The sequence below is a fragment of the Artibeus jamaicensis genome, unplaced genomic scaffold, assembly GCF_021234435.1.
Source record: "Artibeus jamaicensis isolate MK-2021 breed Jamaican fruit bat unplaced genomic scaffold, CSHL_Jam_final scaffold_474, whole genome shotgun sequence".
Taxonomy (NCBI): domain Eukaryota; kingdom Metazoa; phylum Chordata; class Mammalia; order Chiroptera; family Phyllostomidae; genus Artibeus; species Artibeus jamaicensis.
In genome coordinates, this window is record NW_026522046.1 from 33,649,761 (window position 1) to 33,793,939 (window position 144,179).

The window sequence follows — 144,179 nt, forward strand, 5'->3', positions numbered from 1 at the left end:
TAAGAAAGCATTTCCCTAAAGATTTCATGAGTACAATGTGTACATCTGAAAATTTAGTACTAAGAGAATGCTTTCTTAGAAAATGTATGCTTTGCGATTAAACTAGAGATAACAGCATGGATATGAATGTACATATAAGCATCTATCAGAGATGGCAAGAAAGTAAGAAAAATCCTCAGAAGATAAAAGTTCAGAAAAATCACAAACTCAAAGAGATCAGGTAATTTAGCCACACCAAAGCCCAGGTCCTGGGGCTTCTACATTCCTTTATGGCTTAGAACTTGGACACAGCACACAAATCTGAGGTCCCGCTAACTAGGAATAAAAGTATCCATCTCACAGTGGTAGGTACTGAGAAAAATGCCTGTCTTAGTTTGACTCTAACTAAAGAAAGGGAAAACAAAGTTCTAAACTTTCTAATTATGTGACTGCTCAAACAGGTGTGTGACTAGATTATACACCACATCTGCTTTCAGAAGAAACCTCAGTGGATAATTTGTTTTAATAGACCTTAGTCAACAACAAGGAAGACGGACTCATGGACAAGGACCACATTGGTGATTATAGGGTGGCTAGTGAGGGGGGCATAAGGAGGTAAATGGTAATGAAAAAAGTACAATAAAAATGTTTTAAAAACTCTTTCCTGGGTCTGAAATAAATAAATACATAGATGAATAAACAGAGAAAAAAGCAGGCCTCAGTTAGGTAATGCCTCTATTTTCCTGAGAGAAACGAAAGCAAAAGTTACCTTAAATAGATCTCAAAAATTTTTCTTAAAAGTGTTTACAAATTATGGACAAATTATAAATTAAAAAGTGCATGCAGAAAGAAGTTGCCATTAAAGAGATAATAGAAACATTAAACAATCACTTCAGCCAGGAGGTATTGAATTTATTAGAAATATACCATGAAATAAATTGTTTTTATATATTGAAAGATAAATTACTACCTTTTAAGTTCTAGTATTTAAAAAAATAACCCAGCTCTATGTTGCTTGAGAGATATCTTTAAAAATACTAAATCAAATAAAGCAGGCATAGATAAGTTGATATGAAACAAATTAGACAAATTATAAAATATGTAAAAAGAATCACTTCATAGTGATAAAATATTTGATTTAACAGGATATGTAGCCATTCCAAGTGGGAATATGCCTGATAGCATAGCTTGAAAGTAAATGGTAAAACAGTTAACAGAATTCCATGTAATGAAAAAACTAAATCACATTGACAAATTTTAACACATATTTCCTTGGAATTGACTGATAAATCAGACAAAATAATGTCAAAAATTGAAGAAATGTCTATTCAAGTGCTTAGCCCATTTTTCAATCAACTTATTGGTTTTGTATCTATATTCATCAGGCATGCAGTGTTCTTTTTTTGTGGTGCCATCAAGAAGATACTGCCTCACACTAGTCAGAGTGGCTATTATTAATTTAAAAAACTGCATTGGTGAAGATGTGGAGAAATCTGAATGCTTCCACCCTGTTAGTGGGTATGACAAATGGTGCCACCTCTGTGGAAAACAGTGTATGGTTCCACCAAACACTAAAGGCAGAAATGACATGTCCCAGCAACCCTGGGAATGTACTCAACAGAGTTAAAATCAGGACATCATACAAATATGAGCCCCACCTTGTTCACTGCAGCAGCCCTGCTCACAGGATCTGAGATGTGGAAATGACCTGAACAGCCTTCGTTGGGAATGGATACAGAAAATGTGGTATAGACTGTAAAAATGCAACACTATTCAACCTTAAAAAATGAAGGAAACTCTTGAATATGTGATAATGTGGATGAATTTTGAAGACATTAGGCTAAATGAAATAAGCCAGATTCAGAAAGACAAATACTGTATAATTCCACTTATATGAAATAATCAAATTCATTAATTAAAAAAGTGGAATAATGATTGTTAGGGAGTTTAGGGAGGAGGAAATGGGGTCACTAATAAATATGCATAAAGTTTCAGTTAAGCAAGATGAATAAGTTTTAGAGATCTTCTGAAAAACATTGTACCTATAGACAACAACGTGTTACACTTAAAAACATAAGAGTACAAATTGTACATTGTGCTCTTACTATAACAAAAGAAGAATTAAAGAAAAAACAGAAACACAGAAGTATATTGCACTACCAAAAATAACAACAAAAATGAGTAAGCACTATTTTCTTCAACATTCTGAGGTAACTGAAAACAATAGCAGGTGCTCAAATGTTGGTCAAGAAAAAAATAAATGTGCATTTGTGAAATATGTGATTTGCAATTTAATTGTGTGAATTTAGTCATAGATATGTCCGTCTGGGCAAATAATTCCTGAGACAATGAGAACATCATTTTAAATAAATGCTGAGGTAATATCAAGGAGCAGGATTTACTATTGCTGATAATTTTTATGACAACCCTTTTTTGATAGTATCCTGGAACATGAATAAAGGGCTTATTTTCAGTTTGAAGTCATTCAATTCCATGACTACCTATAAATAGAAATCTTTAGAGACATGATTTCAACTAATAACACATGCATTTTCTTTTGGGGAATATAACAAGATATCTTTAGATTGACATGATATGTTTTAATAATATTTACCTAATAATTGTCTCCATTTTAAATTAGTTTCTTATATCAAAGTCCCAAAGGAAAAGAGGCCCCAGGAGAATGGGAGGCAATAAGGGAAAAAGATAATCTGTGAATAAATGTATTCTGATTGACTCAAAATGAAACTTTTAAAGAAATATGTATGTATGAAAAATAGACACAGTTTTGCTCTGAATGAATAATAGAGCAAATGAAGTATGTTTAGAATTATGAAATAATTCTTAATGAATAATTCAGAAAACATGTTATAAAAACTTCATTATTAAAAATTTCTGATAATTAAAATGCCTGTTTAGAATTTTGTTCAACAACACAAATTAAAATTGAAGTCAGTGATTTTTCACACATATTGGGACACTCTACCATATTGCACATTTTTTTGCGTTGACTATTTGTACAGAAAGTGCACACTTTTTCAATGTTTTTTTTCCTAGCTATTTTGGTGACTCCAAACTGACTAGGATTATTGTAGTTAAATAGGACACATTTTAATTCAAGATAATAAGAAATTCAAATGAATGTTCTGAGTAAATATTTGAGCTTTATTTAATCAATAGTGCAGTATTTTTATACCATTCTTCTTTGGTTTTCTAATTTGTCATCTCCCTCCGCTTACTGGCCCCATTCACTTAAGCATCACCCACTGAAAGCTGGGCAGGTGGCTCAGTACTACCCTCATTATTCATGGAAACAGAAGCAAAGAAAAGTGAAGAAGCTTTTGTTCTTAAACAGTCAAAACAAGATATGCCAACAATAGTTACAAAGCAGTGCATTCAGTAGTAGAGATTTGAGGCTCTTTGTGAAACTTTTCTTCTTTAAAACCACTTGATCCTTCCAATTTATCCTTCTTCATGTTTTCTATAGCTCTGACTTTTATCAAGTGGCATGTAGTATCTGTGCCTGCAGGAAATTTCTAAGCTGAGTATACATGTGTAACACAGGTTTTCTCTCCAAGACTCAATACCTGTACATTGGAAACCTGCTTTATGCTGCATTATATAAGCACATAAAGGCATCGATTTAGTAAATTAATTTCTATTCAGCCCCTGTTAGTACAGGATTATGCAATTAAATAATATAATGTATTTACAGAATACGAAATGGTTTACAGTCTTTTCTGTGAGAAGGTGTTGAAAAAGAAACAGCCCGAGGTTAATTACTGGCAATGGAAAAAGCAATTTAGTAGGATGATATTTTGTTAAGTAAAACTAAAATATGTTTATGACTTGCTGTGACTTTTTTTTAATGTTGTTAAACTTAAAGGTCACCTTACAGAATATAATTACCAATTTCCAGAAGTAGTTCAAAGGAGTGTTATAACAAAACATTATTAAATAAATTATTAATGTTTAAATATTTGCTGAGAAGCAAAATGTGTGGAGATATACTAATAAATCGGCAACAGAAATGATTACCTTGTTTTTGCCATGGCTAGCATCTAAGACTGTCATATAAATAAATAAATAAATAAATAAACAAACACATATATTTATGCAAAGGTCTGAATGAGAGAAGAGAACAGAAAACAGAGTGAACGTATTTTTTAAATGCTTCTAATATTTTTTATTTTTAAGTGTCTATTTAGAATAGACACTCTCCATTTCTTATTTAAAATAGACACTCTCCATTTCTTTCTCTTTGAATAATGTTATTAACAGAGAAGTCATTGTTTTATTGAAAATTTGATCAAATCTGTAACAAGTGGGTCTAGCCAATGTGGAATTTGTCAGAGACCATTATGTCTGAACTAGTTCTTGAATTAACCTTTGTCATGTAATGAGACTCTAAGACTCTTGGGAGTGACAGTAACCACAGTGACAGAAGAACACCTGGTTATCGGCATTTCATTCTTTATTATAGATGCCCACACAGGTCCCTGGACACCTGCAGAATTGCTAGGGTGTGTCAGACCGTGACAGTTGATAAATTATAACCAGACATAATCTGAAAATAGGTTTCTAAGCTTTACTATTTTCTCTAAAAGAAAAATACTATGTGCTTTTGGGAGGAAAATGAAGGTAAATATTATTAAAAACAATTGAAATAAATTAAAAATAAGAGAAAAATAATTTTCTATGTAAGAGATAACAAAATAATTAAAAAGTAGGAATATTCAAAAGTAACATAGATATAATAAAATTAGTGTCTCTCAGATATAACAATAACGATAGACACTAATAGCATTTATATACAAAGACATAATCCAATGTATTTCTTTATAAAATATACCATTTTAAACAGAAAATAAAAATAAGGCCCTAATATTAGCATTGAGATTAATTCTGCATTTTAATTCCAGACATAGCGAAGTAGAATTAGGATTTTCATATATTCATTCTTAACTAGATCTGGGATGTTCTTCACCACTGCATTGGGAGTAGAGTTGAATTTAGTAAGGATAAGCCTATTTGAGTGAAAAAAGTTAAATTTTGCTAAAAATTTGAATATGTAACCAAATATTTTCAAATAGAGGTTTATTAATAACACAATTACATGTAATATATACTATAGTATAATATTTATAATATAACATATAGTATATACATATAGACAGGTAATATAAACACATAATATTTTTTATATTGGCATGCTTCTATTATAAAGATACTATTTTATTCCATAGTATAAATTTTCAGTCTTTGAGCAATTATAAAGAAAAATAATAATATGAGCTTTTATTCAGGAATAATGCTTAATTACTTTGCTACTACTGATAAATCAAACACTGTATATGTGGCTCTTTTGGTTTGGTCTGGTTTGGTATTCTCCTTAAAGAAGGCTAAAAATTTCTTACTCAGTGACATTTATCCAGGAGATAATGCCAACCTTGCAGAAAGCAGACTGACTTGGGGAGAATTCTAATACCTACTGTTGCCTGTTACTCCATTGAATTTTCTCATTTCTTACTTCTAATAATATAGGAATTTTTAATGCATACTACATGAATTTAATAATGATTCAAATCTTAGTGATTTAAGAATGTTTCTAAAATGAGTCAACAAATCAACTCAATCATCCAAATGAGCTCCCATGTTATTCTCACAATTAGCACTTATTCCCACAATTAAGCATAAACCTTATAAATACACATTTGAGTGTGTTCATATGGTACATAATTGTCATATGCAAAAATATAAGATCGTTCACATGGCAATAAAATATGAAGGACTCATACTTTGCTTTTAAGTAAACATGGTTAAATAGATTTAGTTATTTCCCCAGACAAAATGATAATGGAAATCTCTACCTGATATCTTGGTTAAGTTTACTCAGCTCTCCCTTATTTCTTCCTTTGTAGCTGCCTCTGCATATCTCTTAATAAAACACATGGTCACATATTTATCATGTAGATTCTATTGATTAAAAGAAAACAATTATGAGCCATATGTAATTTGACTATAATGGTTTATTAATATTTACACATATTTCAGTTAAAAATATAAATTATTTATCTTAACAGAATTTGTAATGACATTTTAATTGGTATATTCTGGATGTATTAAGAATTTTAACAATTACATTTATATTTGATGATTGATTAATATTTACCTTATCTTAGTTTAATTGGATTTCAAAGCAATTAGATCTGATTTACATCTGAAAAGTTCATGTTCACTTTATTTTAGCAACTTCATTTCTTGTATTTTTATCTCAGTGACAAATGTCCTCATATTACTGTTATTTTGTATAATATTTCTGCTTATTCTCATAAGGTTATGTTTTCATGTTAACTTTAAAAACCTTTCTAGTCTTCCAACAAAATAATAAAGAATAAAATGAAATCAGATTATGGCATAATAAAAATTGATAGAAAATTTTTCATTTATTATTATTATAGTTGTTCCAATTTTCCCCCTTTCCCCTCCTCTGCCCATCCCATCCCCATATACCACAGTCAATTCCCACACTGTGGTCCATGTCCATGGGTCATTCATACATAACAATCTTTGACAAGGCTCTTCCCCTTCTAATAAAAAATTTATATATTAGTTTGAGAAACCTATAAAGTTATGCCCATAGTAATAACCAATAAAAACATAAATTAAGAATTGATATATTTGTTTTACAATTATTGAATCCATATATACATGTGAAAATGCGTACATATGAAGTAGCTTTCCACATCATTACTTAGCAAGTCTATCAGTAAAAAGGTGAACTTGAAAAGATCTGTTTTTTTAGCAAAACAATATCCCTAAGAAATATTGTCTGACTCATCCTACCATTAAATTTTCCTTTCCACAGGCCTCATGAGACAGGATTATGAGTTGAATTTTCAAAAACATGTATGGCTCAGAAAAATCTCTGGATGGGAAATTAACCAGGGAGAAACAAAGCAAATACTCTTTGGTGTTCTGGATATGGTCACTTTAAAAATATAGGAAATGACATATTCAAAGAGAACCTAAGAATCTCCTGAAACAAGCAATATAAATTAATAGAATCCCCTTGGAGACTTTGAATGACAATGTAGAATATAGAACAACAACGAAGAGAAGAAATTAATATTTGCATAAGAGAGGATACATATCCCTATAAAAGTTTGTATCCCCTTTGCTCTCATGGATAGAATGCTAAATTGTATTACAAATTTGGCAACTCTGAATAAAGACAAAAAATCTGCAAATACTAAATACTAAATACAATCAAATTATGTATAAGCAGAAGTGTTGTTTTCAATTTTTTGCAAGTGTCATTAGAAAGACAGACAATCTCTTTTTTTATATTCTATGCATTCTGACAACTGAAATGTGTAGGGATCCATGTGTAATCCTTCAGTGGAAAGCTCCGTTCAGTGGAGAAACATTACGAACGCGGATCTGATGATTTCTTGAAGTAGAACTAATCCATAGGGCCACGTCTACTAGCTGGACTTCAATTTTGTGTAAGAAAACAAAAAGCCGTCTCATTAAGCCACTGTATTTTGGTTTTGATTTTCCCTCCCTGTCAATCCTCATTCCAACGACCACTGTTATTTTCTTCACTGAAATCGGGGTGTTCGGCAAAAGAACATATACAAGAAAGTATAAATGGTGACCCTTATTAAGTTTGGCAAAATATTATTAAAGCTATTATTCAATATGCCAGCTTCACAGCATTATTGAATATACTGGACAAGATTTGAACATTGTTAGAGACTTCTTCCTACTTGTCTCAGTGTCCTAAACTACACATAATCTTGTAGTTCTCAAAGTGGGGCGTAAGGACCCCTGCCAAGAAGCCATAAAAACCCAAATGTTTTATGACTCCAATTTTTGGCATTAAAGAATCATGACTTCCAATTATTAGCAAGATATAAATATTGTTAGAGAAATTCTGATCCCATGCTGCAAAGAAATGTTAGGGGTGTTGTTTTCCTACTCAAAGTCCTCGTTGCAGACGTCCTCAGGAGAGCCAGGATTACACTGGGGAACAGGGTGTGGAAGAGCATAAAAGCTAGTAGACAAAGACCACAATGCTCAGTCTTAAACACTGTTACATATAGAATAACTTGTTTCTTAAATATGGAATTTACAAGGGAAACTATCATTATGTTATTATGTTTGTGATAGAGGTGGATTACTAAAGAAATTAAAGTCTACCCTTCAAAAGCCTGTGATCTGTTTGCCTGCAAACTCTATCTTAGACTCTTAAAATGTTTATTTCATGTTATGTTTTATAATATTTTGCTGATAATTTAGAAAGTTAAATGAAATATTAAGTTTCCTAAAGAAATATAATTTATCAAAATTCACTCAAATAGTAACAAATAACCTTAATTCATTTAAAATAATTAAAAATAACAACATTAACTATTTACTTTCATCTCCATACCCCACATATAGAGAGAATTATCTGGGCCCAGATGGCTTAGCACATTATTTAGAACAAACACTTAGATATTTTCAAGCTAACACAAGTTCTTCCACTGAAAAAAAAATTACAAAATATTCCTGCATTTCATTTAAGAGTTCAAATTTGCCATGGCTGGTGCAGCTCAGCAGATTGAGCACAGGCCTGCCAACCAAAGGATCGCAGTTTGATTCCCATTCAGGGCATATGCTTGGGTTGCAGGCCAGTTCCCAGCAGGGGACACATGAGAGGCAACCATACATTGATATTTTCTCCCTCTCTCTTTCCCTTACCCTCTAAAGATAAATAAACAAAATCTTTTTAAAAATCCTTAAAAGAAGAAGAGTTCAAATCTTAAATATGGCAAGTATAAAATATGGCATGTAAAAAAGGAGCACTTGGGCAAATAATGTAACTATGATAAGTAAACTTTAACTTATCAAACTCAGTATTACATATGAAAAGTACAAACAAATGGAATTTGGTACAAATGAAGGAAAGTAAGGGCAGCCAAACATCTGAAATTGCTTAATGCATTGCACATTAACAGATTTAATGTTGTTTACAAGATCCTGAAATGTATTTGATAATATTTAATATTCTTTTAAAAAATTTCTTGTCACAAAGACAAGAAATGAACTTTCTTAGTTTGCAAAATGGTATCTTATCAGAGAATCTAAAGCTAGAATTATAAATAAAGGTGAAATGTTGGAAGCATTTCATTAAAAGTCAGGGAAATCCCATAAATTTCACTCTCAGGTTTATAAACTACAGTTCCTTTTACACATGAGCACAAGGATACTTTAGAATATTTATAGCAAATTCTCTTGTAATAGTGAATGATTGAATGATGCCTAAATGTCCATCAATAGAATGGAGCATTGGCCCCAAAATATAACACATTCATTCAATATATTCCCACACAAAATTTTCAAAAACATTTTCAAACACCGAGAAAAGATAAAAGTTCCATAAGGATATGTACAGTTTTAAATCATGAAAAACAAGTCTCTGTATCACTATAGAGGAAAATACATGTAATAAAACTACATGAAGATGCATAACAACAAGGAAACTAAATATAGTAGTTACTTCTAGGAAGGGAGAGGTACGACAGTTGCACTCACCGAAGTGGAGGGTGGCACATAAACTCCAGTGGAAGTTTTTTACTGGTTAAGCTGCACTGTTTGTGTATAATTAGTCACTGTGACACTCTTACTCCTTTTTGCAGGTCCTACATAAATAAGGCATAAGCTTAAAACTAAGAGTGAGCACTGTTTTGATCGATTTCACTGCTGTGACGTTATTTCAAAGTCTAGAAAGATAATGAAAAGCACACATTAAATACAGACGCACACACAATCTACATGAAATTCCACAAAGGTAATTCAGAGAAACCAAGAAACTGGAAATGTTCCACAACCAAGTAAGAGAAAATTTTAAACAGGTATAGAAAATACATTCTATGTAAAAATGAATGATTGAATGTTTCTGTGATCATATGGACATGAAGGTCAAGAACATAAGCTTTTTTTAAAAATATTTTATTTATTTATCTTTAGAGGGGAAGGGAAGGAGAGAGGGAGAGAAACATCAATGTATGGTTGCCTTCGTGCGTCCCCTGCTGGGAACTGGCCTACAGGGAACCGGCTTGCAACCCCGGTATGTGCCTTGACTGGGAATCGAACTGCAATTGTCTGGTTCGCAGGCCTGCGCTCAATCCACTGAGCTACACCAGCCAGGGCCATAAGCTTTAAATATATAAAAAAAACTTGTAATATGTGACTTGTATGTTTAGAATTTATTTAGCCAGGTCCTCTGTAAAACTTTGAAGAACAGAATTGTTGCTATGGAGATTTTACTCAATAATCATCAAACCAAAGTCTGAAAAAGCTAAAAGTGTGCATGTGTAAGAAGAACGCAATGCTTGTGTTTGTACTTGGAAATCTGTAACATGAAACCCGTGCACAGTTTACTGCCAAGTTTTGAAGCAAATCTTCCACTCCCATTGAATCTAAAATTATTTTATTACTTTTAGTTTAATTCATATTTCATTCCCATTGATCTAGGATTATATCGCAAGATATTCAACATTATATAATGTCACTATGGATAGTAACTGAAGAAGAAACACAGAACCTTCCATGAATTATCAGGTACTCCTGAAAAGAACACATTCTGAACCCTGCATCTGGCACAGTTTTTTAACTGTTTTGTGGAGCAAAGTTCCTGGAAAGATAACCTTTTCCTGAAAAGCATATCAAATTGAGTGATAAAAACTATTATGTGCTAAATATTTACATGTCAAAATTATTTTTGATTTATTATATGTTGATTAAATATAGAAAAGAAGAAAATTAATACTGTATCAAATTTAGATATATTTCTATTATAACATTTTCCTTAGGGCATTTTATATAAATATTTAAGATATTAAAGTACAGATAAATGAAATTATACTCTGAGTTTCCTTTCGTCTGTAAACTTTAAACAACAAAGCAGAGTAGCAAATTTCAAATTTTTCTAAGGGGTCTATTTAGTGGTACAGAGAGTAGGTATGTCTACAGTTCTGAGTCCCTGCCTTTGTCAACTTGACCTGCCCTAATAAAATATCATAAACTGAGTGGCTTGAAAAATAAAAATGTAATTTCTCACAGTTCTTCAGTTTTGAGGTCAGAGATATGATGTTATCATGGTCAATTTCTGAGAGTGACCCTTCCTGGCTTGAAGATTTCTCATTGTTCCTCACCTGGTGGAGAGAAAGAACAAACTTGCCGGTGTCTCTTTTTTAAAAGAACACCAACCCTGTCACGACAACCCTGCTCCCATTATCTCCTCCAACCCTAATTACATCTCAAAATATTGTCATTCCATTACATTGCCTAACAGCTTAATGAAAAGTAGTTAGGAAAGTACAAAGAATAGTGTCACCTTTGAAGTGATATCTGATTCAATTTTAGTACTACTATTTAGCCATTAATATATATAAAATATGCATATATTATTATGTATATGCTCATAAACATGATGAATGGAGTAGGCCTATTGTTAATCAGGAAGATTGCAAGCATTCACATTGCACACCCAACCTGGGAAATCCATTTTATCAGAAAGCTATTCCCCCTGTTTATACATAGGACACAGAGGGAACTATCACTTAAACTGAGAGAAACCTTTCAAAACGCAGGGGCCTCTTCTTCTTTTTTATTACTAGGGATGTGACTTTCTTTTTTTCTTTCATCTTTTGATATATTTCATATGGCATGTTACCAGTACAAAGAAGGATTGTGTTGAAAAAGTAACATTAGCTAAATATTCTAGTGTGCCATAAAACCATCACATTTTACTGGTTAAGTAACATTGTGATAAATATATATTTTTCCCTTTCAGCTATGGTGATAATTGTGAAAAGGAAGTCATTGAGCACTAATAACAGTGTAGCTATCAGTTATTCCTCATTTTAGCAAATTCATTTAACTTTTTTTAAAAAAAGTAGTACTTGATATTAACACAAATTATTAAAGAGAAAAAACCCTAAACTTTAATTAGAGAAGGAAAAAATAACTTTAGAAAAACTATTAAAAGGACATCAAAAGAAGACTGATAAGATCAAGGTCACCTACTCTCTTAAATTATACTAACTTTTTCCATTTAAAGTTGTTATTTCTTTTGAAGTCATGTTGTGGAAGATAGAAAAGAAGAAATAAGATGTTTTCTAATCAAAGAATTTGTGAAGTTTAAGTATAAAAATCAAAATTATTACTGTAGAAAATTCAAGAAGGAAGGATTATGTATTAGAAATAATGTGTGTCTTGTATATAGAGAAAAACAAAAAAACTATAAATACTGAGATTTGAGAGATTTGAAGTTCTAAATTATGTGTATTACTTAAATAGAATATTTTATGGAATTAATGACATTTAACTTTTGTCCCCTAAGTTATTTTAGCTTGCAGAATCTGGCATCTTATGCATTATTTTTCCTATTTAATTATTGTTCAAGTACAGTTTTCGGTCTTTTACTCCCCCTAACCCCACCTCCCCACTGTGCTCCCCACCTCCCTCCCATTTCCACCACTGTTAGTTTTGTCCCTGTGTCCTTTATCCTTGTTCCTGTAAATCCTTCCCCTTTTCACTCTATAATTCCCTCCCCTCTCCCCCCTGGTCCCTGTCAGCTTGTTCTCTATTTCAGTGTCTTTGGTTACATTTTGCTTCCTTATTTGTTTTGTTGTTTAGGTTCTTGTTAAAGGTGAGATTCTATGGTATTTGTCTTTCACTGCCTGGCTTATTTCACTAAGTATAATGCTTTCCAGTTCCATCCATGCTGTTGCAAAGGGTAGGAGCTCCTTCTTTCTCTCTGCTGCATATAATTCCATTGTGTAAAGGTACCATAGTTTGGGGATCCATTCATTTATTGATGGGCCTCTAGGTTGCTTCCAACTCTTGGCTATTGTAAATTGTGCTGCTATGAACATTGGGGTGCATAGGTTCTTTGGGATTGGTGTTTCAGGGTTCTTAGGATATAATCCTAGCATAGAATTTCTGGGTCAAAAGAAATATTCATTTTTAGTTTTCTTAGAAAGATTTTCTTTATTTTTAGAGAGAGGAGAAGAGAAAGAGAAAGAGGGACAGAGAAATAGCAATGTGCAGTTGCCTTTCCTGCTCCCCGTACTGGCAACCTGGCCTGCTCACAACCCAGTCATGTGCCCTGGATGGGAATCAAACCATCAACCCTTTGATTCACAGACCAGCACTCAATCCACTGAGCTACACCAACCAGGGCACATTATTACTTTAATATAATATATTGGTATTTATGTATATGTATATGTATACATATATCCTTTTATATAACATTTTAATATCTTAAGAATAGCTCCAAATATATTTAAATGACATACAATTTTTTATGTCACTGGGGGAATATTTTTTTTACATAAGTCAAATTTCCTTAAAGCAGAGATGCATTTTCCTAAATAATAAGAAATAATTTCAGTATAATTTTGTTGGATTTATTGTGTATATAATAATAAATAACATTTTGCTTGCTCTTCGATGGCAGGAAAAGATTTACATAAGATTTTCTTGGATAAGTCTATTCACGCCTAAATCTGGATTGTGAACCGAGATCACTCTTTCAACAATAATACTCTTTAGGCAGATGCAAATTAACGAATATAGCTAGATTCTTGTTTTAAACATCTTGAAACATACTAAAGAGTTAATACATAATAATGATATTTTATGTACCTTAGGAGAACAGTCTTTGTAAAATACAATGAGGACCTTGGATGGCTCTGTTCTCTAATACCTAAGTGTGTGTGTGTGTGTGTGTGTATGTGTGTGTAGTTTGGAGAAAGTTCAACCATTGTTAATATAATGAGAAGGGTTTGTGCAACACTGATGTAACTTGGCAGCCAAAGCGAGTGGACTGGAATGTTCTTGTATGAACAATGACAATTTTACTGTACTAGTCATTGGGGTTGGTCAATGCTGTTGGGTGAACATGTGTACTGTGTGGCTGTTACATTCAAAATGATTGGAGCAAAATCTCCATCAAATTTTGTAGAGCAAAATCTGCATCAAATTTAGTAGAGCAAAATCTGCATCAAATTTTGCATTAAGCTTGAACATTCTTCCTTGGAAACTATTAAATAATTCAGAAGTTTGCAGCTATGGGAAACTGGTGATTGGCATCTTCACCCACTCATGCATCACATCTTATGCAGTGTTTATTGGTGAAACATCAAATCACCCCGGTGACTCAGCCCCATTACAACACAGATTTGGTGCCCTGGGACTTCTGGCCTTTCCCAAAACTAAAATCACCTTTGAAAAGGAAGAGGTGTCAGGCCATGGATGAGATTCAGAAAAATACTACAAATCAGCTGAGGGCGATTGCGAGAACTGTGTGAAGTCTTAAGGTTGCATTCCTGACGCTGCATTCATTCTGCAGACACTTAGGAGAGAATCTGTTTCCTGCTGTTTCATAGCTTCAAGACTCCACACATTTCTTGGCTCTTGAAAAGGGCTTCCAGACTTTCCTTTATTTTTCACTTGTAAGGCCTCCTGCGATGACGTTAGGCCCACCTTGATAACCTAGGTTAACCTATCCATTTCAAGGGAAATTGATTAGCAACCTGAATTCCCCCTCGCACATTACGTAAGATTCTGGGAATAGGATGCCAGCACCATTAGGGGATCATTACTCTGCCTGCCATAAATAAGTACAAGAATTTGAAAATATTTTAGAAGTTACACAAGGGACAAAAATACGTCTCTTAGGCAAAATAACTGATTGTTTTTTCTTCTCAAGATATAGGTTTATGACAGGGACATTTCTACACATTAACAAATATTAACCATCTGCATCAAAGTTCTTTCAAACACTTGTGTCATTTATAATCATGCATAATAACTGAGATATTGGATCATACTGTAAGATGGATTGAAGGGATGATTAGGTATATAAGATGACCATAGAAAAAGCAAGGTTCATCATTACTTCAAATATTTAAATTATTGATGACAAATGTATTAAAAGTTAGCAAATGTTCTAGGCAGAAGATACAGCATAAACAAAATTCTGAGTTTTTATTTTCAAATAAAACTTGAAATTGGATCTTAAAAAAAAGTTAGCATTCAAATAAATTTTGGTTTAGAAAAGTGGCTATCCTGTTAAAATATCTCACCATGATTTTTCAGCTAAAAGCTTGCATTTTGATTCTGAATATGTAAGAGCTATTTAATTCTGCCATCTGTTCTCAGAACAATTAGGTATAAATTAATTGTGGGCAAAACTTTTAGACTGGATTGAATGCAAAGATATTCTAAATGTTGCACAGAAAGAATTTATTTTCCAAGATAATAAAGCAAGCTATTTTATAAAGTGAAGTAATGATACAGACATTGCTATTTCAATATAATTTTCATTTGTTTTCTTCCAAGAATTTTGGGGAATTTATATTCAGCACTCTACCTGCATCCCTGATATTATTAATAAGTTCTTGCTTAAGTCGGATTTCAGTTACAACTCTTGCCAGTTCCCGAATTTGCAGACTTTTAGGATACATGTTAACACTGAAATGGTAACATGTATCCTAAATTGTCTGAAACTGGCAGAGAAAAATAGTGTTGCAATATTGAACAGAAAACAAAAATCACTCAAGTTCTAGATGAGTATTTTTAAAGAGATGTAAGTAGCTGAAGGCAACAACTGATGTACTTCAGAAAAAGAAACAAACCGAAAGTGAACAAAAAAATTCAACTGAAAATTAAGTAAATTTCCATATGCTAAGAATTCTTCTAAATAGCTTAACAGAACAAATAACATTCCAGTTATCATAGACATACACTTGATAGTGTGAAAATAGGTAATAAAAATAAATAGTCATAGTAGTAATCAATATAATATTGATAAATGATATGTAAATAATTTTAATGTGATTTTTAATAGGCCAGAGAATTCATTTTAGGTTAGGTGGTTTAGGGTAGGTGCTCTAGAGCTGACAAGTCAGCCGATCTCTAGATGACAACGGGAAGCAAACAAGGACCCGGAAAAACTGGCAACGTCCTCCCCACCAAGTTATTTTTTCTCTCTTACAAGATTTTTCTCTCTTTGATTGTAAAATTTATACATTATTTTCTCATTTCCTGGATACAGAGGTTGGAAAATTAGATTTAGAGTTGAATATGCAAAACAGTCTATTCTTGAATTATTTATTATTGTATTATTTGTATCTATCTCATTATTATTGTTATTATTTCATATCCTTACTTATGATTTATCTCATGGTAATGATAGATGGTAATTTAATAATAGATGGTAGTATTTTTTCCTACCTTTGTATTTTCTCTTAACACACACATGTATAGCTACAGCATTGGATATCTAATTTTCTTAATCTTTTTCATTTATCATGAATGTTTAGCTGGTTAAACTCAAATCGTAAATTTTCATGTTTTCTAATTTTCTCATACATATTTCTATCTTCCAGTTCTTTGCTGAGTTTTAACATTTTTTCTCTATCTTTTTTATTTCTAAAGACCAGAAACTCTTACTTTTACTAATTGTTATTATTATCTGATCATTATTTTTTTCTTATTATCTGCTTGTTTTTTAGTTTTGTACTATCTTCTCCTAAATTTCAGGAGGCATAACATTTTTCGAAGTATCAAAAAATGAAGAAGTATTTTGTTCATTATATAATGTATACATACCCTTGTGCATGTATGTGTGTTTGTATTTGAATACATATCTAAGCCTTTTATGCCCATACTCATATCTTGAATTAGAGTCTTTCCTCAAATGTATTATGATTAATGTATAAATTCTGGTGAAAACCTGAAAAGCTGATGTAAGGGTTTCTATTCAATGGAAATTTGCCCCAAATGGACAACACTGCAGAATAAGTAATTGGGCATTTTTGTTGTGTTTCCCTAATGGTCTCTCCTAGGAGTAAGTTCAAGTTTTTAAGTTGTTTGTGATTCTCTGATGTCCTGTTTGGACAGTATGAGCCTGATTTTATGTGTTCTGGAACTGATCTAGAGAAGAAGGATATGGATCTCAGCTTCTATTAGGCAGGTTTTTAAATGGTACCCATGTACAATCAAGTGACCACTCAGACTCCCCTTTGACTGTTATCCCCCAGAAACCAGAAATCCTGAAATTCCGTTAGGGATAAAGAGAAATGAACTATTGCCCTATGAGAGACTTATAGAAGCAAGTTACTGCATTTCAAGATTTTAATGCTGTCTTGGGAAACTGAGAATCAGCTTTTCTTTTTTTTTTAATTACTTTATTTTGGTTCAAGTACAGTTGTTGCATTTACCCACCACCACTCCCTTCCACCCCAGCCATTCCCACCTCCCTCTCTTGCTTCCACACCCTCCTTGATTTTGTCCATGTGTCTTTTACAGTTGGTCCTGAAAACCCTTCTCCCCTTCTCCACTCTATCCCTCCCACCCACCCCACCTCTGGTTACTGTCAGCTTATTCTTAATTTCAATATCTCTGGTTACATTTAGCTTGCTTGCTTGTTTTGTGGATTAGGTTCTACTTAAATGTGAGATCATATGGTATTTGTCTTTCACTGCCTGGCTTATTTTACTTAGTATAACATTCTCCAGTTCCATTCATGCTGTTGCGAAGGGTAGGAACTCTTTCTGTCTGCTGGGTAGTATTCCATCCTGTAAATGTACCATAGTTTGGGGATCCATTCATTTACAGATGGGTACTTAGGTTGCTTCCAGCTATTGCCTGTTGTAAATTGTGCTGCTATGAACATTGGGGTGTGTAGGTTCTTTTGGATTGGTGTTTCAGGGTTCTTAGGGTATAAGCTCAACAGTGGAATTGCAGATCAAAAGGCAATTTTAGTTTTCTAAACTAAAAAAATTTAGTTTTCGGAGGAAATTCCATACTGTTTTCCACAGTGGATGCACCAGTCTGCATTCCCTCCAACAGTTGGGCAAAGATTCCCTTTTCTCCACATCCTCTCCAACACTTGTTGTTTGCTGATTTGTTTAGGATGGCCATTCTGACTTGTGTGAAGTGGTATCTCATTGTCATTTGAATTTGCATCTCTGTGATGGCTAGTGATGCTGAACATATTTTCATATGTCTCTGGGCCCTCTCTATGTCCTCCTTGAAGAAATGTCTGTTCAGGTCCTTTTCCCATTTTAATAGATTTTACTTTTTTAGTTTTAGAGAGAGCTGAAGGAAGGAAGAAAGAGAGAGAAACACACACACACATCAATGTGTGGTTGCCTCTCACGAGTCCCCCACTGGGGACCTGGCCTGCAACCCAGACATGTGCCCTGACTGGGAATCCAAGTAAGGACTCTTTGGTTCTCAGGCCAGCGCTCAATCCACTAAGCTGCACAAGCCAGGGCCCTTTGCCATTTTTTAGTTGGGTTGTTTTTCTCTCCTGGAGTAGAGTCATGTGAGTTCTTTAACTATTTTGGAGATCAAACCTTTGTCTGAAGTGTCTCATTTTAATGCTGTTTTCTTTAACTGTGCAGAAGCTTTTTAATTTGATGAGGTCCCATTTGTTTATTCTTTCCTTTACGTTTCTTACTCCAGGAGACATACAAGTGAAAATATTTCTGCATGGAATATCTGAAATTCGGCTGTTTCTATTGCTGGTTGACCTCTCCCCACCTACCCTGTGTTGAGTGTTTTACTTTCTTCAGTATCAGGTGTATGCCTTTGCAGAGAACTCACACTTTTCTTGGTTTTTTCACGCTTCTCATACTATCCCCAATATCTCCCCTCCCAATAACTTCATTTCTTTTAGAAAATAGTTATTTCAACATCCACAGAAATAAAAGGTCAGTTGCAGAACAAGGACAGTCTGGATTTTCTAACATCCACCTCCAAGTTTGCCCACATCTGCATCCATCCATTCCTTTTTCATCTATTGTAATCAAGACATTGTCCCTGAGGCCAGTTTTTACTCTTAGGCCCCCACCACCTTTTTAGAACCCTACTATTACTAATATTGTCATTTCTTTATTTTCAGAATTTTTAACTTACTTTTCAGTTCATATCACAACACCTCCATCTCAGCTTATTTTAAAATTAAAAAAATTATTGATCTCACAACTTCTCCTAGGTATCTTTTTAACTGTCTTAAATAATATCTTTTCCTATACTGTAATCTAAATCCAGTGTCTGATTTTTAACTTCTCAGACTAACTTCGAACACAGACCTTCTCAATATGGTTTTAGTTTTTTTCATTCTTTAGTCTTCTCCCAGTAATGCCACTTTCCCTCATAGTTAGCATCTTCAGATTATCTTCCTTTCTGATTTTCTGAGAATTTGATGCAATTGTACACATTCTTGCCAGGAGTTCAGCTGAGCTGGGGTTAGTGTTTCATCAAGGCAGTAAGCTAAATTCAAAGTAACAGTCGTGTCTCTCATCACATACTACAATAGTATAAGCAAGAAGCTCACCATCATTGGCTCCTCCCTGCTTTATTTTTAACCTCAAGGCAGGGCGTTTGAGGGTGGAGTGCATCAGCGCAGACATGGGAGTTATCCCACTGCCAACAGAGGCCCATACAAAAGTCTATTACAATTTCATGAACCCAAGATGTTGAAGAAGCATGGGGAAGTGCTATGAGAGAAGTGCATACTGAGTCAGAGTGGGGAAATGTTGTCCTCTTCCTCTGATAAGAAGGCTTCTTTGGAGGAACCTGCTGGAGACCTTTGCTGAAGGGTCCCAAATAAAAGATTGAAGTTATGTAGCATAAGAACATGACCACCCAGGGGGCTCTGAGTTCTTGATTGAAACTCCCATCAGAGACCACAGTGCTCTCCCTCCAGCTGGGTACCAATTTTGCTGTGTGGAGGGCAACTTGCCCTGCGAGGTGACTTGCCTAGAAATTGATGCGTAGTTGTTTGTTTGTTTGTTTTACCAGAGGTAGGACTCCTCAGTCTTCAGTCTTGAAACATTAACTTCCTGTAGTAGACCACTCTGCCTGGTTTTAGGAATTGTATCTCTACCCCTTGTGGCTAAGGGCGAGAGACGTCCTTTGGAATGCAAGCCACAGGAGACAAAGCTTGTCTCTGCTAGCAAACGCTGCCTCAGTTTCCTCTCCCTGCCCCCAGGAGCTTGGTCGGAAGTCAGTGATGGGTAAGACCCCTCACAGTGGGGGGGGGGCAACCTAAGCCAGACTTGATCACGTGGGAGGCCTTCATGGAAGGACTCGGGGGCTGCAACAAAGAGCAATGGACTTTCGCCCCCCGGCTTTGTCAAAGCCCGAGTCCCCATGTTCTCTGGGAGAAGCGCTTCCTGGCTCTAATCCCCCGAAGCCTGAATACCTGATGGGGAGGGGTGCAGCTCCTTGCTTGCTGGAGCAAGTCCTGGGGAAAAAAATCTGACATCACAAAGACTTCCTGATAAACCTGTGAAATCTGCTCTGCTAAGAGTGCTTTCATTCATATGGTGAGGGTCCGAGAGGAAATGAGTATGTCTCCCAAAGTTTCTGCAACTCTCTTCCTGACAGACACTGAGAGACTCTGAAGCCCTCAGATCTCTTTGTAATGTTATCTACTGTTTGATCCTTGCCACCCTGTATTCCTGTGTATTACAACCCAATAAAAGGCTATGGAGAAAGGCGCTCGAGGCCTTTTTCTCCCAGGAGAAACTGGCCACAGCCCACTCCTCCTCCTCAAACAGATCTCATCTTGTCTCGGTCATTATTCACTCACTCATGTCCGTGGCAACAGGGGGATTTGTGAAAAAAGTCACCGCCACAGCTTCCTATGAATTTTGTCCTTACAGAATACACTTCAGAGTTTGTGTTGTGTATTCTTAGTTTCCTGTGGATTTCATTCTACTAGAATACTCTTTAGAGGTTGTGTTGTATATTCTAATAGTAAAAAGCAATATCTGATATTTGACCTCTTTTGTTCAAAGCCCAGCTTTTCTTTGTTTTGTGACTCTAGGAAAATCATATATTTTTGTGAACCTCACTTTCCTCATCTGTAACCCCCAAAAATGGAGTAAGAATTTAATTTAATCTAAAGTCTTTCAAATAATGCTTAGCTTGTTAATATGTCCATCTTGCTAATTTCCTCACATTTTCAAATTCCTAAGCTTGTCATTTCAATATTAACAGTATTTGATGATTAAGGATCTTTTAAGGTAAAAGGTAAAACATCTTTAAGGATCTTTTAAGAGGTCCTTAAAAGGTCTTACCTTAAGAGGTCTTTTAAAGATCTTTAAGGTAAAAGGATTGATTAAGGATCTTTGCAGGTGTTCCTTATTTAGAATTTTTTAAAATTTTTATTTAGTTATTTTTCAAGTACAGTTTTTTGTCTATTTCTCCCAACCCAGCCTCCCCGGCCCCTTGCTCCCCACCTCCCTCCCATTTCCACCCCCCTTAGTTCTCATCCCTGTGTCCTTCCTATTTGTTCCTCCAAATCCCTCCCCCTTTTTCCCCTTAAATTCCCTTCCCTCTCCTTATTTAGTATTTTTAAGCATTTAATATGGTAATTTAAGGAATAATTTAGTTGACATCATTAAAATTAGTTGTAAAACTAATTGGAGTCTACAGCAATGTTATTACTTTGCTTAATATTCATAGCTTTTAATAAATAAATTTTATTTTTAAATTTAATACAGGTTTACAGAAATGTGGATGAATGATGAAAGGTGGATTGGTGAATAAAATACTCTTCTTTAAATGTTAAATGTAGGGTTTAATTAATTTCCCCCCCATGAAGCATGCCCCAAAATCTCTTTTAATGCTATGGGATTGGAAGAGCAATAAGAACCAAAGGAAACCTTAAACTATTTTTATTTATAGTGTCTCTATCCCTGTCTTTATATATCTTTCCCTTACTTCTGAAATATGAAGGAAAACAAGTAAATTAATGCTGAAAGACAGTTGACCAACATATATGGAGTGAATGTGGGTTTTTTGGTTTGGTTTATTTACTTATATGTTACAACATTAAGTTCTTACATTTGAGTTGACCTGAACTTTTAAAAGAATTGTCAAATAAAATACCTAATTTGATTTATATATCTATACCTCCTTATATACCTGGTTCCACAAACTTCTTAAGACAAGTAGAATTATGTGTGCAATATTGCGGGAAGCCACAGGTGAAGTGAAATGTTTCTAATAACTTTTAAGTAAGAGGTAGGATAAACTACCAAAGAGCAATCACATTCATTGTACTATCTAGTAATGTGAAAAAAACATGATTAAATTATATGGATGTGTAAAAATCATTATATAAAATTTTCATGATTAGCCATGGGAGTAGCTTAGCTACTAAAAGTGTTAATAACTCTTGTGTTTAGAAAACTATTTTAATTATTTTCCCTCTACATGGTACCATTTTAAAAAGCTTTACATTCTTGCTAAAAAGAGAAGGGACCAGGGGAAACATTTGGATAACATACTCTTCTTGCATTGTGTTTGAACAAAATCTATAGGAAGAGAAATAAATATAAAAGACAGTCTGAATTTTAGGCAATTTAGTATTGCGATTAAACATAATTTCAGTTTTATATTTTCTTCCTTGTTGCAGAATATTTTGTTTATTAATAAAAATATAGATTTCAAATATCATTTTGTGTGACAGATTTGTCTTTTAAAGCAGGTATTATTTTAAAATGGGCATTTTCAGCATTTTAATACAATTTAAGCCAGATATACAGGCACACAGACATACTCACCAAATCTACAGTCTTTCATACATGGTAACAATTTCCATTCTGTCACTGATGAATGTAAATAAATTCTAACTGAAGAAATCTCTTAGACATGTAACCTTTACTGACTTTCATTTGAGTTATGTATACATGAAATGTGCATAAAATGATGATAAAATACTTAATTTGTAAAGCAACTTTGAGCTTACAGGATTCCAAATGCTTTCATAAATATGACATTTGTTCTAATGTAGAGATCAAATATTATCACAAAGTGGAAAACTGAAGGAACATCAAGCAAGGCGCTGATCAAAGTCATTTCAAGATTTATTTACACAACTTCTGAATATTCTTATTTAACTTATATCTTTAATTGCTCTAATTAAAATGAAATTAGATTATGTCCTTGAATCTAAGTGCATTGTAACAGAATAAAATGGAAAGAACTTTTATAAAACATATTAGACTTCAATTACTGAACACTGTTAGTAATTAAATTATTAAGGAAAAGCATAAGGTACTTAAATATAATATTTTCTAGGAGGAATATATGAGATGATTCAAAATTAGAATGAAAAAGAAATGATTTTTATATATTTAGATTTATTGTCCATGGAAATTTAATTTTTTGGATAAATTAATAGTGACAGTGAGGGTATTCGAGAACATCTCAGCATTATTTACAACATTTGTACACTATTGACGAAAATGACAAAATGGTAGTCTGTCACTTAAACTTTCTTTTTAATCTCCCAGATACCAGTAACTAAAGTTGAATAACTAAAATTTTAAAGCAAGTTTACAGTAGGTTATTAGATGTCAAATACTACATTGTTCTTTATGATATTAATTTGGCAATGCCATCAATCAAAGACACTTGGTAGTGCCACTTTCAATAACATGCTTGACAGGAACAGTTTTTATTCATTGACTTGACATCCAGTTTACAAACTGTATGATTTTCTAGGTTCTCATAAGAAGAATTTCTCATTTTATATATTATAGCATTTGCCATAGTAAATGCTCTAGTTAAAAGTTACTCCCGTTTATGCTGGGTTTTTTTTGTGTGTAATCTTGTTAGTGCTAATTTTTATCACTTGTGTTATTGTAATGTGTGTTTTTGTATACATACAATTTGATAGGCCACATGTAAAAGAGTGACTACACAAGAGACAAGTAGAACATTAATATACAAAAGAAATATCAATAATAGGATTCTTGTATGGAAAGAATTTAACCTAAAATGTCCAGAAAAGATGAGTTAAATCAATTAAAACTAAGTAAGCTATTACTAAAGAATCCATTACTAACTAATAGTTCTTTATCCTTCATAAATGACAATAGTTCTTCTTTTTTGGGCTTTTTTTCCCTGTTATTTTCCCAGTCACAATTTAACTTTCTGGATTTCTTTCAATGTACTTTCACTTCTTTTAACTTGACTTTTTCTATATAGAACCACCAACTTTTCCTGCAAATACGTTGTATAGATCCCATAGGTATTAAAAAAATGCTGTTTTTTAAAGATAATTTTATTGCCACATTTTTATACACTGTGATATTAATTGTGGCTTAAATGATTTTGTATGATACTCAATAAAATACTTCATTATAAGTTGAAATGGAAAACAGAGACCCCCTTCAATGTCCTCTGCTAAGAGTCATGTAGAGCGTTCAAAAATCACTTATGTGATTATTTATAACAAGTTTCTTTTAACTGGCATAAAATATATCACATCTGAAAAAATAAAAAAGAACATAAACTGAACCATAGGCCTAATTTCATACTATAATTACCTGGAAAGTTCCAATGACATTTATAACGTGAGTGTTTCCAATAATTTCCACTTATGACAATGGAAGTAAAATAACACTTTCTCTTTTTCTTCTTCTTTCCTCCTTTTTTTCCTTTAGAGCACAATGACCAAAATTAAATATTGGGATGTATCTCTGCATTTCTTTCCTTGCAACTGTATTACGCATCAATTAATTAGACTAATTATGGTATAACTCTGCATAATACATATTATCTAATTACTTACATTTTCCTTCTTGAAAATGTTGCTTCTTCATTGTAGACTTGCATAAACAAAAAAGTATGAAGTTTTGCTCCCCCCATATTAAACATGTATATATTCCAAAGTAATTTGTACTGTGTTTATATGTTTGGGCATTTTTTAAACAATAAAATTCAGGAAAAGTTATGGTTTATTACTGTAGATGTGTAGTCATAACTGGACTACCTTCTTTACTTTTAATATGTTTTCACTTCAAGTGACTATAAAGTCATGGTCAAAAAAAGAAAGTCTGTATCATAGGCTTGCTTCCAAATCATCAAGTAGCTCACTACATATGCAAGAACCGAGTGTGTAATTTGTCCTAAACATATAATTTTTTCTATTATTCTTGTATATTTTTGTACCTGAAATAATTTAGATAATTGTTTGCTATATTAAGGAATCCATCTGTCCAAAAATTCTAGTAAAAAAGGTAATATTTATTTATAAAAATGTATATATTTATTTTATTTTAGTCTGTCATTTCCAAGGGTGATTTTAAAACTTCTCCAAATTTTAGGCAGAATAAAATGAGTACATAATAATAATTTTTTGCCTTTTATTGAATTTCTTTTCTATAGTAGAAAATTTGCTTATCTTTTCATGTTTTTTAGTGGCATTTTCTAAGGAGTATTATAGTTGTTTATTCATTCACATGAGGAAATTGAGACCCAGGGTGTGCTTAAATTCTAATAAAGTTATGTATAGAGTTTGAAAGTCTAACTCTACTATGTCTCACAGTCCTTCAAACAATACAGTTTTGTCTTGTCTGCAACTTGCTTTTCGATCAATTGTATGTTTCCTAACATGAAACTATAAATTAAATGCTATACACAATATGAGAGCAACAGACATTACTCTGACCTGGAATTCAGCCTAACCCTTTCTTATGTCACTGAACCACTAATGTCACAACTACTAGATTATGTAGAATGATTTAGTAGGTTGAGGTTGACTTTTAAATAATATAGAAAAATGAAATTAAAGAAATAAAAAGAAAACCAGAGAATATGAGAGCATGTCTAATTTTCTGCAAACCCATTCTAGTATGTAAAAAATACTAGGGTATTTTTTAATTTAAACAGAGTTTTAAGTAAAAAACACAGTTTTACTCAAAAAATATAAGTGACGGCCTAAATATTCAACAGGAGAGTAGTTAGATAAAAACTTATACATCCCTACATTGTCATTATGTATTAGTTAATTTAATTCTTAACCCTAGTGATGTTAAAGAGGGGTTTTGTTAAATGAGTTTTGTCAGGATTTTTTGATAAACAAGGAGAGTGATTTTAACTACTCTCTATATTTAAATTATACATGTGAATGTTAGCTAAAATATTGTGACAACATTTTAATAGGATTTTAGAGGCAAATTTAATTTTAATTTGTTCACTAAATATTTTAAATTAAATGCATTTTAGTGACGGATAATTTGAAATTGTTTAGAATATATACCCTAAACTGAATTGTTGTTTTTTGGCAGAAAGCCACTGTCAATAATCCAAACAACAGGGAGAGTCTGTCGGGCTCTTTGTGGCTTTCGTCATTGTTGTATGGCACATGGGTGCACAACCAAGAGCTCAGCCTGTTAGTCTGACAAGTGACACCCACTTCTACTTAGAAACATTTATTTCATTACCGTCATTTTATAGAAAATGCATATATTAACATCATTCATTCACATATATCTATATACACACATATATATACTCTCTCCAATTGGGTTTTTTATAGGCATCACATTGATTTATTGAACTATTCTATTATTCAAATAAAATTATTGAGCGTCTACCTCAAGAATTATGGCAATTATCACTCAAAATTAACATGGCCTAAAAAAAAACAAAGCCTCTGACTCCCTTGGCTAATAAAAATCTGTTGTTTTTAAAAATCTATTTTTAAATATTCTCCATTTAAGATAATAATTCCACTATTCATGCCTTGAACAAGTAATTTTTTAGATACGCTTAGGCCTGAATCCTTTATTTTTAGTAATTCTTATTCTCACTGGGGCTACAATTCCGTCCTAAACTACGGCCAGTTCTCTAGAAAATTCTAACTCTATCCTAAAAACTTACAGTATCTCTACCTCCACTTAGTCTCATCCAATCTTTCCATACAATAATCATATGGAATTTTTGAAGTATAAATACAAAATTTCCTATGATGGTCTACAGTTTTCGCTTTTGAATTTTATCTGGCTGTGTCTGTCTGTACTTCCTACCTGATGCACAGTGCTGTGCCCAAAATAACTTACTTTCTGTCCTTCAAAAATAAAAGTAATTTCTTTCTTTTGGAGCATTTTTAGTTGGCTTTTCTTTCACGGGGAGGTAATTTCAGTTTTTGTCTTGCTAGTTTGTTTGTTCTCTGATTTAAAAATCTCCCATCTGCTTGCATGCCTGACTCTCTTAAATTTAATTGCAGTCTCAGTGTTCCATTTTTAGGATGGGCTTCTCGTGACCCCAGGCAAAGATTCAACTGGTTATCTACACATGCATGGTCGTATTTCATCTTCTTTGATGCTATCACTTTTTGGAACTATCCTGTTTGTTTGTTTGTTTGTTTATATTAAATTAGATATAGCAGGTTCTTTATCATACATTTAGGTCATAAAATATCTATCATCTCCTTCAGACCTCTGTGTCATAAAACCAAGCAGGACAATCTCCTCACTTTCTACTACTGCTCCTGGTTGTACCATAGGAGACTAGAGGTTTTACAGTGAATTCAAATGCAGACAGTAAGGATAAAGATTATATAGGTTTATTGTCTTGGGGCATGCTGGAACTAGCTTCATAACTATTAAAACAGATAGTTGTTAACAACCAAAGACCCTCTGGAATTCCATATCACTGTGGAATTCAAGGTGAATTGATGCCAACAAGCATGAGCCTAGAAAAATGGATCACTGCGGTGAAAAGCGAAAGGGCACAGACATGGCATCCTGAATTCGGCTACCAAGGGAGACCTGGGGGGGGATCTGAAAACGAGTGAGTTGTATTTGAATCGGTAATATAGAAGTATCCAATATAGAAACATGAGGCTCCAGAAAGAAATATATATTTATTATAGGCAAATAAATAGTGAAATAATTAAAATACATTCTTGCTACAGTGAAGAACACTTGCACCCCCCAAAAGCAGGACAGACTATTGGCTCTTGAGGCAATACCATGGGAAATTTCTAGAAGAAAAAACTGAATTAAAATATTTTAACAAGTATAAATTATGCAATGAAATGGATTTTTTGTTCTACTACAAGCAGTCTTATTCAAAGGAAATAGTTATGTCAGGTCATATAAGGGTATATTAATGTAAAATTACTTCTGTTACATTGAACTATAAGTGAAAAGAGTTTCCAAACAAATGCTATGCTATGATATTTTGCGTTAAATATTTTCTTTGCTCATTAGAACTTAAGTCATATGGAAAGTTTCATTCCCATATATAATTGGTAGTAGAAAATATTCAAGGAGAGTGTTAAAGGCATAGCATTTAATGCCAGACAGTACTAAAAGGCTACAAAAAGTGTGTAACAATGAGTAAAGACATATATACAAAGTCTGTGTGAGAAAAAAATTCCAGACATTATTATTATAATGAAATGGTTTGTACAACCTTGATGTACCCTGGCAGCCAAGGAGAGTAGGCTGGAATGTGCACATGTGAACAATGACAATTTCACTGTACTGATCAGTGGGGCTATAGACACTGTTAAGTGAGTGTGTATACTGTGTGGTCATCACATTCAAAGTGACTGAGTGAGTAGAGCAACTAATATGCATCAAATTTTGTGTTAATCTTGAACATTTCTCCATGGAAACTTTTTGGATGATTCAGAAGGCCACAGCTACGGGCAACTGGAGAGTGGCAGCTTCATCATGACAATGCACCCACTCATGCATCATGTCTGCAGTGTTTTGGGGCAAAACATCAAATCACCCCCTTATCAAATCATCAAAACCCAGATTTGGTGCCCTGGGAATTCTGGTTTTTCCCAAAATAAAAATCACCTTTGAAAGGGAAGAGATCTCAGACTGTCAATGAGATTCAGGAAAATATGACCAGGCAGCTAAGGGCAATTGAGAGAACTGTCTGAGGCCCCGGCGGTCCCTAGTTTGAAGGGGACTGAGACATTGTACATACGTACAATGTTTCTTGTATCTTGTATCTTCTTCAATAAATGTCTCTACTTTTCATTTTACATGGATACCTTCTGGGAAGACCTTTCATATCAGGAAGGTTTAAATAAAATTATCAGGTGCACTAGCTGAAAAAAAAAAGAAAGCACAGATTATTTTGCAGGTGAGATCATTTATGTTTACTTTTAGTGTTCTATCTTCCTTTCTTTCAGTGCACATTTCAAACAAATGGAAGGTTTAAAACAAAGTCTGAGCAAGTCTTTGTCTTAGCAGAAGCAGAGTTCAAGGCAGATTGAGAGGAGGAGTTCTCCAGGGTGTATCTCAATATGAACCTTCCATTAACTTCAATGAATAGTCCAGAACCTTTATCACATTCATTATTCATTTTCATATGGGATATATTTAGTTGTCTCTCCTACAGAAATGATATCATACCCTACAAGATTAATATAGCTTGAGCTCTGGTGACCATTATGTTGCCACAGGTTTATGGTTTTCCTACAGTATTTTGATTTATGATACACTTCTTTTTAATAGAGGTTCATTATTTGTACATTAAGGTTGTAACTTACTCCATCATAGGGGACTTCTATTAATAAAGGAGCCTATAGAGTTCAGCCTGACATTACTGTCCTTTTTGACAGGGTTGCTCAGGCAGAGCATTTTGTTAAATGTGCAAGCCCTCGGTGGCTTAAGATGCATTTCAGCAGCTGAAGAAACATTTTAATTTTGATGTAGAATGACTTGTATGTATCATTTCTTTTGTCGTGTCATCATCTAAGTGATTGGTTCTTAATTTGAACAAAATGCTATCTGTTTTTATTTTATAAAGACTTTGATTTTGAAAAAATCTGAAGTTGAAATGTACAGTCTGCCCTAGTCTTATTATGTTTCTTATTAAAATAGCAAGGGAACAAAAACAACGCTCTCTATGTCTTGGCCTTAGCTTCATCCTGCTGAATCTCCTTCTGTGGATGTTATTTTTATCAAAGAGAGAAAGAGAGAGACTTAGAAAGGGAGAGAGAGAAGTTTAAGGTTATATATGATATTTATGAATGTTTTAAGTTCTGAAATTTTACATGCTTTTAATTCATTGCAGGTATACAGAAACTAGATTCTATTCAACTTTATATTTTGTTTCAGAACTCAAGGTTCCATAAAGAAAAGATCAATTCTGATGAGATCTATTTGCTAAGGATAATTAATAGTGAAATTTTGGTGAAATAATACCACTGAACATACTGTACTTAGTGATTTGAGATATAGGGACACTATATTTGAAGTTTGAATTAGCAGAGTCAATTCAGGGGATAAAATACCTTATGTCAAATATGAAGAGTAACATGATAAGATGTTTTGGTTCAGGATATGTATTAACAATACATAAATATACCCAAGCCCTCATGCTAGACTCAATTTGTAGAAGTTTTCAGAGGACAGACAAGCAAATACAGATTAAAACCAGAGCATTCAGAGTAACTACAGACATAAGCAATTGGAAAGTTGTTTTTTCTTGTGCTTTATTACATTTATAGTACCGTTTACTTAAAAATTGAGCACAGGCACAATATTCAAAAGTCTTGTTTTTATTTTTAATATTTGAAAAAATAATTTTTATTATTTGGATATTTGTCTTTTGAAGATGAAGAATGAAACTAGTTGATGATTCATTTCATTATCACACAGCTATTTATTTACTTAATCCTAATACATTATTCTGTTATTATATATTGCTATATTAATATGATAGCTCTATTATTATTTGTATATTAACTAGATTACAGATAAAACATAACACATATCAAGAGGGAGAGGCAAGGAGACAGGGATACAAAGAGAATAAAAGGCCAGGATTAGCAGTAAATAAATAGGATAAATGGGGTTCCCCTGTGAATAAACGTCAAGGACATATACTGTAACATGCATGTTACAATATGTACACATAAGATACTGAGTGCTTAGAATTATATTGGTGGTACAGTTGAACTGAGATGTCCATGTAAATCTGGTTCCTTAAAGGTTCTAAGGGTAATGGCAAATCTGTTTTACAAGCCACCACAAATAATGGTTGAGAAGAAAAAAACCTCAGCCCTTACCAGTGGTAGGTTGGGTTGGGTGTCATCCTGCAAAGCAAAAAGTCACCAGTTCAATTTCCCATCATGGCAAGAGAGGCAACAGATCGATGTTTCTCTCCCTCTCTTTCTCCCTTCCTTCCCCTCTCTTAAATGAATGCATTGATGCATGAGTGAACAAATGAATGAATGAATAAACATTTTGAAAAACTCACACATTTATTATGTAACTGTCTTTGTAGATCAGAATTCCAGATACAGCTCAACTAAACTCTGTGCTTCCAAATCTCTCAGGTGTGCAGTCCATTGGTGGGCTGGATGGGGAAGGAGCCATGTGTGTGCTCCCTCACACTGCTGACATTTTTCACTTCCTTGTAGCTGTTGGATCGAGGCCTCATTTCTGGGCACCCACGGTTCTTTGCAATGAAGGCTTCCCCAACTTGGCAGTTTACTTCATGGGAGTTCGCCTCCTCATAGCTAACAACAGGGAGAAAATCTCTGACTTCAGGAAGTGCTAAATTCCTTTCATTTATACAGGCCCTCTGAGGATAACTGGCCTTTTATTTAACTCAAAATCAGTGGGTTTTGGATTTTAATTTTATCTGCAAATTTTCTTCATTTTACAAAGAGGGGTATTCCAGAATTATAGAATGGTTATTTTATCACAAGTACAATGTGTTCCTTCATTATGTCTATGCCCAATAATCAGTCTTTAAATATGCAAATCTAAATCTTCTACAAATTAAAAGAGAACTAGTAATGGTATGCAATTTCAGAAAACCTAATCAAAAATAGAAGCATGGTTACAAAGTTATTGGCACTCTTCTATAAATCGTTGATGGCAATGCAAAATAAAACAACCATTTTGAAAAGCATCGTAGTTGTTTCCTGTAAATATAAACACCATGTTTTAGCAGGCAATCATACTCCTAGTTATCAACCCAAAAGAAATAATAATCTGTGACCATGCAAATATTTGTACATCAAATGTCCACGGCAGCATTATTCATTACAACCCCAAATTGGCAATAATGATATTATCTTTAACTAGAAAATGGATAAACAATTCATGACAGAACTATGCAGTGGAATACTACTAAACAATAAAAAACAAGTTATTTATGTATGCATCAACAAATATTAATTTAAATTTTATAGTAATTTAAATAAGCTAGATACAAAACAAATACTGAACAAGTCAAATCACTGTCCATGTATGATTCCATTTATATGATACATTGCAAAAAACACAATAATAAAAACAGGAATCATATCATGGTTACCAGTGATTAGAGGTTGGGTAGGCAGGTGAATTGATAGCAAAGAGCATAAGATAATGTTATGAGCTGATAATCTATATTTCAATTGCGGTGGTAGTTACGTGACTGTACGTATACTGGAATTCATTGAAATGTCCCCCGAAGGTTTATTTTGGTCTTTGTAAATTATATCTAAATAAATCTGGCAAAAACATAAAAGTGAAATAACTAGGAGAGCTAACTTTGTTTCAACTCACTTTTCTGAGCCATTATTTTTGAAATGTACCTAGTGTTCCTTGCTGTAAGCATACTTGGTAAATTAAACTGAGAAAAATAGGAAAAAATAGAGGACGATCATTTGTCTTTATAGATATTACTACATAATTCACATGAGAGCAAACCTCATGCATTCAGTACTTTTTTATACAATGAATTAAATTTTAATGGAATAGGATTAAAATCACTCTTTTAAAAAGATTTTATTTATTTATCTTTAGAGGGAAAGGGGAGGAGAGAGGGGGAGAAATATCAATGTATGGTTGCCTTTCGTGCATCCCCTCCTGGGAACTGGCCTGCAACCCAGGCCCGACTGGGAATCAAACCTCAGTCCTCTGGTTCACAGGCCCACGCTCAATCCACTGAGCTACACCAGCCAGGGTTTATTCAGTACTTTTAAATATGAGTTTTACTCCAGAATTATAGTTTTTCAACATTTTGTTTAATTATGCATGTCTCTGTTTTTTAATTCATTTTACATTTTAATCCTGACCTGAAGGTATGTTTATTGATTGCAGAGAGAGAAGATAAACAGAGATCAAGAGAGAGACACATCAATGTGAGAGAGAAGCATCGATTTGTTACATCCCAAACATATCCTGACCAGGGATTGAACCTACAACCTAGATATATGCCTTGGTGGGGAATCGAACCCACAACTCTTTGATGCATGGAACGATGTTCCAATCAATTGAGCCCCTGTCCAGAGCAGGCATTTCTCTGTTTTAATGTTATATTAAATGTAGATAAAAATGTAAACAAAATTATGTTAGTATTTATATCAAATTTTGCTAAAATAAAGAAAATAGTGTTTCTCACATTTTCTCACAAATATGTTAGCCTTTTTACAAACTAACTAAAATAGATTCTTTGCTATTTGATTATATTGAAGCAATCATCTAATTCACATTAGAAGCAGCAAAATACAATGGGGGAATTAATAATGGACACTGTCCCAGCCATCGGGACACAGTAGAAAATTTCCATTCCTTGCTGTGCAAAGACTAAAGCCCTTACCTCTTAGTTTCGTGCAGAGTACAGTTAGACCTCAGTACTCACTCTGAGCCTGTCAGTTCTTCCAATGGCTACTTGAGCTACCCTTCTATCCAGGATACCCACAGATACTTGCTGTGGCTTTTTCATACTTGATTTTATTACTGTAATTTACCTTTCTCTTTTCCTACTTGAGCCATGCTTTGAAAATACTGAAATTCTATCTTCTTTTGGAACCTATGGTTTATGTCTTTGTGCTCCTATTCAAGAAATTGGCAATATAACCCAAGGGAGATTTACCTTGAAATCAATAATGAGGAAAACTCAGTAAGTCCCTGTCATTTATACCAGCCCCTTCCATGTCCCCAGAAAAAGACTTTGTAATGTATTTACATGGTCATATGCTTTGTAAAAGTTACACAAATTAGATACTATGAACAAAATTTGGTAACACTCTTCTATCTTTTCACTTGGGCTTCATTTTTTATTCCTTTGGCATGGGTATGAAACAGTAGCCGTTAGTATTTTGGGGATTACGATAAGCGTCAGTTGAAATAGGAGTACTTTTATTTAGGCTTAATGTGCTAGCATTCACTTTCTTGTTAGGTTCAAGTATTAGATGCCCAGGTGCTGTTACTGCTGCTCATGGTGTGAACTCCTTTGCTATGTGACATAAAGATCTAGAATGAGAATTTTTATGAGCTTGTGTCTTATGTGGGTAGCTTGAGATACAACATGGGATATTTTAATTGCATGGAGCTACAAGTCAATCTGTGGTAAATTCTCTCAAGTCATTCATTTTATAGATGAAGAAAACTCAATAGAAGTTTCACTTACATTTAACAGCAATCCACAAATTTTACATGTCATTAGCAATAATGGATCGATAAATAAAAGCTGTCCATTAAAGCCATAAATCTTGCCAATTATAAGACTAAATTTTTAAATTTTATCTGTAGAAAATGCTGTAGCAAAATCTTAATCCAATAAAAAAGACCAGAAAAAGCCAGCTGTTGTTAATATAATGAGAATGGTTTTCACAACATCAGTATAACCTGGCAGTCAAGTAGAGTGGGCTGGCATGCACACCTGTAAACAATGATGACTTTACTCTGCTAATCAGTGGGGTTAGTAGAAGCTATTGAATGAGCAAGTGTACTGTGTGGCCATTGCATTCAAAGTGACTTCAAAGTGACTGAGTGAATAAAAAAACTAATCTGCATTCAATTATGTGTTAAGTTTGAACATTCCTCCAAGGAAACTACTCTGAAGATTCAGAAGGCTTTCAGGGATGATGCAATGAGTGAAGCGCAAATAAAAGTGTGATAAAAATGCTTCAGAGATGGTCAGGAATCTGTTGAAAGTGATCCACATTCCAGAAATCCTGCAACATTAGAACACCTGATAATGTTGAACATGTAAGGGCTGCAATCAGTAAAAGTTGACAACAGACATTGTGAGTCTAGAAGCTTCCAAAAACTGTGTCTTAGATTTTGATGTAGCATCTTGCTTGAAAACATCTCATAGCAAAATTCTGTGGCTTCTACTTTCAGATTAGAAGGGACATAATGGTGCAGTTGTTACTGACACTGGGAGAACTGGATAAGGTCCAATGGTGCCTCCTTTGAATGACATCATTGTCCTACATATGATGTTTCTTGTATCTTCTTCAATGAGCATCTCTACTTTCCATAGTGCATGGCTGGATATTTTCCGGACATACCTCAGCATATGAGTGAGAAGCAGAAGGTATGTGCTGTTGCATCCGCCAGCGAGAAACAGAGGTTCGGAGACTTTCAGAATTTTCAAGATGTTACTTTATTGGCCAAGTTTTACCTGCGCAGGGGCGAGCTCTCTGAGTGTCCGAGGACACTATGCTCAGGAGAGCTGCAGATGAGAGCCACGCCCCGGCGCTTACAGCTATGTCCTTATATAGGGGTATGCAAGCAAGCTTTGAACAGGAGCAGATGCGGCTGTTAGCTATTGGCTAGCTCTAAACAGCTGATTGCCATTGGCTTATTAGGGAAATTCAAAAGGCTCTTTGTGTAGTTGGCGGTTAGCCCTTGTAGGAAGTAAAAATTTCCCTGCTCCTGGTCAGCCTAACTTTAGTTCCTGGTCAACCTAACTTTATCTGGGGCTCGTTCGGGATTGTCCCTTTTCAACATCTGTTTTGGACCTCAACATGTGCCAGGCAATTAACAAAAATAGGATGTATTTTTGTATTTTTTAATGTGAAGTTCATTAAGGCCTCTTTATTCTCACAAGATAAATACTGGTATTTTAATCTAATTTTTATATTAATTTTGTACTTTTTAAACTAAGATTCTAAAATGTATAATTTAATAGAAAACTAAAATAAGTATACATTGAGATTCAAGCAATGAACCAAACATTTATCTTTTGCCAAACACATGCAAGAGTTTCCTACATATTTCTCATTTATTCCTACAAGGGATATGTTATAATCCCATTTTCAAGGTGAGGCAATTCAGGCTCAGTGAGTTGAAGTGACTTGTTCCAATATCACAGAACAAGAGTGTCTTTGGGACAGAGAGTAGCAAAGTAAGTAATAACACATAACATTCTTGAGAGCTCAGTAATGTACTGGGTATTGTGTTGGATTTAAAACATATTTTCAAAATGACTTTCTATTAGAGGTCATGGACTTTTAACCGTGTGAACACACTGGAGTCACAGTTGCTATTATAGGAGCAGCCACTATGCTCAGAGGTGGTAGAAAGACTGGAGAGTCAAATTCTACTTAGGGGTTAGTTCAGGAATGTGTCACAGCAGTGGATTTGTTTGCCCTGGTCTTGATCAATGAGTGAGACTTCAGTGGACATGTGTATGGGGATGGGTGGGCTCAGTAAAAGTCACAGCAGTTTTATTGTCATGCAGCAATTTTCTGGAGTGTTTAGCAACCTGGCCATAAGAGCAGAGGATAAAACTTTTGAGGGTTAGTAGGGATTTAGAAGCAGAAATGAACAACAATTTTGAGGATAGTGGGTTATGTATAATCAAATAATACATACATTTTTACTCCAATTAAACTATGGAGTAAATTGGAGTAAAAGGGATTACAATTTTGACTGACAGTCAGTGATTGAAATGCTGGACTAGCACGTAAAATGATGTTGCCATGTTTATGTGCTGTTGGAAAACATGCAGGCAAGCATGAAGGAAAATGATTGTCACACAGTTATGGACAGAATTGTGTCTCTCTGAAATTCATAAGTTGAAGCCCTAATGCCCAATATGACTGTATTTGGAGATAGGGCCTTTAAGGGGGTCACTCAGGTTGAACAAGGTCATAAGGTTGGGGGCCTAATGCGACAGGGACTGGTGTCACTGTGAGAAGAGGAAGAGACACCAGGAGTGCATGCACAGACAGGAAAGGCCACACAGCAGGAAGACAGCCGTTTCCAAAGCAAGGAGAGAGAGGGCTCTCACCGGAAACCAGCCTTGCTGACACCTTGATCTTGGACTCCTCACCTCCAGAGTTGTAAGAAAATAATTTCTGTTAAGCCACTAGTCTATGGTATTCCGTTATGGTAGCCCTAGCTGACTAATACACACACATATTGTGATTATTATTTTCTTTATATACCTATAATTGCATTTACATAATTTTAAGGTAAAGCAATGTACCCCAAGCTATAATGTGACTTTTACAACTCTGTGCATGCACTTACTGGCATCCTAGGTAGGATTGGAAGAGAGAATGGTGAAGGGAAAATTCCAGCTGAACATTTCTTTGTTTTAATGAAGACCGAATAAATCTCATGGGACCCCACTTTCATCTTACTAAGCAGAATTCCGTGGAGACAACCCACGCTGAAGAGGTCACAGGAGTTGACCGAAGGCAGGGCCTTTGCTTTATTTACTACTGTGTCCTGATTCTGGGGACAGTGTCAGGCAGCTAGTGTCAGACTTGCAATAAATATATGTAGATAAATGAATAAATAGGGTAATCTCACCTCCTGGACAGAAACACAGAAACAAATAGTTTCCTGATCAACAAAAACCAGAAAAAAAGAAATTTGTTTGTCATTTTTGTACACGGCATGCAACCTCTTACCTCCCTCTCAATGTAGACAATGCCATACATAATGTTTCTGATCATCCTGTACGCCAAGGTACGTGTGATGGATGGAAATGGGAAGACTGCCCATTGCCCAGCTCTCACTCATTTTATGGAAGCTGAGATCAGGGTCTACAGAAATGTTTTGTTCACAGAAATGCAACCAGCTAATGGCGGTCTTGGGAGAGGACTCACACTGCAGTGTGCAGATTCCATATCGTCCTGTGAATAGGAAAAAATGTGTATATCACTCTAATCCAAATAGCAATGCACCTCTCATTTCTTCTCGTCTACTTAACTGGAAAATTGAATTTCCTTATCTTTAGCTTGCCAAGGGTCCTGGAGTCCTTCCCTAGCTTCCCGGTGCATCACTGTGGTGTAGCCAGGTGAGAATGATGCCTCACATTTGCAGTCGTTTTGGGCTACATGATATATATCTTTTCCTTGTTCTTTTTTCTTAGTGGAGATAGCTTTTACTTTTTCAGTTTTCACCTGTCAACAGAATTAAGGAAGTCTAGAAGATATCATCGATAATCATTTGCCGATTTTGACTTGGTTCCCTCAGCCTCATATTTTTAAATATCTGAATAGAACTGAGTTTTATATCATCCCACAGGAAATGTCACTAACTAGATTTATGAGACTGTTCATTTCCTCTGTTATTACTTCTGTCTTGTCTAGTGGAAAGATCTGTTGGGTGACTACTGGCAGGCAATTTCTAATTACAATTGGAATGGTAACAAAATCATCAATTACACTTAGAAGAAAACATATGTTTTGAAAAATATTGGATTTGACTAAAACATACTATTTTTATGTGATTTACATAGTATAACGTGAACTTACACAGTCATTTTGTTTCACAATTTCAAACTTACGAGGAGTATCGACATAAACTTTTAGATCCTTCCTTCAAACAAAGAAGAGAAGTTATCTTAATATGAAACTATTGAGGTAATCAGCACCCTCTTCAGTGAATTCAGGAAAGATTGAGGTAAACTTTTTAGCCTATTTTTGCTTGTTAGCCCTGCCATTTATTTAACAGTACGAATTTGGGAAAACAAGATTGATCTGCTTCACCGTGCACAATATTACCAAAAACTCCACTGTTAAGTGTAAAGAACATAATCACAAGTAGAAGATGATGTTAAAGAACCATTTAGTATTACTTCAACAGGATAAGCAGCCTGAGAATTTAAGACACTGCAGGTCATCAAAGATAGGGCATGTGCCCCCTTCCTAACCAGGTCAGGGGGTTACCAAACCCCAGTCTAACATGCCTTTCTACCTTTAAGTATTGTTTACTAAGGTAAGTGAATACATTTCTGAGTATTTCTCACAGAAGTTCATTTATATGTAGACATCATAGCGAAGAAACTCCCATGTACATAGCACTCTATACTAAATAGCAAGGAAAGAAAGGAAATAAATATTAGAAAGCAAAGTGAAGAAGAGTTTCTTATGATATCTAAGAGGCAGGAGAGACAGCGACGGGTCCCGGATGGGTTGGGGTGGCCACTTACTTCACTAGGGCTGCCACAACAAAGTGCGTTACTGAAACAACACATTGTTTTCTCACAACTCTGGAGGTGAGGAGTCCAAGGTTAAAGTGCCGGCAGGGTTGCTTTCTTCTGGTCCTTTTTCTTCGGCTTGCAAATGGCCATCTTCTCTCTATATCTTAACTTGGTCTTTCTTGTGTGTGAGAGAGAATCCTGATTTCTTATAAATATATGAATCAGCACCCATCACATTGGCTTAGGAGCTACTGTAATGATTTCACTTCACCTCGATTAGCTCTTTAGAGATCACATTTCTGAATAAAGTCACATTCTGACGTACTGGGAGTTAGGGCTTCAACATATGAATTTGTAGGAGACACAGTACAGTCCATTTGGGGAAGAGCTCTCAGGTGCAATTTGCCAAGAATGGTCACAGAACACAAGGGTCTATGCAGATTTATCCGTGTGTCCTGCTTGTACACAGCCCCTTTGCCCTCAAACATCTGTAGGAAAGCTGACAAAATTCACAAAGTTCTCAATGGGATTGGATTTCTTAACAATGGCTCATGTCATTTTATAGTTTAGTGGAAAGACCACTCCAAATGAGCCAGCTCCTGAGTTTGCAGAACAGTTGCGTGAGTTAAAACACGATTCTGGCAAAGCGACGGTGTTTTGTGATGTACTGACATCATGTTAGGAAGTCTGCCACAATGCTTGTTCTGCAAAAATTATCTATTTGTCCTGTTTCTGACTTTCATCCTCAGAAGCTTATCTCTAAACTCCTCTATACATTCTCTCAATATTAAAATAAGAAACCATAGTATTTTCATCTTTAAAAATATAGTAGTACAGTATAAAAATACTTTGACTATGTTTTAATTATGACAACTTGCATGCACTTAAGTGTCATATAGTAAGGCTTATTATGTAGTAAATTATATGCAGAAATAGAGAAAAGTCATGGTTCCTAGTCACATAGATGAACAAGAACTAAATTAAACTTATCATTTACCACCCATGTTTTTATTATTAAATACTGGCTCTTATGACTACATATAAATCATAATTTGCTACAACAACTGGGTTAATAAAGTTATATAAAATGCATTATCAAATGTTTAAAAAGATAATTTTTAACCGAAATCATTTATTCAGGAGTAATCTGGAGACACTCAACTTCAATACATTTTTATGTAGCAGATAAAAATAATTGATGGCCTTGCAGAATAACACTATGATTATTCCATTATATGTATTTATATATAATTAAGTATATGTAATTAGTAATAAGAATAGTAATACTTATTTACTATTAAGTATTAATAGTAAATTAAGATTTTCATGAAATCTTGGAAATTTTTAAAGCAATTATATTATAGAAGCATTTGACATATATAAACAACTGCTCTCTGCAGTTGATGAAATATTTGAATGGGTGAAAATGGTGAGAGAATATTTTCTACTCATTAAACTAAATGCCGGAAAATTGTTTTCTGTGATCCTCTTACATTAACTGCTAAAGGGTGAGAGAGTATTAAATTTTCCCAGATGAGTTATAAATTTTGCACTTACTAATTTTAAGTGGACATCAGAATATGTTATTTTGTCTTGTGTAGCCTGAAAATGCTATCTTTACTTCATCCTTGGCAGAGAAGTGCAGAAGGAAAGTGAATGCAATCAAGGGTAAATTCATCCTAAAATTAATTAAATCTGGAATGGCTGAAATTTTGTAAAGTAGCAATGAGACTTTTGTGCATTGCACATAAAAGAAAAAAATCATGTCATATTAAAAATACTGAATTCTCCTGGCTGGTGTAGCTCAGTGGATTGAGCGCGGGCCTACAAACCAGACAATTGAGGTTCGATTCCCAGTCAGGGCACATGCCTGGGTTGCAGACCAGTTCCCTGCAGGCCAGTTCCCAGCAGGGGATGCACGAAAGGCAACCATACATCGATGTTTCTCTCCCTCTCTCCTTCCCTTCCCCTCTAAAGATAAATAAATAAAATATTTTAACAATAAAAAAATACTGAATTCTAATTTCTCTATCCTTTTAAAAATATTTTTTGATAGAATAAACACAGTCATTTTTAAAAACTTGAACTAACCCTGGCTGGTGAGGCTCAGCAGACTGAGTGCCAGCCTTCAAAGCAAGGGGTTTCTGGTTTGATTCCCAGTCAGGGTACATGCCTGGGGTGCAAGCCAGGTTCCCAGTAGGGGGCACATAAGAGACAACTACACATCAATGTTTCTCTCCCTCTCTTTCTCCCTCCCTTCCTCTATAAAAATAAATTTTAAAATCTTACAAAATAAATTTAAAAAGAAAAAAACTATAATAGTATTAGATTTCTGGCTACATTTACAGAAATGAAGCTCTTATGTTTAATTTACAGATTGTGAATTTCATGATTAGGGAACTTGGCCAAAGTACATTTAATTTCATGTCATACTAATTCACACTATTAGACACATATGACACCAGTATATATAGATTTTTTTAAAGCAGCGTACAGCCATGAAAATGAGAAACTTTAGAATTTGTACATTGGGATTTCTCTACCCCAGGGACTGAGGAACAATTATGTACAAAAACATTGTTAGGATAAGGTAAATTTCAAGAAATGACCTGGATTGATGTACCCTTCTGACTTGAACAAAAGAAAATGAGAGAAAACATGTGAAACTAAAATATTCCTATGTTGGATAAGAAATGCAAAACAATAATCCCTGAGCAAGGTGAGAGAACAAAGTGAGACCTGTGGACGTCCCCGATTACTTCCCTGGAAGAGTTCACAAGTCTCTGTGAAGGGAGGGGACAATATTCTCTCTGAGCTGAGTGACAGGTGTCACAGATCAGAGAAACCAAGGTGACTGGAAACTCTGGGATCAAACAAAAAGAGAAGGCAGCTGAATCAAGGCAAAGCTAAATTGAGAAGATACCCAAAGATTTGCAGAAGGCCCTCCTCAATAATGTGCTAGTGTAGAAGTGTGTTAAACCAACTGCAATCAACATAATCCATATGTTCCTGTAGATAGAAAAAAAAGTGTGAGCCTGATGAGAAAAAATGGAAGACATTAAACTAAAATCCAAATCAAATGCCCAGAAAAAAAGACATAAAATATCATAAAAGAAAATATACTGTGTGGAAATAATAGCAAATCAGATACTGTGGGAAAATGAGATCAATGAATTGGAGATGTAGCTATTTGAAATTATACAGAAAATACCGAAGTAGAAAAAAACACAGAACCTCTGTAACTAATGGGAAAACTTACTCCACATAAAATATGTGTAATTGGCCTTGGCCAGGTGGCTCAGTTGGTTGGATCATCCTGTGTACCAAAGGGCTGCAGGTGTGATATCCCATCAGGGCACACACCTGGGTTGCAGATTCAGTCCCCCAGTTAGAACACATATGAGAAGCAGCCAATAAGTGTTTTTCTCGTACATCAGCAGTTCTCTCTCTTTCTCTCTCAATCAATAAACACATCCTCAGGTGAGGATTAAATATATGTGGTCTGTCCAGAAAAAGTCCAGCTATTGTTAATATAATGAGGATGGTTTTAAATTGATATAACCTGGCAGCCAAGGAGAGTGGACTGTAATACACATATGTGAACAATGACGACTTCACTGTACTAGACAGTGAGGGAAGTAGACGCCATTCAGTGAGCTTTTGTACTGTGTGGCCATCACATTCAAAATAGCTGTGCAAGTGAAGTAATGAATCTTCATCAGATTTTGGTTAAGCTTGAACTTTCCTCCATGGAAACTATGTGGATACTTTGGAAGGCCACAGCCATGGGAAACATAATTGGAAGCTTCATCACAACACACCTGCTCATGCATCACATCTCATACAAAATTTTTTTTGTGAAACATCAAATCATTCAAGTAATCAACCCCATTTTTGGCACCCTGCGAGTTCTGGCTTTTTCCAAAACTAAATCACCTTTCAACGGTAAGAGATTTCACACAGTCAATGATACTGCAGAAAATACGACAGGGCAGCTGATAGAAATTGGGAGAACTGTATGAGGTCCCAATGTGCCTATCTGAAGGTGACTGAGGCATCATTATCTTACGTACAATGTTTCTTGTATCTTATAACTTCTTCAATAAATGTCTCTATTTTTAATGTTACATGGATGGATGCTTTCTGGACATAAAGTAATTGGAATGTGTAATTGAAATCTTAGAAGACAATGAGGCAGGAAGAGAAAAACACATCTGATGTCAAAATGGCTGAAGACTTTCCAAATACAATTTAAAAAGTATGAAAAAGATAAATAAATATACAAGACTAATGAACCCAAATCAGAATCTCATGAAGGTAACCACATAAATTCCATGAGCATGTAATGTTAAAAATAAATTATTAAAAAAATTAAATACAACCAGAAAAATATTTTAAAAGGCACACAGTATTTTTGGCACAACAAGAATTACAACAGACTGCTTGTCAGAATCCAGAATTTTGCAGGTAATCCAAAAGATAATAGAAAGGAAGGAAATAAGAGAGACATCTTTAAAGTGCTGAAAGAAAAAAATATTTCTTCAGACACCAAGATATGTATTTCCAAAAGAAGAAAGATAAATTCTTAAAGTGAAAAAAAAACTGAGAAAGTTCATCACTAGTATGCTTGCCCTATAAAATTTTTTGAAAAAAATGTTCTTTAGGTAGAAGAGACATAGTTTAAATTAAAAAAATATCTATCAAGAAAGAGGCATGAAATGCACCAGAAACGGTAACCATGTGGGTAAATATGAAATATTCTTGTCTTTTAAAATAAATTAATCAAATGTTATTTTCTTGGTTATAGCAAAATTAACGGTGTATTCTGGGGATTATAGTATACATAGACATAAATGTAGAAAAATGTGAAAAATGACAAGGGAGTTTGTAGAGGGTTATTGTAGTATTCATGAAATAGTGTAATAATATTTGAATTAGAATTGAAAACTTAAAAATATGTGCTGTAACCCTTAGAGCAGTCCCCAAAATAGACATATAAGTGGTATTGATGAATTGCTAATAACAGTTCATTGGGAATCATAAGCGGTACTAAAATTTATCTAAAATCAGCAGGAATAGATTAAAGAAGAAAACACAAAGACTAGACAATTAGTAATCAGACAGAAAGTAGATTTATTCCTTAATAAAATTGCATTAAAATACAAATGGGCCAAATTTTTATAGTACGGTTTACAGCCAAGTAGCCATATGCAGCTGTCGGGCACTTGTTCGTTGCTTCACCCGAACTGAGATGTGCTGCGTATGTAAAATGTACATGGAATTTTGGTGATTTAGTACTAAAATTGGATTTGAATTACCTCACTGGTAATAAATTCAATACTGATTACCTGTTATTTCTTTATGTCACTGTGTCTTGAAGATTTGCAAAACACATACCAAAACAATACCAAAAATGATATCACCAAAGCGATGAGTATTAAGACATATATCTTGAGTAAATGTAAGTAGACCTAAAGATAATTAGTGGTCATTGTATTTTAGTTTCAAATTGGTATCTCATTTGATAACCAATTTAAATGTTAAAATAATTAAAAGCAATGTGTGTTTGTTCATATATATATATATATATTTGAACAATGTAAAAGGGAGGATACTACATTTTAGTGTTTAATAGAGCATTTAGAAATTGTAGGGATTACTAGAGATGTATCTTCTCTCTCAACACTGTTCGCTTCTCTTTCCCCTGAATTTTGCTTTTCATATAACCACACCTTCTTTTCCAAAGCCTGTCAGTACTACCTAAAAACTTTGGCTGACCAAAAATATATACTCGGCAATAAACTACCCTTGAATAGAAAATAACTCCATTTGTTTGGTTTTATGTTCTCAAGAAATCCTCACAATAGCAGTGTGCATTTTGAAATATGTATTTTAAATTTTTTTCTTTTATTAAATAAACAAGGAAATGAGGGCACAGATTATTTTATATTGAGACTATTGGTGTGTTCCAAGGTTGCTACTGATATTAAAGATTGCTTTAGATTATAAAAGAAAACTTACAAAATCTTGAAAAACAGTAAGAGTTATTTCATTATCCTAGCCAACATAATTTCCTAGGATTATTTTCTAACAGTATATTTTGAACAGTTGCATTTAAGATATATCCATTGTGTAATTATAACTGTGAAATATTTCAAATTGGCCTTAAATGATACTGTTGCCTCTACCGAAAAATGTGTTACTAACATTGTCATTGACTTAAGTGTTTAACCTAAAATATTCCTTCTGTTGAGCGCACAGATCTTGGCAGAACAATCATCAAAGCACAGGCATATGAAATGTCAGTTTCAATTCACCAACGAGGTAAAGAACATAATCTATTTAATTCTACAGGGTGTCTTGGTTCATAAGCACTGAGATGCAATCAGGAATAATTTTCAGGAATTTTTCATTCAATTTTGTGAACTAAAGCAGTTCGTGAACTTTCAAAACAATAAACATTAAATAAAAAATAAAGAACAAAAGAAGAATACACTGTTGTCTTCAAAAGTATGTCCTTTTGCGAAGCACTTTGATACTTTCATAAATGACACATTAAAAAACAAACAGACCACTGGAAAGAACCTGTACCAGAGCCATGTATAAGACCAGGCAGAATTTTTCAAATCATATGCCTGGGAAGATGAAAAATATTTCTAACATTCTAATTTTGTCAAAAATGTCCTATGAATGTTATAAGCTCATGTCCTTTCATCATTTCAGTGACATGTGTTTCATTATCATAAGAGCAAGATGAAAGCAATAAAGGCTTAAAATGTCAATTACATGAAAATTTTAATTAAATCTTTTTGGATATTGTTAATACTAGGTCTTTATTTTTATATTATATACCATACACATATATAATTAGAGAAAAATTAAGAGTGATAATAGAATTTATCTACATATTAGGTAAAAACAAAACTTTTTGGACTTACAAACATTTATAAATAACAATTTTACAATGATAATATTCTGCTTCACTGATTAAAATTCGACCCACTTGTTGGTGTAGCAATAAAGAACAAGATTATAAGTTCTAACAAAATAAGCTTTTATGATATAAATAATTATAATAAATACAATAATATACAAAATATTATGGCTTAGTATATGCCTCTCACTTATATAAATAAATTAATCTTTGCAAGAATATAAAAATTTAGGTAATGAATTATCCCCATTCTCATGGCAAATAAAGATACAGCTAGAAATCCTTCAACAAAGTAAAACAACCAATATTAAAAAAATAATAATCTTAACTTTAAATGAGTGCTTTCATTATAGGTTTGGAAAACTATTCATCCATGACTCTAATTTTTCTAATGCTTTATGTATCAACTACAAAATGTAAATAGAAATGACTCTGACACATGGATTTACTATAAAAATTTAATGAAATGTAAATACTATGTACAATATTTTAGCACTCAATAAAATGGAACTTAATAGTACTGTATCTTTTTTTTTGATGTAAGGCTTTCTTTTTGATCATGAAACTTTAATAATGCTAATTAAATTGTTCATGTTTTCTTAATTTTCATAAAGCTCAAAGAGCAACTATATTTAAATCTTGATTTTTTAAATATTCAGTCTTATATAAATAACTGTAAATATCACTACTATCTCATCTTATTATTTATATTTCCTCATTATGACTTCATGGTTTTATTAATTTTATGTCTCATCATAGGGCAACCTCATATTGCCTATGGAAATAAATCCATACATCAGTAAGGATTTTCTTTTGGCTGCTGAAACTAAAGACACAATTATAGTGTATTAAAAATAGAACAAAACAACCACTGAAAACCCAGGAATTTGCTCTTTCTCACCTAAATGAAATAAAGAGATTATCAGGGCCACCATAGCTACTCTATCATATCACTAGGATACTGGCTTCTTCATTGTATCTGTTTTATCATTGTCATTCTGTGCCTTCTCTCCAGAAGGTTAAATAGTGTAGAATGGAGTAGTTGACTTCTATCCTGAAGGGCAAATTCAAGTGGTTGTAAATGGAGCCTGAAGAAGGAGGGAATTAAGGGGCAAAGGGTCATTTCCCATGAGCTGAGTCAGACCCCTTTCTAGAGATTTCTTGCAAATGACTTCAAAGTTTTTTTTAAATATATTTCAATCATCATGTAGCAAAGAGAATAAGTTTTTAAAATAAAATATTTTTCTAAATGCATTGACACTTTGTATAAATTCATGTGTTTTTTTTTTACTAAGGAACAAGCAAAAATCCATAGTGGTTTGGCAACTAGATATTATGTCAAAGGAAAGAAGAAATGACACAGAGAAGATCTTCGGGCAAAAGCGAAACCTGAGCAATACCAACAGCTTTCCTAGGAAAAGACTCATGAAACTGTCCTGCTCAGGAGAAATTTCATAAAGATTGCAAGAGAAATGCTTCTCACATTATGGACACCTGCTTTAATTTATTCCTTTGGTGAGTTTAGCAACCTCTGGCACTGGGTTGCTTATGAAATAACATTGTGTATCTATGTGTCTGTGGATAAAGTTGGCCGTCTAAGTAGTCATGTTATTTTGAGATTATGTGATCAGCTAAAAAGTGTTCTGGATGCAAATCTTAAATTTCATTGTATTAGTTTTGGATTTATTCAAGTCTATAGAACACTGTGTTTTAAACAGAGCCATGTCGCAGAATATATGCTGGTAGTTCAGATACCCCGTGCCTTTCATCCATACGTTCTGGTTAACCACCACTCATTTAGATATCCTGCATCAGGCTGTGACAGGAGAATGTTTGATGGTTTTTAAAATTTGCTTCACTTTAATTCTTTTGTCAACCAACAACTTGCTATTCTTAACAGATTTAAAATCTTAAAAACAGTCTCCTTAGCAAGAAGATTTGATTTTATAAATCTCAATTAAACACTGCGACTCAGTATTCTCCTACAACTTTCTGATTAAATATTCTTCACACTGTCTTTGAATCTCATGAAAATAGACCTATTCATTGATCTAACAGCAGAAAATAATTCTTACTTCATTGGTATGGGAAAGGTGACAATTATGACTGATCAATTTAAGAGCTATTATTTAAGAACTATTATAGTTGTTACTAGAAAAACGGAAGTATACTTTACTTTCTTCCTAGAAAGAGCATGAGTATGAGAATGTCCATAGGCTAAGAATTTTCTTTGACTGCCATTCCTTCATTCACTCATGCATCCATTTAGTAACATAACAGGCTAGAAGACATTTTTATACTGTGGGATATAACAGTGAATGGGGGAGACAAGTTTTGTGTTCTTTGAGTCTTATATTCTTTTTTTTTAAGATTTTATTTATTTATCTTTAGAGGTGAAGGGAAGGAGAGGAGAGAAATATCAATATATGGTTGCCTCTTGTGTGTCCCTTGCTGGGAACTGGCCTGCAACCCAGGCATGTGTCCTGACTGGGAATCAAACAGCAATCTTTTGGTTCGCAGGCCCATGCTCAATCCACTGAGCTACACCAGCCAGGGCTGAGTCTTACATTGTAATTGTGAAGAGAAAATGCATGACAAACAAGCAATTATTTAGGCAAGATCATTTGGATTAATGACAAGTGGCATGAGTAAATATCACACATTTTACTGAGGGTGTTATTTTAGAATAGAGGTTCAGGAAAGGACTCATAAAAGGTTAGCATTTGAGATAATAGTTGATGCAAAAGGAGCAACTACAGATAAAGGCTATGAGTAGAAGTGTTCCCGGCAGATGAAATTAGTGCAAAAGCCCTAATGCTGGAAAGAATTTAACAGGTTTGATAAGCAAAAACAAGACCACAGTGGCTGCTGATGCATGAGAAATTCAGGATGAGAACAGAGTGGTACCTTGATAAGACATCTGACTATTTATCTAAGTAAAAATAGAATTCATTGAAGAATGTTAGCAACCGCTTAATATAAACTGATTTATATTTCGTCCATTTTTTAAAATATTTTCTTTATTTTTAAGAGAAGAAAAAAGAGAAAAATACCTACGCCAGCCAGGGCTCATATTTCGTCCATTTTTGACAGGTCAATCCAGATACTATTTCAAGCTTCGAGTGGTGAAGGGAACAAGTATACAGCTCAGCTGGTGGCTGGATTGAGGGCTCAGGGTAGTGGATGAACTTCTAGAGGCAGAAGTTTGTAGCACAGGCAAAACTCCAGATAGGAAGTAGATTTTCCATGAGTGAATAGACACATAGTTGATGTTACATGTAGTATAAGACTTCGGAGTGAGGCATGGTTCTAAAAAGAGGCAAGTGCAGACGAAAACCGGGAATGCCCTCCCAAGGGAGGGACCGCATCTCCCAAGGTTGCCTTCCAGGATATGTTTCTTTGTTTTATAAATATATATGCATAAATAACCCTATTTTACAACATATAACAATATTTTCCATCTTTCAGCGTAATTAAATTTAATCATAAGTTCATCAGATCTTGATATATCCTTCTAATAAGATACAAGAGGAAAAGCTATTAAAAGAACTATAGCTTGCCTCATGTTTATTAACCGCCCCTCTTGGGGAAGAGTAGCACTGTGGTATAGTCCATCCAGAAGCTAAAGCGAAGGACACAGAGGAGGTGAGAAGTGGGTGCATGAAAGGACTGGGCTGGAATGAGAAAAGTATTTGAGCCCAAGGCAACTGCTTAGTGGGTATTCACTCAAGCAGAATATTCTCAACTCAAGAAGGATATTAGATAAAACCTCCTCTTTCCCTGGATCAGTAATTTTCAACCTTTTTTATCTCATGGCACATATAAACTAATTACCAAAATTCTATGATAATCCAAAAATATATTTTTGCCAATCTGAAAAATGATGTATAATTTTAATTGATTTACAAAAAGAGTGCCTACCCTTTTTGCTCCACAGTGATTTAAAAAAAAATCAGATGCCTGTACATGTATATAAGAATTTCTGGTACCAAGAATTAACTAGTCAGACGCAACCTTATCACATAAGATGACCAATAAGATGCAACTCTATTTCATGAACTATACATACGTGGTTCATGATAGGGCATTCACACAGACAATCATTGTTGTGTTGGCTGGTGTCATTTTTTAAATTTGACAGAGGTCAGTGCCCCTGACTAGTCAGGTATTGCATGTTTTAAAAATGCTTGCAGCCCACCAGTTGAAAATTGAGGCCCTGGACTCATATTAAGGAATGGAGCCAGTACCTGCACCTGGAACCTTCATTCCAGTGCACAGTAGTAGCACCATTTAGTCAGTGCTCATCATGCCATTCAGCACTCAGCTTTTTAAAAACTGAAGGTTTATTTTATATCAAGTAGTGGGATAGTTAGTGGGTTAGAGAGATGGGCCAGATTAAGGCCCTAATCTAATGGAGCTCACATGCTCCTGGGAAGCTGAACTAAGAAGATAGCTCTTACCACCAGGTGTGGTACAAATACTAATACAAGAGGATTAGATGAAATTCTCCAATTAGAGCCTGGAAGAAAACACTTACATTGGTTAAGAGATAACAAAGAAAACTTCATGATATGTGTTTAGATAAATAAGCAAGGAATTGCCAAAGGAAAGATGGAAGAAAGGGCATTACAAACTTAGAGGACAGCTTGTAGGAAGAGACTGGCCACCACAGCACATGCCATGAGTAAAGGTGTTAAATAAAATTGGTATGGCTGAGGTGTGTGGGCAAATGCAGAGGGTGTCAATATATGGGGATGAAAAGATTCCTGAAGAATAATTCTATGAATCATCTGCAATTACAGAGCAGAGACTCCAGACATTAGCCCAAAAGTTATGGACACTGTGGAAAGATTTTAGCAGAAGGTCTGTAACTATTTTAGAAAGAAGGAAGATCACTTTATAATAAATGTGCTAGACATAGCAAATTGAATGCTATTTGCCATTTTAAAAAAAAGAAGGAACTCTTACCCTTTGGGACAGCATAAATGGACCTGGAGAATATTATGCTAAATAAAATAGATTAGTCAGGAAAAGACAAGTACCATATAATTTTATTTATATGTGTAATCTACTTGAACAAAATAAACTAACAGAAAATAGAAATGGTTCGTAGATACGGGGAACAGACTCATATTATCCAAGAGGAGGGGGTTGGGGGACTGGGTGAAAAAGGCAAAGGGATTAAGAAAATAAACAACCTCCTAGACACAGAAAACAGCACAGTGATTGCCAGAGGGAAAGAGGGATGGGAGAGGTAGAAGTGGGCAAAGGAATGGTGATGGGAGGAGACTTGACTTGGGGTGGTGACCACACAATGCAACATACAGGTGATGCATGACAAAGTTGTATACCTGACACCTATATAATTCTACTAAAATCTGTCTCCCCAATACAGTCAAGAAAATTAAAAAAGAAAGATGCTTGGCATTAGAGCCTAGTGGGCAATGTGTTTGAAAACAACAGTGGACACCCAATAAGTTCTCATGTAACTACATAAGTTTAGAAGGTAATATTGTCTTGCACAGCATGCTGTTTCTCCTTTATCTCTCACGTACTCGCTGGTCTGTTGTGAAGGAAAAAAGAAAAAAATGCCAGTGCCTATCACACAAGTGACCGGTAAGTGCAAATACATTGCACTCTCAACCTGCTTACTTCTGTGGAAAAGTCAACCATTTCTGTTGTATAGGTAGATAGGTAAGTATCTACACTCTCTTCACTGTCTTTTGAATTTCTCCATCCTATGAGACTTAAAACAACAACAACAAAAAGAAACAGCAAGAAACTTGTTCCTTAAGCCTATTTAAATACACTTCTGGAAACATAGTTGTATCACTGAACCTCCACCCTCATTCTGCTTTTGAATTCTCAGCTCTGTTAGTTCCTGGTAAATTTTGTGCAGATTACCTCATGTAGTTCTCCTGGGTTCACAAGAATCAAATAAAGAAGCCCAGCCACCCATGTCAATTCCTCTGCTTTTTACAACAGAGAACTTTTCCTAATTAGTAAGATAATCAGTTTCATTCAATTCCCATGTCACCTCCAAGTTCTGTACCTTGGCTACCTTAAAGCTGTTCCTAGATGAGTGAGTGTCTGATTACTTCTTTGACTATTGCTGTATAATAAATAACTAATAGTTCTCTTTCATCTGATAAATTTTCTTCACTGAAGCCTAATTATTTGTATTTCTTCACTTTTCTTTTTTACTTAAAGCTGATAGATAGCAAATCTGTTTGTAGTCTGTATTTCTAAATATATACTTTGTAAGACTAACTAGGTAACACTTTGGGGAAAAAAAAAGTTTTGTCTTTCTTTGCCTTTCCTGACTCCCACATATAATCATATATTTATTACCTCTTGGGTTAGCCTAAGATGGCCATTGCGTTGGAAGTGGATTTCATGCCAGGAGATCCTATTCACCACTTCAGTATTTAGGCTTTAGAAAAGATCACTGTTTAGAGTACTGTCATTTTTGTACATGATGGATTAAGAGAATAAGGAAATAAGGAAGGTCAGGCAGTGGGCTCTCCTGGTTTGAACGCTTAGTTCCTTCATGGTGTGCATCTTTAAGGCATTGTTGCTGGGGAGAGAACCATCTAGACCAAGAGTGAATGCATGGATTTGCCATTGTGATAATGTGATTTATAATAAGATATACAGATTTGGTCCTCCTAATTTCTGGCACACCCCAAACTCTTGGAATTTTCTAAGTGATGAGATAAACAAGGTATCTGTTATGTTAATGCAGTGACTTTTGACAAGTACTAGGCTACCCAAGGATGGGGGCTGATTGTCAGGGGAGCCAACCATGTAGTTAAAGGGTTGGAATCTTTAGCCCCACCCATTGACCTCAGAGGAGAGGAGATGGGCTAGAAGTTGAACCCATTGCAAATGGCCAATGATTAATCAGTTTTACCTATGTATGAAGCCTCCATAAAAATCCAAAAGGACACTTTTGGAGCTTCCAGGTTGGTGAACAGGTGGATTGGGGGAGAATGGTGAGCTTGGAGCAAGCATAGAAGCTTCACACCCTTTCCCCATACCTTGCCCTATATCTCTCTCCCATCTGGTTATGTCTGAGTTGTGTCCTTTTAAATAAACCAGTCATAATAGACAAGGGGAGGTTAAGAATAGTATAGGAAATTGAAAGCTAAAGAACATATATGTATGACACATGGACATGAACTAAAAGGGAGGGGAGGGGAGGTGTAGGGCAGGGGGGAACGCAGGGGAGGAGAAATGGGACGACTGTAATAACATAATCAATAAAGTGCACTTTAAATACATAAATAAACAAACTGGTGATCTAGGTGGTAAAATGTTTCTCCAAGTTCTGTGAGCTGACCTAGCAACTTAATCAATCTGAAGAAGGGAACCTGGAACCTTCCATCTACATCTGGTGGGTCAGAAGTGCAGGTAACAATCTGGGCTCTTGATTAGTCTCTGAATAGAGAACTAGTCCAGTGGGACTCAGCTCTTAACCTGTGGAACTTGACACTCTCTCCAGGTAGACAGTGTCAGAATTGAGTTGTAGGACACCCAGCAGATACCAGTGATTGCTTAGCTCTATGGAAAAATCCTCCCACCCCATCTTGGAACTGGTACCAGAATCAGTGTAGCATCCTCCCAGTGGCATTTCCACAGCAAGGGAGGGCATAGAAGACTGAGAGGTACCTGATATCAGCCTGTCTTCCCTGACTGGGCTGAGAAAGCACGGACTTGCAAATTCACCAACCAGGGTTATTTGCAAGAGCTTGCCAGCAAAGTTCTACTTGGTAGTGATAATGTTGAACTTGACCAGAGTCTGTGCCCCCAAAACATAGCAACAGCCAAGAGATTTCCCAACCTTTCTGTGTTCCCCAAAATGTCTGTCTGCAAACAACTGCTCTTCCCTGTATGGCTTAGATATGACTCACAGGTAACCCACTTTTCCTCTCACGATGGTAAACTAAGACTCTCCAAATTCTCATTCTTTGTCTCCAGAAATATATATGAGTTGCATTGGTTATCCCCAGTGAGCACTCTGGGCAAAATGCCCACTAACTTAGTCACACTTTAGTCAGTCTTCTCTCCTTCCCCAGGCTCCTGACCTCTTTCACACTTTTGTTACTGAACTCAAAGGGTCCGTTAGCCTACATGCATCAGAGCCTAATAAGACTAGAACAGGAGTTGTCAACAAAGAAAGTGAAGGTTTAGTTTTAGGAAGTGGCCCATGCCTGGAGTTATAGCTAAAAAGGTGCTCAAAGACCCAGCTCCCCCCTCAGCTTCCAGGCGAGGGTGACACAGGGGGAAATCATTAATCGTGGTGACTAAGGAAGTTAGGATTATGGTCAGGGTCACGCCGCCTACTGATTGGTCAGTATGAGGGTAGGTGGTCATTGATCAGTGCATCTTGTCTGACGTCAGCCATGGAATTGCTTCCCCTGGTTTCACTGCTTTTGTGGGCCTGAAACTGAAACACAGCTAAGGCTTAAAAGTTCTCTTTAGTTTGATTAAAACATGTCTCTGTGGTCAACAGACCCAAGGCTTTCTTCCTAAGATTGTGTAATGCTGACCAAGGTTCAATGATTAAGAGGGTAGTCATGCAAGGAAGAAGGCAGCAGGTGACGTGGGGGGCTGGGTGAGGCCAGTTTGAATCAAAAGGAAAGGGCGTAGGAAAAGGCTTTACTAAAGAAATGAAGTTTCTTTGTGGTTACATATTGGGTTATTGAAATACTGAATCAGTCCTTCACAGCCTCTCCTGGGAATGGCTAACCTCTGGGGAAAATATTTCCTGATCGACTGTCCTTTTACATACCACTCCTCTCACTCCCTGACTCTAGCTTTGCTTACTTTCCCCTGCAAAGGAAAAGCCCTAAGCCCTGTTCTGAGGCCATTTTGTTACAGAACAGAGGTCCAATGGGGGTGGGAGCAATATTTGGCCCACTGAGGGGTGCAAAAAACTGTTACAGACCAACAGGAGCCCCTCCCAAGGACAGTATACTAATACCTACTGGACTTGTCTGTTCGCCACCAGAGGAAAGACATCTCTCAGTGCCAGAGATTTGGGAAAAGGAAAGGAAAGGTTTATTTAAAGCTATACACAGACTTAAAGTAGGGACCCAATGTCCCCCATTAAAATATCAAAGTCCTTTAGGACAACCACAGGTTCCCATAGTGCTTCCTTCCCCCCTGCCCTAATTTGAGGTACCGTAACTCAGGAAAAGAGCACACATATGTGTTTCAGGTTGCTGGCACCATCAGCTGTGTTGCCATCCAGGCAGGATCTCCAATTACTCCAAAGTCATGTGGAACCTTCTCATGACTTACTGGCAATGAGTTCTTTCACCCTTTTTCCAGGCAAAGTATCTCCTGCTTCCCAGGTCACGCAGCCAAATGGAGCACTCCCAAAGCTGTGTGGGCCTTTTCTACCAGAGCCACAGGGGTCTGCCCTCTGCCAGAGCCCCGTGGTTCTTTCCTCCACCAGAGCTGCAGAGAGGGTAAGGTCACCACTCTGGCAAAGCCGAGTGGCGATTCTCTGCTAAAGCCCCATGGTGGTTTCCCCCACCCCCAGCTGCAGGATTCCCCACTCTGGCAAAGTCGTATGGTACTCCCTCTGCACTGCCATAGCTACATGGTTCCCTCTCCTCAAATGGCTGCAGGGGTCCCCACTCTGGCAAAGCTGTGTGGTTCTACTCTCTCACATGGCCAAGAGGGGGTCCTCACTCTGCCAAAACTGCGTGGCTCTCCCTCAATGGCTGACATGTCTAGGTTTTTAAATCCCCACGCCACTTTTTCTTTGCAGCCCCATTTTCGACTCCTCCTACAATCAGTTACACCTGCCGGCATCCCTGTACTATTCCAAGTTTACTGGGCTGCCATTGTGAGTCTGGGCAGGTGCGGCCCCATGCATGGAGCCAATCAACTCCAAGCTCTCACGCATGTGCAGTAACTCAGGGGACATCCTGGGTGGAAGTTACTCCCTTCTCCCTGGCTGAGAGCATGGCCACAGCCATTTAACATATCTATGAAACCAGTTAAAAGTTATAGATATGTTAAATGACCATTCCAGAGGTTAGCTGCAAAACTGTTGCTATGCAAAACAGCTCTCAATGGCCCTGCTCCATTTGTCCCTTCCCCCCACTGACACCTGTGGGGGGCAGTCAGTGAGGACATCTTAATATTTCCTGGACAGCTTGAGTTCAGGACCCCGGACACCATTCCAAATCCCTTTTTGGGGCCTCCATCTTGGCTGTGCCCTGTTGCAATTTGATACCTTTGTAGACCTTCTGGGAGATTTTCCATATGGTAGTAGTCCCCTATCACAGTGATTTCCCCCTGCATATGGCAATAATCCTTTGCAATAAGTTTCTTCTTACTGAAGTCCAGATTTGTTTTTATTTGACGGTACACATCCAAGGACTAGCCTGGGGAATAAGAAGGGAGGATTCCCTTTCTCCTAATGCCTCAAAGTCAGCTAAGCCTTTTCCTCAGATCCCTAGTGCCAACTGTGAGAGCAGCAACAGGAAATGGAGACAATTTCAGTTTGAATGATCTCAAGGACACTGACTTCAAGAGCCCATTCAAATGATTGAATCTGACTAAATTTTCACTCGTTTTTGCTAAAATTATTTTCCTATTATTTCATCTGTACCCAGATTTGTTGTGTGAAGGGTCCAAATAGTAGAGAAAATTTTGAGGTCAAATACTTATTTTCTACACATTTGAATGCCCTGTGACCTGACTATGCAAATAAACTGTTGACTTTGCATATTAGTCTTTTTTTTCTCAGCTTCTGTTTCTTATTTTACAAATCTTTGCCTGGATCATTTAACCAAAAATATATAAAATATTTTTATATGTTTTACTTATTATAGTGATTTGTTAAAAAAAATCTTTCATGATTTAAGTGTCTTCTGCTGAGACAATTGCCAATCACCACTTAAAATGAGAATCATTTTATTCACTTAAGGAAAAAGAGATAAAGGAGCCTGCTACATGTTACTTTACTTCCAGCCCCTTTCTTTTAAGACCTCGTGCCCTACAATAATATAATGTAGTCGCATTTCTTTTGCAAATGTGACTTAGTTTTGTGTATCTAGTTACTTATTTATTTAGCCTATTTCCTTTTAGCAATGAGTCTGCTACATTCTAATAATGAACTTATTTCTAATTCTTAATAGTTTTACACAAATAAACATATCAGAGAAATATTTTAGTTTGGAAGGTTTTTAGAACCATATATGACATTTCATTGAATTTCCTTGAATTACTAGAATTCTATTTTACAAATGATAAGAGTGCATAAGCTAATTTTACAAGATATTCACAACATTATTTATGCACCTAAGTCCTTCCCAAACCCTGTAAATTGTCCTTGGTCTATAGACATGCTCTTCATGATTGTTTATGAGTGTTTTTTACAAAGTAAAATGCAATGACAGTGCTGAGCAGCTTACTTTACAGTAGGTTCAACTCTACAGAGAGAATGTATATTTTAAAAAGTTCAATCCTGACAGACAAGCATTCGACAGTGCAAATGTCAGACATGAGATCATTCATACTGGTGATTATTTTAGAAGAGCTGACACAGAATACTGTTGTTGAAGAAATTTCTCAGGAGAAGCTTAATTTTTAATAGGTTATACCGAAGTATGGAATGGCAGGGTACAACAGCTAACAGTCCTCACAGACAAAGGAAACAAGTGCATGGTCAAAAGGAAGTCTGGGTCTGATTGTAGAGTCTGGGGAAGTCAAAGTCATATCGAGGAAAGGAAAGGGGACACGGCATATGCAGTTCTTCAGAAGCATTTGAAAGCATGTGTATGTGGGAACAAAAATGACTTCATGAAGAATGAAAGGGAAGGACAGCGAAAGAAGAAATGTTCTTAACAGCAAAATGAAATCAGCAAGGAAATCTTAGCACAAGGTACAATGCACATAATTTGTATTCCCACGAAACTGCAAATTTCAGGGTCAGACTCGGCTCTGTTTGTCAATTAATTTTAGCAATGGAAAGTTTGGAGAAAGGCAAATACCTTTTCCACGCATGGCCCACTCAGAAAGGGGCCATATAAAGCCACGGAACACAAACAGCACAGCTCAAAGCTCCGATTTTTCTGAAGATGATTTTTCTCTACCTATTAATCTTTCTTAGAAATATTCACCTGGAGAGGAAAATGATTTTTCTTCTATCACAAAGAAGGTAAGCCTTTGAAATTCCATCTTTGTTCTTCACAATGAGAACTTGTGTAATGTGCAAAGAATTCTCTCTGAAGTTCATAAACAAAAGAATGCCTTGCGGTATGCAAGTTATCTGTTTAATTAAAAGGGCTTTCTGTTCTTCTGTCTAGGTTTAAAGTGTTTCAATACGCCACAAGACTCAGATCTAATCACTGCAACAATTGACCAAGGATTCCCGCCGACATTTTTGGAAAGGAGACAAGCGGCACACAATTTCGCATTAAGAAAGGCCCCAAAGCAGACGGAAAATTGCTTAACAATTATTTGTTGAATTTTTCTCTTTAAAAATACCAAAAGAAATTAAATTTTCAGTGAATGATATGTAGCACTGTCAATCTGTTTTTACATTACCTATATAAATATTCTATATAATGTAAAACATGTATATTATTCCAAATAATTGAATAAAACTATATAAACTAGAAACACTAATGAAAAGTAGTTCTCTGTACCAAAGGTATTAAGTTTTTTTCCAATTGTGGACAGAACTTTAAGTTGTCACAATGATACACTTTTACTGTAATCCTAACGTAAAATTTTGGCATGCCCCCAATTTAAAACATTTTGTCCTCTGTGAATCTTACCCATTACTGTTTTTTACTTGACCTTGTGACCTTTGGGAGATACCCTTCATTTGAGAACACTTACTTCTCCCTCTTTTGCCTGCAATTTGTATTCAGAATCACATACGTTTTAGGAAAACATATGTGTTTTTTCTATGTTTTTCCATATGTGTTTTCCCAAGAAAACCAAAGCTTTTATCTTCTTCCCTTTTCCTCCCTCCCTCTCTCTCTCTCTTTAAGGAAAATTAGTGAAAGATAATCTTCCAGAAACATATGGGACTTTCAGATGTGAGCAAAAGCAGTGTCCAACATGGAAATAACACACTCTGAATGTTACCTCCATTCTAGGATATTGCATTTGGTACAGCAGCATGATGGGGAAATAAAAGAAGTGAAGGTGCCGTGATGATTCTAATGGCTTGAGTTTAGTTCTCTTCAGTGCTGCTTTTTGGAATAAGCTGCATGCAGGGGGGACTACACACTGGGGAGGTATTCAGTGCATCCGAGTTTCACACATGCATTAAAAGCCGTAAGACACTGATTCATCTCTCCAGTCCATAGGTTTTTATGTGTATAAAATACATATTTTATGTATTTTATACATAAGAGATGTATAAAAGAGATGGAGATGATAGTACTGTTTTTCATGTTTAATTTCTGTGATTCTCTGTTTCAACAAGAAAGAAACTCATGAAAGGAGGAATAGGGGCAGAATGACAGCAACAAACAAAAAGCTCCATGACCAGTCTGGAGCCCAAATATATGTATAAATAACTAATATCCACAGAGAACTTTCTTCAATGTGTTACATGATATTTACATTAAAATTAGCCCTTAGCCACTTTTACCCCCCATTTTAATGATTATTAATGAGTTAAAAGCTACTTAAAAAGCACCCTTAATGTGCCCTACTATGTATTAACTTTTTTCAATGATTGCAGAAGAAAATTTGTTAGCATTTTTCTCTATAATAGAGTTGAATAATTATATGCTTCACTAAGACCAAAATGAAGAAAGATATGCTATAATAACTAATTTCAAAGAAAGCCCTGATATAAGTATTAAACTCTGGGAAATCCGTTCCAAGATTTACATGTACTTAATTTTTGGTAGACAGATTCTTAAGTGAATTTAATTGTGCCACTATCATTTTTCGATAGCAAAATTTTTTAAGTTCAACAAAAATTTAAGTAAGAAATAAAATTTAATATGTTTAAAAATGTTAGCAATATAGAATTGATGAAATAAATTATAATGAAGGAAATGGTATTTTGGGAATGGTGTTACCGAACAAGAGGTCTGAGGGAGGAGGCAATTATGGCCCACCTAGGGATGCCAAAAACTGCTAAAGAACAGGGGCCCCTCCCAAAGATGGTATACTAATATCTACTGGGCTCCTCTGTCTGCCACCAATTGGAAAGACATCTCTCAATGCCAGAGATTTGTGAAAAGGAAACAAAATGTTTATTTAATACTATTCAGACCTAACACCTCCACTAAAATATCAAAGTCCTTTTGGGTATACACCTACACCCACACAGCACTCCCTTCTCCCACTGTCCCAACTCCGGGTACCCTAAATCAGGAAAAGAGCACAGGTCTGTGTTGCAGGCCGCTGGCACCATCAGCTGTGTCACCATGCAGGCAGGATCTCTCTAGTTAATCCAAAGTACTGTGGTACCCTCTCATGGTCCACTGGCAAGAGTTCTTTTACCCAGTTCCAGTCAAAGTCTCTCTTGCTTTCCAGGCCACAGGGCCAAAGGGGGCACCCCAAAGCCGCGTGGGCCTCTTCTACCAAAGCTGCAGGGGTTCGCACTCCACCAAAAGCATGTGGCTTTCTTCTTCACCTGGCTGCAGGGACCTCCATTCTGGCAAAGCTGCGTGGTTTTTCCCTTTCACCTGGGCAGTTATCCCCTCATGTCCTGGAGCCCATCTTTTCCAAGCTCTCACACCGGTGCTTCTCCCTCAGAGGCCCAGCCCCTAGTTACATCCTGAATCCCTGCCACTCCCTTCTCTCGAGCTCAAAGGCCCCTCCCTCGAGCTCAGGGCCACAGCTATTTAACATATCTATGAAGCCAGTTAGGTTTCATAGATAGCCAGCAAGGTTATAGATATGTTAAATAATCATTCCAGAGGTTAGCTGAAATACTATTGCTATGCAAAACAGCTCTCAATGGCCCTGCTCCATTGTCCCTTCCCCCTTGGGGGGGGGTGAGGACATCTTATATGTCTCTCCAATATTCCTATACACTTTGAATTCTGGACACCATTCCAAATCCCCCCCCCCCCGCCTTGGCTGCACCCTGTATCAATGGCAGAGTGAATATTTCAGTGAACCCTACCTCCAACACAACAATGTTTTAAACAGCAGAAAATTAAAAATACAATAATTTAAAATCTCTTGAAATGTTTTAAGGGCATAAAGCAAATGGAAATATTATCACTCAGGAAAGTCAACTCGATCTCAATAATAATAGAAGAAGAGTATGGCATTTGAACCATGACCTACTGTTTTTCCCCTTCCAGAATTATGTATAAAGACAGTTATAACCAAGAAAAAAAGGAAGATTATTCAAATTACTGAAATTGATTATGAAGAAGGGCACATAACTATAACTTTTATAGAAATTAAAGATTATAACAAAATATTATGAACAACTATATGTCAAGGACTTAAATAACTTAGAAGTTGTATATGAAGTCTTATAATAATACAAACTATTTAAATTATTCAAGAAGAATTTTAAAATATGAATAAAACTATCACAAGTAAATGTGATTGAATTAGTAATTTAAAATTTTTCCACAAAGAAAAGGTCAGGCCCACATGGCTTGCCTAGGGATTTCAACCAAATATTTATAGAATAATTAATAGTAGCCCTTCACAAATTTTCCAAAAAATAAAAGGTGAAACATTTTCTAACTTATTCTTTAAGGCCAATCTATCCTGGAACCAAAAGTAGATAAAGACATCAGAAGACCAATATTCCTTATAAGATAAAAAAATCCTCAACGAATATGAATTAAATTCAGCAAATTAAAAAATATATTATACAACTTGAACAAGAGAGGTTTATTGTCAGAGTACAAGATAGGTTAACATCCAAAATCAGTTGCTATGATATACCGAGTAACTAGACTGAAGGACAAAAATAATCATCTCAATAGAAGCAGAAAAAAGGAACTTGCAAAATCCAACAGATTTTCATAATAAAAACACTGAACATATTAGAAACAGTAAGGAACTTAGATAAATAAGTTCATCTGTAAAATCTCATAGCTAAATTATTCTTATTTGTAAAACCTACATTATTTCCCATTATATCAGGAATCAGAATACGGTGATCACCCTTGCCACTTTTACTCAGCATTGAATCAGAGTTTCTAGAAAGTGAAATTAGACAATAAAAATATATGAGGCATCCACATTGATGTTATCATATATATATATGGTATATAAATATATCATATATATATAAATATAAATTTCTAATGTATTCATTAAAATACTATAATTGTAAATGAATTCAACAAAATCCTTGTAGGCCACAGGATCAATATAAAAATTTCAGTAGTGTTCCTACACATTAACAATGAACAATCTAGAAGTAAAATTAGAACACAGTTTCATTGCTAAAATAAAAGCAGCTATAAATTAATGGAAAGTTTAAGTCTTCATGGATCAAAAGACTTAATTGCCTTAAACCTGCCTACTTTCCAAAATGGTCAACATATTCAATACAATCTCAATTAAAAACCAAACTAGATTTTTGTTTTGCAAAAATTGTCTGGCTGATTCTAAAATTCATATGAACATGCAGAAAAGTCAAAACAATGTTTAAAAAAGGAAAAGAGGATTTCTGAGTTCTTGCTATACAGATATAGTAATGAAGACAGTATGTACTGGCATGAGAACAAACACATCAATCAGTGTGTACTGGCATGGGGATAAACATAAAGATACCTACAGCAATAAAAACATGTCCTTAAACACATGCAATAAAAACAAAAATAAAAAAGGGTACACACATTCATGGCAACATTATCAATTATAAGCAAAAGGCCTAATGAAATATCCATTGTCAACTGATAAATGAATAAGCAAATAATGGTAGATGGTTAACTATTAAATACTATTTTCAAAAAGAAATTAAGTACTTTCACATGCTATGACATGGATAAAACTTGATAACATTATGCTAAGTGAAGGGGTACAGCCACGTGAAGTTGATGGATGGTTAAGAACATCTTGGAAAGTGATCCATGGACAGAATCCTACAGGGTGGTAGGGTAGTAAGGACAGAATCAATCCAATTCGATCCTGTTGACCAGTTGGTTCTTAATAGTTGTTAATCATAGGTGTTACTTTGTTTAACTTCTCTAGAAAAAGTGAGAAAATACTAACGACGCCATATTTTTGCAATGAGTACTAAAGGAAAAGATGTATGCATAGCAGGTATTATACCGTGCATGGAGCTTAACAGTCTGACAATTTATGATGTTTTGTGTCTGTTTTGTGCAAAAAAAAATAGAAATTTAAGAATATAAATATAAATATAAGGGCTTGAAGTCCAGCCAGAGAATTAGAGGGGAGGGTTAGAGCCCAGTTCCTGAGATTAGATAAAGGAAGAAAACAGAAAACAATGTTCTGGAGAACAGTTGAGTTAATGCATTGGAGGTATTGATGGCAAGGCTGTCTTTGTTGGGACTTGTCTTCTGAGACAAGAGCTGCCCTCAGGTATCATGGAAGGGTGAGAACTAGGATTTCTGTGAAGCCAGAGCTGAGTCCACAGGAGATGGTACTTTTCATTCCATACCCGCTATGAGCTAAACTGCAAAACATAAAGCTCCTGATCATCACTGATAAACTGTCTGTGGCTTCCTGAGTCAAAAAAAAAAAAAAGAATGAATATGTTACCTAGAGCTTGTGAATCTGATGACACCAGATTGGTTTCTTTCTGCTTTATTTACCTTAATACTGTGCACACACAGGGATTTGGAACGAGTTCTGAGAAGAGCAGCGATGATTAATGGAATCAACTCACTGGGTTAGGAAGAAGAATTGCATCAACTGAAAACGGATTGTTTAGTTAAGCATCAGTTGCCTAAGGAAGTAATAGTCCCCAAGTCCTTGGAAAGATTAAAATAATGTGCTATCCTTTACAAGCAAATTTAAAACTACTAGCCCATCAGTAGAACTTTGTTAAGTTCTTCTTCTCAGTGGTGAGAATAACTTTTTCACAATTTTATACATTCTCCTTTATTCAATCCCTCTTATGACCAATTAGACCCATATAATGAGCCAGAATTAATGATGTGTTTATAAATGGGAAAAAGGTTTATCTAACTTTAATACAGACTGAATCTTACACTATTGAATGCTTATCCCCCTACACCAAACATTTCAATTCTCTGACACCATAGGGATGTTCAATAATTCAATTCAGTTCTGACACCATCTACATGAACTTAGCATCAGATCCCACAGGTTAAAAGGGCTCAGTCTCTCAACACCACTCCTACTACAGATGACATTTGCAAGTCCCAAGCCATGCATACATCTGACCTACAGATCAGGAGATTCCCCAACTCCCTCCGCAAATTTGAAATTTGTGAGAACAGCTCACAAAACTTAAGAAAATAGTTTACTCATGTTTGCTGGTTTGTTAAAAAGGATACAACTCAGAAAAAGCCAAAATGCAAGAGATGCATAGATCTAGGGAAATGGTGGTTGAAGGTGAAGATCTTCCACCCTCTCTCTGGGCATGGTATCATTCCAGCACCTTTATGTGTTCCTCAGCCAAAAAGCTTTCCAAACTCTGTCTTTTAGGGATTTTTATGGAGATTTCACTGGTCATTGGTGATTAACTCAATCTCCAGTCCTTCTCTTCTCTCAAAGGTTGGAAAGTAGAGATGATATTTCAGAACCTACAACCAAGAAGTGGTCTTTCAGGTGACCAGCTCCCATTCTGAAGCTAGGGATATATAGGAGCACAAAAACCGCCTTATTAGAACAAAAGACTCCCCTATTACTTTGGAAACCCAAAGGGTTTAGGATCTCTGTGCCAAGAACTAGGATGAGGATCAGATATCTTTCTGTGGTACCACAAGTTACTCCCTGTTTTAGACCAAGGATCCCTTACAGAAAAAGAATTAACAGTTAAGAAATGTTGAAACATTACTAGAGTTCCATTCAGTCATAAACGGTGAGTCTAGTCCATCATCATGTTATATGGAAATGTCTCCCAGAGCAAGGCACTCAAATTTGAAGGCTCCCATTAGGCCTTGTCAGGTTCCAAAAGCAGGGGTGCTCTCAGTGATATATGGCTTCACCCTTTCATGGATGTGATGCACAGCAAGTCCTCACTTAACATTGTTGATTGATTCAGTGACTTAAAGGAAAACAAGGTAAAATAAACCACTTTTATCATAGGCTTATTAATAAAAACAAGAGTTAACTTCCTCAGGCATCTTGTCAATGTTATAAACATCATTGAACAAGGACCTGCTCTAACTGACCTTAGAGACAATATCTTTTGCTTTAAGCCAAGGTCCAGGTGATAATGTTATTAAAAACAATAATCAACCTAGTAAATTTGAAGATATAATTGGTTGTACTAAGGGGTTCATGGATCTGATAACACCTCATCTAGCAACAAAAAAAGGCGTTCTGAGTGAGTTGCATAGAATGGAATGTTTTTGTAGGAAGAAGGGTGGAACAGGAAGCTATTATCAAAATAAAAGATAAGGTTATTTTCAGGCCCAGGGCATCATTTTTTTGGCAGGGGTAGGGGAGGGAGACAAAGGGCAAGGGCTTTATTGTGCAAATTGCCTCTTCTTCCTATGGGGTATAAAGAGGGTCCAGGTCACAGATGAACTCTTTAGAGTTGATCAGAAAAGTCCAGATTGATTGATTAAGATTACATTTCTGGTGAAGGTCAAAGCTGCAATTAAGTCAGGCACTTTAGCACAAATGATGCCATTTGGGGCCTAATTTTCTGTTTAACAGTGTAATATTGGAATTCCTTCATTCGTTTATCCTTGGGTACTATTCCTCCTCTCCATGCATGCCTCAATTTTTTTGTTTTTGCAAGAGACATTAGGGTTTACCACTGTACTAATCTAGATTATAGGCAGCAATACTCATCAGTCAAGTACTGTCCCTTATCCACTCCTATTCACATTGGGTGGGATTATGGACGAACAGAACTCGTCAGATATTTTTACTGCTAGGCAATATAGCTGCATTCACTGTTAACCCCAATCTTGCCCTGTGGGCTACAGACACTTTATGTTTTGTCAGGTTCTTAGGAATTCTGACATAAAGATTTAAAAACACAGTTATACATTCTTACTTAAGAATTATCCATGCTTCCAATGCTTATCATTTCAGCCCTGGTTGTGATGCCACTATATCTTGTAGGAAAAAGGAAGTAGAGGTGATTTGGGAAAGAAAAAAAATCATCACACCAGCATCCTCCTTGCTGAGAAAGAATTACACAGTCAGAACATCACCTTCCTTCATCCTCTGTTCCCAAGATCCACCACAAAAACAGTAATCTGTCTACTGGGGACACTTCTTTAAGCATCCTCATGTTGAATGGGAACACACAAAATGAAGGTCCTTGTCTAGCCCCATTTAAAACAATCAACATTTTCATTGACTGTTGCAATTCTCTATCAAACTATTACTCTAAGGAAGATAACTTGATGCCCATTATTGGATACCCTGTGCTATACATTGTGTTTCTTGGTCTAAAGAAATGTGACTCGGTGGTTCAAACTGGCACAGCATTTTTTGTTCCCATTCTTTGAGAGAATTCAGTATTTGGCTCTATAACCAGGTCAGCAAAGTCAGCCCAGAGTCAGGGTCAAGTTCTTTTAGAACTTATCGGTAACCCCTTCAGGCTAGTGACATCAATGTAACTTACCATCCTTGACCCCAGAGAATCAGTTGCTTAGCCATCTGCAGTCTATGATCTTTTTACTGGCACACAGAACAGTTCTCATTGTCCTTTTGTGCCTCAGAGGGTGCAAAAAGGTGAATATGTATGGATTCAGTTCATGTCTGCATTTCTGCAGTCCTCCAACCACATCCACTGATTTCATGGACCCAGGTGGTGACCACAAATGAGCATACTATAACTGAACAAAAATCAGAGGTCCAGCTGCTTGTCACTATACAAGCAAAATTCGTGATGCAGATGCTGGTGCAATGGAAAGAGGTTTTATTTAGGTGCTGTGTGAATAAAACCTGGGAGAATGGCACACTCCTGTCTCAAAGCCCATCTCCCCTTTCTGCCATAAAAAAAGTTCAGCTATCCTCAGCAATACCAAGACAAAGGTCCATTTTAAAATACAGACCATTGGATCCCACAGGCAGCTGCTAATCAGTCTTCGTCTCCATCCAGGTAGTTTAGTTTGTTCCTGGCTGCTGTATGTTTCAGGCTCCCTCCTGGAGCCTGTGTGTAGAGCCCACATGACCATGGGCCATGTGACTTCCCAGGCTTTATGGCCATGCTTTCCTAAACAAAAGAGTCCATGAATGCACCGGTGAGAGCATCACTAGGTAGGAAAGAGAGAGAGAGGCTCCCTCCTGGATGCCATGGTTGCTAAAGCCACATGACCCATAGAGAGAACAGGTGAGTGTACCTTTCAACTGGAGGTCACTAGCAAAAGAGAGACAGAGAGTGCTTTTTATTCCACTGGGATTTTATTAGCTTGGGTTTGGGATGGACCAGGAGCTTTCTCATAATGACCAATCAACACCCAAACTTTCATGAACTTTAGCTGGGTCAAACTCCCAACTGATCTCTTCTTTCCCTGGGCTAGACTGACAGGCGTCTTTGGTCCAGCACCTTCCCCTGCACTATTTTGAGTTCTATGGCTCATGTGCCACCTTCCTCTGGCCCTACTCCCAATCTGGTACTGGAAGTTGGGTGAAGGAATTTTTTTCTTTTTGCAAGTATCTTGCCAGCTTTTCACACACTCAGTGTAAGTAGCTCTCCCCACTGCCCTTTAGACTGGTGAGGGAAACTGCCTGGTGCTCTGACTGTTTGATGGTAACGCCACTCATCAATTCCAATGACTGTCCCAACCTGGCAGGAAGCTCTTCTGCTAGGCATCAACATATCCCATTTTGATACACCCTTCAAATGACCATAGTGGTTTCCATAAGGCTGTGCCTCATATGGTAACCACACTGCTGTCCATATTTATGAGTCATTTGTCCTTTTTCTTCAATCTCTCCATTCCCTACCCAGCTCCACCGTTAGTTGCCATCCTGCTCTCTATCTATGTTTCTGTCTCTATTTTGCTTGTTATTTTAGTTTGTTCGTTAGATAGGCTAGTTTGCCACTGCCCTTCTGTCTGACTACTTGGCCTGCATCAACAAATTAGGAAAAACAAACGCATTGTGGCAGACAACAAGCGATTCACCTCACTGAGCTGATTTGTTTTTACCTTCTTCTATCAAAGTAGTAGCCTTCCAAATCTTGGAACTACCACCCACAAACGAAGCAACTCCTTTGTTCAATTGATGGTTGTTTACAGGGCACTGCCCAAGGGATCATATAACCCATCAACTCTTCATAGAGTCATCGAGTCTGGCCCAGGGGAAAAGAGGCCCCCTACTCACGGTTCATTTTCCTTGATTTCCCCTAGTATACAGGTCTGACAGATACAATTTTTATTTTATTATGGAACTTTTCTGGGCACCACTTTTTGCATATGAAAATTTATCCAATATTACCCAATATGTCGTGGGTACTTCAGGTTTCAAGATTATTTTTGTGTTCTTCAATCATAGGGGCAGTAATAAACACATCTTCTAATAAGCTAATAATTGTCCCTTAAATGGACATAACCAGAGTCCCAGTGACCATCCCTGGCAGTCACTCACAGGCTTTTGACATAAGACTTAATATACACTCCACCTAGAGATATCACACAGAGAACATGTTTATAGCAGCATTCCAATTGTGTACTGGTACTTCATTCTATACTGTTGGGGCTTAGGCAGTTTTATTGGTTTCCACTTAGCATATCACTTGAGGGGGTGATTTACTCACCTTATGCTTTATAACACTAGGTAGGGGACATGTCTCCAGCCATACATAGTGTCCATCTTGATAATATGTTCATGAAAAAGAGATAAAACCACTTCAAATAGAGCCCATTCAAAGAAAATATCATCTAAATTTTCACCTTAATCACATCAATCTTTTACATCACTAATTGTAGTTTCTATTGAGACTTCATCAAGTGGTTCTTCATCAAAAATCAAAAAGACCCTCTGGCCATGGATAAAATAGTGAAGGACCTGGATCAGTGCCAAGACAGCAGAATGGGCTCCCAGAGCTTCTCTTCCCTGATTGATGGGCTCACCATCACATGAAATGACTAGTTTGTAGGACACATGGAGCAGAAGGGAAAGAAGTAGGCGGCACCGAGCAGTTCTCATGCCATAATAAGATTTCTCCCAATGGGTCAATTTAAGGAATCTCTGCCCCATACCCTCCCCCAGTATAACGATTTCACAAGCAAATAAAATCAAACCCCATTTGATAAAAGAAAAAGAAGCCAATTAAAGCCAGATGAGCTTTTGACTTTTATATTGTTTGTATCCTCTTGCCCTCAATAAACAATTTTTTTAATGTTTCTATCTTCCCAAAAGCATTACTCCAAACAGGGTCAAATAGAATGAACTTGTGTGGGGCTTTTAGATGTTAGGAGACCTGCAGGGGACTGCTTTCCTCTTGACCTTCAAAAACAAAATGAAGACCTCTGTTTCAACACCATCGATATCCATTTTATTTGTCTCATTTTTAAATAACTATCTAAAGATTTCCACATAGATAGGACAAGTTTCTTGACTCTCTTCTTTGCCTCTCATTAATTAAATTAATGTTTTCTCAGTTTCTGTGAGGCCCATGAGGGGAAGCTGATACAGCAAATTAAATAAGCTTCTGAACTTTTGATCAGTTTTATAGCAATAAGGTTACATGAGATGCCCTTGAAAAAAGGGGTCATATTAACCATAAAAATTTACCAAACCCTGGGTAACAGGCATATTCAGTGGATGAATAACTGCATTATCATAAAGCCAACCGCAGAGGGCTTGCATGTGGTATATATCAGCTGTTTCATCAGGGGGGTTTCCACTTGGCTTTCATAGAAGGACTTGAACAGCTCCCTTCTCAGGGTAAACAGTGCCTATAATAGTTTCTGTTTAGAACATCAGGTTGTCTCTTTCCTTGGGTATTGCTGGAAACTGTCCTGCCTGGTTTCAGAAGTTGTAACCCCTCCATGGCTAAGGCTGAATGAGCAAACTTCAGACCATAAGCCACTAAGGAGACAAAGCTTATCTCCCTGGCAGCAGCACCACTTCTGTTCCTGTACTTCATCCATAACTGGCCCCCAGTGCTTTATCGGTTAGACAGTGATGGGTAAGATTCCCCAAGGGGGGAACAACCTAAGACAGACATGATCATGGGGAGGCCCCAGGGAAGGACTTGGGGGATTATAGCAAAAGGGGGTGATGGACCCTCACCCCTTGGCTTTGACATAGCCAGAGCCCTCATTCTGTCTGTGAGACGTCTCCTAATCTCTTGGCTACCTTACTTCCCCTGCCTGACTTAAGCCTGGGACCATGACAAAGTGTGGTGCAGCCCCATGCTGGGAAGGGTGGGTTCCCCAGGGTGATCAGGTCTAAGAAAAAATACAGAAAATCCTGTAAAACCTGATTTGCTAAGAATGTTCTCAATTAAATGATAAGGGTCCAAGCAGGAAATGAGTTTGTTTCCCAAAGTTCTGTAGCTAACATACCCTGACTTTAGCTAACAGACCCTGACTCAGAATAAGCCCTCATAATTCTTCCTATGCTGTCTATTGTTTGATCCTTACTGCCTGACAATGATTAATGAACTTTACCTGTAATCCTATGCTAATTGAACCCAATAAAACCGTGTCCCCAAAAGGGTTGGGGTGCTCTCCTCTTGAGAGAGTAGCCGCACTGTCCCTTTTCCTCCACAGGACTCGGTAGTCCATGTGAATTTGCCTCATATCTCACCCAAAATGCTGTGGACACTGTGGGCCGGTGTCCATGTCAGGGTTTAACCTGTAGTGAGTCTGGTTCATGTCTCCATCTGTGATTGTTCCCTAAGGAGCTGTCTGTGGGTCCGGTAGCAATCCCAAACTGCCCTTCCGTGCTGAAGCTTTTACAAAGATACTGACCCTGACGTAGTCACTCTTAATCCATTTCAATGAAGATGCTTTGGGAAGCTGGCAATACTGACCCACAAAATGAGACATCCCATGTCTACATACCCCTGGATTCAGATGGTTCTTGGTTTTGCCTTTCTGCCACATTGACTATCTTCTTAGCCACCAGAGAATTTTAGTCACTTTCTGTTGGCCTGGCACAGTTTTTTTCTTTTAAGTGTCTTTAAAGTTAGTGGCTAAAAGTCAGACTGCCTGAAATCTGAGCTCTATCCAGCATCAAGGTCCAACTCAGCACTGCCTTTCATTTCACTTTTTTACAAATTATTATAACCTAAGGATTATATGTTTGGTGTGTTCTTTATTATTTTGCATTTTCTTTGGTATCCAATGAGTCAAGTTCTCTGGAAGTAGATCTACTACCCTTTCATTGATAATAACTCACAGAACTCAGATACATACTTTGTACACATTTGCTGGTTTATTATAAGGACACTACCCAGGAACAAGCAAAATAAAAGGCATGCACAGGGCACCGAGGGGAAGGAGTGACCATGGAGCTTCCATGTGTTTTCCAGGTGCTCTGTCCTCTCAGTGGCTCTGTGGGTTCATGAACTAGATCACTCTTGAACCCCATCACTTACATTTTGTTCTATGGAGAATTTATTGACTATTGGTGATTAATTCAATCACTAGCCCTTCCATGCTCATTAAAAGTTGGGGGTGGGGCAAAAAATTCTGGGCTTCTAGTAAAGACGTGATCTTTCTGGCAATCAGCCCCCATCCTGAAGCTATCTAGGGTCCCATTCACAAAGGGCTGACTCATTGAAACAAAAGCTATCACACTTATTACTCAGGAAATTCCAAGGTTTTTATGAATTCCATTTTCAGGTTCCAGGAAGGAGGATAAAGATCAAATACCTTTCTGGCATACCACAACTACATATTAACCCATTGAATTACCTTACTGTAAGTAAAGTCAAATACTAGGGCATCAGTTTTATATACTTACACCATGTATATTGTTATAGCTCCTGGCCAAGTCTTTGCAATTCTTTACTCTTTGTTTTGCCTTGACCGAACTGTGTCCAGACTTCCTTCTCTCCTGACTAAATGAGTTATAGTATGCTTATTTGTGGTCACCACCTGGGTCCATGGAATAAGTGGACATTGCTGGAGAGCTGCAGAAAGGCAGACATGAACTGAATCTATACATATTCACCCTTTTGCACCCTCTGAGGCATAAAATGACAGGACCCTGAAATTTGGCTTATCCCCAGCCTTGGGCAAGGACAGAGATGCAGAATATGCCCACCTTGCAGCTATCCCAAATCAGCTGACCCAACAGACACATTTCCTGTCAGGTGGCTTCTGTTGTACTATCTACTCACTTCTCCTGGCTTGTTCAACTTCCCCTCATAAGTTTCTGCTAAGCTCTGCTTATCTTTCTCCAAAAAGAAAAGCATGTCTCTTTTATTTTGAGACACTTTCAGATTTGTGCTGAGCTTTGAATGTTCTCCCTATTGTCTAGGTTTTTTGAACAAAGTCTCTCCTTATGTAAGACCTGGATTTACTTTTATTTGAAGCCAAGTATAATAACGCTATAATTATATTAGATGTCAATATCAGTATGAAGTCTACCCAGACAAGATGAAACTAAAAATTAAACAAGTCTACCATGAATTTGGCCAATGCAAATTAGGTAATCTGGATAATGTTGTGAATTATGAAAGTGCTTTTTTAAAAGTGCTTTTATAAACACCTTAAAAGTGAAAAAAGAGGCAAAAGAAGAGTTCTAAAGTGAAAAAGAGGCAACGGCGCATTAGTTAAAAATTAACATTTGGCTGTACATCAAAGCAAGATTTTTTAGAATATAAGTTACTCCAATTTGTGAACTTTAACTTCAGTAGAATTACATTATTTTTTATTTTATCTATATCTCCTTTGTTTAAACCTAATAAGAAGTCATTCAGTTCAATCTTTTTTTAAAAGATGACCTAATTACTTTAATTTTTAGCAGAGAAGAAAAATATGAATGCTTCACAAATCTGGGTGTCGCCTTTGCCAAGGCCTGTGTTACTCTTCTCATTTCTATTTTAACGTCTGTACTGCCATGCCGACACCTAATTTTTCTAATTAGAAAACTGTCTGAAATCAATACACCCCATGGTTTACTTTATACACATTTTCTGATTTATTACAACTCAATTACAGACAAATTAAAAGACATGCACAGGACAAATAATGAGAAAGAGTGATCCCGATGCTTCCAGGTGCCCTCCAGGCGCTCCCTCCTCCCAGAAGCTCTGTGGGAGAGATCTATAGACTTAGGAGGCCACTGATTCTCTTCTTTAAAATAATAATTTTAGGCCCTGGCTGGTGTAGCTCAGTGGATTGAGCACAGGCCTGTGAACCAAAGGATCGAGGTTTGATTCCCAGTCAGGAGTTGCACGTGCCTGGGTTGCAGGCCAGTTCCCAGCAGGAGATGCATGGGAGGCAACCATACATTGATATTTCTCTCCCTCTCCTCTTCCCTTCCCCTCTAAAGATAAATAAATTAAAACAAAAATTAGGCATTGCCCATGCCACCATCAAGTTAGAAAAAATTACTTATTTCATAAGAGGTGAGTTTACTGCCATGGAAAATTGGTGTAAGAAACAATACACTAAAAGAAAATGCAGACTTTTAAATGAATTTTATTTGTGTAAATAGATTTAGCTACTTCATATGAAGTAATAACCCTTTGCTTACTAAATTAATATTAGTAATTTAAGTACTTGAAAATTCAATGCCAACTAAACAGATATGTTTTCGCATAATATTTAATAACAACAGGGAATTTTAGAAAAATTTTGGAAGTACAAAGGCAATAAACATTATTCAGTTACTTTTCTGTTATGTTTTTTAAACATTTTATTTATTCATTTCTAGAGAAGTGGGAGGGAAGGAGAAGGAGGGAAAGAAACATCTATTGGTTACCTCTTAGACGCCGCCATCAGGAGACCTGGCCTGCAACCCAGGCACATGCCCTGACTGGGAATTGAACAGGCGACCTGAACTTTCAGTTTACAAGCCAGCACTCAACCCACGGAATCACACCAGCGAGGGCTGTTTTTTGTTTGTTTGTTTGTTTTTATTCTTTTTCTTTATAGCAATTTTGCATGAATGCAATGTTTCACTAGATAATAAATCTATGTTGTCACTTTCTGACTTAGTGTGGGTACTATATATGTAGGGGAGCAAAATTTTGCCATTCCAAAATGTGTCTCTTTGTCATGAGGATGATTTTTAGCTGTTTATTGTGGAAAAAAATCAGAATATTCAGGAATTTTTCACTTTATTTTTCCTCTTTAGCTACCTAAAATAATTTAGATAGGGAGATTGTATAAACAAGAAACTCATTTCCAAAGGTAACTTTTTTCCCCTCAAAAAGACTTCTCTGTCTGGCATGGCACACATTCAATTATCAGAGCTTTTTCTTCTCATCTCCCTGTTCACTGTCTTCTCTGCCTTTGAAGTCTCAGATCCCTATCCTCTCCTCTTTACCTCATGGAGGACTATCATATGTGCCTCAATTCCCTTATTTCTTGTCACCTCACTTTCTGAGGGAGATTCCTCGTTTGTACAAAGTTAAATTTGTTTTTTCTCCTCTCAATCTGTCATGTTAATTTGATTGTTAGACCAACTGAAGAGCCTATAAGAGTAGAGGAAAATTTCTCCTTTCTGGAATGTGTTATTTGTATCAAACCAATAATTTTATAATTATAAGAGAAAGTCAGAATCCTCATTGTTGCTAATGGCCAAATAATTAGGAAAACCATATTATATTCATTCATGTGTCTTTGCTTTCATTGCATAGACAAATAAGAAACATGAGCAATGCAAAGAGAAAAATGTTTATAGTTTACAAATAATTAGTGTAATCTGGGTATAAAAGAAGTACACCAAATTGCAAGAATATTTCTCACATTACATAGTAATTTTCTAACTCTTCCTAAATGAATTTGTGACATGTGGAATTCTTCCAGTTCACTTATATTTGTGACCTCACCACTGGTAATAACTCACATATTCTGACTAAACCAAATATTTCTTTTCCTTTGAGATTATGGCCAGAAACAAGTTTAAAAAATAACATTTGTCTTATATTTTTTCTTATGTTTCAAAAGAACAATGGACAAAAAATAAGAGAAAGACACTGAAGCCTATTAAAAATTAAAGCTTTACTCAAAGTTAAAGTGTTCAAAACCATTAATGAGTCTGTGAGTCTTTATAACAATCGCACACTGTGGTTTGACCTTCAATTTACATTTCTAACTATTTTTAACAATAGGAGCAGCTCTTCTGAATTTGAAGTTAAACTATTATAAATCATCTCTATTTTTATTAATTGTAAAATAAATTTGCTTGCAGATACAGTCATATTGCACTGTCACTTTTAAGGTTAACTAAATGGTGCTTTATTTTGGTCACTGGAAGGTATTGAGTTATGTAGAGATCAATCAGTCATCCCAAATTAATTCAAGGAGTTTTACAGAAAGAATAGACCCCCATTTACCCTTCACTTTTCAGGGAAAACTTGAACTTAAGTGGGCTTTCTGATTAGGAGATCAGTAAAAGTATACAATAAAACATGAAGATAAGTATTCATTTAACATCAATCTGGATACAACAGTACTCTCTTATTTGTTATAATGCCAAGATTATCAATGAACTGGGTTTAACTAAGAATTGTTTTCAGGTAGAAGGCAGGTCCTTGGTAGTCCACAGGCAAGAATATCAGCAATAACTGGAAAATTCCTAAAAATGAAAAATATCATATTGAAACTTATTTAAAATACTCTTCCCAAAGCTATGGAGTTGGAATTGGCAACTACCAAGCTCTCTGGTCATTTGTATGCACACTGAAATCTGAGAAGCACCAGGCTACATAAAGGATGCTTTAGAGGGAGTCTTGTTTAACTTTCTTGTTTTTCTTTATTAGCCTTTTGTCTAAGGAAATTAAATTTCAAACTATAAGAAAAATTGCTCATTTTCTAGCATTTCTAAATTGTAGATCAAACCTTGGGGCCAGGCAACAAAACACAGTTAAATAACAGACAAACAATTTAGCCAAACCGACTTTGCCTTTAATGCCTAAAATATAAATCAACTAATTTGTCCAATGTGCAGTGATTTTCAAAATTCAATCAATATTGGCTCATAGCAAACTCTCTTATACCTCTTTTTTTCTCTGTTGCCATCCTGTTTTAAACCATAATTATTTATCATCTGGATTCCCACAATACTTCCTAACTAGTTTCTGAATTTTCAAATTTGTTACCTCTGATTCATTTTTTGTATTATAGCCCAGTCAGTTTTCTGAAGTAGAAAATTATCACTTTGTTTAAAACCCTTCCAATGCTTTTATTTTTAGGAAAAGCTCAAACCCTTTAATAGCAACAGTATATATCTATAGTGATCATATTTTTGTTCGACTTTCCCTCCTATCTGCACCCTTTTTCTTGTATTCCACATTCCTCATACAAGGCATACTGAATCCCAGCCATTTCCCTAAGTGCACCTAATCAACTTTAGTTTTGCATGTCTAGTGCTTTACTTAACTATACATATGCTTCTTGATTTAGGCTAGGGATACCTTTCTATAAATCCACCGTAAGTTGGAAACATCGTGAGTTTAGAATGCACTTAATATACCTAATTTATTGAATATCATTTCTTAGCCTCACCTATATTAAACAGTGCTCAGAATTCTCACATTAGCCAACAGTCGGGCAACATAATCTAATACAAAGCTCTGTTTATCATGAACTGTTGGATACCTCATGTAATTTATTAAATACTGTACTGAAAGTGTAAAAAAGAATGGCTGTATGGCTACTTCTCATTAATATACATGGCTGAAAGCAGCCTGATCCTAAAGAATGTTTGAAGCATTGAACTAAAACAAAAATGATCACAACACAGTACTGGCCAGTTGCCCGCATGGTCATGTGGCTGACTGGGGCTGCCCCTGCCCAGTGTCATAACACAGTTGTGTACTGCAGGGTCACCATTCAAAACTGGAAATAAGGCATCTGAATGTTTGTCACTTTTCTACCATCAAAGTCAAAAATTGGAAGTCAAACTATCTTAAATCATGGACTGTCTGTGCATGATACACTTTTATTTCTTCTCATTTTAAGTGCCACTTTAATTCAGAAACGATGTCATCCTAACTCCCCCCAAATGCTCCTGTGTATTGCACTGTACTTTATACTTCTCTTTCTTTGGTCGTTCATATTATATTGTGTTATACGGAGTGGGGAAAATGTAAGTTTACAGTTATTCATATGGAAAATACAATTAAATTAATAAATAACAATACAAGAATAAACTCTGTGTTTCACGTTCTCGCAAATGTAAACCTACTTTTGCCCCACCCTGTATTATATCACCCAATTGCTTATAGAACTTTTTGAAAGTGTTATTTTAACCTTTTATAGATTATATCTCAGAAATAAAATTCAACTTTTTGTTATAAAATGGCTTGAGTTTGATTATTATAAGACAATAAAGTATAAATCATCTAAAACTATATTGATAAGAAATGAGTAGGCATTTGGGGGTTGGATTAAACACTCAAAGAGGAGAAAATACAAAAATGACATAAAATTATTTTCTGGCACTAGACTTTATGTAGAAGTTGATTAGGAAAAATATTTAATTTTTAGGGTGACCAAAATAATTGATATAGAACAATTCCTGGTAAGCAATAAAGTTCTTGGTAAATAATAATAAAATATTTGATACCTACTTGTAAGTTGTGCAGTACCAGTGACTTGCTGCTTTCAAATTGAATATATATACTGTGTCCACTGATGAGAGCTGTATTTTACAACTGAATTGGTAAGAGTCGAAGAGGAAACAGTTTTAAAAGTGAGTTATATGAATCAGCAGAAAGAACTGGAAGCAGACCTGAGAACAAAAATTTAAGGAAGAGGTCACTCATAGAGTATTTGGCAAAGGTACTGAATTTTCTATGGGGTACATCTTAGGAAACTCAGATAAATTTGATTAAATCTCAAAAGACTGTCTAACCTGAGTTGATGACTGATTTAATCATAGCTGTATTTCCCAATAGATTTGTTTTCAGTTGTAAATTCAATTGACATTTAGTACTTTCATGGAGTCTGGAAGTGTACAACAAATACTGTAAAATAAAGAAAGGAATCAATTCATCAAAAAGCAATTCAACTTTAAGGGGACATTTTATCATTCCTAAAATTAGTGACATCATAATTTTATTTCAGCTAAATAAATAAATATATCTTAAAATTTTGCCCATGGAATATAGAAACATTCATTGTATTTAGAAGGACAAATACCTATGCTATTTTTATCTTTTTCTTGTGGTTCTGATACCAAGTGTGTTAGTTACTGAAAAGGTAGAAATGCCCACTAGTTTTTAAGCTTCCACAAAGAGAGGGTTTTGTAGCTTTCCCACTGTTATGTCTCTTATGCCTATAAGAATTCTAGGTTAAGCATAGCGATTCAGTAACTATTACTAAGTGAATGGCTGGAAGAATTAAACTTCCTAACGTAACAAGTTATAGATTTGTCCTTAATCACTAGGAGGAGAGTTAAACATTTTTCAATAAATCCCATAAAAAAGCTGGAAAGGTTGTCGATGAAAGAAAAGCAATACAAATACAGGAAAACAATTCACAGTGATTGGTCACTTTCCCTTGCTTTACCTCCAGACCATACAACAGCAACTGACTGAGGGGTCTGAGGAAGCCCAGGGCGCAGAGGACTGTGAATAAAGGCACTGCTAGGGGTAACATTTTCTTCAGTCAATAACCGAATACATTCTGAAGCCTAGATTTTTGGAGAACACTGCTTGGCTTAGGGGCACAGAACAGTTAAAAATGTATGTAATGTTAATGAATATTTCTAAGTTTGTAAGATTCTGGGATTCTCAATTTCTTTTTGTAACGGTTAGAGTTAACTGGATTTTGATTAATTTAATTCCAAGGAATGCTGAAAGAGTAAGCAGGAGAGTTCCAGCTCCATGGTTTGTGAGGCCCAGTGTTGCATGTAAACACAGACCCCTTGTTCAAAAATTAGGAACATCAAGACATCAACAGCAGAGCATTAGGCCACAGGTGGGGTTCTTCTGCATACAATCCTATGAAGCCCATCCCAGTTGAAGTAGTGATGCTAAGGAGAATGAGGTGTGCTAAAACAGTGAGCTGTGCTTTTATGAGGAAATGTTTGTGACGCAGAAGCTATTTACATAAGAACATAGTTGATTAATAATTTAATAGAATGGTTTGTCTTTGCATCAGATTTCTTTAATAAAAAAGAAATGTTATGTTTCTTTTTTGAAAATGAAAAACTTAGGTTAATATTAGGTACTAGTAGATGATAACATTATCCTCTGACTGATGAAAAGATCAAAAGAATGAAAGGAAGTTAATATTTATTAACCAATTAGTATTGCTAGGTACTGAAGTTTCATACTCATTACTTTGTTATCATGATAGATTCACGTGAATTAATGAAACAAATAATAAGATAAAGTAACTTGTCCAGGATAATATTATTAGTGGGTAACTGATTAATAATCAAATAATAATCAACAGCCATATTTGTTTAATGTAAGGAAGGAGAAACTTTCTGGTTTTTCCTCTAACACATCGTTCTAGCCATCTCTTCTATGTCCCAAGGGAAGAGAAGTTACTAATATGATTAATTAGCGCCAAAGACCTTAACTGTATATTAAAAACCTCACCTGGCTGGTGTAGCTCAGTGGACTGAGCGCAGGCCTGCAAACCAGAGGATCGCGGTTAGATTCCCAGTCAGGGCACATGCCTGGGTTGCAGGCCAGTTCCCAGCAGGGGACTCACGAAAGGCAACCATACATTGATGTTTCTCTCCCTCTCTCCTTCCCTTCCCCTCTAAAGATAAATAAATAAAATATTTTAAAAAACCCTCAAATGTAAACATTTCTCACTTTTCTTTTGTCAAGTGCGGCTGTTATTATTTTGTTTTAAAATCTATTTTGATATAATTAACTCTCTTTAAATAGTTTATGAATTCAGACAATATGATTTAGATACACATTGAGGGATCCCACTTAAACCTAAATCTTGCTTTACTGAGCTTTTCATTGGTGGACTGAGTTCTTGTAAAGTGATATTTGACACCTGTTTCTGTTGCTGTACCTTGTGTCCTCAGCTGGAGGAATGGGTATTGTTTAAGACTTCTGGGTCTTCAGTCATAGCATTCAATCTCATCCTTAACTTCTGATACCTTAGAGGTACAGTAGTCATATATTTCTAAGTTTGGCATGATTTATATTCAAAATAGGATCTGAAATTTACTTGTGATGTTCGGCAACTTATTTAATGCCTCTAGGTCTATTATAACATCCATGAAGTATGTGATACCAATTTCACAGTTGTGCTTTTAGAATTAAATAAGATAATGCATGCATAGAGCCTAACTACAAAGTCCACTCTATTTGACACAAACAACAGTAATGATAATTAGAAAATGTTTTGTATTAGTCACTACTTTCTAGGGAACCAGAACCAATATGAAGTAAACATGTGGGTATATGTTCATGTGTGTGTGTATACATATATATATGCACACACTTGTATATATATTATATCTAAACAATATACAATAACGTGCATATGTGATATGCATATATATGAATATTTGCATATATGCACATATAATTAAATAATACATATATCATTTGATAATATACATTATATTTATATCCATATAAATATAATAAATATTTTAAATTTAAATATATTAAATTAGTATATATTATTTACTTTAACACATTAAATTAAATAATATATTAAATAATACATATTAAATTGATATAGTATTTAATTTAACATATTAAATGAAATAATACATGTATGTATACATATATTTTGATGATATATAATGATACATATGCATAATATATATTATGTATACACATATATTGTGTATGTGTATCTATGTGTACATGTATATGAATATTATTTGTGTGTATATATTATTAAATTATATATATAAGCTTGTGTGCATATATATTTGTGTGTGTATGTGTATATACACACACACAAGCTTGTATACATATGCAGACATACACGCATACATGTGTATATATCCCACACTGGGAAAGGTGAATCTCTACTCTGTCTAGTAAATCAATTTCTCATCTCTTTCGGTAACAGGCTTATACATACACCCAAATATATTTTACCAGCTATCTGGGTATTCCTTACCCCAGCCAGACTGACACATTAAATTAACCATTACAAGTTCAAACATGTATTTTTGGAAAAAAAACTAATTTAAAAAATATATATGCATTTGAGCCCTGGCTGATGTAGCTCAATGGACTGAGCATGGGCCTGAGAACCAAGGGTTTGCCGGTTTGATTTCCAGTCAGGGCGCATGTCTGGATTGCAGGCTGAGGCCCCAGTAGGGGGTGTGCAAGAGGCAACCACACATTGATGTTTCTCTCCCCCTCTTTCTCCCTCCCTTTCCCAGCTCTCTGAAAGTAAATAAATAAAATATTTTTAAAAATATATGCATTAAATAAACTAATTAGAAAAACTATTTATAGGAAAATTTCATAGTATAAGATTATTAACGTTAATTTTACAACCATCATAAAAAATAAGTAAGAGAAACATAACTGAATTTCAGAGTTTGAACTGTCTCATTAAAGAAGTCAATTATGTTAGGAAAGCTAAGCTTTTTCAACTAGAAATTATTTCTGGAAGAACCGTATCAACTTGACATTCATAAAAGCTATATTTGGTTATATATGACAAATTTGGCAAATATTTTAGTTCCTTGTGTCTCTTTAAAAGTTAAAAATATGACATTAACCATCACTCAATGAGTATGTTTCTATAGAGACACATAAAAACGTATATAAGTTGCTTTCTAATAATCCGGCCTAATCAAGAGCTAGAATCTGAAAGTTTAAAGAAATAGAGTTTCTTTAAGTTCTTAAATGTGTCAGGCAAGCATTAGAAAATACAAGGTCATGGCTAAATCCTTTCCTAGAGCTCGATGAGTCAGTATCCATCTTGGTGAGTAAAGGATAACTCATGTGCTTTATGGAAGAAATATCTAGGGAGTATTATTGATATACTGTCCTGAAAATTTAGGACTTTGACCTGAATTCCCCTTCCAAACAGTAGCAAGTTCATTTTTACAGGGATATAGGACACAGGAGTTCATATATTTGGACAACATGAATCATATTTTCCCTCAAAAATTTTTGATTTTAGTTAAGTACTTTGACATGTGCAGTTTAAGATCTAAAATTCATTCCCATAAAACTTAGAACAGACCATCTGGAACTAAAAATATTTAAGAACAGGTGTTCTAAATTGGCCATTATGTCGATAGAGAAGCAAGACTGTAGTAGAAAATCTGCTTTCAAGTAAAATATGATGTAAAATATACATCATGATGTATATTTCAGAATAAATTATTTGCAGATGTATTCTTAAGTGTCTAAACAAGTTTGTCAACCAGGTGAGATGACAAGATAACCCACTGACATTTTGGTGAATGTCAAATTAATTTTTTATTTTTGAATATTTGTTGCTTCAGTGATTTTTTAATAAATACTTAACAAGGGATTTGTTTAAGCTCTTATTTCTTTATAAAATAAACATATCTATCAAGAAATAACACATATGTCTTCTCACTTATTATTATGGTAGGTGTAGATAACAATCCTTTTTAGCTAACATATTCATATTTATATACATCTTTTTCCTTCCTTTTAAAAAGAAAGAACATGATTCTCCTTTCTTTGGGAAATTTATTTTTACCTTAAAATATGGAGGGGTCATTTGTCAGCAGGATCACTTTATTTCTTCCACAGGGTTACTATATCCATTACATGGAAAAAAGCCAGCCCAGAGTAAGTATATTTGTAACTCCCAACTAACCAGTGCAAGAAAAGGTGAGAAAAAGGCAGCTCCTGGAGGGGTTTTTTGTTTCTTCTTGTTGGTTTGGTTTTTTTGATCAAGGAATACATTTGTCCTGAAATACCCTGCTAAATTTTTGTTTTGCCTGAAGTTTAATTATTAGAATTACTAAATTTTCTTTCTTTCTGCGTAAACATTGTTGTTTTAGTCCTCAAAACCAAAGACTTCAGGCTATTTTCTCATTAAGAAAATTATTATATTCCCACTCTCTTTTATGATGGTTCAAATGAGTCATCCCAAAATATGACTCTATAGTATACAGATAATTTTGAACTGAAGTCAACTTTATCCTCAGGCTTGAGAGAAACTTATGCCCTCCCTTATCTACCTAGAAAACTCGAATTAAGGGCATTGTCTATAATAAGAGATTGTCAGAGATAACCTTTTTTGACCTAGCTGTAGGGCAAGACAAACTTCTATTACTAACATCTACCCTTATTCTGCAAAGACCCTTGGAAGTTCACAAGGCACCTTACTTCATCCCTAGCTCAGGATCTCATGTACTCTGTTCCCTTTCTAGCTCTGAAACTTTTATATGTAGGTGGTGGGTATCCCTAACTCTCCCATGTAGGTGTGGCTCCCATACATGTGTATGTACTAAACTCGATTATTTTCTCATGCTAATTTGTTTCATGTCTATTTGATTAGACTAGCCAAAAGAATCTTGAGGGTAGAGGAAATCTTGTTCCTCCCCCACAATTCAAAGAACTATGTTAGAAGCTAGCTTTTTGGAGTTTACAAAGAAAAATAAAACTTTAATCCTTATCCACAAAGGATTTGAAGTCAGGTAAAGAAAGGATAAAGCAAACCCTCAAATTAAAAATAAGCAGGAAAACATTTGCAATTAAAGGATACACAAATTGCCATTGAAACACAGATTTCTGTAAAGATTTTTTGAGCCAAATAATTGTGTACCACACCTTTTTCTCTCCTCTCCTTTCTAAATTCAGTTTGTCTACAGGTTTTTTGCATTCAACATATGTCTTGAGTCCTTTGGAATTTTCTGTATTCCATCATCTCACCTTCATTAAGAATGTGTGTTGTGTACCATTATTTAGGAGAATGAGCTCAGACATCAAATCGCCAGAGCTCAAACCATACCTCCACCACTTAATAGACATTTTATTTGGGGAAAATCCCTTAAACTCTCTGTGTTCCCTCTTTAGCAAAATAAGGCTACAAGGAATACCTATTCAAAAAGTTAAGTTTGAATAGGTATTCAAAATTAAAAGCATCCACTAAAATAATTGGTGTAATAATGTGTTATTTTGTATTATTGCTGCAGCTTTTTTATTTGTTTCCTACTCTCAGATTCCACTTCTATTTGTCCTCCCATAAACTGGACTGGTTTGACAAAATATAAATATGATCATTCTATTTATGTATAACTCTTCAGGAACTCACATTTGCTTTCCAGAAAAAGTCTTAGTGACTTTTTTTTGAGAGCATCCTGAGGACCTTGTTTGTGTATCTAGCTTCATACCTACCTACTAATGAATCCATCTGCCAACCGTCATTCTCCTTCCTGCCTTTCCAATCCGCTACTGGTGTTCCAGACTCTGAGCAGAACAAACAATTTTATTTCAATTCCTTGAATTGGCAAAGTTCTGTCTCTCTCTCTCTCTCTTCCGGGCCTTAAAGTTGACAAATTGTCATTTTCTCTGTTCCTTCACCTGAAAAACTTACTATTATCTCCTCCAATACTCTGTCTCAATGGTACCCCTCAAATGTACTGTTCTCTTCTCTGGGTGTGCCTCTTGAGTGAAGCCTGGACTACCCCAAATCATAGCATATGACCACAGTGCCTGGGACTTCCAGCTTCCTTGGCCATTCACTGAGAGCTATTTAAAGTCAGAACTAGACCCATTTCATTACTGTGTGTTAGAATATATGTAGAGAGGTGGTGTCTTTCCCGAGGCCTGATAAAAATGCCCTTGGTTACAAAAAAGAAAGACAAAAGATCAGTCACAAACATGAATTTTAAAAATATTTAAAATTTGAAGCCACACTATGGAGTAATACATTACTGTTTTTTTATGTTTTTATTTTGCAAAATCAAGCCCTGCTATTAAAATTTGGTAATATATGAGGTCTGTTCAGAAAAAGCCCAGCCATTGTTAATATCATAAGAATGGTTTGCATGACGTCAGTGTAACCTGGCAGCCAAGGAGAGTGCAATAGAATGTGCATGTGTAAACAAGGATGACTTCACTGCACTAGTCAGTGGGGGCAGTAAATTCTGTGGATGAGCATGTGTACTGTGGGGTTGTCGCATTCAAAATGACTGAGAAAGTTGAGCAATGAATCTGCAACAAATTTTGGATTAAGTTTGAACATCCCTCTGCGGAAATTATTCTGAAGAGTCAGAAGGCCAAAACGATGGACAACTAGTGATTGGCAGCTTCATCATGACAACATACCCACTCATGCATCACATCTAGTGCAGAGTTTTCTGACAAAATATCAGATCACACAGGTGACTCAGCTCCACAACTCAGATCCAGTGCTCTGAGACTTCTGACTCTTCCCAAAACTAAAATCACCTTTGAAAGGGAAGAGATTTCAGACTATTAATGAGACCCAGGAATATGTGACAGGGCAGCTGATGGTGACTGGGAGAACTGCCTGAGGTCCCAAGGTGCCCACTTTGAAGGGCACTGAGGCATCATATCTTACATACGCTGTTTTTTTAATCTTGTATCTTCTTCAGTAAATGTATCTATTTTTCCTATTACATAGCTGGGTAACTTCCAGACAGATCTCGTATGTATTAAAATTATATGACAGTATGAATAGGTAAAATGGCATATTGGGAAAATTAGTCTGTACTGTATATGTGGTATACTGGATTGGGTTTCTTGTCATTTTATAATTGCTTCGATAACCTTGATTTACTTGGTTTATCTGATACAGGTTTCCTCAATCACTCATTGGAGAAGTAGCTTTTTAGACTACTTCCAGCTTGCACAAATGCTAAAATCGCTGTCCATTATGGATTGAATTGTGTCTCCCGCAACTTTAAACATGTGAGTCCTGATCCCCAGTACCTAATGACTATATTTAAAGACAGGGTCTTGAAGGTGTGATTCCAATAAAAGGAGTCCTTTAAGGCAGGCCCTAATCCAAAGGAAAGAAAATGTGGACACACAAAAGGGGATACCAAACAGGCGACATTCAGAAAAAGACCATGTGAGGACACAGCAAGCCAAGGAGAAAATTCTCAGAAGAAACCAAACTTGCCGACACCTTGATCTTGGACTTGTGTCCCCATTAGCCCCTGGAACTTTGAAGTAAGAGAAATAAATTTCTACTGCTTAAGCCAGCTGGTCTATAGTATTATGTTTTGGAAGTCCTTGCAAATTAATATGCTGGGTAAATTTATACCAACAGTCATGATAGGTAGAGAGTGATGCTCACCCCCCCTCATAGGTGCCCATGTTCTAATACCTGAAACCTGTGAATATGCTACCTGTTGTGGGTAAAGAGTCTTTGTACGTGGGATTAAGGGGAGGGGAACTTGAGGTCCTTGTTGGCACACAACTAAATTACATGAGCCTTTACAAGTAGAAGAACTTTCCTCATTTAGTCAGAGAGATGAGAGGAAGGAGCAGATTCGATGCATGAGAGGGACTCATCCTATCATGATGGAGGAAGGGAGCCATGCGTCAGAGAACTGAGGCAGCCACCCTCAGCTGACAGACAGCAAGCAAAAGCTGATCTCTAGCCCATGAGAAACTGACTTTTGTTGGCAGTCCGAAAAAAAAAGACATGAATTCTCCCCTAGAGACTCCAGAATAAAATGCAGCCTTGGCCACACCTTGATTTTATCGTTTTCCAGTGAAAACCATATCTAATTTCTGAACTCTAGCCATGTATAACAATACAAATGTGTTGTGATAAGATGCTGTTTACGGTGAATTTGTAACAGCAGCAATAGAAAATTGATAAAACATTCATCTCATCTCAGACCCTCAGAACAGGACTTCAGAGAGTTTTTTATTTCATGGGCATGTCCTGCAATCTATGAGCTTCCTTTATTTTTTCCTTTTTTCAAATATAAGACTCGGCTGGCACCGTTTGCAGACTGCTCCATGTGCTTGTTACACAGCCTTTCATCCACAAATAGGCTATAATTCACCATTATCTTGTTGACAGCGCTATGATTCATTTCACACATCATTGTTCATTAAAATAATGTGTACCGCTGCCTTAGTTCCATCCCACTGAAGTGTTCCACTGCTAACAACTTTATGCTCCATTAATGTTAGTGTATGAAGAAGAGCAGCTGAAAACTGTATGTTGTTCGCCTTCATAATTTTTATGAAATTTAGCAGCTAGGAATAAATTATGAGCGAATGTTTTTAAAACTATTTTCTAAACATGAATTTAGCAGTATTTAGTCTTGCGTAAAAAGAGAAAGACATGTAAATATTTTTACGGGTTAAATTATTTGTCTTTTAGAGTCACTTAGGTTGGTGCATGGTATCAGTAGTCCATTCTTTTATAGTAATGAGTTGTGTTTTAATGGGTAAACAAGTAATAGCTTATTTATCTACTCTTCTTAATATTTACTTGGGTTGTTTTCCAATAAAGGAAATGTTTTGCCTGTTATGAATAAAGCTGCCACGAATATTTATTTCCTAAATAAATAAATAAATAAATAAACAAATTGTCTTTAGTTCAATTATTTCAAAATTAAGATTACCTCATTCTTTTTACTTCAGTATTCACTTTGAAATACAAAGTGCCTACACTACATGTTGACCTAATATTTCCCTACTTTCAGTAATTTTCTGAGTATATTTTCTATATTTAAAAGGAAAAATTTTTGAAAATATATTATAGAAATTTTATCTGTAGAAATATTATCTATAAAATCTCTGTATTATCTATAAAATCGCAGTGTTGTTTTGTAGTATCCGGAAATATTGGTCATAATTGCATTTAATAAAAGACAAGGTCATATTTATATGATTTAGATCATAGTTTGCTAACATCTTTCTATTCGAGTGAAAGCTGAGCGAGGGTGGTATTAGTTCACACCTGGATGCGGACCTACGCTCGCAGCGCGGGTTCTGATGCTGTGAAATTTTGTGCTTGAAACACAACTCTCACTGACACTGTTTAACTGCCTTCTCCAGGGAAATTTTTAACTACCTTGACAGCTGGGGTGACAAATACAGCTAAAAATAAACTGAAAAGATTTCCTGGTTGCCGAGAGGTCAATTACATTGTCTAAACTGAAAAATTCAACAAAAAGGAATTATTTTAAATGTATGTTTCATAACCATACAGTAATTATTTGAAGTGAGAAGGAATCAGAGAAATCAGATCATAAGTACAAAGGATTTTAAATTTGATGGTTTGTGAGGAAAAAGCATGTATTAAAGTCGTGTATTACATTTCAAGGAAATGCCTTTGGGAGAATAAAAAAAGGCGAAGGAGACGTGGGAGGAAGTATTCACTATAGTTTGAATAAAAGGGGAGCAGCATATCAAAAAGAGTAGGAAGAATTTTCATTTAAAAGTGAAAACACAAAGTTTAAAATCATACTGGAAATGAACAGCATAAATGTGCAACTAAAAAGAAAAGTGTCTCAGGATGAAATAAATCCTAGCAGGTGTTCATGTGTCCTCGGGAATTTTCAATGTATAAAGTACACAAACGTTTTTGAAGAAAAAAATAATTTTTTACTTAAAAATTTCTTCTGTTCTTAATCCTTTTAAATATAGACTCTAATAAAATTTACCATTTCCTTGTATCTTACTGTCTTGATTTTTTTGTTTTTCTCTTTTTGAAGAAAACTACTGTTGATCTTTAGAGATCTCAATAGTTGATTTAGATATACAATATTCCCTAAAAACCAGTAAATGTGGAAGAGGAAATGTGTTTATGGACATCTACATGTTAATCCAACAATAAATTTATATGTGCTTTGTAACAAATAAGCAGCTAAACTTTAAAAATGTTGATTCAAATATTAATTTGTTTTATGGAGGTATACATCATATTATACTTTTTCATTTAAATGACATTAATTTATGGGAGTACTGTACATTTCTCTGGACTTTGGAATTCTACATCTTGCTTTAGAGTAATACCGGCTGCACTACTTTCTTTGGGCTAGTTCTCTGGCAAGTCAATGAACTTCCTTTTTTCTTAGTTTCCTCAAGTGTTATAGGGAATGTTGGGAAATTAAATAAGTTAATCTGTACAGCAGGGAAAGCAGTGAATTTTGTAAGACTTAGCACATTATTAGAACATAAAATGTGTCATCGTTCAACTATTATAAATGACTAATATTGGAGTATTATATTTGATTGGGGAGAAGAAATTGCAGATCAGCAAATGGTAGATCTCTGAGCTGTGCTCAGTGGTCATATAATGAATTTACAGAGACATAAAAATTGTTCCTCCTTTGTAGAATGGTACCATTAGCTTTTTAGAAAATGTGTTCTATGAGATAAAACCAGGCAGTACAATATTATCAAATTATTCATAACATCCCCAAATAATCTCCAAAACATTGACCAAGGCTAAAATTAGGATGGATTTATCTGAGCAACAATTGATATGAACAATAGATTGTATAATAAATCTATAGGGTCTGGCACAAGTAACACCTGCTTGACTGTGGTTGGTAGGGTACGTGAATGTCTCTCAAGAGATGGACAGCAATTTGGACATTTCACCTAAAATGTCAAAAGATGTGCTTGACTGTGATTTTGTTATGGTACATAATTGCATGCTTATGATTTTATAATAAAATATTTTTATGTAATAGAAAAGGGACATTATTTGTGCAGGACCTTATATAATCCAAGTTCTTTTAAGCCACCCCCCTTTTTTTTGGTTGCAAAAAGGTAATTTTACTTTTGCTATCTCAAGTAAGAGGAAATAGAATTTGTTCAAGGTTATGTTCTGGATAAGGTGGAGGAAACAAGGAGAAGAAAATGAAGAACACTAATCATAGGAATGGAAAGTTTCAAGGAACCTGGATACTGATGTGTGTTTAGAGCAGTTCCAATGATTTCAGAAATAATCTTTATGGAGATGAACAAAACTTTGAAATTCCATACTCAGCCACTCTCACTAGCCTGCTTTTGAATTTAAATTGTTATTCCCTTGCTGACTAGATGTGAGAGTTGAAATAATCTGATTTAAACTACCAGCTTGGAATAGATAGGTCAACATAAAGGTCTTTGTACTACATGGATTGTCTGTCTGCCAGTTTTGGCAAGAACTTGTACTAAGAACTTTATCACCTAAGATTGAATCCTCCACAGGACTTTGAGCAGAGCATGTTCTCCTTTAAATAATTGCATAGTGGACATTATGACTTTTGTTTTTTAAGAAGTTATTAGCCTTTTTTGAACTATACACACAAAATGTTACCTCTCACTGATTTTAAGTATACAATTTAATTAATTTTGACACCCATACATGTGTATAATTTTTTTCTTCAAACAGCTTTGGGAGGGTGGGACTCTTATAGTACATACTTCTCCTGCTAGGTGAGTGTTCTAGGAACCCATCTGTACCCATGTACCAGCTGCTATTGTTGTGAGAGGCTGCATTCAGCTTCAGTGAATTTTATTTAAAAACTTTCAACACATTTGCCCATTTCATAATGCATGATTTATGAGCTTTCCTACCCAGACCATGCTATGTGTTCAGCAGTTTTTGATCAAAAACCTCATGACCCCTGTGCCCCACCTTCCTATTCACCTGATCTTGCCCCAAGAAATGAAACAGAAAAATGGCAGAAACACTAAAAGCTATCAAAATCAGTGAGTTCAGAACTGTTTTGAGCAATGGAAAAATATACACTGATAGATATATTGCATCAAATGGAGAGTACTTTGAAGGTGACTGAAGTTTAAACATTTAAGAATACACAACTTTTTACAAATACATTATTTTTGCTCATATATATGTTAAAATTCATTAAATTGTGTGTATACATATTTTTATAATTATGCATATGTGTATATTATGCATATATTTATAACTACCAGCACAATTAAATTACAGTATACAATATATTATATTAATCATGAAATGTTCTCTTGTGCCCTTTTCTGTAGCTTTCCTCTCTCATCACCCTCAGCTCTTGGCCACCACTCATCTGTCATTATAGTTTTTCCTTCTCTAGAATTGAATATTTATTCTGGAATTTAATATTTAGTCCTGTCAGGGGAAAAGAACATCACTTTATTTGTTTATTTATTCACTCATTTATTTATTTATTTTAGTTATGTGGGTGAAGCTTATATGAAAATTGTATGTACATCCTGCAGACATCAGTACATTTACTAAAAATGGTTAATTGTGAAGTAAAAAATGATACAAATCACATGTAAAGGAAATATGGTTGTGTTTTGGATGTGAATACTACTGATTTAAAAAAGGTATTACTACTTATGCTATGATTGTCAAAGAACAAAATTATAAATTTCTAAATATATGTTTCTTGTGAAAATGAAACACAGTAAATTCTCAAATAGCTAGATTGTTATATTCCCTTTGAATTATTTAAACATCTTTTATTATGTTGAAAGTAGAATATTTGACAAGTTCTTAACTTAATACAGTGGTAGTTCATCTCTCAGATTATTATGGACATAAAGTGCAATGCTTTCCTAGTCTGATTTTGACTCTGGGGGAAATGCCTGACAATCTGGTAGTGACTAAAATAGGGCTGAAAATTTATAGAAATGAATGAAAATCAATTTTCCTTATTTTTGTGGTGAAGCAGGGGAACTGCCCCTTAGAAATACAGGAGTAGATTAAGACAGACAAAAGCAGGAATAAAGTGACATTGAAATACATAAAAATAGCATTTTTATAATTGAATATATCTTAACCAATTTTTATACAACTACAATAAAAGGGAAATGTACATTAAAATAATATGGTCATAAGAATGCTCACAGATCTTAGGTACACTATATCAAAGTTAAACATAGGTAGTATTTATGGAGTACTTACTCTAGTTCATATACTTTTTAAAGCATCTTCCACATATTTATATGTTTGAACTTTGTACACACAGAAACTTAGAGATGGGTATCAGTGATAGCCCCAGTGTGCAGAAGGTAAAAATGAAATACAAATAGTTTAAACAAAGTGCCTACTATCAGAAAATTAGAAAATCACTGTGTTAAAACCCAGAGACTTCACTCCTGAGAAAAAAAATAAAGAGTCTTAATTGTATCTTATGTTATCAAGATGATAAGAGATAATCAAGATGATAGGAAGCATAGGACAAGTTCTCTTTTCCTCCTTAATTTCCATGCATTTTTTATTTACTACAAGAAAGGGAACAGTTGCTCTTGCCTAATGACCCCTTGTCCTTTTCCATCTCAGAATGCTCACACCTGTGAGACATATCTCCTCCCTGAAAACCAATGGACTCACTGAAATAATTTACTTCTTGATAGATTTTTGCAAATATCTCCAAAAATATTCTCTTGGGCATAACAAATAAACTTGGATTTATCCATCTTGGAAATTGTTAACAAAGACTACAGATCCTTAAGAATGTCATGAAAGAACTGCCTGGCTGGTGTAGCTCAGTGGATTGAGCGCGGGCCTGCAAACCAGAGTATCCAGGTTCATTTCCCAGTCAGGGCACATGCCTGGGTTGCAGGCCAGTTCCCAGCAGGGGACACACGAAAGGCAACCATACATTGATGTTTCTCTCCCTCTCTCCTTCCCTTCCCCTCTAAAGATAAATAAATAAATAAATCTTAAAAAAAAAGAATTAAGAGGAGAGTTCTGTGGGCAGATAGATGAGACTTAATGATCTCCAATTTCCTTTTTAAGCCCCAATTCAATCATTTTTATTTCATCCACTGTAAAGCCTATAAGAATAAATAATAAAGAGTGATAAACCATAGGTTTGCAAGAAAACAAGTTATGGACCTATATTAGATTTTCAAAAAAATGAGAATTGTCATCTTATAAATTAATAAATCATGTAACTGTTTTATAAAATAAATTTAGTTTCATATTTTAAAATTAGGGAAAGGAAACAGAGAGGATGAAAAGTAAGTGCAAAACAGGAGAAAACATGGAGGGGGGATCAGAATGGACTAAACAGGACAAAAGTTGTTTGCATGAGGAAGAAGGTGGCGTTACATGAAGAGGCAGAGAGATAAATTCAGAAATGAATGTTATAGAATCATATACTCAGTATAGGCAAAAGAACACAATACTGGTTTCAGAGGCTGACAGATCACAGTCTGGGGCTGAATCACAGTTTTCCATTTACTAAATGTGTATGTATTTCTAAATCTGTGGACTTAAATTGTCAAATTATGCATACCTAATATTTACTTATTTTTACTGGGTTTTAAAGCTAAAACATATGTAATGCAGTTAGGATAATAGATGGTTTGATTACCATGCAATGCTAACTTAACACGTTCCCTTAGGAGATAATTTCCAGTGTATACTCAAAATGCCACTTAATATGTGTGCAATTTTATATAAAGTTTGAAATATAGATTAAGGACAATATTGTTTTAAGGTAATGATTTAGATGTTCTAAATCTTGATCTATAAACTCTACAAAATATTAACTAAACAAAATAATTATTTAATATATACAGTATTCTATAATGGCAGAAAATAGAATTAATATAGTTCTCAGTCTTAAAATTTTAATACATATAAGAAAATAATTTCTTTCATTTTATTTTTGCCCTCCTTTCCTCAATACTAATTTAAATAAAATTGTTTGGTAATGAAAGATTTATTGGAATTATTTATAGTTTAAAACATTTGCTTTGTATACACTTATTTTAACTCTGTATTTGTCTTACAAATGCAATATAAAATCAAATTAGGATAAGTTAGAGGAACCCGCAGAAAATCTGCAGTAGCATCAATTATTTCATCTACAATGAACACACGCTAAATGGCCTACTTTGTTTTGAGCTGAGAGGAAATATCTTGAGAAAGAAAATTTTGTAAAAATAAACCATTCTAAAAACTGAAAAGTAGGAAAATTTACACTTTCCAAAGGATATAGTCACTCATTTTACACAATATTTTTGTATCATAGACTTTCCAGTATTCGTTATTTAAATGTCTTTTTTACTTTCCAACATAAATATTTTAAACTATCTTAAAAACGAAAGATCAGGTAAAACTTTGTGAACACAAAAGTTAAAAATGATAATCGTCTACTTTTATTTGTCATGATGACAATGATTCCTTGTTAAAATTATGTCTTATAAAATGCCATTTACTTAAGCTATATTGCTATCATATACAGGTTCTAGCATAAATAATGGCCCTTTTGGGGGTAAGATTTTATTGATTTTTTTTTAGAGAGAGGGAAAGGGAAGATGAAAGAGATGGAGAGAAGTATGAATGTGAGGTTGCCCTTCACATGCTCCCAACTGGGTTCCTGGCCCATATCCTAGGCATGTGCCCTGACTGGGAATAGAACTGGTGATCCTTTGGTTTACAAACTTGCACTCAATCCATTGAGCTACACCAGCCAGAGCCAATAATGGCCCTGTTTTATTACAAATTAATAAGCATGCACTTCTGTAACAACATAACAATATCACACTCAAGCATGCCATAAGACATTTTAGATGAAGTGTTCAAATTAAAACTATAAATTATTATACCCATATTACTACCCTACCAACCACACTCAAGCAGGCATTACTTCTGCCTGACCCTTTATAATATCAAATTACAATGAAAGGAAGTTAATTATGAATGTATAGAATAATCACAACATAACTTAAAATAGATATTCATAATGATTTCGACATTATTCAAATAACTTTATTAACAGATAAATGTTATCACATAAAATCAAAATGCAGCCCTGGCTGGTGTAGCTCAGTGGATTGATTCCAGCCTGCAAACCAAAGGGTCACTGATTTGACTCCCAGTCAGGACACCTGCTTGGGTTGTGGGCCAGGTCCCCCGTAGGTGCTGTGTGAAAGGCAACCACACATTGATGTTTCTCTGCCTGTCTTTTTTCTCCCTTCCCTGTTCTCTAAAAATAAATAAATAAAATATTTTAAAAAGTAAAACAAAATAAAAATTCAATCATTAAATGTTTAAATCAATACTTAATTAATTTATGCATTATTCTCATATTTACACTATTGTAATTACATCTATCCACACCTTATATTTTCTATATATTAGGATGGGTTTGCATAAAATGTAATTCTATTTTATTTATATAATAAATATTTTAATATATAAATACTATGCTATACACTCATTTGCATTTACAAATAGTAGTATACATGAACCAAAATTACAGTGAAACATTACATAATATTAAGTTGTATGACTAAATAGTTTGACAATAACTATGTCAAATATTATTTTTTAATTAATTAATTTTTAAAGATTTTTTATTTATTTTTAGAGGGGCAGGAAAGGAGAGAGGGTGAGAAACATCAATGTATGGTTGCCTTTTGTGCATCCGCTGCTGGGAACTGGCCTGTAACCCAGGCATATGCCCTGACTGGGAATCGAACCGCAATTGGTTTGGAGGCCCACGCTCAATTCACTGAGATACACCAGCCAGGGCTTATTTTTTAATTTATATAAATTTAAATAACCAGAGGTCTATAAATGTCCTGAGAATTCACAGAAACATTTAGTATCAGCTTCAACAATGCAAACTTTCCTGGAGGAGGTTTTTTTGGGTTTTGTTCATTCGTTTGACTCTACCAAAGGGATAGTGTGGCTATTATAATAGACTCTAGTTTCATACTACCTTATGCCTGCATATAACTATGGGCACATTTCTTAATTTCTTTTATATTCAGTCTCTTCAACTGTAAAATGAGGATAAGCACTTGTAGTCCACAGTTCCAGATCAAGAGGAAATGCAGAAATGTACATAGTACACTTAGAACATTGCCAAGCACATAAGCTGGTAGGAAGGGATAAGCTCATAGCTCACACTAGATATTAACTGCATACACCTGTACTCTCATGAACTTTTCCATGGCCTGCTTCCAACCTCGACCTTGTTCAGAACAAGAGAAAAAACAACATGGTAAATTGCTCCTAAAAATTATCGAAGAAAAAACATAGAGCAAAAAATATAATTTAGGTAAACTTTTTCTAAGTATCAAAGTTCTATTGGTGTTTTTCTTGTTTTTTGACCACAGTATCTTTTAGAATGTTGGGAAGTATTTAAGTAAAACCATTTTCTATGTGGGAAGTTATTCAACTAAAAAAAATCACAAATGAGTGAATGCCAAGAGAAATGTTATATAATGGTCATTACATAAAGTATAAAAATAAGAGATCACATCTTTTTGTTCTGAATATTTACTAATGTTTTAAAATTCTGTTAGCATAAGCATGGAAAGAGTTGCCAAATAAACAACACTAAGATTTAGTTCAATTTTATGAAGACTCCATTTAGTTGATATGTGGTTCTGACTTCAAGGACACAATAAGGTATAAGATGTCACTATTTGTTTAGATAAATTGGCCGCAATTATTCTGGTAGAATTTTCCTTAGTCTCAGAAAACACCTGAGATTTCATCTGTCTACCAGACTCCTTACTGGTACGTTAAAAAGGAATAAAGAAAATCTCAATCTACCTCTAAAAAAAAGTGAGCTCATCTTCAATGGTATCTCATATTGTTTCTCTCTAGTTGCATGTATTTATTGTTTGTGATTCTTACATTAGCATTTATGAATACCAAATATACTCAGACATGTTTTAGTGTGAACCATTTTTAGTAGTAGGGAGGTTAGGAAATGGGTGAATGGGAATCGATGATCATATCTTTTCTTCAGCAGCTTAAGAAAGCAGCTAAGACGGGCCTTAAAGGGCAAAGGTTCGACTTGCTCACCCTGAAATGAGCTAATTGCCTGTCAATCCATCTCTCTGTTTCCCTTTACTCATAGATATATTTATATCATCTGAAGTTTTTCATATACATGAATGAAAAGAAATAAGGACCTCAAGAAATCAGTGACCTTAAAGTGTTATTTGCAGTTTAATATTTTTAAATGCAAAATGTTACCAAAGCAGGGATTGCCTTTTTCTGTATGTTGGTTAAAAAGAAGAGCTTTCTCTAACTTGTTAGATACAAAAATTGTTAAATTTGAACTTCAAAACAAGATTAACTTGGCTAAGGCTGTAACAGGGCACGGCCAAGAGGAGAGCCCTCAAAAAAAGGGATTTGGAATGGGGTCCAGAACTCAAGGTGTCCAGGAAATATTAGAAAGACATATAAGATGTCCTCACCTCTTACCACCCCCTCACAGATGTCAGTTGGAGGAAGGGACAAATAGAGCAGGGCCATTGAGACCTGTTTTGCATAGCAAAAGTTTCACAGCTAACCTCTAGAATGGTCATTTAACATATCTATAACCTTTAACTGGTTTCATAGATGTGTTAAATAGCTGTGGCCTTGCTTTAGGCCAGGGAGAAGGGAGTGACTTCCACCCAGGATATAATTGGGAGGCAACACCTCCCGGTTATAGCACCTGTCTGAGAGCTTGGAGGTGATTGGCTCCACCCCATGGGGCCACACCTGCCCAGACTCGCTATGGCAGCCTAGTAAAGCTGGGAGGGAATGGGAGTCCTGGCAGGTGTAACCGATTGTGGGAGGAGTCGGAAATGGGGCTACAAAGGAGGACTGGCTCAGGGATTTAAATGCCAACTGGCAGCCAGGTGAAGTGGAGAACCACATGGATTTGGGCAGAGTTAGGACCCCCTCTTGCACAGGTGAAGAGAGAGCCATGCAGTTTTGCCAGAGTGGGGACCCCGGCAGCCAGGTGAAGAAGAAGAAAGCCACACACTTTTGGTGGAGTGCAGACCCCTGAAGCTTTGGTAGAAGAGGCCCATGCAGGTTTTGGATGCTCCCTTTGGCTTCCTGGCCTGGGAAGCAGGAGAGACTTTGCCTGGAAAAATGGGTACAAAGAACTCTTTGCTAGTGGACCATGAAAAGGTACTGTTACCGAACAAGAGGTCCGAGGGAGGGGCAATACAATATTTGGCCCACCTAGGGATGCCAAAAACTGCTATACAACAGGGGCCCCTCCCAAGGACAAAATACTGATATCTACTGGGCTCTTCTGTCCGCTGCCAATTGGAAAGACATCTCTCAATGCCAGAGATTTGTGAAAAAGAAACAAAATGTTTATTTAATGCTATTTAGGCTTAATGCCACTACTAAAATATCAAAATCCTTTAGAGTATACACCTACACCCACACAGCACTCCCTTCTCCCACTGTCCCAACTCTGGGTACCGTAAATCAGGAAAAGAGCACACGTCTATGTTGCAGGCTGCTGGCACCGTCAGCTGTGTCACCGTGCAGGCAGGATCTCTCTCTAGTTAATCCAAAGTACTGTGGTACCGTCTCATGGTCCACTGGCAAGAGTTCTTTGTACCCAGTTCCAGTCAAAGTCTCTCTTGTTTTCCAGGCCCCGCGGCCAAAGGGGGCACCCCAAAGCCGCGTGGGCCTCTTCTACCAAAGCTGCAGGGGTTCGCACTCCACCCAAAGCGTGTGTCTTTCTTCTTCACCTGGCTGCAGGGATCTCCATTCTGGAAAAGCTGCCTGGTTTTCCCTTTCACCTGGGCAGTTATGGCCTCATGTCCTGGAGCCAGTCTTCTCCAAGCTCTCACACAGGCACCTCTCACTCAGCAGCACAGCCCCTAGTTCCATCTTGAGTCCCCAAGCCCTTCTCACTTAGGAGTGCAGACCCTCGTTTCCATCTTGAGTCCCAAGCTACTCCCTTCTCCCTGGCTCCAAACTTGGCCACTGCTATTTAACATATCTATGAAACCAGTTAAAGGTTATACATATGTTAAATAATCATTCTAGAGGTTAGCTGCAAAACTGTTGCTATGCAAAATAGCTCTAAATGGCCTGGCTCCATTCGTTTATTCCCCCTGGGGAGGGGTGAGGACATCCTATATGTCTCTCCAATAATTTTATACACTTTGAATTCTGGACACCATTCCAAATCTTTTTCTTGGGGGTCCCCCTGGCTGCACCCTGTATCAGTACCACATAGCTTTAAAGTAATTAAAGATCCTGCCTGGACGGCGGCACAGCTGATGGTGCCAGCAGCCCGAAACACAGATGTGAGCTTCTTTTCCTGAGATACGGTACCCAGAATTAGGGTGGGGGGGAAGGAAGCACTGTGGGCGTCTGTGGTTATCCTAAAGGAATTTGATATTAATGTGGACATTGGGTCACTACTTTAAGTCTGTATAGCTTTAAATAAACCTTTCCTTTTCTTTTCACAAATTTCTGGCATTGAGTGATGTCTTTCCTCTGGCAGTGGACAGATGAGCCCATTAGGTATTAGTATACCATCCTTGGGAGGGGCCCCTGTTTTCTGTAACGGTTTTTAGCATCCCTGAGTGGGCCAAATATTGCGCCCCTTTTGGACCTCTGTTCTGTAACAAGCCCATTCATTTAAACTCACATGATATTTTGGATTCTCCATAGCTTTCACCAGTATGTAGAATCACTGAATTACAAGTTCAACACCTTGAACTCTATTAGTATAATTACTATCAGACAGCTGTTTCCTGTGGGAGTCTCTCTTTCTTATTAAAGTGTAACTTTACATATAAATAGATTATATAAGAGATCCCTGGTGAAAGTGGTAAGATTTAAATTGCAGTTTAAGGGGGAGGAAATCTCCTGGATTTTTGAAGCACTTCAAATTCCAATATACTAACACATCATTGCCAGCTTATCAGTTGAGATCAGTCATCAATGTGCTTCTTTAATCCTCTTCTTAGGAGCCAAAGATTCTGGATCTTTACACAGCCTACAGTATAGTTTACCATCTGTTTCCTGGTTTCTTCAGCAATATAGAGGCCTCTACAATGATTTCAAAAGGTGCAACTTATTAATACAAAAATTAAGAATAATTAGCAATAAAGAAATGCTATTGCCAGTTTTACTGATGCATATGAAGACAAATCAACTCACTTACCTCTCATAAAGTTTATCATCCACCAGTAAACAGTAAACCTGTGTTTGACATCCACGTTCTCCTTACTAGTTGTTTGGGAAAATATTTGAAGAGAAAAAGGCATGAATGAGTATAGTAAGGAAAGTGATATGATTCTATATTAATACAGGTGTTCAAAAACACTGTGTGTGTGTTTTTTTTCTTTAGTGTGTATTGTTGGGAGAGGTTATAGGTAGAAATTACCCCAGGGACACCAATTATCCTGAGAGAATAGAGCTCTCCAAATAACAGGTATGACAAAAATCATGCTCCCTGAGTGATTTTGTTTCCTTCTGAAGGAATGTTGAGAATATTCTTCAGTGGTACTGTCGGTACTTATAGCAAACTAGACACAATAACAATTTGGGTTCAGGCAAAAACACAGATAGCAAACTGATAGTGGAGATATAAATCTCAATTTAAGAGACTGTGAATTGATAGGGGAGACCAGATATTGTTTTAAAATATCTGGGTTCCTTGTGTGGCCACTCATGTTTTCCATAACGTTGTTATTTTTGCTTAATGCGAGAGGAATACTACAGAAACTTGAAAAAAAGACAGTAGGGACTCAAGACAGGATTGAGAACAAGGGTTGGAAGGTTGGAAAGTCTTCTGGGGGACTTAGCATGTTAGACACACATGAAAATGTCCTCCTTTCATTATACAGCCTTAGGGCTGCTATAACAAAGTATGGATCGGTGCTTATAAAAACAAATTTATTTCTCACAGTTCTGGAGGCTAGAAGTGTGAGATCAGTATGTGGGCCCTTTGTAGTGTTGCAGACAGGCATTTTCTCATTGTATCCTCAACTGGTGACAAGAGAAGGGAAGATATCTCTTTTATAAAAGCACTGATCCCATTAATACAGACTCTACTCTCATGACCTAATCGCCCCCTCAAAACCCCTCCTTCTAATACTATCATCTTGGTAGTATGTGATAGTATTCAATCCATAGCAGAATATAAATGTAAAAATTCAGTCCTGTGAGCTCTGAGAAGAGCTTTCTAGAGAAATGTAAGGAAGTTTCCAGTAGTATGTTCAGAGAAGTAGGCACAATTTGATGCAAACAAAATGAGAAGACACAGGAAAAATATCAGTGTCTTATTAATATTTAAAATAGTTTTGCGTGGATAGAGAGTAACACTGTTCTGATACAGACACCGGCCAGCAGTGTCCACAGTGTTCTGGATGAGATGAGGCAAATTCACTTGGACAACTGAGTCCTGTGAAGGAAAAAGGATGGCATGGCTTGTCTCTCAAGGGGAGAGCGCCCCGACCCTTGCCTTGACAAGCTTTTACTATTTTTCTGGGCACATTACATTGAAGATGGTCCTCATTTACTATGCACAGGTTCGCTTTAGGTGGTTACATTTTATAGAAAACAAAGAAGAGGATGTCGCTAATTACATAAAAAAGGATATTTCCAAATGTAAAGGGAAAAGTGGTTGAACTGGTTACACTCATTCTTGGAAGGTTTAGCATAGATGCTAGGAAGTTACTTTAAAGATATGCAGTAAACATTTGCTGCCTCAATTCAGGGTGAGGGAGTTTTAGCAAAAAGCAAGCCTCAAAGCAGCCTAGGTACAATGCAGGCCTGATTCCCCACGGGAGAACCTATCCGTGGGCATGGGTCCTATGCACCAGATCTCACTTTCCACTGGCCTTTCCAAGTGGGAGCTGGACCTACTCCACATAGAACAGTCTCCTATACAATTCATCACGGTCTTAAAAATACTTATTACATATGTAGAAGAGCGTCTCTTCATATGTGTTTTGGAAGATAAGATTTTTCCCATTGTTGTTCATTTTCAGGTAATAGAAAATTAATCTGGACCCAACTTATGGGTTGGGTCCCTTACTTTATTTTATTTATTTTACTTTTTAAAAATCAGTTATGCAGTTGCCATAAGAGAGTTCAGAATGTAAGGAGTAAGTGAATTGTAAGAGAATGTTTAAAGTAGGAAAGAACAGCCAGCTGGAAAAATGAAGATGATTATAATGTACTACAGATAAACTGAAGCACACAGCAATGAGAATGTTGTAGAGTACAGCATGCTTAGGGCAAGGCAACAGAAGAATACTTTTAAAAGTGTACAAAGAGCATCAAGGAGGATTTTCCCACTTAAATTAATAGAGTGTCAATCACCTGGTGAAAATTATGTTTAAAGTGAAGGGAAGTTGACTCTTTCAAATATGTCAAAAGCTCTGGAAAAATTAGTAAAATTGACTTTTACATGAGAAGTCGGTGAATCCTTCAACAAGCAGTTTAAAATCAAGAGACCATTCAGAACTAAGCTGTGGCTTAAATGGCAAACGTCTGAGAGAGAGGCAGGACGTGATTGCCGTCACTGACACAGCATTGTCCTTAGAGGTGCTCTGGGCAGTTCCCAGAATGACTACAGCTAAAAGGTAAGTTTTATAATGTTTCATAGCTCTTGTGTTGAAAATGGCATTCTTGTATTAGGAATAAGAAAAACTGGCAAGTATGACAAGTGAGAAAAGCTCTCACATTTATGGAAAAAAAATTAACCTATTTGGCATTTCTCCTATATGGTAAGTAAGCAGCAACAAAGCTACAATAAATCAGAGGTGTGTGCTGAAGAGAGGTTATAGATGAAACAGTCATTGAGGTTATCCATGGTCTTTAACTATATGATACATACTCTTTAGGTTGAAATGACCTAAAAAGTTTAAGCTTAAATAGCCAATCAGTTGTCCTTAAGTAGTGAATTCATACAACAGTAGGCATAGCACAGTGGTTTGAATGCAGGCAGCGGTTTCAGATGATCTTACCAATCACCACTGGTCTTTAGTTTCTAACACATGTCTGTGTTCATTTAATATTGCACTGAATTGTTACATTCTTCCAGAACCATTATTCGTAGGAAATTCTAACTTCAAAGAACTACAGTAGTTAAAGAACATAAGCGAGAAATTTGGAAGGGGTATGCTTTGGGACAAATTCTAAATGGTAATCCTTCCTTAGCATTTTGTCCTGGGAGGCAGACTGCAAACAGAGATTTGGAACACAATTTAGGGTACCTTAGGACTTTGTAAATGGGGCATCGGTGATTGCATAAGCAACAAATCTCATTCTCTTCTTCCTCACACTAAATGCACTAAATAATATTGTTTTCAATTTCTTTCTTCCTCAAAGTCTTTACAGGCAATATATATTTTTGTTCTTTATCTATCACATCATTTTTATTCTATTATCCACCAGTTTTTTTGTTACTCATTCTCTCCTAAACTGTGGCCCCTAAATGTATTTATTCCTCTCATTTCATCCTATTTCTTTTGTTAATATTCTCTGTTGATGTACTTTCAAAATCACTTCTATGCGTCCCACCTTCAAATTGTCCTTTCTCATTTAGACATTCTCCTCTTTTTCTAGACATTCATGTTCAGATGTTAGCTCACGGCTCTGAGTACAATGCCTGCTCCTAACCAGTCAATCAAACAAGTTAATCACTTTTCCCTCTTGGGTAATATTGGCAAATTCTGGCCTTGGTCTTCTACTAAAAATCTTAGCACATTTTGGGGGTTCCTTCTCTTTTATTTTTTATCAAATATTGTCATACACATATATTTGCTTACTTTAATCATTCTGGCACTGGCCCATTTCTTGCACATGCACTCACAGTATTGCAATAGGTAGCTGAAAGTTCTCTCCCTCTTACACTTCACATGCCCAATCCATTCTTGTCCTAATCCAAAGTTCTGGCCATCGAACACCTTTTAAAGGCCTGTGTCCAACTTCGTAACCTACTAACCTTATGTCTGCCTTTTTGGTAATTGAGACATTCCACGTTGTGGCTCCACCTTTCCTCCCCAGATCTAGTATCCTTAAACTTAACTCAAACCAAACAATGCTTTGATGTTTCCCAACAATGTCCTTTTCAAGTTCAAACTATTCATTGATTCTAAAATATACTGACACAATCAAATAGGTCTTTGGCTCTGAAGCTTGATGTAGGCTTTAACCTATGTCAAGAAGCACTCTACATAAACTCTCATCAATCCTTTCACTCAAATGTGATCACTTCTTCAGGGCTCCCAGTATCGAATATTTCAACTCGTTTAACAGCATTTATCACCTTCTGCTTTGTATGAAGGCAACCTATTGTATGAAATAAAGTTTATATCTATGTGATCAAAAGATCATAAGGACAAATTCATAATCTAAGTGAGGGCTTTCATTGCAAAGAAGATGACATTTCAGGGGAGTGTCCTCTGTAAGGTTTGGCTTCACATGAAATGATTTCAAGAAGTCAAGGAAAAGTAGGCACTAGTTTGAGGCAACATTAAGAAAAGTGGGGGTTAAGTAGGCATTTTTGTGTTCTCACAAAGTGAAAATGACATAATAATCAGGTATCTCTAGTTACAAATACGAACAGCAAAGAATGCAGTTAGTGAGAAAGTAGCATTCACTCAAGAAGGAGATCATTAGGGCATTTAAAGCTGCTTTAGGATCTTGGAAAATACATTTCCTATTAACCTAGTAGCTTTCATTTTCGGTGTTAGCCCACCCTCCCTCCCCTAGCCTGACTGAAAGGAATCCTTTCCAGTCCAAATTGATGTTTACTTTCACTCAGAGACAGTAGTTACCATTGCCCCATATGTATATACTGTTTTTCCTACTATTTGAAAATAGAGACATTAATTGTTCATCTTTATCAGGGGAAATAATGAAACCTATTGGTCAGGACACAGTTCTGAGCTTAGTCGGGTTCCAGTCCTAGTTTCTCTGCTATGCAGCGTTTTTATAATTTCATCCATTTGGGCTGTTTGCTCAGCAACAAAATAGGAATAACAGCACAATAGCTCATAGGCTTGTAATGAGTAATAAAGTAATAATTCTTATAAATTGTGTTGCATTGTAATGGGCTTTCATAAATCCTCAAAAACATTATTATATATTTCATTATTTCTATTTGATTTCCAGTAGAAAGAGCTATACATAACAGACTTCTATGATCACAAAAAATAAAATTAACAGAAATAAACACCATTACCAAAATTTAAACACAAGTACGCCTTTAGTGTGATATAGTTACTTATATTTACATAATCATAACCAGAGATCATTTACCTTTTTTGCTTTATAAAATCCAGTTGTAAACACTTATGTTTAAAACCTGTTTTTTTTAATGTATTTTCAGGATAATGTCTTTAGAAGAGATGTTCTGAAATAAAAAATGGCAATTTTGAAATCGTGTGTCTATGTGTAAGTCACATAAAATGTATTATTAGGGGTTTTGTTTTTTAATTAGCACAGTCCAAATTTATAAAGGAAATTAATAACACTAAGAGAAATATACAAAAGAAATGTTAGTCTTTTTCTTTAATATAATTATAAGAATAACCATTACCTTTAGGATAGACTCTAATGTGTATGTGTGTCTGTGTTCCTTATACTTGAACTTTGCCAGAAAAGTTTTGTTATTTTTAATCTTATTTTTTAATTAAAGTCCACATGTAATATTATTTTGTATCAGTTTGAAGTGCACAGAATAGTGATCATACGATCAAATACTTTACAAATGGTCCCCCCAGTATTGCAAGTACCCACCTTCTGCCAGAAATTTGGACTGGTACCTACTAGATGATCAATATTACTGAATTAAATCAGTTATTTCAAAATGTAGTGAAATTTAACAGACTCTCAAGAGTTAGTAGGTAGTAGGCTCTATACCAAAGTCTAGAATACAGAGACAAAAAATTATAAACCAAAGACCTACATCCAGATAAAGTGCTTCTCAGATAAGGTCAAATTCAAGGAGTTCATCATCACCAAGCCCTTATTATATGAAATGTTAAAAGGACTTATCTAAGAAAAAGAAGATAAAAAATATGAACACTGAAACAACAGCAAACTCACAGTTACTAACAACCACACCTAAAACAAAAGCAAACGAAGAGGACAGCTAGATCAGGAGCAGAAGCATAGAAATGGAGATCACATGGAGGGTTAGCAACAGGGGAGTGGGAGGAGGAGAAGGGGGGAGAAGGTACAGAGAATAAGTAGCATAGATGGTGGGGAGAAAACAGACAGGGGGGAGGGCAAGAATAGTGTGGGAAATATAGAATCTAAAGAATTTGTGACACCGGGACATAAACAAAAGGTGGGGAATGGGAATGGTGGGGGAAGGGGGTGCAGGGTGGAGGGGGATGAAGGGGGGAAATGGGACAACTGTAGTGGCATAATTAATAAAATATATTTAAAAAAACAACAACAAAAATAAAATAAAAAGGAGAAATATTCAGAATCTTAGGCTAGGTGAAGAGTTTAGACAATACCAAAAGCATGACTGTAAAAAGTAATAAACCTCATCAATATTAAAAAAATTATAAACCATTTTCTTTGAGGATTGCCTAATCTACTCAATACATAAAGTGTATTGCCTAGTCTTATCACCTCTGATAGTTTCAACATCTTTCAAATGAAAAGAGTGAGTCTTTTCTTTCTCCCTCTGAAATACAAAAGTGGGGAGAGAGAGAAAGCAAGTTGGAGGGAGGGAGAGACATTGGAGGACGTGGGACAGAAAGAAAAGAAGGCATTACTGCTTTGGCAGGAACTTAGCTGGGGAGCTACCATGCTTGACAGAGGTTCTTTTTCAAACACATGGTACTTTTGAGCCACACGTTTTGTCTTATTTGTTAATTCTGCTACAGCAGAACATATCCCAAGAAATCAGAAAATATATTTTTTTTAATTTGCAGCCACCCTCTCACCTGTCATGTTTCTAAATTTCAGAAGAGTAGTTTATTTATGCTGGAAGATTAAAAAGTCATTTACTCATTAAAATAAAAATTAGAAGAGCTATGGGAAACTGAAAATAAACAGAATCAAATCAACTTGGATAACTCACAACTACTCTTCCCAAATCCTGTTTTGTGTTATGTTGAAGGCATTTCTTTAAGGCCTGCCTAGGTTTGGAATACCCACGACCATGCTTACTTATTTTATCAAATGTAAGACTTTATTTAAAAAAAATAAATATGCATTGTTATTTTGTCATACCATAGATGCATAAACACACAACTTCTGTAAATGACCTGTAGGGTACCAATTATTTCAAGATGCATCTTGTTATCAGAGATATTCTATGAAAAAAATGTGCATTTTAGAGTTGATGAAATATGGCAGTAGCAGAGTTAACTGGAACAAATTGCTTCATCTAAATAAAACCAAGGTTCTTTACTCTAAAAAGGGTAACAATGAAAGTACTCATATATTTCAATATTTTGATGGTTAAATTATAGAGTTTATAGAAGGTTGTATGATGTATGGTTAACTTATTAGCTGGAACAAAAGGTTCAGTAAGCTATTACATTTTTAAAATCAAGGCAATATTGTAACATAAAAAGAAACAAAGAGCATGTTTCTTTCACATAACAGTTTTCCATGCAGTATAGCAATCAGCACATGGTTTTCAGAGTGTGGCCCAGCAAGCCTGGAAAATCAGAATTTAGCAGAGAGGTCACAGTCTCACAGAGCCAGGCCCCTCAATGCCACACTGCCATTCTCTCTGTTGGGGAAAATCTATTCACATAAACAGTATCCACCTATAGGTTGGGCTGAGAAATCAGTTCTCCAGCTAGTAAGCCTCATGCTTAGGTTACAACCCTATTCCTTGGTAAGAACAGGAGAATGGATTTATTGGAGAGCTGACAAAACAATTTTGTTACAGTACGAGTATATGTTCAGTATATATCAGCTACTATTATTATTTTTAACCAAGTATAAAAAAGTTTATGAGAAAGGAAAAATGTTTCATTAGCTTAACACAATTGTAAAACAAATAATTATTTCTTCCTAAAATAGAAAAATCAAAGGTTTCTTTGTGACATTTTAGAGTATAATGAGTTCTCAGTATTTTCTCACCACATACTTAATGTAATGAAGGCAACGCTAAAACTGGATATTATTTGTTATTACTTGGAGATATAAAACAAGGCATCTTTTCCTTACATTCATTGATCATTTTCATAATCATTAGAAATGGGAAGGTGGAAGGTGCATCTTTTAAATGTTTCATAAATTGCCCCGGCTGGTGTGGCTCAGTAGATGAGCCCTGGTCTATGAACCAAAGGGTCACGGGTTCAATTCCCAGTCAGGGCACATGCTGGGTTGCAGGCCAGGTCCTCAGTTGGGGGCACAGAAGAGGCAGCCACACATTGATGTTTCTCTCCCTCTCTTTCTCCCTCCCCTCTCCTCTCTTTGGAAATAAATAAACAAAATCTGTAAAAAAATCTAATTTAAAAACATTTTCCACAAATTACTTGGAAATGAACTAGAAAATTTTTAATGATATTAAAATGTGTTGTGGTTAAAATGCATCTTACTTACATATTTTATACACATATTATAGTCATAGTAGTTCAGTAGGAATGGTACCATATCATGTTACTGTTAAGTCAGATAATCTTATCTTAACAAAAATAGATTAAAAATCTCCCAGTTGCAGAAAGAAGACGGTTTCTGTCTTTCAGACTCCACAGAAGACATGGAGCAGCTGTTTCACTGTGTTTCTATAAAATGATATTTAAAATCCTAAATAACTCCTTTCTGGGCCCACATGAAATGATCAGTAAAGCCTTTTTGTAATCCTTCCCATTGTCCTGTGTTTGATTTACGCTGTTATTAATCCGTGGGATCCAGCACTTGATTGGACCTGTTCTTCTCCATTGTGCTAAGCCTCTGTCTTACTGTCAGTCCAGAGCAATTATTTTTCTCCACATTATTAGTTTCAGTTCTCAAGTAGGCTCTTCTCATAAAGTCTGTCAGCCACAATAAATTGTTTTGAATAAATCAAATTATGTAAAAAGAGATACACAGAAAGAAAAAGTACTATTGGCCATGCAAAAGCATGTTAAATAGATCGGATTTCTCAACAGAGGGACCAAGCTGCTTTTTTGATAATTCTCACTGTTTTTATTACTCTTTCCAAAAATACAAGATAGGTTAGTTAAACATATCAAAATTCCCTAGCATGGTATATGGGACCACAGCTCTCCAATGATAAAACCAAGCCTAGTAAAACATTCTTTATCAAACAATGTGTTTAAAATGTAGCTCACTTCTCATAGTTCATTAGCTTGCTGAATGAATTTGTCCAAATCATGATGGCAAAAATGGGTTTAAATTATTAGGGCAAATCTTTTCTTCATCTACCCACGTACTTTATATCTTTATCACTTGCTCTCAGAGCTTAGAGCCTTTTCACTAATGCCAGCATTTTGAAGTATTACTAAAGTGAGGTATAATGAGGCCAGACTAAGAGAGTCAGTTAAAGAAATATAAAAGAAGAGGAAATTACATACTGAGAAAAAGAGTTATACAAACACTTAACCCAAGCACTGTATCTGGGGTTTGTGATGTTGCTATTATATTCATGAAAAATACTTTGAATAAAGAATCACACCAGGTTTTAAGTTCATCTTTTAGCAAAATAACACATACATTTCTATGGTTTAGAATCACAAAACTATTTTATATGGTTTCAATAGACTGCTGTGTATAAAGTCAATTTATAGCAGGAACCAAAGATCAGGGAGTTTAAATGATTCTTTAAGAATGTTTTCTATAACATGTTGTTTGAGAAAGTAGTCATTAATGATAAAAAATGAAGAGCAATACAGAACAAATATATAAAGATACAGCTTTATCTGGCTTCTTAAAGCTGAAAGTTATATAAACTGATTATTTCCTGATATTGAAATTCATACATACATGTAAAAGAAAATTTACTATGTGAATTACTCTAATTTCTGTACATACACAAATGAATTCTGCATAATTTAAGATATATTCATAAAAACGATGTGTGCTTAAAGAATAAAATGTGTTATCAATGAAATATTAAAAATAATTGTTTGAGGTCAAAACAAAAGAAGTTAATATTTGTCAAGCTGTAAGATGACTAGAAGATGAAAGGTTTTAAAAAAATTAATCCAAATATTTAATAAATAAAAAATAAGGCAATTCACTGAGAGCTCTAAAATATATCAAAAGAGTAAAAACTGAAATTCTAAGTAAAGGAGAATTATTGACTACTGATTATATAAAATGATGATTCTTGAGGGACATAACATTTCAAATTTAGAACAGCAATGTATAGGATGATTGTGTATACAGCTGAGCAACAGCTAAGGAACGAACCAATCACAAAACAGAAAATTACTCCAGGGAATAGGTCAGATAAGTGATTGAATTTCTGTTGTACAGCATTTTTTCGTATAACAAATTTGAAGGAAAAGAGACAAACACTGTCTTTTTTTCTAAACGGGACTGAAAAATTGTCTTGATAGGAAAAGTCCACTTTCGAACATTTATCACAATATTATGTTGATCTGTAGGAAAATGTACACTCATATTCTGCTGGTGCTTTAACCAAGTTCAAACCCATCAGGGTGCTAAACAATATCTTCTCATAGACATTTGATTCATAAAAGGTTTTCCATAATCAATCCATTCACTTGCCCAAGTGAATGACTAACTGAATTAGACTCATCTATATAAATGCAAAACTATGTGTTTAAGGGGAACAAAAAAGACATAGTAAATACTAATACTTGTGTTTTATTAGACTGTATTTGACACTGGGATTGCTGGGACTCTGTGCTTTTCATGGGAGCCCTACTTTTCATAATCTTTCATCCAGGAATTTCTTTTGATCAGATTTTAAACCAGGGCTCATCCATAGCTATAAAATTAATCTAAACTTGACAAGCCAGTTTTTCTCTGAATAAATTAGAATGATTTTATTATTGACTTTACACTGTAACTGGTAGATTAACTCAGAATCAGAGAAGGGATTAAGGTCAATATAAATCTTTTCTCTTTCTTGCTACTTAATTTCCAGTTAATCTTTGTTTTTGAATTTTATTTCCTCTGATAAAATTAATAAGATGTGTGTATGGTTGAATATTAGTACTCTGTTAGACTAATTAATTTCAAACTTTAAAGTATGAGAATGAACAATCAGCTTTTATTATTTTCATTAAGAAAGTCTACCTATTCTTAACAGCAAAATATTAGATCGCTCTATTTTCTTTAGGATTTTATTTATTTATCTTTAGAGGGGAAGGGAAGGAGAGAGGGAGAGAAATATCAATGTATGGTTGTCTCTTGTGCATCCCCTGCTGGGAACTGGCCTGCAACCCAGGCATGTGCCCTGACTGGGAATTGAACCATGGTTGTTTGGTTTGCAGGCCCACACTCAATCCGCTGAGCTACACCAGCCAGGGTAGACCACTCTATTTTTAATCAGTGCCAAAGTTAGATTGCTAGTCAAGCTAGACATCAACTGTTATAAACTAATTCTTAAATATATAAAAAAGTTTGAAAAACTTTAAGTATTTTGCAGTTATGTATATATCTGTATCTTATGATTTCCTGTGCAAGTTAAAAATATTTTTGGTTTGTAAGTACATTTTTTTGTTGTTGTTGCCAAGAGTAGGTGGATAAATTATTTCTAAGATTGATATAATATGGTTTTGAATATAAAATAAATTTAACTGATGGACCAGAATGGTTTCAAGTAAGCCATAATCACTGATCATGCATACTTTTTACAGTGTTTATTTTTATGTATGATTTACTTCAAGTTAAATAAGTAGCATATAGTTACTTTTAATAGTGCTCATTTGTTGTGTTTTATTTTATCAAAAAAGCTTGGTTATGATTTCAATGCTTTAAATTTTTTAAAATTTTTATTTGATTGATTATGCCATTATAGTTGTTCTATTTCCCCCCTTCATTCCCCTCCACCCTGAACCCACCGGCCCCCACCATTCCCCCCTTTAGTTTATGGCCACGTGTCTCAAGTTCTTTAGATTCTATATTTCCCCTACTGTTCTTGCCCTCCCCCTATCTATTTTCTACCTACCATCTATGCTACTTATTTTCTGTACCTTCTCCCCCCTTTTCCTCCTCCTACTCCCCTGTTGCTAACCCTCCATGTGATCTTCATTTCTATGTTTCCACTCCTGATCTAGCTGTCCTTTTAGTTTGCTTTTGTTTTAGATGTGGTTGTTAATAACTGTGAGTTTGCTGTCCTTTTGCTGCTCATCTTTTTTATCTTCTTTTTCTTAGGTAAGTCCCTTGAACATTTCATATAATAAGGGCTTGGTGATGATGAACTCCTTGAATTTGATCTTATCTGAGAAGCACTTTATCTGCCCTTCCATTCTAAATGAAAGTTTTGCTGGATAGAGTAATCTTGGTTGTAGGTCTTTGGATTTCATGACTTGGAATACCTCTTTCCAGCCCCTTCTTGCTGTAAGGTCTCTTTTGAGAAATCTGCTGACAGTCTGATGGGAACTCCTTTGTAGGTGACTGTCCCCTTATCTCTTGCTGCTTCTAGGATTCTCTCCTTCATTTTAATCTTGGCTAATGTAATTCTGATGTGCCTTGGTGTGTTCCTTCTTGGGTCCAACTTCTTTGGGACTCTCTGAGCTTCCTGGATTTCCTGGAAGTCTATTTCCTTTGTCAGATTGGGGAAATTATCCTTTATTATTTGTTCAAATAAGTTTTCCATGGTGGCTGTTCCTTTCCCCCTTCTGGTACCCCTATAATTTGGATGTTGGAGCATTTAAAGATGTCCTGGAGGTTCCTAAGTCTCTCCTTATTTTTTTGAATTCTTGTTTCTTCATATTTTCCTGTTTGGTCATTTTTTCCTTCCTTCTGGTTCACTCCCGTGATTTGAGTCCCAGTTTCCTTTTCATCACTATTGATTTTCTGTGCAATTCCCTTCATTTCAATTAGTTTAGCCTTCATATGTTCCTCTAATTTGTGACTCAAATCAACCAGTTCTGTGAGCATCCTGATCACGAGTGTTTTGAACTGTGCATCTGAAACTTTTGCTATTTCTTCGTTGCTTAGAGTTATGGGCTCTGGGGCTTTGAGTTCTTCTTGAGCCATTTTTGGTCTGTTCTCGCCTGTTAAGTATGTTGAGCAGAGCCTTAAGGGCGGGCCGGGGCCACCAGGGCAGGGTCGCTGGGTTGTGACACTGTATGTGGGGGCGAGGTCAGAGCAGGGAAATGGCGGCCCTTTCTGCTGCCTCTCGTCGCTGGGGCCCAATGCTTTTAAATTTTATTTCATATTTTTAATTGTTATGTGATATCCATTACACTTTATAAAATCATCTACTAAGGATCATTCTTATGATAAGTGATGTATACATAATCACAAGAAATAGATGGCCTAAATTTTTTAACTCATTTGGAAATATTTGTTGAAAATATAATAGTAAAAGTTGCTCAAGTATAAGAGACCAGCTTTTTAAATTTTATGTTAGCATTTTAAAGCCTAAATACAAAATTTACTGATTTTATCCTCTTAAGATCTTTAGAAAATCCAGAGTACTATTTTCTAAATTACATTTTATAACTTGAAATTTTTAAACATTTCAATATATTTAAGAGTTTCTTCCAGAAAAAAATAGGTCAATCTATACAGATTTATCTTTTCCTTTTATCCTTTGTTTTTCTACTGTGTTGTTTTCTAGTTTTTGTTTTCTATTTACATGTGCTTTATTTTTGTTTCTTGTACACCACAAAGGTTGCAGTGAAGCTAAAATTGATGAGGACACTAAAAGTGCATGGACATTAACATGACAGTGGAATATACTTCTAACCGTTTCTGAAAATTAAAGTTTCCATCTTGATGGAAATAAAATCATTTTAACTGAATCAAAAGAAAGGGTGGGGAGAAAAGTAGGTTTACAGTTGTGAGTATGCAAAACACAGAGTTTATTTTTGCATTATTATTTATTAATTATTGTATTATTTTCCATATGAACAACTGTAAACTGCTTTTGCCCTTGTACAAGGACAACGAAGTCTTTTGCTTTGGAGTTCAAGTAATATATTCCATATACAGATGTTCATTTTCACTGTAATGTTTGGACAAGTACATTGGGCCTACCCCGGTCCCAGTATCTAGGTATCATGTTACAATGCTAACAGAACGTAGAATACACACACACACATTTATGTATGTATGTGTGTGTGTATATATACAGATATGCATGTATGTATGTATGTATGTATAGACACACACACACTCTGGTGGCAGAGTCAGGAGGGACCCCATTATTGTCCTGACTGAAGCTGGACAGAACATACCCCATTCAACATCTCTCTGCCATATTACAAATAAATGTAACTGTATCAGATAAGATAAGCATGTCCAATTTTACAGATACATCATTTGATCTGTAATAATTAATTGACTATGTAGCAAATTGTGGTCCATTCCTATTCAGCCGTATATTCTTTGATTCTCTGAACACATACTATACTGTATTCTAGCAGTCCAAGTTTGAACAAACTAAAATACCACTGACCTTCTCAGAGCTTCCAGTTTAGGGAAGAGGCAACAATGCTTCAAAGATGACAAAAATGAACATGTAACTGAAAGTTGGAAATGGAAAAACGTTTAATGCTAAGAAGTGAGGGAAGAGAAGTACTTGACTTAGTACCGCTCTTCCTAAAGGAAGAAAGTCCTCTCTAATGAAACCTGAAGGATGATTATGAAGAATGAATACATTAATGAGATCCGAATTAGAAGAATGCTTATATAAAGACAACCCCTCCTAACAAAGAGAGGGTGGGCAGGGTGTGTTTGCAGAAATGAGGAGGAGGTGGAGGGACAGGAGGTAGGTAGGGTAGCTAAGTGCATAGCATCCTGGGCTGTTGTAATGGCACAAAGTTGGCACTATATAATCATTTGCTGTTTCTCTTGAAAGAATTATAATGTGTTCTTAATGATGTCCTGAGTTCTTGTCCAGCTATGTTGCGTAGTCTTACTTCATCCATTCAGCAAGCACTTACTGAGTGATTACTTGGGAATCAGTACTTTTTCAGCAAACCCAAATTTTCTCAACCCTGGAAAGCAGAGGGTTTTGACTATGAGGACTAGAATTGTTTTTTCTCCTAGGAAATCGAGTGTCTCAAAGTATAATGCATCCAAAAGTAATGACTCATAAAATATCAATCCTAATTTGGGAAATCTTCCCAAAGTGCAGATTTATTCCATCTTAATTTCAAGTATTTGAGGGGACTGAGAGTAAGATCATTTATAGTGCTTCTCTTTGGTGACATTATTTTAATGGTGTCATTTAAATCCATTTTCAGTGCACTACAGTAATTCCTAAATAATAAATTATATTATTTAATATTTCATTGGAGACTTTGGTTAGATTAGATATAGTGGTTCAGTTGTTTTAATGAAGAGGTTAAAGATATGGTTGCATCTTCAGTTAGAATCCTGCATTCAATTAATACTTTTTCAACTGAACATTTCTTTCCATTTGTCAGAAATATCATATATTGATTATAAATCAAATGTTATATGCTGTTGTTTAGATCCACTCAGCTTTCCATTTTCAACAACTCTACATAGAATACAGTTTGGGAAAAGAGATATAAAATGTGATGAGTTTACAGGCATAGCTGTTCTCTCAGCCTTGTACCAGTATGTCTTTCGCCCTTTTTCCCATTTATCACATTTGTAAGAGAGTCTTGCCTTCCAGGGGATAAATGTTAAATAAGAAAGTTAATATATGAAAGACCTCAACTCCCCCTATTCTATTTATAAACAAACAAAATGGTAGCTGGGAGTAAATCATTTTGAGGAAATAGAATATCAGTAAACATTTATGTTTTTGAATTTTTATTTATATTTTTATATTATTGTTTAAGTGAATGCATTGTGAGCTAAATGACAGGTGAACAAAGCACATTCTTGTTCCACCAGAATTTGGTTAAAAGATTCCAAATTGTCCTGAGGTGGAATTCTGACTAGGGAATCAAGCTAGGGACCCTGATTTCTGTGTGTGTCCAAATTTCCAAATAAATTTTTTGTTTTTTGTTTTTTGTTTCTCTCATGCTAAAAAAATGACAAATAGTTACACAGATATATCAGACTTGCTGGAACCACACTTATTGTTAAAACTTGTGGGGTTACAAATAAGTGACAGGAAAGCTTTCGCTCTGTTCTGGGGCAGCTGATAGAAATCTGAGTGAACTCGCAGGACCTGGAGTGAGAGTTAAGGAGACAGAGCACAGTCCTTATGTTGTGATGCTTTCAAAAAGAACCCGTGAATTTCTACTCCGGGGGCAGTGGGGACCCACATGAAGACTCATCATAGTGGTTCAGAATCCTGAATCTAGGGAGCCCTACTGCCAGCTCAGTGTAGGGGCTGAGGTTTGCAGCAGAAAACCTCTTCCTTGACATGGTATGTTTGGGGGAAGAAGACTCGCAGCTGCCATTATAACATGTGACAAACTCCTTGTCATACTGTTGTCCTTGAGTCAACTGAGATTGAGGGTCAAGCTTCGAGGGAAACCGGAATTCTCTTCCTTCAGCAGTGGATTTGGGGATGACCAGAACTGCCTCTATGAGACTCTCCTGCAGAAGTTCAGGTTTAGACAAGTTATTTCTTCCTTCTCACTTGCAAGCATCAAGAATAATTTTACACAATTTGATGACTCAAAAGGGCAGGTATTAAAGACTTATAATTATCTCTGTAGCCAATAATCCCCTTTAGATTCCACGTGTGTGTCTCTGGCAGCTCATTCACACTCCCCAGAAAGGTGCTCACTATTGTTTCCGTGGAATCATCTACATTTTGGAATGTTGCCACACAGGTGGAGTGGGAGAGATACACTGGGAGAGAAACAGAGTAGCTTTTAAGCAACGCTATTAACACCTATCTTGTGAAAGATTTAATGCCATTTAAAAAATTGTTTTTCATAGTTATACATTTATTTTTTTCCCTCAAAAGCAAGTGGAAACTGGTCAATTGTAATTATGTTTTTCTATTTCATGTAAGAAAAAACTGTGTGAATTTGTACACATGCATTTATACATATATGATTAATATGTACATAAAATATTTTTATCAGTAATGTTAAGCTACATTAGATTGCTTTAGTTGTTAATGAGAGTTTTTGTAAAGTTTTCTAGTGTAAGGGATTCATTTCCCCTTGCATTTGAAGGCTCCAAACATTTCACAACAGCAAAAACACAAACGCTGCTCTTTCTGACCCACTTTTTTACCTCGAGATATTTTTGTCATGTTCATAATTGATTTACTGTGTTTGCATTGTCAACAGAACTCATTGGTTTTCAACATTTGACACCTGTGAAAGACTGCAACTGCACTGCAAGCTATTACCATAACTGGTTGCAAAACAAAACCTCCAGCTCACCAGCAGGCATGTCAGCCATATGTTTTTCATTTCTGTTACAAGTGTTTTTCAGTTAAAAGTCTGAATACAGTTGTATTTCCTTCCCATTTTGTAGCCTAGTATGGTGACTATCAGATTCTTGGTAATCCCTAGTTACATTTGCATGTGTCTTTTGCTGTCCCGGTATTCTCTAGAATTTCTTTCCAGGTTTCGTGGACATTTCACTGTCTTTTTTTCCCTCAGTAAAGATTCTGTGGGTCGAGTATTCAGGGCTCGCATTGCTGGGGACTGGAGGGAGGTCTTTCATGGGATACAGTCTTTAGTCTTTCCTTCAAAATACAACTTTTTTTACACTGCTAAGTTACACTGTATAAGAAAACAAAACAATAACAAATGCCCATGAGTTTTTATATGCCATATCCAAATGTAATGCTCCCAAAGTAAAAGTAGCCCAGGATTATGGAAATGTAGTCAGTGGGTCAGAGTATAGGGCAAATTTAGGTTAGGGTTACAACTGCTCCTAGAAATCCTTGCTCTTCTTCACTTGTAATCTGAGTGAACTTGTAATAGGTTTCTCTTCCTCCAAATACAAAAGCCAAAGAGGAGCTGAAGGAGTGCCGTGAGCTGACAGCCCAGAGTGTAAACCAAAGACTGCGCTTTTCTTGGGCCGCCTGCTGTGAGCGACTGAACACTGTGGGTGTACTGCCGCCGATTCTTTTTTGCCAAACTATGGATTGCTGTTACTAGACACCGGGCAATATGTTCTGAGGCTCTCTGTCCAATCCTGATTCCTACCCCATTTATGTTTTACAGGCATTGTCTCTCCATGAGTCACTTCCGCTCCTAACTCTCTCTTAGTGTCTGCCTTTTCTGAGGGTCCAGTTAACACATTGCATCAGCAAAAAAAATGAGACCACCAGTCATGTTTCCCCACTTACTGTCCATAAACCATCATGCTTGTCCAACAGTTGTCATCTTCATTTCTCCAATATCAGACAGGCGCTTCTTTCTCTAGAACAAAACAAAATGATACAAAACAAAACAAAAATTCCTCTGCACAGACATTGATCTCATCTCATATCTTCTCATTGCCTGCTTTTCTCACTCCCGTATCAACCCCCTTTCAACTTGCTTCGAAGTATTCCACGGCTGCCAGTTCATATTTAAGAATGACAGCAGCGTGTTCTGCTCTGGGAGTGCAGAGTATGTGGTGGCTGAATTACGGCTCCCAAAATTACAAGCTCACATGCTAACCCCTGGAACCTGTGTGTGTGAACTCATTTGGAAAGAAAAGTCTTTTTGTTTATGTATGTAGTTAAGTCAAGAATCTCCACACGAGGTCCACCTAGATTACGGTGGCCCCTAAACCCAATGACAAGTGTCATTATGAGAGAAAAAAGAATAAAAGACAGACGCACTAGGAAGAAAGTCAAGTAAAGGTAGGGTCAGGGATTAGAGTTATGCTACTGCAAACCAGGGGATGCCTGGAGCCCGGACAACCTGAGACAGGCCAGGAAGGAATTTCCCCGAAAGCCTTTGGGGAAGTGTGGCCCTGTAACTCCTCTGTTACAGACTCCGGGTCTCCAGAATTTTGAGAGAATAAGTTGATGTTGCTTGACTCCACCTGGTTTGTAGTCATTTTTTTACAGCAGCCCTCGGAAACTAATATAGGGTTAGAAGGGGGATAGGCAATGGAAGCTTCTAGCTGACAGAATGGACTCTAAAATTATTTAAACAGGAATAGGCTTTTCTAATGGGTACATATTTTCTCTGTTGCTGAAAAGTTGTTTTGTTCCCCAGCCCCCACCCCACCCTGGAAAGAATGTGTGACCCGTGTGTGTTGTGAGAGGTTTTATATACACGTCAGAAAGCATTCTGGGAGCAGAGTCCAGAAATGTTCTGGGAGCGTGTACGGGGCCATGAGATCCAGAGTGAACATTTTCATTGATGCTTCATTTTTCTGTCTACTGCTTCAGCTCTGTCTTCCCCCCATGCCTGGTGTCCTGGAGCCTGGTGCACTCTAATCCAGTATTTTTAGAAGATAAACTTCCTCAAGGACCCCGGCTGAGGGAGAGAGATTGTTACTAATGCATTGCTTCTAATTTCAGTCCCTTGTCCTCCACCACCTCCCCCAGAACTTTCAAACCCTAAACACTTAAAAGATTCAGAAGAATTAGACAAATTTTATGCATATTGTTACCTCTCTTATAACTTAGGCTTCTTCTTTCTCTACTCTGCTAAAATATCCACTCCTTTCCCTTACTTTAAAATATTCAGCTACATTGTTTCTTGACTTTTTTCTTTCTCTCCATGCTTTGGTTCTTGTGAATTTAATGTCTCTTGCAATTTTAGTGGTGTTTTGAAATGCAATAAAGATGACTTTTTTCAGTCCGAGAGTTACATAATAGTTCTTCTCTTCCTTTTTATTTTTCTTTTTTGTTGACAGCACTGTCCACAAATTTACCAGAGATGCAAAGGTAAAAGTAAGTTCAAATTTGTTTCCTCCCCCTCGGCCCCCACTACCACTCAACCACAAAGGCGTATTTGCCTGATAGCATGTTCCTGACCAGTGCAATCACTAATCTCTACCCCTAAGAGTACTGCCTTAATTAGGCTTCTCATCCGCTCTCAGTGAAGTACTGTGTGGCCTGATCTCCCTCCCTTTACCAATGCATCCTCAAATCCATCACCCACCATCCTCAAATCAAACAGACCTATGGCGTAATCTGTCCATATGAATGGCTGGTTGTGCCATTTCTGTTTTAAAATCTTTCAACCACTGCTGATATTGCTCAGGATCAAAATGAAATTCCTTCACATGGACCTCACAGCCTCCCTGGAACCACCTACTAACATTATCTCAGCCATACATTTTCACTGATCTTAGGTTTACACTCTATGTTCTAGATTCACCCGCAATCTCTGTATCTCTGTTTATTTATCTAATTAAAATGACTTTCTTTTAGTCTTTTCTTTTCAGTTTCCTCCTGATCTTTTAAAACGGATCCAGCATTTGGCTTCTCCACCATGAAGCCCTGCTTGTCCACTCCCTCCCCCACTCATTCTACCCTGTTCTGCCAGGCTGGTTTAGCTGCTGATCATTGCCTTTGCTCCTGGAAGCTACCTCTGCTATTACTTCTATTACGTTTGTTATAATTATCTGAAATATTGGTGTTTTGAAGTAGGCAATGTTCTTTATAGGTTTATTTTCTTGCTTATACCATGGCTCTGGGTGCACGACTGAGTTTATTGAAAAGTATGAATAAATTGACAAAACTGTCATAAATAAGAATGGCAGACAGAGAGGAAAACCATGTGCTCTGACTCCCAAGGAGACAGTGATGTGTCTTCCAAGTGATTCTTGGCTTTGTTTCTAGACAGAATACACTTTCATGGTTCAATGCTTTTACTTATGTTTGTCTTTCTGCTTGGAAAGCCCTTTTGCTACCTCTTCATTACTTAATACCCTAGCACAAATCAGATACCATGGTTTTTAAAGCTTTCTGCATAGGAAAGTCTAATGTTAGTGCAATCCATCAGAAATAATGGCACTCAGAATGTATTCCTCTTCTGTAGTACACTGGTCAATTCCCCAACCTCTATGAGAGCATTCATCACTTTAAGAGGCAAAGCAAGATACCTCCCAGAAGTTTAGAATGGAATTATGGCAAAATCAACTTGTAGTAGTTGACCTAACCTTGGGTAAAGTATAACACTCTCAAGCAATAATGCACAAATGGGCAATTGAACAGTTTCATCCAATAAAGAGGTCAAAATCTTGCCACAGAAAAATACTACTTGTATTGGCAGGTTCAGGTTTATAACAGAATCAATGCCTAACATGAAGAATGTTTCAATCAGGGACAAATGAATGTTTCATTGAGAAAAACACATGAGACTCATACTGAGGTGAAATATTAAGTGTTAAGCATTAATGACCTAAAGAATTAAATTGATTGAAAATTATAGTCTTCCTATTAAATTTGTTGGGAACATTCCCCCCCCCCCACACACACACACAGTTATGTTGAAATCTGATGGATTCGGGTTCTCTTTGCACAGCTTTTTCTCTCACTGGTCTGACAAGAGAGACTTGATCTTTTTATCTAAATATTCAAACACACATTAAGTGCTTGAGTGAGTGAATGTACAATATTTTAAATACATGTTGGTAAATTGATTATAAATATCAGTAATGCAGTATTATACAATAGAATATGAAATCAGGCCAATAATTAGATTGCAATTTTTAAGGTTTATGAAAAAAATCTGTCAAGAGTGAGATTACTTGGCATTTTCTTTCACATTTTTCTCCCTTCTCACTTTGTTTGTTATTGTGCAGTCCAAGGTAATTCTTAAATAGAAGCAGAACCTGGGATAATGACATTATTAGTCTTTCATTTTTTTCAAGATGAAGTGCACTGAACCAGTCACTAATATTTCAACCACCAAGAAATATGTCCTCTGGAGCTATGGGGCACCTTGTTATTCCTTGCTCTTTTGTTTGGTTTACTTTGGGATGTGTAATAACCCTTGACTTGTTATATTTCATTATTACACAATACGATGCATCAGACATGTCATGTCTCAGGAGGTCCTGATTTAACATGGAACAGAGGACTAATCTCAGAAAATGAAACAAAAATCAGATCTTGCAGTTGCTAGAGAATTGAAGGTGTCCGTGAAATTATCCATTGTAACAAAAATAAGTATGTATATATCTTCCTGCCTTTTTTGATCTTCATTATATGGAGAAGAGTTTCATGTCTTACTTTCTTTTTTGGGGTCATCATTTTCACAAGCATAGTTTCATGTGCCAAGTGTGAATACATCTAGTAGATGTAGCAAAAGCTAATAGCAGTCAGAATATATTCCCTATACAGCCTACAATCCTATAGTACTCTATTCCATTATCTTTGCACTGTTGTAAACAGAGAAGAAATACAATGGCCAGGATCAAAAGTATAAATTACTGAAATGACCCCTCAAAAAATAATAAGTGCTCCAAGATCATAAGAATATTTCCTTTGAGTTTCAGTGAGAAATGTTGGACTTTATTTTTAATAGCTTATTCTAGTAAAAGAGGCACAGAAACTCTAATATTTAGTTATTTAAAATTGGAAACATGACCTATATCATTGTACAAAGAATTATAAACAAGAGTATTTGAAAATTCTGAATCAACATTGAAAAATATCTCCGTCACATCATTGGACAAGCACAGTTCAAGGAAGAAAATATTTCCAAATGCGCTAATAGAGGTCATAATTCACATATCTTTTGTTTACTTTTACTAAATTAAATAAAAACTCTTGAATTACTTTTAAACTTATATTTACAAAAATTTCATTATTTACTAGCTTCAGTTTGCTCTGTTCTCTTGCTTTCCCATCCTGTTTACTTTTATTCTTCTGGTATATTACTTCGAATTCAGATTTCTTTGTCTTTTTATACTGAATTACTATTTTTTCTATTTAGGGCAGTTTGGGTTGAAATGATAGGATTTCTCAATATGACTATAAGAAAATATTTTATGAAAATATACAGATGCCTAATAACTCAAGAAAAGATGAAAAATGGGTTTCAATCCTGGAAGAAGCCCTGGAAGTTCTGACGACCAAATGCCCTTTTCTGCCTGGTTCTCTTTCTTGTCTTCCCTGGTGCCCATCTCTCCCTGCGTGAGTGTCTCCATTTTGAGCATCTGCCTTTGATTTTTCTACCTTACACATGGTCCAGTATGTATTCCCTTGACCAAGTACATGTCTGCAGCTTCAGCACCTGTCACCTGATGAATTTTCATAGATTGTCAAGTGCATTGAATAGCACACAACTTGTCCAGCTTGTCTATCTATTCAGTAAAAGCTAAAAGTCAAAGTTAGCTATGGGATGCTTGTCACTGAGTAGAATTTATACCTCTACAACGATTTTCTGAAGCTGAAATATTTACGGCCACAAAAAAAGGAACAATTCACTATTTTTGCAGTATTTATAAGAATATTGAATGTGCACAGAAATCTATCACTGCTTTAGTTTATCAATCAAAACAGGAAATATTGACATTATTTTCCTTGTTATCACATTTATTTTATACTATTAAACTGAACTTTATCTGGATATGTTGTCTCTCATTTATAATGTTCTTATTTTTTAGGTTTCATTTTATTTTATTTTTTATATTTTATTTTTTGTTTTTCAGTTACAGTTTGCCCACCCTTTTCCCCATTGCCCTCTCCTGTCTCACCCTCCCCCACTCCCATCGTCAACCCCACCCCATTGTCCATGCCTATGAGTTCTCTATTTATATTCCTTGGCTTGCCCTTTCCCCTTCTTTCCCCAGTCATCCTCCTTACCCCTCCCCTGTGGTCACTGTCAGTTCCTTCTTTAATTCCAAGTCTGGTTCTGTTTTGCTCATTTGTTTGTTTTGTTGATTAACTTCCACTTATAGGTGAGATCATATGGTATTTGTCTTTTATCACCTGGGTTGCCTCACTTAGTAAAATGCTCTCCAGTTCCATCCATGCTGTTGTGAAGGGTAGGAGTTTCTTCTTTTTTTCTGCTGTGTAGTATTCTATTGTGTAAATGTACCATAGTTTTTGATCCCCTCATTTACTGATGGGCATTTAGGCTGTTTCCAGTACTTGGCTACTATAAATAATGTTCCTATGAACACTGGGGATGCATAGGTTCTTTTGAATTGGTGTTTCAGGATTTTTAGGGTATAATCCCAGAAGTAGAATTACTGGATCAAAAGGAAGCTCTATCTTTAGTTTTCTGAGGAAATTTCATACTGTTTTCCACAGTGGCTATCCCAGTCTGCATTTCCATGAAAAATGATCCCCTTTACTCAACAACCTCCCTAGTACTTTGTTTGTTGTTGATTTACTAATGATGGCCATTCTGACCAATGTGGAATGGTATCTTATTGTGGTTTTAGTTTGCCTCTGTCTGATGGCTAGTAATGCTGAGCCATTTCATATGTCTCTGGGCCCTTCGTATGTCCTCTTTGGAGAGGTGTCTGTTCAGGTCTTAATAATATTTTCCAAACATTTAAATACTTAGGCTGTATTGTTCAGAAGTGACTTTTTAACACCACTGACAGCATTTTATTTCAGTTAACCGTGAAGTCTTCATCTTCAGGACAATGTAGAGATTTTCATACTGTAGTCAGTGATTTGGTATTTATTAAACATATCATTTGTGTTTATAGAATGCATCACCCTTAGGAAAGACTCCATCGGGCAGTCCGAGTACTTTCTTTCTCTCCTCCTCACCCTCACCACTGAGCAGGCATTTCTTATTGGCTCTCTGGCGAGTTAATTCCTGCAACCAATAGAAATTAAGTAAGCTGTTAGAAAGCCACATAAAAATCGTCGATAGCTATGTAAGTATTAACACTTCGCCCAGGACATTAAAGTAAAGTAGCTCCTAACTACATCTCAGGACTTTAAAACAAATATAGCTCAAAGTAGTCAAACGTTTAATGGAATAAACTCTTTAAAATTGCTAAACTTCTGTTCCTCCTTCATATGTGAATATCAAAACTTTTCAAAATACTTTATTATTTATTTATTTTCAGAGATAGAGAGAGGGAGGGAGGGAGGGAGAAATAGAGGGAGAGAAACATCAATGTTCAAGAGAATCATCAGTCAGTTGCTTCTTGCACACCCCCATCTGGGGACCTGACCCACAACCCAGCAAGTGCCCTGACTGGGAATCAAACCTCCAACCTTTTGTTTCCCAGGCCAATGCTCAACCCACTGAGCCACACCAGTCAGGGCCAAAACTTTTTAACATAATGCAGCATTCCTAGTTATTTATAGACAAACTGAAAGATATATTATGGAATATATTAAGCTAGTATATGGATCTCCTGTCTATGTTAATTTAAAATAGTATTGTAACTGCTAGCTTCAGTACACACAAAATATTAAATATTTGTATTTATTAAACATAAAATTTTTAACTTTTATATTCACTTTTATATATTCCCCTAACTGGTATATTCTCATAGCTTTTAACAACCAGCAAAATGCTAATGTCACGTCTGCTCATTGGCTCTCATAAAACCATGCCTTGGACATTAAATAGAGATTATTCAGACTGCCCAGACATAGTCTGCCACTTCAGAACTTTATTTTCAAAGCTGTTAGAGTTTATTGGAGGGGAGTATATATCCAAACTACCATAGATATTTCTTTATATATTTTTAAATAATATTTTAGAATTATTTACATGCTTATGAATGTATGATTTATGCATTAACCACTTTTCCCATCACCAAACATAAAATTAAATTTAAAAACCTCATTCAGCTCATATCTTACTCTAGTCATCTTTCTCTTGTCTTTCATGATTAAACATTTTGGAAGACATATCTGAAGTGAACATCTCCCAATCTTTACCACACATGCTGTTTAAACTACTGATATCTGGCTTCTGTCTTCACCACTCAATTTGGTTCTTGTCCAGATCTCTAACCTTTTCAAGAAAGGTATATTTTCACACCATAGCCATCTTGACTTCTCAGTATTCCTTGTACTCACTGAAGTTCTCTCTTCTTTAATATTTTTTTTGCTTCCTCAGTGTTTCCTTCTGCTTTGCTAGATTCTGACACTCTGACCACCTATTAAATGTGCTATTTTTCAGTATTCCGTCTTAGGCTTTCTTCTTTTCTCACTTGAAGACTTGTCCTGGGTGACCTTCTTCATTCCTGTGACTGCAGCTATCGTTTCTATGTCTCTAACTCTCAAGTATATCTCCAGCATACATCACCTTAATAAGCTCCAAGTTCACATATCTAACAGGCTCCAGCAGATTTCAGATAACTATAAAAATCAATTAAACTTTTTATATGTATTTCTTTTAATTTGCTTTTCCTCATGACTACTATCTTAGGTATCCCTGGAAATAGACTCCTGCAGATAAACTCACCTGCAAGAAATTTCAAGGGAAGTACTTTGGAAATATCTATAAAAGATTTAAAGAGTGAAGCTGGCACAGAGTATTTGAACTAAAACATAGCTGTATTACAGGCTTCAGTCAGTAACAGGAAATTCTGGAGATGGAATAGTCCTGTAAGGTTTTAGAAATTAAGACAAGGGAATTGAAACTTTGTACCATGGTATTCCCCTGTTACTAGATATGGGCTGACCTTTGAAGGAGAATTAGTAATGTCAGGAGAGGTATTTCCTTTGGTCAAGAGCAATTCCTTAGGAAAGCCTCAGTTGTAACTCAGCAGCTGGTAGCCTCCTGGTAACTGGATGAATAATTGTCTCATTCCTGAATGGTGGTGATCCTGGTGTCTCACCAAAGAATCTGCTTAGAACACATGAATCAACCAAGCTGGTCATATTTTCAGCAAGATGCTTTTTATCTTGATTTTTATTTCATTTTATTTTTATTGTTGTTCAAGTACAATTGTCTCCATCCCCCCCACTCCTGCTCACCCCAGTCATCCCCACCTCCCACCCTTGATCTCATCCCCCCTGGTTTTGTCATTGTGTCCTGTATAGATGTTCTTGAAAACCCTTCCCCCTTCCCTGCTCCCATTATCCCCTCCCACCTCCCTCTGGTTACTATCAGTTTGTTCTTAATTTCAATGTCTCTGGTTATATTTTGCTTGCTTGTTTGTTTTGTTGATTAACTTCTACTTAAAGATGAGATCATATGGTATTTGTCTTTCACCTTCTGGCTTTTCTACAAGATTCTTATTGGTATCTTGCTAGAAGATTCAGCACTAATTCTGTTTGGTTCTCATTTGAATCTGGTGTGCAGGATGACTGGACAGATCCTGGTAGGAGTGGATTGTATTATCAAAGAAGACCCCCCCACACACACACATAATTATATAAGCAAGGCTAATCATGAAACATATTGGAGAAGTAGGCTACTTCTTTAGACTCAGGGAGCTCTGGAAGATGTTGGTTCTCATGGATCTTAAGTACATTGACTCAGAGGTTCCCTGCTAGAACTGTAGCAGTCTATTGTCTTTCCAATCTGTGTTTTGACCTCAGAATTTCATAATTTTCACATTGAAAATTCAGCCTTTTCTGGAACTACTCTACACTTGTAATTAAGTCCTGGGCTTGATGTTTAAGTTTCGGTCCTTTGAATATAGAAGATAAAGGTCTTTTTTAAAGTGTATTGGCATTCTGACTTTCATAGCCACTTAGATTGGTGATTAACAATTGCAGCCTTGTCTGTCTTTGACATATTGATAGCACTTAGTTATGGGCAACTAATCCCATAGTCCATTTGATCATCAATTCCTACCAGCTTGCCAATGTCTAAGCTTCTGTACCACTCAGTATATTTTCTTCCATTAGTTATCCATCTGAATTTCTCAGTAGTAAACTTGTACCACTGCTATATCCAGGGGCCATCACTGTTCCACATACCACCAGTATGCTGGTCCTCAGTGTCAATTAACCAATGAGAAAATGATCCAGGTCTGAAAATCCTATATACAACCTCCATAGGACAACTCCTGGTTCAAGATTATCAAGTCATTTGGAAATAGAACTTGAGAGAAAATGAACAGGCAGGAAGTATACTGGATAGCATCTACGTTATAAAATCTACCCAGAGTAAGGGAAATGGAATTGGTCAACCGCAGAAGATGAACTTCAAGAACAGTGTACGTGGAATATGCCAGCAAACACCCAGGGCTCTCTGCAGCATCCAGAGGCTCTCAGGGTTGCCTTCCTTGAGGGAAAACAGCCTAGATGTTACATCACTGCATTAATCAGTCATTGGAGACTGGCTACTACTTAGGAAAATGTGTACATTTGAGGAAGAATATCCTATTAGCTGAGAGCAGTTCTGAGAAGTAACTGAGAAGAAAGCCATCAGCTACCAATGCTCTCTGGATCTAAGAAAATAAGTGTATCCATCCTGAAAGAGAGGTTGTTAGATGCGTATTCCAACTTTTTATAATCATCCACTCAGTGAATGGCATTTTTATCCAATCAGTGTTTCACCTCCTAACTGTGGGAGCCATGCTTGACTATTTTCACATTACTGACATACAATCCACCAAATCCTGGCCATTACCCCTCTGAGATATCTCTTGAAGCAGTTCACTTCCTTTCCCAACATCATCTCTTACCTAGATACCTGTACCATCCTCCTAGCTATCATCCCACATTAAGTCATGTTTTTTGTCAATTCATTAAGTATTGCAAATACAGTGACATTGATAAATCCTTATTCTACTCATTAAAGCAATGTAAAACTCTTAAACATACATCATGATGAAGTTGAACTTTTGGAAAATAGCTACAGAAAATGCTCTGTGGCATGTCTAATGTACGTCTTTGACCTCATAACAGGCTGGATTAGTAAACTGGGGCTGCTATAACAAAGGGCCACAGACCAGGTGGCTTAAATAAGAGAAATTTGTTTTTTCACAGTTCTGGAGGCTCACAATCCAAAGTCAAGTTGTTGGCAGAGATTATTTCTTCTGAGGACTCTCTTTTCTAGGTCTGTAGATGGCTGACTTCTCACATTGTTTTTGTGTGGTCTTTCCTCTTCCAGTGTCCGTGCCCTAATCTCTTCTTCTTATAGGCACTCCCCTGATATTGGATTAGGGCCCACCTACAATGAGCTCATTTAACCTTGATCACCTCTGCAAAGGCCCTATCTCCAAATTTAATCACCTTCTGCGATATTGAGGATTAGGACTTAAACATTTGAATTTAGGGAGTCACACAATTTGGTTTATAATGTACGCCACCTTTGAAATGTGGTGAAAAGCATTACTTCTGCAAATGTGCCTTGAAAGATTTGAATTACCTTTTCTCCCTCTTCTCTCTTCATTCGGGCTTGCAATTCAACGCCATTTTTACTAGAACACATTTCTCTCGTGTGTGTGTATGAATATTCATATATATGAATATATGAATATATATATTTGAATTAAGTGGCTTTTCTCTGAATTCCCATTATACTTTTTTCATTCATACTACTAACACTTATCAGATGTTATTTTAATTGTTCAAGTACTCATTTATTTCTCCCATTGGACTCCTCCTAAGGAAACTAGAAGGAAAGAGGTAGTGTTTTATCCATTATCACATCCCCAGGATCTAGCAACACACCCGTACATAGATTAGATTCACCATAAATAACACTGTTTTTATATATTTTCTTATGTTGTTAATTACCTGAAGGTAGAGTATGTGCTTTATTCAACTTTTTTTTCTATCATAACATCTAGAAAACTTCCGTTTATCTAATAATAGGGGTATAATAATAGCTGGTTCAAGCTTATTTCAATAATTTCTTAAAATACTTTGTCCATTTTTGAAACACCATAGAAATTTGATTCCTTCAGTAATGATGCAAAGTGTAGTTATTATCTTCTTGTTCACTTTTGATAAGTTTTGATCATTCCTGAAATATTAATAATACTGCTTTCAGAAGTGGATATTAAATGCTATGCCAATGAAACATTTGGATTTTATTTTAAAAAGCCTTAGTGTCAGTATTATAATATTAATAGTTTTCCCAGCCAGTGCAGTGAATGCCTTAATAACATATTTTAGGAAATGTCTGTGTTTTTCTTTTCACTGAGTTTAAATAAGACTAAGAGATACATTTAAAGATTTTATGGAAAAAGGGTGTCATTGTACACATAGAACTTTATTTGTAATGAGATATCCAGGAAAACTGGAAGAATGAAAGTGACTAGAAATATGGAAGCAAATAATCTTTGGGCATCATTCTGAGAAATGAACTATATAAATTAAGAGGTGTAAAGGAATATAGAGAAACATCTGCATTACTACATCTCTGAAAAAATGAAGATTTGACATAGAAATTTTTAAATGTCTTATTCTCTGACCACATGTTCAATAACTGGAACAAAACTGGGTTCTTACACACTCTACATAATTCTATATTCTCAAAGAAAATAGATCGATCATGCACCAAATGCACTTCACATCTGTATTTACGAGACGATGCAAGCCCATATCACTCTTTAAGAGATGGTTTATTCACTGTTTTGTGCTGGAAACTCCTTTCTGATGTACTAGAATACTGTAAAAACAAGATTTAAACCTAAGTGCCATGGAACTTTTAGCAGAAACACAAATATGGCATGGTTCAAAACAGAAAGAGTTAGTAAAGAATTTCCAGTATCCGTTATCTCAGAAAATGTCTATCTTTTATGACTTAAAGTGAAAGCAACTAGATATAAAGAAGTTAAAAAAAACACAAAAGAAAAATAACACAGCAAATGGTTCTTGGAATGGTCCAATTAACTCAATAGAGTTAATCGACTAGGAAAATGGATTCATGGAACATCAATGATTAAAAATAATAAAAGACAGTGCCTTACATGTATGCATTCTTTTACCAGTTTTAAGGCACTTCTGACATAAATCATCTCCTATTTGAACCACAGCCAAATGAGATACATGGGTCACTTCATGTTATCACTTAGACATCCAATCAGAGATGCATATAGATTTTATGATTTGTGGACATTTACCTAAGTGAACTGTCTCTGGTCAAAATCACCAATGACCTCCAAAGGCTAAAGCCATTGGTTGATTCTCAGTCTGGGCTCACCTGACCCAGCAGCAGTGTCTACCACAGCTCATTGTTTACTCCTGTATCTTTGAAACAGTGCCTTTATTTGGCTTCCAGGGCATCACTTTCTTTTTAGTATTTTTTCCTCCCTAGTGGCTTCTCCTTTGCATTCTCCGTGCTGTACCTTCCTCTTCCTTCTAATTCTTAACATCAAATGCCTCCTTTGCTTCTTTAAATGTACTCACTTCCTGGCTGATCTCGTTCTGCATCTTTGTGAAAAGCACCAACCATACCTCTCCAACATTTATTTTTCTAGGTTCAATCTTCCCCCTCTGTTCTGGAATTATGTATTTGACCATCTACATGATATGTCCATGCAGGAGGGCTATCAGTTTTTCCCAGGTAAGACATGGATGGAACTGAATTCCTGGTTACCCTCCCCCAACATTTGTGTCTGCAGACTTCCCCACCACCATGTATGGATAGCCTACCATTTAATCAGGGAGCAGAACCTGAGTAATAGGCACTGGGATTTGCCCATTGGATTTAGTGATGTACAGGGCATTGCTGAATTTGACAAGAGTTTATGGAAATGTCTATGAATTACAAAATCAGTGAGTTTCTCCCATGGAATTATACAGATAAAGTGCATAGAGGAACATCAGATGACAGCTAGTTGAGGGGGTGGTTAAGAGGTGGAGGGATTGAGCAAAAAGGAAAAAGGACTCATGGACATTGACAACAGTGTGGTGATTGCTGGGGGGAGAGAGTATAAAGGGACTAAATGGTAATGGAAAAATACAATAAAAACTAAATTAAAAAATAAAATGCTATTAAACCTCACTACCTCCATACCTCATATCCTGACCAATGCCATAATCATCTCTCCCTTGTATCATTGCAAAGAGCTTTCTCTTTAACATCCCCACTTCTATTTTTGTTCCCCCGCACCCAGACTATTTACAACACAACAGTGTTAGTAATCTTTAAATATATAAGTGACACCATCTCACTGTTCTTGACAAAAACCTCCAATGACCCCATCTTACACAGACTAAAGGGAAAAGTCCTTATTGTGGTGAAGATGCTCCCTGACCCCACGGCCACCTCACGACTCTGTGTGGCCACCTTGCTCACTCTGCTGCAGTCACAGGGAACTCTTCGCTGGCCTAGAAACACCCATCTCAGGCCATCGACACTGGCTGCTTTTCTCTCCTGAAAACTTACCTAGCACTCTCAGGTTTTTTATTACAGCCTCTTCTCCTTTAATCAAAAACTGCTTTTCTCAGTGAGCATAACTCTGAAATTTTTATCTCCATTCCCTTTTTTATTTTTGTCCATGTGCTTATTATCTAAAAAGCCACACTATTTATTTATTTATTAGAATAATATTCCCTGATTCCCATAGGAACCATGGAAAGCGTTTAGCCCACCTCTATCAAGGTTCACAAATGGTCTAAATAAAACAACATCCTTTTTAAAAGAGACTGAAGCAAAAGAGGGGTTGGGAGCTTAGGTGAATGGTGTTCACCATAGACAAACCCATTTATTTTTCTCTCCATTTTAGGTATTTAGTATAAAAGAGTGCTTAATACCTTCCAAATATAAAAGTGGGCTAAAAAACTGAAATGGATTATCTCTAATGTGTGTATATTTTTTTCAGAAACCATCCTAGAAACTATCCCCAATTTTGAAATTAAATATCCCTACAGTGGTGGGTTGAATAGTATCTCTAAGAGTTAGGTCCTTCGGGAATTCTCAGAATGTGACATTATTTAGAAATGGGGTGTTTTCAGATGTAGTTTGTTGAGATGAGGTCAAACTGAAGTCAGATAGGACTTAAATCCAAAGACTGGTGTGTTTAGAGGAAGAGGAGGGAACACTTATACACCCCAGGAGGAAGGCACGTGAAGAAAGTAGCAGGGGTGGAACTACGTCGCTACAAGACAAGGAATGCCGAGAAATATCGGGAGCCACCAGAAGCTGGAAGAGGCAGGGAGAATTCTCCCACAGACGTTTCAGAGGAAACATGGCGTTTCATGGAAACATTCTCCTCTGGAGAATCTAAACCTTGATTTTAGATTTCTGGCCTCCACAACTGTGAGAGAATAAATTCCCATTGCTTTAAATGACCCACTTTGTTGTAAATTGTTTTAACAGCCCTAGAAACTATTATATACACTACAAGTGAGTATATGTAATAAATGCAATCAACCATCTGTAATAATTATCCCACCAAAGGAACAATTTGTAAATAGTTGAAGATACTGTGAAGCACCCAGTGTCTAATCGATGCAATCTAGAGGCAAAACATAATAAATAACCGCATGCCTAAGTAATTACATTGTCCTCCAAAGAAAGAAAAAAAATTAAAAGAACAGGATAATCAATGGAGCTTAGCAAAACAGAGAGCAAGGAGCAAAATTTTACCTGGAAATTCTCTGTAGTTTCAAAGCTAGTAGACATACAGATGAACTAATTAAACCTATACTTCACATGTATTTGATAAGTTGTCAAAAACATGATGCCATCCTGGAGAGTTATATTTTCATTGTAAATAAATTCAAGTCTATTTAGACACAGATATATTGGGAATGTGATTAACGTAAGATAGTAATCATTTTGGCATACATTAACAGCTTCAAACTAGAAAATGAGGCTGGAACAAGGACTGTGGTGGCTGCCATTATATACCTCATTAACTTAGTTATTCAGCCAGGCAGTCAAGTATTTATCAAGCTGCTTCTTTATTAGGCAATGAAATAAGTATTCTAACAATATTTCTGTAGTTTCCTTAATCGCGGTCTCAGAAATTATCCCCATTGTTACTCTGTTGAATTGCAATCAACACAACTCATTATAACTACATCCAATTCTCCATTTCCTCCACATTTACTTGATATTCCTTGTATCAGTCAGTATCTAATCAGGAGGCAGGAAGCACAGTATAATTTAAACAGGAAAAGTTCAATATAAACAATTGTTATCCATAAGAGCAAAGCAATGATAAAGAGCTAAAGAGAATTTCAGAGTACACGAGGAAGCAAGGACAAAGTTGGGCGAGTGTGTTCCCCCCCCCAAGGCTGGGATAACCATCTCCTCTGGAGAAGTGTGTCTGCAGCCCCCGCAAGAGTTCTTCACAGTCTCCCAGTGAACTGGAAACATCCCACAAGGTGTGCAGGCAAGTGAAGAGATAGGAGCTCAGAAGGAAGTTGGAGCACCAGGAGTCTAGGGTGCACAGTGTGCTGGTGGTAGGTTTGCATAAGGTACCTTTATATCTCCAAGGGTACAGGCTGAGTGAAGCTGTCAAGCAAGGTCAGAGATGGAGTTGGACCTTTGGGAATTAGATGGCTGCTAGGCTAGTGAGAGATCATGGATAACAGTACCTGTTTCAGGAAGGAAACCAAAAAGTAGCAATTAGACCAGGACAGGGGCTGCAAGCTTGTTTAGAAACTATGTGCTCTGGGCTTGAGGAAAGCCTCTGGTACAGGGGCACGGCAGCAGCAAAAAAGAAACAAAAATAGGAACAAAATAGATGTAGGAAGCGGAGCCTCTTATAACTGCACTGTCTGCCCAGTGCTCCCTGCTGATACAGGTTCTGACTGTGCTTCCAACAAAACTTCCTACGGTAGAGCAGGTCAAGTAAGTGCATTTGGACCCGAAGGCGACTCGTGGATAACTACAGCATTCTGCTGGGCTCCCTAATTCTAAGATTTCTAAAACCACTGTCTCAAAGTCCCACAGAGGTAAACATTAGATAATATTTTGGGCAAAGGAGATATTGATTTATTTATTGTAATCTGATAATAAATTTCTAATAAATTTCAAAAGCACATTTAAATTTTGCTTTGGTTATTTATTTTTAACAAACCTAGAAGTGGAACCTAATCAACAAAATAAATAATCAAGCGAAATAGAACCAGAGACATAGAAATATGAAACAAACTGACAGTAACCAGAAGGGAGGGGGAGGGTAAAAACAGGGGAAAGAAGAGGAAGGGTCAAGTCAAGGAACATCCGTGCACAAAGCCAAAGTGGGATAGGGTTGAGAGTGAGAGGTGGGGATGGATTGGGCAGGGGAGAGTGATGAGGGGAAAACTGGGACAACTGTAATTGAACAATAATTAAAAAAGAAAAGAAATGAAAGTGAGAAAATATATGAAGCACTTATTTTAAAAACCCTCAAATTATATATGTGTAGATACGTACATTTTATATGAGTGTTCATTAACATAATTCTGCTGACAGTATGATTCTCCCCCCAAAAATCAACTATTTTCACTAAAAAATAATGAATAACTTCTGAGAGGACACATCTTTTTAAAGCGTAGGCCCAGGAATCCCCCAGAACCATTTTAATTCTGGCCATAGAGCTTTCAAGCTACGCAGTCTTGAGAAGTTAGTAAGTCATGGTGGACCTCGTTTTGTTTATGCATTAAATGTGAATGATGAGATTGTATCAGTCTGAATAAGTAAATATAAATATCAAGTTACAAGTGCACAGGTGCAAAAGGCTATTTATTTATCTGAAACTGGGATTTAATAAAGTTCCTCATTCCACTGGTTGACAGATAAAATCTCTCACTTAGGTCACGTTTAACTTATATGTATTTTAATTTGATTTCTGTACCTGGTTTTTTAACCTTACTTTTGATATTTTAATTTTTATTATGAAAGTCTTTTTTAATCCCTAATAATATATCTAACAACAGAGTTATTTTGTTTGACTTACATCTCTATTGAATATCATTTGCTAGTTCTATCTTTTGTTCACATTAAACTTTCTATCCTCTTTTATGTCTGCATTTCATAAATAGCTTCAGATTTTTCAGTACAGCCTAATAATTTCTGTTTTCTAACCAAAATGTTTAATGTTCTAATATTTCTCATGATCATTAACAAATTTATTTGTATGATATATGTAATCTATTAAAATCGGCTTTAGATATATACATATATCTCCATTCTTTTATTATGTGCTTTATTTTCCTATCTTTTGTTTATTGTTTTTTATTCCTTTTTGGCCTCCTTTTGTACTGGTTGCTTTGATTAATCATATTTCTACTCAATTGTTTAGAAAGATACACACTGACTTTCAATATATATGTCCATTTTAATATTAAGCATTTAAGACTGATCTTTAAATTAACAATTTTTTTACTCGTATATGTTTTTCTTTTCCACTCTAAGTCTGATTCTTGTGTTTTTTGACTACTGCAGACTCTCACTGTTGGCAATTGTCTCTCTTGTGACTTGAGATAGAGACAGACCGAGGGAGAAAGCGAGGGAGATAGAGACAGACCGATAGGTACTTATTTTTCCCTCCTATTTTTTATGCCTTTAAGGTTTCTACCAATAATTCTGTTCCTTTGCTTCAAGTATTGCTGCTCTCAGTAATGAGTATTATTACTAGTCTTCTAGTAGCCATACTTACTATAAGACTAGCAATACTCTTATTACTGTATTCTACATAATCTGCAATTAATGGCTTCTATTGCAGTGTTTCTTCACTCAAAGCTGGCGTGTTTTCAGTCTCTTAGGAGATGCTTCAATATTTTTGCTACACCAAAATACCATTTGTATTTTCTGATGCTGGCCCTCCAGTCCCTCATGATGTGATATTGCTTTTTGTGTTTCTTGTCTGGCATTGAATGTTAAATAGAGGGATATTGTTTGTGTTGCTTTTCCACTCTAATTTGTCTTTTGGACACCGCCAAAACATGTGCTTTTTCAAATATGAACCAGCCTGTCTCTGTAATTCAATCCAATAAAAGTTTTCTGGCTTTAACTCTCTTGGCAGCAATGGGCACATCTTACTCTTTATTTTCTTCTTTTCTAAGTGTTTTTCTCTCTTGATGCCCATGATACAACTACATAGTTTATTTTCATCCCCTGTAGTCTGTCACCATTTCTGAGGGTCAGCAATTCACTTTCCATGAGAGTCTACAGCCTTTCCCTGTGGCCAATTCTGCAGAGCAGGTCAGCCAGTGAAAGCATGGAGTTTCTGACTGCTCACCCACCTGACTCGTTGGAATAAAGCAGCATGACACAGAGCTGAGATCTGGGATCCTTCAGTGGAACCACAATCAGTAGGCGTTGCATTTCAGAAAGGAATGTGAGGAATTTCCCAGTGGGGTAAACTTTGGCCAGTGAAAAACAGAAGTTAAAAAGAAAATTGGCACATAACTCTTCTATTTTCTCTGACTGACCTCTCTGGGCCATAGCTTTACTTTCAGCCTGTCCCGAGAAGTTCCTCATACAGACCAAACAGCTCACCTGCTGAGCCACCTACAGAAGCAAGTCCCTTATAAACTCTTTGTAAAATAGCAGCCAACAAAGGACTTAATCCATAAAGAAAGATGCTTGTTTGCATCTTTCTTCAGTTCACTCTCTATCATTTCTTATCTTGATTTCCTAGATTTTCATTCCCTAAATAAATCATCTACATTTTCACTTGCTTTAGACTCTGTTTTCTAAAGATTCAGGGTTAAGGTTCTGTCCTTTGTAGATCAAGGTAGATCAAGCATCTAGATATGGTATGTGGCACAAATACTTGTGACCTTTTGTTCAATGATAGAATATGTATTCGGGGGCTAGAGAAATTGGTAAAAGGAAAAAGAGAGCATCAGTTATACTCAGGGAATGTTTCTATGTACTGAAAACTAACAGGCATGTTAAAATATTGTTTTATTTAATCTTCAGAACAACACTATGGCTATGATTTTTTAATCTCCATTTTATTGATGAGAGTTTGGTGGCTTGGAGAAGGTTAACATGACCTATATAAGGTTACACAACTCATGATTGATAGACTTGGGAATCGTGCACAAGAAATTTCATGTTCTTCTGCTCTTTGGTGCTATTTCAGAGGCTTATCTTTATTCCTTATGACTCTGAGTTGGAAACTATGGCTGACAATTTGTCATACAAAGTGACACGAAATACTCCCATGACTTAGAAAAAGTCATTTTCCCACTCTGCGGTTCTTTACCAGTTACTATGATATATGAAAAGAAGACTCTTTGGAGAAATGGGGATATTGTTTGCCGTTTACTTACTGTGTGACCTTGGGCAAGTCACTGCATACCCTGGGCCACTGTTTTCTTAAATCAAACAGGAGGAGCATAAAAAGCACCTCAGGAACTTGTTGCTAAAAGTTTAATACATATCATAAATCTTCAATAAGCCTGCCCTGCTCCTTCATAATGTACTTCTTGCCTCTTCTGAAATAAAGTAAAATATAATTTTGCTCAACATGAAATAGTGTTAAGAGCAAAGTAGAGTGAAACTTAAAATAGTGAATATTTCAAAAGCTATCTATACATGATCTGGAATTCACCACATGATATTTTAGCCCCTAAATGTAACTTCCTGGTGAGGTTTTAATTATTTAAAAGGTCTTTGAGTTCCCTAAATGCATGCATCCATTAAACTCAAATTAGGAAAATTTAACAGTACAGTGCTTAGAACTGATGGTTCCAAGTTGAATGATTCTATCTTTTTGAAAAGCTTGGACACGTGTGCTAAGTAGCTGTGATGGAAAGAGAAGTGTATTGGATCAGATCAAAACGAGGACAGCTGTAGGAGCAAAGAAATGAATTTAAATAAAAGTGGAGAATCTCCCCTTCTTGGGAACACCGTCCTAGCTTTTTCTACTTGCTTCCTTTTATCTTCCAGTACCGGGCGAAAATCTGCTGACCATGAAATCTGTCTGCTGCTTGACACCCAACAGGCAGTGCTTTTTACTCACATTATCTTTGACAATTATGTACTATTTCTTCCCCTCTTCGTTTTTATTTTAGACATGGTTTTAATGTTTTTGTTTTGCTCCTTCACCATTAAGACTTGATGTCTGTTTTAATGTATGCAAAAAAATGAGGATTATAATTTAATCCTCATTTACAGGGTTTTGTAGTTTACAAAATATATATCCTATTCTTATATTATCTAGTCCATATTTATGCTTAAAAATGTATCTGATGAAGAAATAAGTGAACATACAATTTTCTAATTGTATTTTTGTATGCATTTTGTGTTTTCCCCCTTTACATTTAAATTATATAAAAAACACAATTTTACTTGGTGATATGTTGAACATATGGAGGAAGGATCCTTTTCAACAATAGTTTGGCACTAATTACACTATACCTTGTTGATTTTGTAAGTAAAGAGTTCTGGGAGACTTGGCAATACATTATGATCTGCGTATAGGGTATGACTCAACACAAAGCATAAACGTGGTCCATGAAACCTTTTAACTATGTCCCTTATAAATGATGCAGATTGCTTCTGGAATACTACACACACTTACTCCCATTCTCTTGTCCACCTGGTCCAAATTTCTTTAAACCCTATTTGAACCAATGTATGTCTCTATGATTTTAAGGATAGTGTTTTGAGCAAGTGTAGTTTCTCATCAAGACTTATAAATCATTTAAATACCAGTCGTAATGAAACTTCTTCTATCGACAGTCTTATATTTGTAATTATTGTCATGTCTCAAAAAATCCCTTGTTTCCTTGTGTTCACACCCTACTACCACACTCACAACACTGCAGGCACAAGCTGTGTGGGACTTTTTCCCACACCACACATTCTCTGAGATGCCACCTGGTTGTCTTACATTTCAGTTCAATTATGAACTAACTGTAGTTCATGTGAACCCCACCAGTTAAGGGCTCAGTCTCACAAGACTGACCTTCACACCCTGAAAGCCAGTCTTAATTCTAGATTGTTACCAGTGCTTCTGAACTTCCAATTATAAATCACAAGCCCCCATGATCTCATGCTTGGGTTTGATCATTTGGTAAGACAGCTCATGGAACTCAGGGAAACGCTTATGTAAACCAGTTTATATATATATAAAATAAACCAGTGAACACGCACAGTTTATGTTCACTGGTTTATTATGTAATAAAATATGATAAATACATAAACAAACAGGTAAAGGGATACATAGGGTAAGCTCTGGAACTGTGTTGAGCACAGGGACTTTTGACCTTTTGACCCCATGGAGCTGGGTCTACCACTTTCCTGGCACATGAATGTGTTCACCAACCCAGGAGCTCTCTAAACCCTGTATTTCTGGACTTTTATGGAGGTTTAATTATGCATGCACAATTGAACACAAACTCCATTTCTAGGTCCTCTTTTCTTCTCCTAGGATATGGAGTAGAGCTGAAAGTTCTAAACTTCTAATCACACCTTGGTCTTGCTATTGAATCTATCTGGAAGCTCATCAAGAGTCACCTCAGTTGAATGGACATTCCTATTACCCACAAAATGCCAAGGGATGTAAGAGCTCAGTGTTAGAGACCAGGGTTAAAGACTAAATATTGCTATTAGAATAAAGATGCTCTTAGAGATCTTGTCAGTTAGGAAATTACAAGTATTTTAGGGGTTCTGAGCTGGGAACTCAGGGCAATTTTATACACACACAGATAATCAGAATATATGTGTGTATATATACATATATTTTTCTTCTATTTACTTTGAATGTGACTTGCTCTTTTTTTCTATCCAAAATGAATTCTGAGATTATTGATTTTAGATTTTCTTTTTCTAATAGCTTCTTCAGTGCTATAATTTTCTTCTAAGCACTGCATTTTTTGCATCCCACAGACATTAGTAAGTTATATTTTCATTTCCACTTAGTTCTAAGTGTTTTTAAAATTTTTTCCTAAGCCCTGGCTGGTGTAGCTCAGTGGATTGAGCACAGATCTATGAACCAGAGGATCTCAGTTCACTTCCCAGTCAGGGCACATGCCTGGATTGCAGGCCAGTGCCCAGCAGGGGACACACAAGAGGCAACCACACATTGATATTTCTCTCCCTCTCTCCTTCCCTTCCACTCTAAAGATAAATAAATAAAATCTTTACCAAAAAACCTTTTCCTAAAATTTATTTTTTGGTACACATGTTAAATAAAAGTTTATTATTTAATCACCACATATTAGGGAATTTTCTAGCTTTCTTTTGTTTTTTTACTTCTAGTTTAATTCCCCAGTGGTCTCAGGGCATATTTTGTATCACATCTACTGTTTTAAATGTGTTAAGGCGAGGTTTATGTCCCAGAATGTGGCTTGTCTTCATGAATGCTCACAGAAGTGTAATCATTTTAGAAAACTGAAGCATGAGGGGTGGCCAAGAAGACCTTGGACCCATCACTGTGCCTGACGCAGCAGTGAGCTCTTCCTAGCAGTGGTACTCTATTGAATTAAAATGAGTCAGTTTAACACTAATGGGTTTGCGAACCTGATGAAGTATTCAAAACTACATAACCAACATTGTATGTTGTGAAATAATTTACTGTATCCATGTTTTTCTGGTGGCTACGAGGCATTGTCATCTTAGGCTTATGTGTAGTGATTAAGAATAAGGACTTGAACCCCTCAGACAATTTTTGGAAACAATTCAAAAGAATACAAGTCAAAATGGCCTTATTTGATGTTACCCATCCGTAGAATATATTGATACACATATGAAAGATTATTAGCATAGGCTGCTGATAGTGTTCATTCCTTGGCACTGCAGGCTGGCAGTTCAGTTTGCAACAGTTCCCAAAACAAAAGGCTCCAGGCATTTGGAAGTTGCACAGTGAGAAAAGTGTGAGTCATACAGGGGACAAGGATAGCATCTGCCATCTGCCATAGGAACAAATCGTCAACATGGCTGTTTGAGCTAAAGTAAGAAAGCTACCCAAGCCCTACTTAACTAAAATGCCAAAAGAAGATTGGAAAGATACGATAGTTTTGAAGGTAGATAAGATTGTAACTAAGATTTTTGTAACTAAAATATATTTAGGCCCCACTTGGCCTAAATATCCAAGCACTTTTTTGTAATGTCCATTCTCTTTCTAGTTCTTTAGTTTTTATTCTCCTGTATTTATTCTTTTCTGCCTTTCAAATTCATGGTTCATGATGTAGATTTAACACTAGATAAATAAAACAAGAATGACTTAGTGAAGAAGAAACTCCAATAAAATAAATGCAATCTTCTTATTATATTTTGTTTGGCTTAAGTTCATTGTATCTGTTTTGAGAATCATTAAAGTATGATTTTCATTGAAAGAGAAAAAATAATTGTTTTCATTTTAAAGTTTTATATAGAAAACCTTTACTGTATGTATATTTCCATATAACGTGTGTGGCATTCTCTTAAATTTAAATAGAAGCAACTTCATTATTTTCAAAACCAACTTTGTATATGGTGTTTAAACAAATGTTCAATTACTGTTGTCCCTATTTCCCCCCATTGCTTTCCCCTTCCCTGCCCCACATTCAAAATTACTATTTTAAATAATTAACAAATGTACTTATTTCTCCCTTATTTTTATTATTTTTAGATTTTCATTATTCCATAAGTGAATGCTACTGTAAAATATTTAATACAACTATTTTCATTTAGGAGTTTACACTTGTACATATATAATTATATATTTATAATTGTACATGGGTAATGACATTTATATACAGTTGTTTAAAATTAGAGCATGTTCAAACTTATTGAGCTAATATTGGTTTTTAAGGATTGTGTTTATTTATTTTCAGAGAAGGGAAGGGAAGGAGAAAGAGTGGACCAGAAACATCAATGTGCAGTTGCCTCTCCTGAGCCCCGTTTTGGGGACCCAGCCTGCAATCCAGGCATGTGCCCTGACTGGGAATCAAACCAGTGAGCTCTTGGTTTGCAGGCTGGTGCTGAATCTACTGAGCTACACCAGCCAGTGCAGCAAATATCTCACAAAGCAATTGATTTAGAAAAATTCTTAAGATGAATTATATGTTTTCATCAGATATAATTTAAGATTTTGTAACACGTTCATACAAAGAAATGCATCAAACCTGCTATTCATCAATAAAAATTTCAACATTAGAAATACTTTTAAAAAAGCAGTTATGATCAGTCAGTCCTTTTTGACTGCAAATTCTTTGTAAATATATCTTAAGATACTATATTAAAATATGTATATATATGTTTATGTATTTATATTTTGTTAAAAGGACATTTGATCAATTAAATTATTTTGCTAAATAATAAAATAAAATAGTCTCAGCACAGTTATTACAATGTTCTTTCCAGAAGTTTTTCAAATTCTTAAGCAGAGCAGATTTATGAAGGTGGACTTTTAAGATAAGTCAGTATTTTTTAACTAAAACTCTTCAGTTATTAACACAATCTGGGCACACAGTTGTACTAAAAGATGTCTACTTTTTCCCTTCGAATGGCTTATAATGCATGCCTTAATCTCTGTTTCTTTGGTCATAACCATTATTATTAAAATACAGACAGCTAAAGGAGTCACAGAAAGTATTGGAGAAAAATAGAAAGCCAATTCTTAGATAAGAAGAGTTCCTTAATATAAATATGCTATGCAGTTGTAGTAAAAGGTCTGTCTTTTTGTCAGACATTTGTGTCAGTCACTGTGAAAAATCAACCATGAAAATGATTTTTACTTTTTGCTTTAGGTAAAATACTCTTTCAATGGGTGAAAAAAAAGTAGCTTGGTAACTTTGCTAATATTCTCCCAGAACATTATAAAATGCAAAAGAAAAAGCTAGAACTTAATCACAACTCTAAAATGAAAAAAAATGCTTTAATAAGGCAAACTGAATTATTATTTACCAGTGAATTATGTCAGGTAATTTTCATCAACTCTTCCACCCACATTTGATAGAAAAACTGGCTTTTAAAAATTGACAAAACCATTTTGAATAGTCTGACAGCATTTGGGTTATTTCAACAAAGAAAGATTAAATAATGTATTACCAGAGCACCTACTGAGGATAATTAGTATTTTCATAGAAAAAAAAAGTAACAAAGAAAAAGAAATTCCAACTTATTTCCTGTCATGTTTCTTGAGGGAAATGAAAATTCATTCAGCTGGTGAATTTGTTTATACATATATGTATGTCATTGCTTTGTGTCCATCAAGTATGAAAAAATGCAGTGAAGACTTTTCTGGTACTATTTCAAAGCAAATATTCAAAAGAGTGAGTCCTTCCTTTCTTAGAGATAATTTCACCATCAATCAACAAACAAAAAGAATAAGACACAAAAGATGTTTTCTTTATCAATTCTTTTATTCAGATCATAAGACAATGACTACTGTTTCTTTTATTTTTCTTAACAGGAGACTTAAAAATGGATATTAATGTTCTAAAATATTAAAATATTCTAATTTCATTAAAGTTAGATACTCTAATATATATCTATATAGTAACTCATTGATATTACTTGCAACACAACTACTTTTTTCTTCCATAATTTTAGAAACGAATATAACATTTAGATGATAGTTTTTCAAGAATTATAGCATTAATGTCAGTCTATACACTGATTTAAGTTCTGCACTGCACACAGCACTCAAAGAGTAGCATATAGGAGCTGAAATACAACTTGTGTTCCTCATCCAACCAGGAGAATAAGAATGAGGATGTTTGTACCCAGTGGAAATCTTTTTTTTTAAATTTACACAAGTTTCTTATGGGCTAATTATACCCCTGTATA